Source organism: Mauremys reevesii, linkage group 12 (genome assembly GCF_016161935.1).
Source record: "Mauremys reevesii isolate NIE-2019 linkage group 12, ASM1616193v1, whole genome shotgun sequence".
In the NCBI taxonomy this organism is placed as follows: domain Eukaryota; kingdom Metazoa; phylum Chordata; order Testudines; family Geoemydidae; genus Mauremys; species Mauremys reevesii.
In genome coordinates, this window is record NC_052634.1 from 20394678 (window position 1) to 20538856 (window position 144179).

General features: G+C 48.8%; 1 long non-coding RNA gene, 3 other non-coding genes and 1 pseudogene across 4 annotated transcripts; 2 read left to right on the forward strand and 3 right to left on the reverse strand.

The window, feature by feature from the left end:
- The first annotated feature begins 30055 nt into the window (after positions 1-30055).
- Positions 30056-71879, forward strand: LOC120375919 (annotated as a pseudogene).
- A 21843-nt stretch (positions 71880-93722) lies between these two features.
- On the reverse strand, positions 93723-94753 carry LOC120375420. The gene is made up of 3 exons (XR_005586544.1): positions 94663-94753; positions 94100-94170; positions 93723-93886 (listed from the first exon to the last, which is right to left on the reverse strand). It is a non-coding gene; the product is annotated as an uncharacterized LOC120375420 (long non-coding RNA).
- Positions 94754-109322: 14569 nt separating this feature from the next.
- Positions 109323-109394, reverse strand: TRNAC-GCA. Its single transcript has one exon. It is a non-coding gene; the product is annotated as a tRNA-Cys (tRNA).
- Positions 109395-116776: 7382 nt separating this feature from the next.
- Positions 116777-116848, reverse strand: TRNAG-UCC. Its single transcript has one exon. It is a non-coding gene; the product is annotated as a tRNA-Gly (tRNA).
- Positions 116849-136746: 19898 nt separating this feature from the next.
- On the forward strand, positions 136747-136818 carry TRNAQ-CUG. Its single transcript has one exon. It is a non-coding gene; the product is annotated as a tRNA-Gln (tRNA).
- Positions 136819-144179: the final 7361 nt, after the last annotated feature.

Sequence of the window (144179 nt, forward strand, 5' to 3'; positions counted from 1 at the left end):
GCTCCCAGACAGGAGCTACATCACGAGGGGGTTACGGTACTGAGAGTGAAATACATCACAGGGAGGGTGTAATTATCCTGAAATGAAGCATTACAGTCCAGGAAGTGAAGGAATTCAAGTACTTCATTACTTAAAATGACGCTTGCAAGGATTGTTATGAATAAGTTGAAGTAAATGTTGATTTCACTGTACGCACACAGATGAAAAACTATTTCTATAGGTATGTCATAAATAAACAGATCAGGGTTAAGGTCTCTTTTACCTGGAAAGGGTTAACAAGCTCAGTAACCTAATGAGCACCTGACCAGAGGACCAATCAAGGGACAGGATAATTTCAAATCTCTGTGGAGGGAAGCCTTTGTCTGTGTTCTTTGTTTAAGTTGTGTTCTCTCTTTGGATCTAAGAGAGGCCGGACATGTCTCCAAGTTCTCCTGGAGTAGTTCCTACTATCCAATAGTGAGTATTAATTAGAAAGGCGGATTAGTCTTATAATTTGATTTCTACATTTGCAATTGTGTGTTTGCTGGAAGAATTCTTTTTCTATTGCTGTTACTTTGCTTTTACTGAGAGAAAGGGGGGAGGGGGAATTCTCTCCAGGTTTATAGGTTAGACTCTGTGTATTGTTCCATCCTGGTATTACAGAGATAGTGTACTTTCTTTTTGTTCTTTTAATAAATTCTTTTCTTTTCTTTGGACTTGGTTAATTCCTTCTCTTGTGGAAATTCAGGGGAAGAGTAAATTCCTCCTGGGTTTGATTCAAGGAGTTTGAATCAAGGTATCTCTCTCTCCGGAGCAGGCTGGAGAGAGGGAAGGGGCGGGGGAGGGGAACTGGCTGTTTCTCTCTCTCTGGTAAGATTCAAGGGGTTTGAATCTGGGTTCCCCAGGGGAAGTTTGGGGGAACAGGCAGTGTGTTACTCACTTAAAATGTAACTGGTGGCAGCGAGAACCAGATCTAAACTAGGATTTTCGTTTAGAGGAGTCCATGCAGGTCCCCATCTTGGAACCCAACAGCTCCAAGTGGGGAATAAACCTATGACAAGGTAAAATACAGAAATGCTTCTGGAGAAAGTCCAGTTTGATTTAAGGATATTTACACTATATTTTGCGTGTGACATTGACAATTTCTCTTTGAACAGTTCTATGATTTGGCTTTTGGAATCGCAACAGTTACTGTTATTAAATAATTGTTGTCTGACAACCCCCATAACTTCCCACAGCTCTGAACATTGAAATTGTAAACATTGAAAAAAGGGCTTAAAAATAAATATCGCTATCAATTGAAATTAACAGAAAGAAATAGACAAAATTTATTTTGTCAAACCCACTTAACAGCAATTGCAATATGCTAGGGGATGGAAATTCACAGCTAAGGCACCAACCTTAATTCTGCCCTGTAGTGACACCAGGCAATTGCCGTAGGGCTACGAATTAGGCATTTCAGTGTATAAAGTTCCAGATTAGATTATACTGATTTGTAAAGACACGTGAAATCTTTCCCTCAGAATATCACCTTCACTAGTTTTTTTTTTTTTATTGGTGATTCCCAGAAGTCAATAGATAAATAACATTCTCTCAGTTATGAAGTGGCCGTTTCAGATTTCTGGGGAGTGTCTGTAATTTTGCACTAGGGGCCAGGTCCTTGGAGAGACGGAACCTTGGTTTCATTTTAACTTCTCCATGCTCAGCAGCTTCTGGAATTTGGTTCAAAGTATTTACATGTTTCCCTGGCCTGTTCTTAAAAGTGCTGCTATAGAAAGTGGGGAGGGGCAGGAACTCACTGCAGGATCAGTAGCTGAGTCCCTTAGATATTTATAGCTCATGGGAAGGAGGACGGGGCTTGGTGGGTGTCTGGGGATTTAATAATAAACACACAAATATCATTGTTCTTAGTGAATTTTCATCTTCTACTTCCCATAACCCACTAATGATCCCTGGCTGCCCCCAGCAGTCTGGGGAGGGAGAACTAGTAAACTCCTGGGGCCAGTGTGGAACCTAAAGCACAAGGATCTTTCCGTGGCCGGCTCAAAGTCACTCAGAGTGAAATTCACTTCCCTGGATAAATCCCTAGTTGCTGGGCTCTGCAGAGAGGTGGGGAGGTGAATTCCATCCCCCATTCTTGAGCATGGACCCCCCTCCAATGCCCCCCCCCCAATCACAGACAGTACCCCTGCCTTCCCCTGCAGTGACGGACCCACTTGATGCTGCCAGAGCCATCTGCCATGGGGCCTATGGGGACAAAGGCCCAGCTCCAAAACTGCTACCCCTGCCCACAACCCCCAAGCTGTGCTGGAGTTGTCCTGACTTTCCAGTCTGCACATCAGTCTAGCTGTACCCAGCCCGTGCACCCACCACACACAAACTTCCTCACAACACACATCCCAGGCTGGGGAAAGACCATCTGGGGTTGGCTGCAGTCTCCTCTTACAGCAGCAAGGGGAATGGGGTCGTCCCTCATATAGGACACAAACATACCCAGGGGCAGAAGGGAAATGTAGTTTCTTCCAGGGGCTTGAAAATGTTTGATTCAGAGTCCTGAGTTCTGTCTTCCTGTTTGTCTCCTTCTGCCACTTTCAGATCTCTTGGAGAGACAAGGTAGGTGAGGTCATTTCTTTTAGAACCAATTAAAATCCCTCTCTTTGATATCTTGGGACCAACATGGCTACAACGACTCTTTTCCATTTGTACCCCCTCCCACTCTCACCCTCCCTCAGCTGAGACTGTCCCATGTGATGGGAGAATAAGGGTTCAGTCCTGTCACTGGATTAGGTCGTGCCAGCACTGACGGGAGTGAAAGCCTGTGTGCATTAATGACAGCAGCAGCTCTGGGACTCGACGCATAGGGAGAAGAGATGGGGATGAGCAGATTATGTTTGTGCCGGGTGTGAGTTACTCATGTGGGAATTCTGGGCCACTGCGTATGCACAGAATTCACATCCAGTGCAGAATTTCCTTTTTTTTTTTGCATGAAGAAAATAAATTCTGCCTGAGAAATGCTGCAGTTCTGCCTTTCACCCACCCTGTCACACCAGAACAGGCAGCAGCCAGCTGGGTTCATCTTGGTGGTAATTTGTTGCCCCGAGCTAGACCCCAAATAGGAATAGAGTTAGTGGGTGCAGCTTGGGAGAGTCCTGAGACACGGCTGCCGCTGGGGGTGGGGACAGGGGGGTCATTCTCTACTGGCAAGAGGGCGTGGAAAGGGCACAGGAGGAGCAAGTGTCCCCTGTGGAGACTGCCCAGCTCCAGGTTATCCAGTCCCAGACGCTTCTTCCCCCACCATACCCCAAACCTCTTCACCCCTCCAGCCATCAGTTGCCAGGCTTCCCTCGCTGCTCCCCCTTCCTGACTGGCAGAGACCCTCTGAGCCAGTCGTGTGTCAGGGCTCAACCCTCTGGCTGAGGCCTTGGGGCACTTTCTTCCTCTCTCGGGGTACCATGCCACAGGGGCCCCATAAATCTACATTGCTCAGGCTTTGGCTTCAGCCCTGGTGGTGGGGCTCAGGGCCCTGGACTTCAGCCCCATGCGCTGGGACTTCAGCTTTCTGCCCTGGGCCTCAGCGAGTCCAATGGTGGCCTTGCTTGGCAGCCCCCCCCCCAAAAACCTGCTAGTGTCCCCCCAGCGGGCCCAGGACCCCTGGTTGAGAACCACTGCCTTACCCCAGGAATCACAGCAATGTTCAGGTTACTGCCAGTCATAGAATCATAGAATATCAGGGTTGGAAGGGACCTCAGGAGGTATCTAGTCCAATCCCCTGTAACTAGTCAGATACTAACCCAGACACCAACTCACAAGCATTCAATAAAGTCTAAACACATTCTTACAATTCTAATACCTCTTTTAACAATACTAACATAGGTGAGTCAGACTGATTCCAGCTATGTGTTTGTCCATGTTCAATTAAGACATGGGGGCTTTTGCAAGAGCTAACGCCTCATCTGCCAGTGTCACAGGCAGGATGGGCAGGGATGGTGTGTCTAGCCTCTTTGCCAGCAGCTGGGAATGGGTGGCAGGGGATGGATCACTTGATGATCCCCTGTTCTGTTCTTTCCCTCTGAAGCACCTGGCATTGGCCACTGAGCTAGATGGGCCAGTGCTCTGATGCAGTCGGCCATTCTTATGTTCACAGTCTGTCTGAGGAATATCTACTCATTTGGACTCGCTGGGAGGCACAGAAAGAAACAAGATGTGCTGTGGCAAGAAGGCCCAGTCTCAGAGCCCCCAGGGTCACACTTGCCAAAAGCTAAAACTAGGCCCAGCCCATGAAAGGGGCACTCCCAGGAGAGACTGTATAAAGGCTGGAGCATCCAACAACTTTGTAAACCCGAAACAGCTGCCTTGGGGACAATGACAGGGAGAATCCCACAAAGTGACTCCTTTGATTCTGCTCTTCTCTGGCCTTTGGTTCATAGAATCACAGAACTGGAAGGGACCTCGAGAAGTCACCAGTCCAGTCCCCTGCACTCAAGGCAGGACTAAGTATTATCTAGACCATGCCTGAGAGGTGTTTGTCCAGCCTGCTCTTAAAAATCCCCAATGATGGAGATTCCACAACCTCCCTACGCAATTTATTCCAGTGTTTAACCACTCTGACAGGGAGTTTTTTCCCTACTCTCCATCCTAAACCGCCCTTGCTGCAATTTAAAGCCATTGCTTCTAATCCTACCCTCAGAGGTTAAGAAGAACAATTTTTCTCCTGCATCTTTGTAACAACCTTTTATGTACTTGAAAACTATTACCATGTCCCCTCTCAGGCTTCTCTTCTCCAGACTAAACAAACCCAATGTTTTCAATCTTCCCTCATAGGTCATGTTTTCTAGACTTTTAATCGTTTTTCTTGCTCTTCTCTGGACTTTCTCCAATTTGTCCACATCTTTCCTGAAATGTGGCACCCACAACTGGACACAGTACTCCAGTTGTGGCCTAATCAGGGTGAAATAGAGCAGAACAATTATTTCTCGTGTCTTGCTTACAGTACTCCTGCTAATACATCCCAGAATGAGGTTTTCTTTTTTTTGCAACAGTGTTACACTGTTGACTCATATTTACTTTGTGATCCACTATGACCCCCAGATCCCTTTCTGCAGCACTCCTTCCTATGCAGTCACTTCCCATTTTGTATGTGTGCAACTGATTGTTCCTTCGTAAGTGCTGTACTTTGCAGGTGTCCCTATTGATATTTACTTCAGACCATATCTCCAGTTTGTCCAGATCATTTTGAATTTTAATCCTATCCTCCCAACCACTTGCTACCCCTCCCAGCTTGGTATTGCCCACAAACTTGATAAGTGTAAAAGAGACTGTTACTGGGAGGGTTTCATGATTTCTCAGAGGGTTACACCCTGGTGGGAGGGGGCTAGGCCTGTACTGGAATAAGGTCACTCTGTTCTTCACAGTGTGGCAGAACCTAGAATGTCCATTAGCAGGGAAAAATCCTGGGGGGAATCGGCTTGTGGAATGGATGAAAACCCCGTCTGAATTCTCTCACATTGCCCTTCTTGTCCTGACAGGCTACAGACTAACGTCCACGTTTGCTCCAGATCATCCCATCCTCCCAGGGGGCAGGAAATGGCTGCAATGGAGCTGGCTCAGGTAAGAGATTATCATGGAGCTGATGGTGGGCTCTGCTTGGAGGGAGAGGAGCAGTAAATGCATAGGAGGGTGGGAGCTGCTGGAGGTGGTGGGAGGCAGGAAATATTGAGGATGGAGAAAGGGAGGGGACAGGATGTGACAAACCCGCTGAGACTTGTGTAACGTAGGGTATGATGGGTTGTCACCCCTAAGGTGCGGTCTAGGGGGCTTCTGGGAACCGCTGTGCCCTCTAACCCTCAAGCTGGGCTGGCCCTTCTCACACTGCTTTGCTGGAGATTGTCAGCCTCTCCAGGCCCTGTTATCACCCAGCATGACAGCAGGTGGCGCCATACACCCAACTAAGCTACCTGAATGCTTTACCTAAACCACTCTAGGACAGATAGAAGATGACAGCCAATTTCCCAGCTCCCCAACCTTGCACACTTGCTGTAGTATAAATTCAGCATTATACCATCTTATAGTGCACAGGGATCTCTATAATGTAATTTCATTAATATAATTCGCCTTCCCCTCAATATGGGAAAGATGTGCACAACAAGCTTGTGCTAACCAAGCTCAGATTTTCCCCAGACACTTCATTCAAAATACTTAACACTGGTTAAGATAAAGCATAAAACGAGTTTATTAACTGCAGAAAGATCGATTTGAAGTGATTATTGGTAGAAGAATAAAGGAGCAGGTTGACCCGGAGGCGGATACGAGTACAGGCTTCTTTATTGCAATACTTGTTCCCCTCGACCCAATTGTTGAGTAAGCACTGGATTAGTTACATCACTTTCCTTTTATCTCAGTTAGTATGTACACGCCTACATCCATTACAATACCCTCCAAACCCTTCTTAAGTAATAGAAATACCCATACTGTTAGTATACCCACCCCTATCTATTATTCACAGGATTACACGTCATACAGGATTCAGAGTAGCAGCCGTGTTAGTCTGTATCTGCAAAAAGAACAGGAGTACTTGTGGCACCTTAGAGACTAACAAATTTATTTTAGCATAAGCTTTCGTGAGCTACAGCTCATTTCTTCGGATGCATAGAATGGAACACACAGACAGGAGATATTTATACATACAGAGAACATGAAAAGGTGGAAGTATGCATACCAACTGGAAGAGTCTAATCAATTGAGATGAGCTATCAGCAGGAGAAAAAAAACTTTTGACGTGATAATTGAGATGACCCATAGAAGGTGTGAGGAGAACTTAACATAGGGAATGTCAGAGAAAAACTCAGTTCTCGCTTTTTTGTTTGGGTGCAGCAAAATCAAATACTTTATTATTTCTCCAGTAATTACAATGGAGGGAGAGAGTGCCATAGGACACAGGGTCGCCCCAGTCCCGGACAGGTCTCTCAACTGGTAAACAATTACAGCAAGCCTTTATACTTTTGTTACAGACAATAACTAGCAATAATACAGACAATAAAGAGCAACAACTTCATTTTGTTTATACATAAGCCATTCTGCTATCTTGTTTTCTCACTCCTAAAAGACACCAGGCTGCATATTTGGTTATCAGTTACAAGGTCGTAATAACTTTTTACACAGTTCTTTCCCTCTGCCTCACACTATCCTTGCTTCTAGAAGTCTCACGTCATTAGGGTTACAGCTGGGCTAACTCTTGCTAACTGACTGACATGCATTAAGATCCCCTTCAAATCCTTATTAATTCTTTCCCTGCTTCCACACTCCCCCCTTTTGAACTTCTAGTACAACAAATATTTTCAAATCTCTATTTGCATTAATTCGTGGATTTCAGATTCTACATCAGATGTTTCAACCTTAGGGGTTTTGATTGGATGTAATGACAATGTATGATTAGCATGAACATGAAAGGTATTGCTATTATTACGGTTTTTTTACAACAACAACAACAACAACATAATCCTAAACTAACTAACAACACTACAAACAATAACATTTCCATAGGAATAATATAATGGGGCTGTTGTACAATTTTGGTTACAAAGCACAAGACATCATACTTAGTACATAAAGTAAACACTCTATAAGCTGTATGAAAGGCATTCTTTTCAGCTTGATATATATTCTGAAGCATGTGAATTTGCCCTTGCAATTCAGAGATTCTTTAAACCCCTGGTAACAATGAAAGCAAATTTTGAAACCGATCAGGCACTACTCTAGTCCAATTAAAATATACCTGAAATCTAAGAGCTACTTGCAATATTCTATCTGCAGGCCAGTAAATGATATGATTGCCTGCAGCAGTGGTAAGATTAATATGTATATCTTGCAATGTGGTGGCTTTAACGTACACACAGCTATCATTAGCTTGAAAAAGTGGGTGTCCCGTCAGGGTAGTTCCTTGACCTCCACCCTCTCAGCAAATATTGTCATAAACAGTGACAACTTCCCCTGGCTTCAGTTTATAGATACACTGAGCTGTGGTGGTTCTAACGGCCAAAATGTCCATTGACTCTCTATTCTTATCCAAAATGTCAGGTGTTATTCTAGGGGTACTATCTATAAATCTGTTAGGTATACCAGGTGGTCTAATTTCCCAGATGCCTCGGTAAATAATTCAGTCCCACATGCATCCTCCTCATGGACCCGGCAGGATTCGGTATGTGGGAGCCCACCCCCCCCTCACCGGTCCATATGCTTGGAAGGAGCACTGTAAATGTCCACACTTCCATCCAGAAAGTGTCCAAGTATGTTTCCATGACCACAGATCAGATGGTACTCCTGATGTGTCTGTAAGGGCAGTGGGCCAAGTGTGGTGCTCAAGATCACTCGGAATGGCCATCAGCTGGTCATTCAGGAAATCCTGGATTTCTAAACATACTAGATCCCACTGCAATGCCTTCCCAGCCTCAGTGATATTCAATACCATCTCTGTTAGTAACTTCTGGGTCATAGAACTAAGGGGTGGAAATGACATGTAACTCACCAACTCCAGCCTGTACTTAAGATAGCTGAGCTTCAAAAATAAGGCTAGTGGCCTTTTCTAGTCGGCCCAATTTCTTATCATGTTCGTGGCGTTTAAAAATATTCCAAATGGCTACTACGCTATTGGCCCCAGCCCACAGGGATCTGGTCAATTCCCTTTTTTCCAGAGGAAATAACCCAGGCTTTTTGTTGTGCTAATCTAATGGCAGCCCCTTGTGAGCAATCTGGGTATGTAGAAGTGATCTGAAAACTGGATAAGGGCAATGTCATTTAAAATCCAATTAGGGAGGGCAATACATACTGAAGGATTTATCCAAAACACAGGGCGCAGCCTGTAGAATAAACCCCAAAATCCAATCAATACCACATTCCCAAGCATGAGTCCCACAAATTTTTTTCCTGCCAGTGTGTAATTCTTTGTTTCTTCACCAGGGTCAGTCAGGAATTCCTGGACTTTGGCAATTTCAGTGGAGTGAGTGTTTCTCCTTCTTCTTCTTTCCCGAAGCAGTCGTGGTTCAGCATCCTACAGGGGAGATTACCAGGACATCACCCTGTAATGGTTTTGCTTTTTCTAGAAAAGTTCAAAGGCACAGTAGGTCTGTCAGTGGACAAGGGAGAGGTTGCTAGCACGTCACCTTGTCCTTTCTCCCTGCTGTCCAGAAGCACAGTAGAACTAGAAGGAGAAATAGGCTAATCATCAGTAGGAGAATTCTCCTGAGGTGGAGGGGTCTTTTTGCAGTGAGAATCATGGGTCCAGGCAGTCAGTCTTTGGCACTTCACAGCGGTGTTGGTAGTCAGTAGGACTTAAGGGCCTTTCCAGCATGGAGCCAAAGCAGTCTTTCGATTGGGAATGGCTCTCATACTCATCAGTGCCAAAGGAAGGGCATCTGGCCACTTTAAGTTTGTCTCAGCACAAATCTTGGCCAGTTTATTCTTTAAAATCCGGTTCTGGCATTCCACTGTCCCAGCAGACTGTGGGTGGTGAGGGCAGTGAGCTGCACATAACTCCTTTACAATCTGTCCAGTAAAATGAGTTCCACGATCACTGTTGATACTCACAGGGATGCCAAAACGTGTATAAAAATCTTTAAGCAGAAGTTTCACAACAGTCCTGGCATCTGCTTTCCTGCAAGGAAAAGCTTCAACCCAATTGGTAAATACATCAACTAAAACTAATACATATTCATAACCACAACATTTAGACATTTGAATAAAATCAATCTGAATATTTACAAAAGGTCCCCAAGGAGGAGGGTGGGCTGCCCGCTGCTTTAACAGCTTTACCAATGTTGTGCTGTTGACAAATCACACAGTGTTGACAGTAGGAATGTGCTACAGAAGGGAAACTCGGTGCACACCAATCTATGTTAACTGCAGCAACCATCCCCCCTTTGCTCACGTGTGCCATTCCATGGTGTATGCGAGCAAGATAGGGCAGTAACCTCTTCGGTGCCACCAGGCGACCATCCGGGGCACACCAAAGATGATCAATATGTAAAATGCATCCAGCAGCACTCCAAGAGTGTTTCTTGGTTCTTGATGCAGCCTCCTGGATCTTAGCCAGATCCTCAAGGGAGGCTAGTGAAGGCTGCTCAATTAGGACACAAGTATGTTCAGCCTGAGGTACGGAAAGGGCCGCTGCTTTGGCTGCAGAGTCTGCCAAAGCATTTCCACGGGTAACTTCATCATGAGGGGTCTTGTGAGCGGTACATTTAACAACAGCAATAGCTTCCTACCATCCCCAGCCCTCTGGCTAGAAATCTGAGGTAGCCAGAAGATCCCATGTACAATATAGGGAGTGGGTTAACTTTTCATGTCTTTGCTTCCAAAGACGGTCGGTATGCAAATTTTAACAACAATTTGTAATTAAAAGATTTGGCCAATGTAGTTTTTCTCTTACTTAAGAAAATGTATTAGACTTTAGTATATCACATTTTTCTGATGTATCCAAATACTTTGTATTCTAAGTTGAACAAAACAAGTATCGGCATTTCAATCCAACACTTCCGCTAGATTTCAAATCAGACCATCCCATGAAAATATTAAACATAACAATTCTGGCCACAAGACAAACACCATAAGACAGAACATAGAACACAAAACATAATTTTTACTCTGTCAGTAAATGCATGGTACGTTGAATGCTGTTCAGCTGGCATTAGTTTTCTTTGATTATCTGAAAGACAAAAACAGAGGTCTACCCCTTCTGGGCAGTCAATTACTTAAAATATATAAATACCCTCGTTGATTTCAGGCAGAACAGGGGAATTACCCCATATTTTCTCGTATGTGTTTCATAGGCAGCCCAGGTTTCAGTAGCCTCTACTTTATCAGTTAGATAATTTGCATTAACACAGATGATTTCTGGCTTGCTTTTTACTTTTAACTTTTGCTTTTAAACACTGAAAGAAAACATCACCACTTACAGTGCACTTAGAGCCTAATACAATTTTCATTACATAGCACTGTATACATTCTTCAACTAATTTAACAAAATTGTTCATAGCAAATGATTGCAATCTAATAATTTCTTTGCCTGAATTTATTTACAAACATTTTAAAGACACCAAAAACTTTTCTCTTTAGCATGTTTACAAAGTTCAACTGCTGTTCCCTCCAGCAACTACAGAGTCAACTTTTCACTTTCCTTTAAATCACTTGCTTTGTCTTCCAACAGCCACTTACCAATTCAAATCACCGTTCCAAATATCCTCCTGAGTATTTGAAATCCTCATGCTTATACTCACTTACTCCTTCCTTCCACTACACCCTCAAAAGTTTCCAACCTGTTTTCCAATCTCTTTGTCTGTTGCCTGCCCGCCTGGGCCCAATCCTGTTTTTCTCGCTGAACCATCCCTTCCATGGGTACTAGCTTGTTCCACTACCAGTTTAGCTAGGAGGGTGGGCTTCTCAACTAGCCCCCACCCTTCTGGTCTTTGCCCTAGAACATTCTTACTTACAAGACTATTCAAATCCTCCCTCATGAGGCTTGCCACCTGGGTAAAAATACATGGCCATTGGGTAAAGGCCATTTACTTAACACATAATCCAAACCCCTTTAGGGGGTCTACCCAGAGACCCACCCATTTGTCTGCTGACACTTAAACAGAAAAGAAAATTACACAGAAAGCAGAGAGAATTACAGTCTAAGCCAGATTTTTCTACTTCTATTACATTGTCCGTTACAGGGGGCGGGACAGAAGGATCTCAATACAACCTCAGAGCTTCATCGCACACATGGCTTCCACCCTGAGGAATTACGAACAAGAAGTTCAGTTCTGCCCACACACCTAACGCCCAAATGAACAGAGCAGAAAAACAACAGTAACCGGTTAAACAGAACAGAACCAGAACCAGATAGTGTTTCCTTATTCTATTAGGGCTCACCATTAATCATGCAATTCTTAACATATAACACCAATAGTACCAAACAAAGCAAACATAAAATAACAAGGGTAAAACAGATAGATGGTGTAAATTCTGCAGGGCTCCCCCATTCTTAATTGCTCACCAAACTGTGACAAATATCTGTTACCAATTTATCCCTCATGTCAGGTGATCAGGCTGACACTGCAGGAGGTTGGGGGGAGAAAACACACCATATAACCAAATTTGAAAGCTTCATTAAAATAATAAAACAACAATGGAGAGTGTTGGGAACGCTCCCACATCACTCAGGAAAAATATGAATGCTCCAAGCCTTAAGCCACTTTAATACTCACACATGTCCAGACTGGCTGTGTATAATGGTCAGAGAAGGGGGAAGAGGTGGACGGGAGAATATCCTGTATACAGCTTGTTCAGAATTTCCAACATACTTCTGCTCTTGGGATGGCTGTTCTTTTACACCCTGGAATCTCCTGTGGTGTTTCTTTCAGAGATTCCAGTCCAGGTCAGCTGCCTGTCCGGCTTCGGGGTTGCAAAGACTGTTGGATCTCACTGAACAGTTAAGCTTTGCAAATGTAATTTCAGTTCTGTAACTTGTATTGCTTTTGGTTTGCCTCTGTCTCTATTTTTCCACAACCAGCTGGGGCTGAAAGCAGTTTTTCTTTGCACTTAGCATAGTCTGTGCTGATTCTTGACCTTGAACACAAAGCAACTTCTCTTTATCTCTGGGCTAAGCTGAATTTCAAATTAACCCGTTCCTAGACAAATTGCTCACACTGTGTCAGAGGCTTTTCTTTGGTGATTAAAAGCTCCTCTGAGATGTATGATCTTATCTAGATTGAAGGTACCTTCTAATGGGCATTGTTTAGATGGATCTTCACGCGTGTGAAGATTCCAATTCTCTAAATACCTACAGGTTTTAGGACCATAATGTACGTACATGTAATATGCTGGGGTACCCTTAGGGGGTAAAGTGGAAAGTTTAGACTGTCCCTTACCCATTTTCCACTTACACACACAGAAAGGGTGCCCTGTCCGCGCTAGCGGCTCAGAAACTAAGGATCTCTCCCTAGAGGGTACTCACACGGGAGAGACTAACGAGGATGACCACGACTCTCCTACACCTCCCTTCAGCAAAGAGCGTCGGCTAGTCTCTGGGAGACGGCGCCGCTTACTCTGATTGCATCCAGTGAGATGATCAGACTATCAGTAGCCCACATGGAAAGGAAAGGGGAGGGAAGATGGGTTCACACACTCCTAGACCCAGGCAGCTTCCTCGCCGGACTATGCCAGGCCGAGTCAGCCCACCGTGGGTCGGATCTCCTAAAGATCCACTAGTTACCGGGCTTGCGTTAGAGTAGTCCTGGTCATGAGCTTTCGCTTCACAGGGTACTCTGGGCGTCTTCCGGTAACAGTCACTCACGCTGGTATACACACACACACACACACACCAAGGCCTCTTTTTTTTTTCCTTTTTTTTTTTTTTTTTAAACCACGATGCATCTTTACCTGGTCCGGACCCAATACCATGAGGCGGTATGACAACCCTTCTTGAGGCGGTAAAAAACCCTCAGCACCGGTGCATTTACCTATGCATTTACCTTATGCATTTTTTTGTTGGCCAACTCAGCAGTTCCCAATACTGCTATAAACTAACCTTGTTGGGGCCTTTCCCCAATACTACTCTGCATCTGATCTTGCTGCACAGTCAATAAGTTCAGATGGCGTGAGCCCAACAGAGACAGACGTCCCCACGGACAGTCCTCCTCCGATACCCCAATAGAGATTTCAAAAGGTCTCATACCTCTCATGTGGCGCCATGGGGTTCGAAGGGGAATGATCCGTAGTAGCCGTCTGTGGGTCCTTGGGCGTTGCCATCCCGGACGAGCCCCCAAATTGTCGGAGAAAAACTGAGTTCTCGCTTTAGCATTTTGGGTGCAGCAAAATCAAATACTTTATTATTTCTCCAGTAATTACAATGGAGGGAGAGAGTGCCCTAGGACACAGGGTCGCCCCAGTCCCGGACAGGTCTCTCAACTGGTAAACAATTACAGCAAGCATTTATACTTTTGTTACAAACAATAACTAGCAATAATACAGACGATAATGAGCAACAACTTCATTTTGTTTATACATAAGCCATCCTGCTATCTTATTTTTCTCACTCCTAAAAGAGACCAGTCTGCATATTTGGTTTATCAGTTACAAGGTCGTAATAACTTTTTACACAGTTCTTTCCCTCTGCCTCACACTATCCTTGCTTCTAGAAGTCTCACGTCATTAGGGTTACAGCTGGGCTAACTCTTGCTAACTGACTGACATGCATTAAGATCCCCTTCAAATCCTTTGTTAATTCTTTCCCTGCTTCCACACCCCTCAACTGCAGATGTGTCCTGAGGACTGGCATGACCTGGCAACAGCTGATCTACATGTCTCCGCCAGGTAAGATTCTCTGCAGTTCGGACTGTGTAGGAAACAGGTCCTGTTTGAGTGATGATTGTGGCAGGGACCCATTTAGCTCTGGAAGTATAATTCCGAGCCAAAACTGGCTGTCCCGGGCTAAAGGTTCACTCTTTTGCTCTGGGTGCTCGTCTGATAACTTGATTTTGCTGCTGATGTTGCACAATTTGTCAGGGTTCAGAAGGTTTCAGCAGATCAGAGCAAGTGTGCAGCTGTCGTCCCATCATTAGAAAGGCCGGAGATGCTTGGGTCGTAGCATGAGGTGTGTTTCTGTAGGAAAGTAAGAAGGTATCCAGACACTTTTGAATGGAGTGTTGTCCCCTTGCTGATTTCAAAGCGTGTTTCATTGTCTGCACAAATCTTTCAGCTAATCCGTTGGTGGATGGATGATATGGTGCTGACGTGATGTGGTATATCCCGTTTGCCTTCATAAAATTTTGAAACTCCTGAGAGACTAACTGCGGTCCGTTGTCGCTCACAAGTTGTTCTGGCAGACCAAAACGACTAAAGAGTCCTCGTAGTTTTTGGATAGTACTCTCTGCAGTACTGGACTGCATTATAGAGACTTCTGGCCATTTAGAATGGGCATCTACTGCCACCAAGAACATGCTTCCTTCAAGGGGGCCAGCGAAGTCAACGTGAATACGTTGCCACGGGTTTTCAGGCCAGTCCCCTGGGTGTAGGGGTGCCCACTGGGGTGCATTCCTCACACCCTGACATGACATACAAGCTTTTGCCTTCTCTTCAATAGCACTGTCCAATCCAGGCCACCAAAAATAGCTTCGTGCAATTTCCTTCATGCGCACTATTCCACAGTGGCCGGAATGTAGCTGTTCTAACATCTGTGATCTCAGTGGTGGTGGAATAATGACACGTCTCCCCCACAACAAACAACCAGATTGGACCGATAACTCCGTCCTCCTGGACATGTATGTAACAAGGTCGGGTGAGACAGGAGAGGTTTGTCGAGATTTTCCATGCATCACCAGGTCCATAACTTGGGACAATACTGGGTCAACACGAGTTGCCTTCTTTATCTAGTAGCAGTGATGGGTGTATTCTCTACCTGTTCAAAGTAGAAGATTTCCTTTTGGGCACTATCTTGATGTTTGACCGGCAAAGGCAACTTGAGAGGCCATCTGCATTGCCGTGTAGAGTGGATTTCCAATATTTGATGTCATATGTGTGTGCTGAAAGTAACAATGCCCAACGTTGCATACGATTAGCAGCTAATGGGGGAATGCCTGTGTAGGGTCCAAAAATTAACGTCAGAGGTTGATGGTCTGTGAGAAGAGTAAACTTTCGCCCAAACAGGTACTGATGAAACTTCCGAATTCCAAAAACAATTCCTAATGCCTCACGTTCGATTTGGGCATAGTTAGTTTCTGCTTTGCTTAGCGTGCGTGAAGCAAAAGCAATAGGTCTCTCTTCTCCCGAAGGCATAATGTGTGACACGACTGCTCCCACTCCATAAGGGGAGGCATCGCAGGCCAATTGTAGGGGTAAGGATGGATCAAAGTGCGTTAGAACTTCAGTATTTAGCAATGCATCCTTAGCTTTGTTAAATGCTTAAATGTCACAGGCTTCAGTCCACTTCCAGGCCTTGTTCTGCCCAAGGAGCTCATGAAGTGGTTTTAACAGTGTGGCTAACTGTGAGATGAACTTTCCATAATAGTTCAGTAGTCCTAGAAATGAGCGCAGCTGGCTTACATTTCGAGGTGGGGGAGCCTCCACAATAGCTTTAACTTTTGCAGGGGCCTTATGAAGACCTGCAGAATCAATGATGTGTCCCAAATATTCAACAGAGGGCTTGAAGAATTCACACTTGTCTTTGTGAACTCGTAGGCCATACTCTTCCAGTCTTTGTAGGGTAGCCTCTAAATTCTTTAAGTGCAGATGTTATTCCGAAGGGTAGGCGACAGTATCGATAAAGCCCCTTATGAGTCACAATAGTCAACAGCTCTTGGGACTTTTCATCGACGTGCATCTGTAAATATGCTTCACTCAGATCAATCTTACTGAACTTTTGTCCCCCAGCCAGGCCTGCGAAGAGGTCATCGATGCGGGGAAGCGGGTATTGCTCTGCACACAACACTGGGTTGACAGTGACTTTAAAATCACCGCAAATCTGGAGAGAGCCATCTTTCTTCACTATTGGAACGATAGGAGTGGCCCATGAGCTATGGGTAACTGGTATTAGGACTCCACTCATGACCAGGCGCTCCAGGTCCGCTTCGACTTTCGGCCTGATGGCATATGGCACAGTTCGGGCTTTCAGATATTTTGGTGGACTGTCAGGTTTAATGTTCAATGTCACAGTGATTCCCAAATCATACTTCCCAAATCATCTCCAAAAACAGCAGCATATTTCCTTAGTATAGGGGTTAGACTGGTTTCTTCTTTAGTCATCCGGTGCACTTCTGCCCAGTTCAGTTGAATCTTCCCAAGCCAAGACCTACCCATTAAGGCTGGGTAGTTACCTCTCACCACAAACAGTGGCAATTTAGCAGCCTGTCCATTGAGCTCCACCTTAACATCAATAGTGCCCAACATGGGCACAGCTTCTCCCGTATACGTCTTCAGAACAGTTTTTGTTGCCTTAAGCGGAAGATGCTGTAGCTTTTCTTTATACACAGTCTTGGAGACCAGCGAGACGGCTGCACCGGTGTCCAGTTCCCTGCGTATACGTTTGCCATCGAACAACGGGGTTACCCAGTATTCATGTGAGCCCATTGCCAAAGACAAAACATGCAGTGGCACTTCCTCTTGCGATGAGGTGTCACTTTGATCATCCTGGGTCTGCTCTAGGGTATGCAGGGTTCCTCTTTTTGTCAGCCAGACCACAGGCCTCTTTTTCTTTTGTTTACAGGCACACTCAATGTGTCCCTTTTTGCCACAGTGTCGACACACCAGGTCCTTACACCAGCATTCTGATGCCTGGTGACCTGGCTTACCACAGCGGTAACATTCTTGACTCTGCACAGTTTTGTGGGTCGGTTCTTGTGACACTTTTTGCACCCTAGGGGATGCACCGATGTATTGCGCCTCCCTTGTAGCCAGTTCCATGGAGAGAGCAATATCAACAGCCTTCTGTAAGGTAAGCTGAGCCTCTGTCAGTAGGCGCTTCCATATAGCTTCACTGTAGAGGCCACACACTAACCTGTCACACAGGGCATCATTTAATATTTCTTTAAATTCACAGTGTTCTGCTAGCTTTTTTAAAATGGCTACAAATTGTACAACTGTTTCATCTTCCTTTTGGTCTCTTTTGTGGAACCTATATCTTTCAGCAATTACCAGTGGTTTTGCGGAAAAATGGGACCCCAGGATTTCCACAATGTCACTGTAAGATTTAGTTGCTGGCTTAACAGGGTGTAGTAAGCTGCGTAGCAGGGAGTAGGTTTTAGCCCTTACAACACTTAAGAATATTGGCACCTTCTTCGCTTCTGTAATGTCATTTGCAATAAAAAAAAGCTCAAAACGCTCAGTATACACATGCCACTGCTCTATATTCTCATCAAAAGGTTCCAGTGGCCTGGCCAGAGTAGCCATGATTTTAGTTTCACTTTCACAGTCAGTGCAAACAAGCAGCTTTTTTGTTTGTTTGTTCTTTACCTTGACTTCTACTTCCTTCTGTTACTGGAGCAGCACCGGAATCCCATCCTCGTCACCACTTGTTATATCCTTGGGGGGCAGCCGGTTTAGGAAGAAATCATTTGAGGCCAGACAGCAGACAGCTAACAAAACTACCATTTTATTTACAGACACAGAGCTCGCCCAACTGGCCGAAACCGGCTGGGCTATCCCCTAATAATCTAACTCAGTTGCCATAGGAACAGAAACCATGACAACCAAATACACAACACATAGGGCAGGGACCCCCCGGCAGCTCAGGCGTTAGCGGCTGGAGCACGTGGTCGGGCTCCTCATGCTGCACGGGGGGCAGCGGCAGCTGGGACGCAGGGCAGGAGTCTCCTGGCGGCTCGGGCAGCGGCAGCCGAGGCACGGGTCTGGGATCCCTTGGCTGCTCGGGCAGGGGCCACTGGGGCACGGGTCTGGGATCCCCTGGCGGCTCAGGCAATGACAGCCGGGGCTGGGATCCCCCGGCGGCTCGGGCAGGGGCCGCCGGGGCACGGGGCCAGGATCCCCCGGCGGCTCGGCCAGCGGCAGCCGAGGCACGGGCCGGGATCCTCTGGCAGCTCGGGCAGCGGCTGCCGGGGCACGGGACCGGGATCCCCCGGCGGTTCGCCCAGCGGCTGCCGGGGCACGGAGCAGGAGTCCCCGGGCAGCCCGAGCAGCGGCGGCAGGAGAGCGCCACGGGGCTCTCCGGTCGGCCTGGGCGGCGGCAGCCGGGGCGCGGGGCCGGGATCTCCTGGCAGCCCAGGTGGCGGCCGCCAGGGCGCGGGGCAGGAGTCCCCGGCAGCTCGAGCGGCAGCGGCAGGGGCGTGCCGCGGGGCCCCGGGGAGCGGCGATCGGGCCGCGGGCCAGGAGTCCCGCGGCGGCCCCAGCAGCCGCGGCGGGAGCATGCCGCAGGGGTCCCCGGGCTGCTCAGGCGGCGGCAGCTGGGGCGCGAGGCCGGGATCTCCTGGTGGCTCGAGCGGCGGCCACCGGGGAGCGGGGCAGGAGTCCCCCGGTGGCTCGAGCGGCCCTGGACGGCGTTGTGGTGCAGCTGCCAGGCTCTGGCATGGGGCCTGCAGCTGCACAGGACGTGGGGCAAGGTCTCCATGGCGTACCCACACTTCCGGCAGCGTTTGTCCGAGTTCCCGTGGCGGACGGCTCCGTTGAGAGGGACACAGTTCAGCCGGGTGCGGTGTATGAACCGCCAGTCGGCGAATCGGGTGAAGCTGCCTGCGGGGAGGAAGTGGTTGCTGGAGTCCCACTTGCCGGTCACCTCGAAGGCCTTGCCCTGGTTAGGTTTTTTCCTCAGGATGTCCACGTAGAGCGCATGGACGGCGGGCTTCAGGGACTTCTCCAGCACACCTCTGGCTCCGGGGTTGACGAAGGTTTTGCCCTCTGTCTCGATCCGCGGTACCAGGACTCCCAGCTCCCGCCGATCTTCGCTCCATACCCAGCGGCAGCCCAGTTGCTTTCCCAGCCGGCGCGTGGCGTTGCGGGCGTGGGACCACAGCGAGGCGATGTCAGCCACGTCCCGGGCGAATTCGCCATCCAGGGAGCCGCTCAGGAAAGTGGCCACATCTTGGTCGGAGGGAGGTCTGCCGATTCGCTTCTTGACGACGGCGTGCAGGGCGGCCGTCGCGATGTTCTTAACCACGGCATCCGGGCCCGTCAGGAGGCGAAAGGCGTGCGTGACGACCACTTTTTCACCAGCTGTCGGATGGTGTTGTCCGCCTTGTTGAGGGGCACCTTTGCCACGGCGGATCCTCTCAGGACAAAAGCGATGCGGGGGATCAGGAAAGTGTTGAGGGCATTGATTTTCTGCCACGGCGCCAGCAGGGATGCATCAATCTTGGCGGCATCCTGCAGCATCTCCCGGATGGTATCCTCGGGGGTCTGCCGGCCGCGGAAGCCCGTCGGCGTGCCAAGGTGTTGGTATGCCTGCCCCTCCGCCAGGGGAACGACGGACTCGCCCTGGATAAGGAACTCCGTCGTCAGCACTGAGTCCCTCTTGTTCCCATCGACGTGGAGGGACGCGCACTTCTTGGCGTTGAAGCGGAGTCCCGTCCAGTCCGCGGCTCTCCCGATGGTGTCGAGCATGCCCTGGAGCCTCTCGGGGTCGTTCGCGGTCAGGACCAGGTCGTCCGCGTAGGCCAGGATGCTCACCCTCTCGCGGTGCAGGTCGACGGTGTCGGCACCGTCGGAGATCGCCCGCAGGAGCAGCTCCATGGCGAGGTTGAAGACGATGGGGCTGAGGGGGCAGCCTTGCTTCACGTCACTGAGGATAGGAATCTCGGCGGTCTCTCCTTCCACTGAGCGGATGGTGGTGCTGCAGCCCTTGTAGAGTTCCCGGATCAGGTGGAGGAAGGTCTCCGGCATCCCAAACTCTCGGAGTGTGTTGAAGATGTGGTGTTGGGGGATGGACCCGAAGGCGTTGGCCAGGTCGAGCCACGCTACCGCGCACTGCTTCCGCTCCCTCCTGGTCATCTGGAGGACGGTCTGGAGCAGGAAGTTGTGCTCGTAGCACCCCTTCGATGGCATGAAGCCCTTCTGGGCCGGGCTGATGGCTCCCCCGGTCGTCGCCCACTCCGTGATCCTGGCTGCCAAGCAGCTGGCGTACAGTTTGTACATCGTGGAGCAGAGGGAGATGGGTCTCCAGTTGCTGGGGTCGTCTCGCTTGCCCTTCTTGTGGATGAGGACGGTCATGGCCTTCTTCCAGGAGGTGGGAGACCGGCCGAAGCGCCTGCACAAGTTGAAGATGTTGGAGAGCACGAGGCAGCCGGGGTCCCGTTTCTTGAGGAGGCTGTAGGGGATGCCATCTTTTCCGGGGGCGGTGTTCTTGGTTCTCAAGAGTCTGGCCGTCACCTCTTTAGGCGTGAAGTCGGCCTCTAGGTTGCCTGCATCGGTAACGCGGGGCAGGGGGCGGAGGCATTCCGGATGCTGCGCGTCATTCCTGGGCACGTCGCCGAACACTCCGAGGAAGTAGGTGTAGAGGCGCTCGGGCGGGATCGTGCAGTAGGACGGGGGACCGTCGAGGACCTCTCTTACGGCCTTGGGGCGGTTCGTTCTGTACAGCTTCTGGATCCTTGAAGCTGCTGCTGGGTCGTAGCGGTGGTTGGCATTCCTTCTTCCGGTTCCTCTGGTGGAGGTGTCGCGATTCGGGGCGGGTCGTCTGAAGGCAGACCAGGTGGTCTCCTGGTTAGGCATCCTCTTGGAGGCATTCTCTGCTGACAGCTCTTGGGTGAGCCTGTCGATGAGCAGGTCAAATTCCTCAAAGGAGACTGCTGCTTGGAGCTTCTCGATCCAGGCGGCCTGCCAGGGCAAGGTTGGCCTGGTCGTCGACCGCCGGTCCTCGTGGTCCTCGGTCTGCGTGGGTGGTGCGTTTGCAGTTTGGTTGACGGGTAGCCTCGTTTGCGGCTCAGGGGACCTCTCGGTTGGCCCCCGAGGCATAGACGCCGGTGGGGTAGCAGCATTGCTGGTTGATGATGTGACTTGGTTCGGATCGGTGGGTGTAGGGGCGGTGCCCGGACTTCCGTGTGCGGCCGTCGTCCGAGGGGTTGCTGTGGGAGCGTGTGACCATCTGGTGGTCGGGATTGGCCTGGTGTCTTTTGGGTCCGTGCCGGTCTGTCTGACGATGGGGGTCTGGTGCTGTGGTCTGGTCGTAGCGGTGGGGCCTCCAGCGGTAGCAGTGTGCGGGGCGGTCTGAGGAGTGGTCCCCGCTCCTCCGGTGGGTGAGGTTCGCAGGGCAGGCTGGCTGAGGAGTTGCATTGGTGATCCTTGTGGCTGGAGCTTGCAGGGTGGGCCAAGTGCCAGCGTTGGTGCCTCCCGAGGCAGGGTCTTGGGCAGCCACGTGTGGCGGAGCACTGACCCTTCTTGGGGTGAGGTCACATTGGTTGGAGGGGGCACTGAGATGCCTTAGTGCAGAGAGCTTCTGGGTGACTTGGGTGGATGTGAAGGGACTCCAGTTGGTAGGGGCTCGGTAGGTGTTTCTCGCTGTGGTAGTCGTCGTTTTGGTGGCAGTGCCCTTGTCCACCAGCTCAGGGGCTGGAGTGGGTTTCCGGGCGGCAGTCGGCAGGGTCGCTCTGCCTCTTTGCGGCGCAGGAGTAGCGGGCTGGGGCACAGGATGGCAGGGGACTGGGGCCGGAGTTGTTGTTGTGCGGGCCTTCTTGCAGCTGGCCTGTTGCGCCTTGCATTTCTTCTGGGACTCGAAGGGCAGGCTGCAGAGGGCGCAGCTGAAGGCGGTGGACAGGCCATGGCGTCTCTTCAGATGTCTGCTGACCCCTCCGAGGAGAGGAAAGCGTCGAGGCGGCAGGCAGTTGGGGCAGATGAGCGCGTCTGTGGTGAGGGGGTATTGGAGGTAGATGGTGTCTGGGGCGGGGCAGCCATTTTGTGGAGCGTTAGGGCCCTCCTGGTCGTCTTCCGTCGCACGGCTGGTGGGGGCGGGGGCGTCCTTCAGCAGTACCTGTGTCCCGGGAGTACTTGGGGTTCCTCTCGGTGGCTGGAGTTCCTGAAAGGTGTGGGTGTCCTGCAGGGGGTTGCCCCTCTGCGGTGGGGGTTGCTGGGGTGCAGGAGGCGTGTCCGGCGACCGTAGGAGGACGGGGGAGTCATCTCGCAGCGGCTGGAGCTCCTCGGGTGCGGGGTGTGTGTTCGGTGAGCGCAGGAGGACAGGGGAGGCGTCTCTTGGCGGCTGGAGCGATCAGCGGTCGGCGGTCAGGTCTCGCGGGGTCTGGAGCGGCGCGTTCGTGGGAGGGCAGACTCCTGGTTGCTGAAAAACATCGAGGGGCTCCCCAGGCGTCGCGAGTGGCGGCGGCTGGGGCTCCCGACAAGAGTCTCCCGACGGGCACGCCGCGAGGCTCTCCGGGCCGCTTGGGCAGCGGCAGCCAGGGCACGGGGCAGGGATTACCCAGCCAGAGCAGGGGTGGCAGGAACACGCGGCCGAGCCCCTCGGGCAGCAGCAGTCGGGGCGTGGGGCAGGGATCCTCTGGCTGCTTCGGCCAGAGCGTGTAGTAGGGCTCCCCAGGCTGCACAGGCGGCTCGGACATGGGGCAGGGATCCCCCGGTGTCAGCGGCTGAAGCACGTGGCCGGGCTCCTCGGGCTACACGAGCGGCAGCCCAGACGCAGGACAGGAGTCCCCCGGCTGCCCGAGCAGCGGCGCGTGGTGCGGCCCCCGGGGCAGTGGCAGCCGGGGCGCGGAGCTGGGATCCCTTGGCGGCTCGGGCGGCGCCGGGCGCGGGCAGGAGTCCCCCGGCTCGGCGGCGGTGGCAGCGCGCCACAGGGCCCCTGGGCAGCGGCCGCTGGGGCACAGGGCCGGGATCCCCCGGCGGCTCGGGCAGCGGCGGTGGGAGCACGCCGCAGGGCTCCCTGGGCTGCTCAGGCAGCGGCAGCCGGGGCACGGGGTTGGGATCCCCCGGCGGCTCGGCGGCGGCCGCCGGGCACGGGCTGGGATCCCCGCGGCTCAGGTGGGCATGGGGCCGGGTCCCCAGCGGCAGGCGGCGGCCGCCGGGCACGGGATGGGATCTCCCGGTGGCTCGAGCAGCGGCCGCTGGGGCATGGGGCTGGGATCCCCTGGTGGCTCGGGCAGCGGCGGCGGGAGCGCGCCGCAGGGACCCCGGGAGTGGCGAGCGGGCTGCGGGCCAGGAGTCCCCCGGCTCGGGCAGCGGCGGCGGGAGCACGCCGCAGGGCTCCCCGGGCTGCTCAGGCAGCGGCAGCCAGGGCACGGGACTGGGATCCCCCGGCGGCTCGGGCAGCGGCCGCTGGGGCGCGGGGCCGGGATCTCCCGGCGGCTCAGGCGGCGGCGGCCGGGGCGCGGGGCAGGGGTCCCCTGGCGGCCCGAGTAGGAGCGGCACGCCAGGGGGCTCCCCCGACCGCCAGGGCAGCAGCAGCTGGGGCACGTGGCGGGGCTTCCCCAGCGACTGCGTTGGCCAGGGTATGGGGCAGGGACTCTTCCGTGTCTCAGGCAGTGGCCTGAGCACGCGGTGGGGCTCCCCAGGAAGCCCCTGCAGCAGCGGCGGCGCAGGGCAGGGAACTCCCGGTAGCGGGACTGTGGCGGGGTAGGGGGGGTCCGGGGCTGGGGTGTAGTGGGGCCCTTACCCATGGGGAGTAGCAGTTGGTCAGTGGGCGTCTCCTCCGGCAGTTGAGGCGGGCGGGAACGGGCTCCAGCTGGTATTAGCGATCGCGAGGCTGTAGGTTCCTCCAGCAGTGGGGGGTGATCTTTCTGTAGCAGCTGGCACTCGGCAGTCGGGTCGGCTCTTTGCAGCTGCTGGTCATCAGGGAGAGGTTTCTCGGGCTGTGGTTGTTAATGAGTAGCTGGGGGTTTGTCTGGCGGCAGGCGGATAGTGGGTCAGTCCACTGGCAGCGGGGGAGCGTGACGCCTGCTGCCCCGCGCGGTGGGATCTCGCTCCATTGGTTTAGGGATGCAGGAGCTGCTCGCGGCAGCACCTCGGTCCCCGGACTTCCTGGTTCGGCATGTCCCTGGGACCCTAGGGGCTACTATAGCCGGGAGCCTGTGCAGGGCAGCAGGGTGCTTCTGGACAGGGGTTGGCTCCCTGGGCTGTGGTGCAGGGAGCGGATGTTGTACTCAAAGTACTATACAGGATCTTTTCAGGGGGATTAAGGTGGTTCCTGAGGCATAGCCACCAGTGGGGTAGCATCGTTACTGGTTGTTGGTGGGATCAGGTTTGGGCCGGTGGGTGCGGAGGTGACGCCCGGTCTTCCGTGTGCAGCTGTCGTCTGGGGGGTTGCTGTAGGAGCGCATGACCTTCTGGTGGTCGGGATTGGCCTGGCGTCTTTTTGGGCCATGCCGGTCTGTCTGACGATGGGGGTCTGGTGCTGTGGTCTGGTCATAGCGGTGGGGCCTCCAGCGGTAGCAGTATGCGGGGCGGTCTGAGGAGTGGTCCCCGCTCCTCCGGTGGGTGAGGTTTGCAGGGCAGGCTGAAGAGTTGCGTTGGTGACCCTTGTGGCTGGAGCTCGCAGGGTGGGCCAAGTGCCAGCGTTGGTGCCTCCCGAGGCAGGGTCTCAGGCAGCCACGCGTGGCGGATGTTGTACTCAAAGTACTATACAGGATCTTTTCAGGAGGATTAAGGCAAAACGCCACATTTATTAGTAATACAGGTATCAATTAATACTCTATGATATGCATATGAGATATATCTCACAGTCATGCATTCACACACACACAGAGACACAAACACACTCCGTCTTGCTGTTGTTACCAACTAGTTGCTCCCCTTAACTGCACTGGCCAGGTGAGTTAGATGGAGGAGGGGTGGAGCCGGGCTTCTGCCGATCCGGATCGATGCTCCGATGGTGACAAGACGAGACCCGGGGTCCTTCTGCAAGACACCTTACATTTATAGCAGCTTCCCTCTTATGCAAATCTAGACCAGATTCAAAATCTGGGTCTGTGTCCATTGGTCTGTGTCCGTTGGTCTTTGTGCTGCTTTTCTCTGGGTGTTGTCCCAATGCTGCTCAAAAGAGGGTGTTTTCTAAAGAAGGTGCTTGCTTCTAATCCCTGAGGCCGTCAATATGTCTGCTCTTCTTTGTTGGGCCCACTTGACAAGTTGTATTGTCCTTTGCTCTGGCTCCCATTCCCTCTGCAACTGTTGTAGCTGTCTGGAGGTGGGTGTCTTCCAAGCCTCACTCATTCACACCTCATTCAGTCAATAGGGCAATTGATTACAGAGTGGGGGGAAGATCATATTCTACTTCTAGCAAAAAGGCACATGTTTCTTTTACTTTAACTATACTATCCTTAGGGGCTATAACATTTGATACAAAGTTTTCTACAAATTTTCTATATAGGGATCTAATACAAAGTTGTATGAAAATAGAGAGGCACAATGCCAAGTCATATGAAATACAAAATAACATCATGCAAGATGCAATGTCATAAAGATACTTAATACAAAATAACACAATGCAATGTCATAAAGATTTACAGAGATAGTTAATACAGAGATTTCTCTACATTGTCCCCCTTTTGACCTCTCAAGAACAATTCTTGAGTGATCACCATTTAAAATCTTTGTTTTAAAGCTATGTATTGGGTCATGATTTCAGAATGTGGTTTTAATTTGGAATACATCTGTTTTATCCAGCGGCACATGCAGAGCATTAGAACTAACATAACAGTTAGGATTACTAATAGAACAATGATGGGATGGAAAATTATATTTAGGACTGCTGACCAGGTGGGTGACCAACCTTTAAACCAGGGGCGGGCAAACTTTTTGGCCTGAGGGCCGCATCGGGTTTCGTAAATTGTATGGAGGGCCGGTTAGGGGAGGGGGTCATGGCCCAGCCCCCACCTCCTATCTACCCCCCCCCCCGGCCAGGACTCCTGCCCCATCCAACTGCCCCATTCCCTGATGGTCCCTCTGGGACCCCTGCCCCATCCACACACACCTGCTCCCTGTCCCCTGACTGCCCCTGGGTCCCTGCCGCCCCATCCAACCCCTCCTCTCATTCCTGACGGCCCTCCCGGGACCCCTGCCCCATCCACACCCCTTCTCCCTGTCCCCGACTGCCCCCAGAACCCCTGCCCCTCACTGCCCCCTGCCACCCCATCCAACCCCCCTCCTTCCTGACTATCCCCCGGGACCCCTGCCCCCATTCAACCCCCTGTTCCCCCCAACCCCGATCCACACCCCCCCCCCCAGACCACCACCCCGGACTCTCCTGCCCTCTATCCAACCCACCCTGCTCCCTGCCTCCTTACCGTGCTGCCTGGAGCACCAGTGGCTGGCAGTGTTACAGCCGCGCCACCCGGCTGGAGCCGGGACATGCCACCACCGCCACTGCGCAGCTCAGAGCACTGGGTCAGGCCGGGCTCTGCAGCTGCACTGCCCAAGGAGCTCACAGCAGAGCCTTGTGCCGGCTCCGGCAGTGGAGCGAGCGAGCGAGCTGAGGCTGTGGGCGAGGGGGAACAGTGTGGGAGGGGCCGGGGGCGAGCGTCTCGGGCTAGAAGCTCGGGGGCTCAGCAGGACGGTCCCGCGGGTCGGATGTGGCCTGCAGGCCATAGTTTGCCCACCCCTGTTCTACACTCACTTGCTATCTTGCGTTTCTTCGGTGCTGCCATTTCTGGTGACTCGTGGTAACTATTTTTCTTTGCTTAATTTTGTTTAGTGGAGAAGCACCTTTTCTGTGACTGGCTCCATCTAGTGTTGAAACTGAGAAGTGCAACAGAGTTGAGCTCAAGCGCCATGTGCGGGCCATATTCAATTATATTTTCAGAATTTGCTGCGGGCCAATAAAAACTGACCCGCGGGCCGCAGTTGGCCCGCGGGCCGTAGTTTGGACACCCCTGCTTTAAACACATTGTACCAGTGGTGGATACTTAATTGTTTTGCCAGTTCAGCCACCCTGAGTATTTCTCCTCCCTCATGGAGGATAGCCAAACTTCTGGTTTGGATTTTCTCTCGAGTGGATTTTGTTAGTTCACTAATTTGTTTGTTATGGTAGGGCACAGGTGATCTGTTGTAAACAAACCAAACAATTATAACCAGGTGAATATAACTAAAACCATTACAATTGACTAAACACCAGATATAACCTAAACACAAATCCAAACAATTATAGTTATAATAATTGGGAATAGAATAAAACTATAACCATTACAATAATTGGGTACATTGACACATAAGATGGGCCCAAGTTTGATGCTGCAATAGCCATCAAACAATAAAAGTTACTGAGGTCAGGACCTCCTTAAGACTTAAGAGGTTTTTGGGGACCTGAAAGATGGGGCCCTGCAATTATGGGCCAAGGTTTTACAGGTTATGGGGGCCCAAGAACTACCATTCAGGGCTTGGGGAAGTAGAACCAGAGTGTATAGAGGAAAGTGTGGAATTAACAATACAAATGTATTAATAACAAAAATTAACAACAAAATGACTATTAGAGAACCTAACAAAAAATAAACCTGATGCACTGGGGACCAAAGTGTTTTGGACACAACTGGTGATTGATAAGTTGGATGGACATGGGGGAAGTAGAGAGAGGAAAAGACATTTGCAGTGTCTAGTATAATTTTTTTTTCTGGACCCAATGCTAGCACAGGACACCACTAGAGACAGACACAGAACATGCAACAGAGAACATGCAACACAGAACACTGAACACAGACTTTGTCGTGACACTATAACCATGGTATTTTATAACTTTTCAGCTGGTACCAGCTCTTCTGATGTTCTGGTTGTAGAGCCTGAAAGATAGAAGCTTAGAAATAAATTAGCACAGTGCTTCCACATGGCAGACCATGCAAGATGCAATGTCATAAAGATACTTAATACAAAATAACACAATGCAACGTCATAAAGATTTATAGAGATAGTTAATACAGAGATTTCTCTACACTTGGAGGACCCAGGCTGGGGGGCAGGCCGAGACTGCCTCTGTGGGCACCTCTTATAGTCCCGTGACTTCTTATAAGCGGTTTTGTATTTTGGGTGGGTGGCCTGAGCGGGAGTCTGCTGTGGCTTGAACTTCTTAGGTTTAGCCGGAGCCGGAACATAGAGACCCAGAGTCTGGAGAGTCATGCGTGAGTCCTTCAGACCATGTAGCTTTGTATCCGTTTGTTCCTCAAAGAGAACATTGCCGTCAAATGGGAGATCCTGCATGGCAGCATACGCCTCGCTGGACACTGCATCCAAAACTGCCTGCAGGGTTGCCCTGGCAGCCGCTGTATCCTCTTCCACCAGCGCTTTGAATTCCTTCCTGTCGCACTCCTGGAGGAAGTCCTCGAACTTGGGCAGGGAACCCAACAGATAGAATCCATACCAGCCCAGGAGAGCCACCCGTACATGGAAGCTCGAGAGCAAATTCATTTTTTCTTCCAAAAGAGTCTAGCCTCCAGGAATCTTTATTTTTGGGGGTAGGGGCTGGCTGGCCCTGCCACTCCCTGTGGTTGACCGACTCGACCACGAGGGAGTTAGGAGCAGGGTGGGTGTATAAGTATCCATGCCCCTAGAGATGGGGGCCAGTGAGGTTGGTGTTTGCCACAGGGCATTTGAAATTTTTGCCACCCCTTCATGGAGAGGCAAGGCCACCCTGTCCAGTGCCGAGGAGGACAGCACATTAAACAGGGAGTCCGAGGGCTCCTCCATCTCCTCTGCTTGGAGGTGGAGGCTTGATGCCACCCTTTTTAAGAGTTCTTGGTGGGCCCTAAAGTCCTCCTGCAGGGAGGGAGGCAGAACCGTAATCGCCTCATCCAGGGAGGGTGAGGAGGCCAGCATGGTACTTTCTGTGTCCACCGGCACTGAAGGGTCCACCATGTGGTCGGTCTCCAGGCATGGCACTGAGGATGTACATCCCACCGACCCCTTCCTCTGAGGTCTGGAGAGGGTGGCCGATGGTCCTTCTGAGGCTCCAGCCACCGAGCGAGCCCCCACCAGGGACTGTCTTGGGGGCCACAGTGCCCACTGGTACCATTGGGCTGGCCACAGGGCCTGGTGCACCTGACCCAACCTATTGTTGGATGACTACAAAGGGAGGCTGGGCTGACATACGACCTGCCACTGTCCCCGGACTGGGAGGAGCGGCAGCGGCAGCGCCAGGAGCGATGCTGACCACGGGACCGCAATCCTGACATGGAGGACTGGTACTGCCTAACAGGTGCTCCGTGATCGGCTCTGGCAGGTGGACCCGCGATGGCAAGACGCTGGTGATCGACACCCAGGCCTGCGGAGGTGGTGCCATGGCAGGGTCCTGGAGCAGGACACCGAATGGGAATGACATTGACATCCGTGCCATGACTAGCTGTGATAACCCCTCTGAGATGAGGACCTTTGGCGATGTCTGCCTTGGTCACGACGGTGTTCGCTCCTCAAGGCGGAGCGGTGCCCAGAGTCTCGGTCAGATGGAACCCAACCAGACAGCCTGGTAGGCGTCGAGGGCAATTCACAAGGACTTTGCCCTGAACGGTCACTGGGAGGCGAACGGTGTTGGGAACATTCCCTCGACCAAGACTGGTACCGAGCCGGGAGTAACTGCGGAGATCCCAGCGGCGACTTGCCTCTAGAGCACAGGGCCGACATCAGCGGTGCTCCTGGTACCAGCATGGACATAACATCCTGGGCTGCCTGAGGGGCCTCCTGCATGGAGGACATCTGGGGAGACCTGCTCCGAATGGGCTGGGCCACTCTGCTCGACTTGAGTCGGAGGCCTAGAGGATCGAGGACTGCCCGAGGACTAGCCTCTGTCCCGGGTTTACTCCGGTGCGGGGGCGAAGGCGGCCTCTTCCTAGCCTTCTTGGCGTGCCCTGTGGATGGGGAGCGGTGCCAACTAGTCAGTGGCGTCGAAGGGTCACCATGCACCGACATCACGGTGCCCGGCGCTGACTCGGAACAGCCCGCCGGAGCCAGGGTCAGCGCCGACCCCATCAGGATAGCCCGGAGCCTAATGTCCCTTTCGCTCTTGGTCCGAGGCTTAAATGACTTGCAAATCTTGCAGCGATTGCTGAGATGGGTTTCCTCCAAACAGTGCAGACAGTCCGTGTGCGGATCACTCAGTGGCACAGATCACCTACAAGTGTCACATGACTTGAAACCCAGGGCACGGGGCATGCCCCGGCCTGGGCGCTCTAGCCTAACTAAACTAACTAACTACAGGTACATACACTGAACGAACAAGCAGTTCTGGGGACGAGCTACAGCAAAGCTGGAGTCAAGTATCACAGGGGTAGCCGTGTTAGTCTGGATCTGTAAAAGCAGCAAAGAATCCTGTGGCACTTTATAGACTAACAGACGTCTTGCATCTGACGAAGTGGGTATTCACCCACAAAAGCTCATGCTGCAAAACGTCTGTTAGTCTATATGGTGCCACAGGATTCTTTGCTGCTTTTACAAAACGGATTAAGGTTTCTTCATCTTCCTGTCCTAGACAATGAGCCGTCGCTCACCAGGTGTTATGGACTTAAATTCCTCAGTCACATCATTGTAATTAACTGACACAGCCAATTCTTGTTCATTGTACAAAATCATGAGTCGCGGCGCTGTTGGAACAGTGTACTTCTTAGTTTGTTTTTTACATGTGCTAGTTTCAAAAAGGCGCTTTCACATGAACAGCTTGTCTGCTACTTTTCTTCTCTCAACAACGAACTGATCCATATTTTAAAATTAAAAGGGGGTATCATACGATTGAATTAAAACGTAAAGCCACAGGCTTATTATGCTATTTCAGTAGAGTACACACGACAAAGATTACAAACACTGTAGACACTGTGCTGGGCTCGCCTGACGCGGCCGCTGATCTAGGTCAAAGAATTTTCTAGAATCATAGTCGGAGGGGAGGGGAAGACCAATGGTAATGCGGTGCCACAGTAGTGGGGATGCATGCTGTGAGCGAATGTGAGCTTTCTATAGAGTATCATGCGATTTAAATTAAAACACAAAGCCATTTTTTTGAGACATTAGGGCAGGCGTGGACAAACTTTATGGCCCGAGGATTCCAAAATTGTATGGAGGGCCAGGTAGGGAAGGCTGTGTCCCCCCAAACAGCCTGGCCCTGCCCCCTATCCGACCCCCACCCACTTCCTGCCCCCAACTGCCCCCCTCAGAATCCCCGACCTGTCCTGCTCCTTGTCTGCTGACTGCACCCCCAAGACCCCACCTCCCCCTGCTCCCTGTCCCCTAACTGCCCTGAGCCCTATCCACCCCCCGGCTGAGTCCTGACAGACCCCCGGGACTCCCACATCCCACCCCCTGTTCCCCATCCCCTGAACGCACCCCTCCCCTGGCCGAACCTCTGCCCCATCCAACCCCCCCCACTCCCTGTCCCTGGGACTCCCTGCCCCTTATCCAACCCCCCGGCCCTGGCCCCTTACCATGCCACATACCCCCGCCTCCCCCCTCTCCTGGAGCCTCAGCGAGCCATGTCCAGGAGCTCCTGCCGCTCGGCCCACCAGAGCTCGCAGCCCCACCCCCTGACCACATGGCTCCGTGCAGCAGGAGCTCACGTCCTGCCGGAGCCACGCTGCTGCCATGCTGTCCAGGGCTGCTCCTGGACATGGAGCGCTGAGGTGCCGGGGGATGGAGGGGGAGCCTCCCTGGCCAGGAGCTCAGGTGGGCCGGGCAGGATGAGCTTGCCCACCCCTGCATTAAGGTGTGCTTGGACACACCTTGTACGCATGCCTATGCTCCTTTGTAGAGCTTGGTTTGTGTCTTTTAGAGCTTTAAAGATAGGGGCTAAGAATTTTACACAGTAGTTAGAGCTGGTCAGAAAATGCTTTTAAAAAAAATCATGAAAAATGTTGACTAGCTGAATTAATGGTATATAGAGAACCAGTATAGCGTTCCAGGGACAGCAGGGCAGGCTCGGTGGTCAGCTCCACTCCATGTTTGATGAAGAACAGTTATTTTCGTACCTTCTAACATGATCTCAAAATATTTGTATACACATAGGGAAGGGCTGGCCAACTGGAAATAAGCGCTATATCACTGATGTATAAGTAAGTCTCTTCCTTTTTTATTTTAAATTAAATTAATTTTGTAATGGGCTTTGGATGTTTAAGGGTACTAGCTGTGGGGCCCAGAATCTCTTGATTAATAGATTTTTTAGGGTAGGAGGGACCATTATGATCATCTAGCTTTGAGGCCAGCTTGGCTTAGGAGTGACTGCCGGTCAATATTTACTACATGAATGGGTGGCTGCAGACCAATGCCAGGTAAAGAGGATCCCACGTCCTGAAATATACTGAATTGGCATCCTAGGTAAGTCTCCCAAGAGGACAAAGACCTGGTGGCCATGGAGACTGAGCTAAGCCCGACTACTGGAGGTTTCATTGCTGCTGCCCAGGCAATACTGGCTCTGTGAATTATCAGAGGGCTTCGGTCTCTAATGATGTCTATTTGGCGTTTTTCATAACTATTAAACTCTTTTAAAAAAAAAAAGTCTACGGTGAGAGACTTACTGATGGGAAATGTGTGAAATGATGTGGAGATGTGTGCACTGGAAACATCTAATGCTGGCTGTAAAAGTTAACTGCCAACACAAAAGTAAAACTCTGTGCTCGCTATATGAGGTGGCCTTGAAAATTCAGGAAGTGAGATGTGCTGCTCAGTGTACATGCCTGGAAATGCATTTAAAATAAATTATCATTTCAACTGACGTGTGTCTGCTGCAGGCACTGTCTGTCTTGCTAAAAAAAAATACTGCTGCTTCTAAACAAACAGTTTAGGAGCCTACTGTTTATGACACCTTCAATTCATTCTCATTAGTGTTTATGATACTGTGATTAAGGTTGAATCAGCCCTTCCTATTCTAAATGCTGCTGTTGAGAAAATAAAACAGGTGTAAATCCCCAGGTTTACATGTGTATGTTTCGTTTTTAGCCCTGGTATTCGTTATCTCGTCCTCGAAATTAATTGTTGAGCCTCTCAGAAATAAGCTTTTTATGAGATAAGACTCTCTTGTTCTCTAGCTAGCTTAAAAACAAAATTTGGCAAACAATCCCTCATCTGGACTCTTACTTAGAAACCATCTAATTTATCTTATTTAATCTAATTTTATTTTAGGCACATGGACAGTGCTGCTGTTCCATTTTACCAGGCCTGGCTCAAAACACTGCTCTAGCTAACATTCAAGGAGCCTGTGTGTGTGTGTGTGTGGGGGGTATATATTACACACACTCATTGACTTTGATTTGAAGTTGTGTGGTCAGCCGCTTCTGAACGTCAGCCCCTACTTAGTTTCCTTACCTATTTTTACCTTGTCACTAAAAACTTTCTATCCTGAAATCAAAGAGCTCAGTATAGAGTCCGTGGTTAAATAGAGATCATGTTGAACTTATTTGCTTTGTCCACGAGCCTCAGAAGCCATAATACCTAAAGACTTGTTCATATTCTTCTTTGCTTCTCTACTTGAAGCAAACTAATTGCCTGTCCTAGTGGAACTGAAAGAGGCAGGGAAGACAAAGTATATATGCTTGTTTAAAATAATTAGACCCTCTGCAAGGAAAGGAAAGGGTTGTGAATATATGGCACACTTTTAATTGTAGTCCATTTTAACTCTGTTTTAGCGTCCACAAAATCCACCAAAGATGCCTTTTGCCTATAGCATGCTAAAAGCCCTGGACCCTGGGGTCTATCGAAATGTAGAGTTTGAAGTTTGGTTGGACAGCAGAAAAGGTACCCAAAAAACCACATTGTATATATGCTATAAATTCCTGGCTAAAAGTAAAAGTTATTGAGGCTCAATGAGGTTGTTTTATTGACTGATTTACAAGTATTTTGGACCTGCACAGAGGCTTGAGCAGATAGCCACATACCTGAAACGTAATAGGCATTGTCTAACCCAGCAAACATATCTGTGGAGCATACATCCTGTTACCAGCCAGAGACTACTTATTTTCATCTCTAAGCAACCATTAGAGTACTTCCAGTCTTCTATTATGTCCATCATGCTTCTGAAATCTGATCTGTTGAGAAAAACATACTGGTTCTGGACTAGAATATAGGGGGATTCAGGAAACCTAAGTGCAATAGCAGAGTATCATCTTGTAACACTGTTTTCAGATAGTGTTCAGATGTAAAATGGGGCGGGGGTATTTTTTTACTTTATGGTAGCAGTGTCTGCACAAAGGCTCGTGTTCCATAAACGTGTTTGGGTTCAGAGTAACAGTAAAGGAGTGGGGTCGGTTAGTGTGTACTCTGAACTGTCAAATGAGACAAGTGGTCCCTTCCTCTCCAGCTCTCCAGGGGCTTGAGCGCCAGGGAAATGTTACCCTCTCTCCCCACATCTCATCTTACATGCCAAAGAATCCCAAATCGTGAATGCAACACTAGGTTCACTTCGCTCATCACGGAAATTCAGTCCATTCCTTTCTGGGACTAAACAGAGCAGCCAGTTCCCAGTGTGCAACAGCACTATACAGACACTTTGGGAGTGATAAAGGAAGAATAACTTTTCAGAATTTCCCTGTCAGGGAGATTTAAGTAGATTACAATTATCCAGCTACATCCCATGCCGCCTTACAAAATGATCACAACTGGTCAGCATTTGGTGTTTTCATCTCTTCCATCAGCCAGGCTGGGCTTTCGACTCCCAGTACAGCCACACTGCCTGCTCCTTTTGGTGAGGTGCGGAGTAGATACACTGCACACACCTCTAGCATGGGTATTTCTAGCAGTGTAGACAGTGAGGCACTGCTTAGGCAAGTAGAGTGAAGACCTGCCTGAACCTGGTGTGTGTGTACTTGCACAAGCAGTGCTTCTCCTGTCTCTCTGCTCGCTGAAGGGAAAGGCTCAGGCAGGAGGGCGGTAGTTCCCTCCTGCCAGAGCTTTTCACTGACGCATGTGGAGGCAGCCTGCTTTTCACTGATGTGTAGCTACACATACCCTACATACCACTGCAGGTGGTATGCAGTGAAGCCATAGCCTCACTGCTGACTCAGACCTTGGCTACACTGGAGAGTTGCAGCGCTGGTGGTGGCTTTACAGCGCTGTAACTCATTCCCCATCCACACTGGCAAGGCACATACAGCGCTGTATCCCTGGCTACAGCGCTGCATGTACTCCACCTCGACAAGAGGAATAAAGAGAACAGCGCTGGTGCTGCAGCTCTGGGGTGCCAGTGTAAACAAGGAATAATCTTATTACGCTGTAACTGACCTCTGGAAGCTTCCCATAATGCTTTTAAGTAAAGATTATGCTCTTTGTTTTGTTGTGATGCCTCTGTTTGTTTTGTTGTGAACTCTGGACTCCCAGAGCTGCTTATCAAAAACAAACAAACACAGCTCCTGTTTGCTGTGAATGAGCTCCCTTTGGAATGCCCACAGCTAGTGTTTGCTTGAAGAGAGGGGGCTTGAGGAGAGAAGCAGTGCGGCATGCAGGAGGGAGGGAGGGGATCCATTTCAGGGAGGCTGCTTATCTGGTGCTTTCAGTGAGCGAGAGAGGGGTGGGGGAGGGGGTTGTAATTTGCAAGGCAGCTGCTGACAGGGCTCCAAAAATCCACTCTCTTTCCCCCATGCTCCCTGTCACACTCCACCCCACCCCCTTTTGAAAAGCATGTTGCAGCCACTTGAACGCTGGGATAGCTGCCCTTGATGCACCGCTCCCAATGCCGCTGCATATGTGGCCACGACAGTGCGCAGGTAGCTGTCAGTGTGGCCAGACTGCAGCGCTTTCCCTACACAGCTGTATGAAGACAGGTTTAACTCCCAGCGCTGTACAGCTGCAAGTGTAGCCATACCCTCAGAAGAAAGGGACATTCTTTGTTTCTGGCCCAACATTTCTATATAACATTGCTGCACACTGGTCCCAGAAAAGACTGAATTTCAGTGATGAGCAAAGTGATCCTGTTGTTGCATATGTATTTTGTAAAGTGCTTTTGGATCCTTTGTGCCTCCCAGATTGTCTTGCATGCCAATCTTCCTCCAGAGCCCGACTGCCGGCAGTCACATGGGAGTTGTCACTATGCTTTGTGGCATCCCAAGTTGTGGGGAGAGTGCAACGTTTCCCTAGTGCTCAAGCCTTGGAAGGGACTACTTGGTAGTTCAGAGTGCTCACATAACCATGTCCAGGAAAATACAGGAGATAATTCACTCGTTTCAGCCTATAATACTTGAGTGCAATTCTGGGTAATGGGTAAAAAATGAACCTAGCTTAAACTTTCACTTTGATCTCTTGTAGAACTTAAAAAAACTGATTACTTCATGTTTGCTGGGAGACGGTACTATGTAGGAGACAAGCAGATTCAGTAATGATGAATGATTAAAGTTGCTTTAAATAAAGTATATTAAGTCATAAAACTGTCTGAACTCATAGGGTCTTCAGAGATTTCTTCTCTCATTATAGCTATTAAATATGATGAGGTCATCTGAATGATTTTTTTTTAAATTAACTTTCTGTAAATTCAAAACTAGCACAAGATAGTATCAGAGGGGTAGCCGTGTTAGTCTGGATCTGTAAAAAGCAACAAAGAATCCTGTGGCACCTTATAGACTAACAGACGTTTTGCAGCATGATCTTTCGTGGGTGAATACCCACTTCTTCGGATGCAAGTCATCCTTCGGACTTGCATCCGAAGAAGTGGGTATTCACCCACGAAAGATCATGCTGCAAAACGTCTGTTAGTCTATAAGGTGCCACAGGATTCTTTGTTGCTAGCACAAGATAGTACAGGGAAATGGCTGCTTGGAAGCTGACCAGGAACCAGTGCTATAAATCCTGAAAGTAGAGGAGTTTAAGACTGAACTCTTGAAATGCAACTGGCACTGTATACGAACCTCAGCAGAATGGAGATGAAAGATGGACAATAAGGGTTTTGTGTGTGTGTGTGTGTGTGTGCGCGCGCAGTGGGTCCTGTTTAGTTTGGTAGTTGAATCGTACAAGGCAGTTTTGGTTCTGACCTGTCCCCCTCCCTGCCTTTGTTCCATCCATGAGGTCATCTCTTCTTCTTTTTCTTGTTGTTGTTTGTATCTGTTCCTGCAGTCTCTCTCCCTCTGCTGCCCACTCTTCTACTGTCTCTGTCAGGTAGGGTGGGGAGTGCTGGACTGAGGTATTCCAAGACTCTGAAGCTAACTCAGTGGTATGTGAGCAGCATGAAAACAGCTCCTATGTTACCAACCATTGGGGGGAACCAGAGCACCATTAATGTGTCACCATTTGGGTTTACCTACCCCCCGCTTTATTTTCTCCTCAGGTATGCCTGGAGCCTGGGGGTAAGTACTACAATGCTCATATCCAGGAAGTTGGACCTGGTGACACCATGGTGGCCGTGTTCATTGAAGAGCTGGCAGAAAAGTAAGTGAGTCTGCACATACACACCTCTCTCCCAACAGGCGTTTAAATTGTGGCTGTCAGAATGTTTTGAAACTCTGGGTTCAGTTTCTCTTCAAAATATAAGATAAAAACCAGACCCCGTTCCTTACCAGTTTAACAGCATGGCAGTAGCTACCATTCCACTGGTAGCAGATGGCAGGGGTAATACCCCTTGGATTTTCACTGAAAACATTCCAAGTATAATCTAACTACCATGCAGAAGAGTCTCCTGCTTGTTGGGCTGAGTTCATGGTGAACAATGAGTCTATACAACTGGGTTCTAGAACTTCTTAGGAGTGGGACTTACATCACAGCTAAATAGCGGGTTGCCTTTAGTCCTTGAAGTTCATTCTGACAACTCTCATTCAAGTTCTCTCCTTGCCCCTCCCCCTTAATTTGGGGAGTTTTGTAAATGCCATACAATCAATGGCATACCTCTAGCAAAAATGCCACTTGTTGGGACATCCCAAAATTACCTCTGATGATCTTTCTGGATTGTTATCTGTAAGATTAAAAAGCCCAACTCTGGTGCTATGTGCACGTTATAAGTGACGGTTATTGCAGCGTCCCCTTGAGTGAAAGAATGTGCAGGAGTTAAAGACTGGATTAAAGATAAATTTAAAAACAATCCTGAGAGTAGCTAGCTAGTCTCTGAAAGCCAAGACAATGCTGGGATCCAAAATTTAAAAAGTAGGTGGTGGGGACATTGACTAGTGTACACATTTTACATTACTATGCATGTTACTAGTGCTGTTCCGGGGATGATTCTGCCTCTGACACTGGATCTGTCTCTAAAGGATGGCGTTGCCATCGATGCAAGTTCCATGTCTATAGCAGGGGAGTCTTTTTTGTTTTGCCCTCATCTAGCTCTGAGAAATCTCAAGTAGGGTTACTATACACATGGGTTGGAAGGCTAAAAAAGCTATATTTAAACTGTCCCCTGGCTTTGGCTAACACAGATGTACATAGTTTAGAAATGTATGTCTTTGTTTTTATGAGCTTCTTAAATAAAGAAAAGTCTGTTTAGTAAGAGTGTTGGCAGTGTTTTTTGTCTAACGTGGCACTGACTTGTATTAGCATGCATTCCTTGGGCACTACTTACACTAGTATTTGTCATGTAGGTATATTGTTCCATTGGCAAACTTTAAACTAGTGACACAAGTGACTCCTGACCCTGTCTGCAAAGGGGTTCCCAGTCAAGAGGAGGAAACGATGAGAAAATGACTCGTTCCCCATGGGAATCACAAAGTAAGGTCTTAAGGGAGTGGTTTGAATGATGAGAGTACTGGCCTGGCCTAGCCAAAATTGGGAGGCCACTCTGTGCGTACAAAGCTTATTAAACATTCTGCTCATCTGCCTCTAAAGGCTTAAATTAGTATTTTAATAAGATCACACATTTGGTTGCATTTTTCTGGGTGGGTGACTCCCCCACCCCCAATACTCCATATGCAAATATTAACTTACAGAATTTCTCAAAAGAAATTGTCTAGCACTACTTTATAATCTGAATGTACCTCTGGAGTTTGTTGTTTCTCCATTTAAGGCAGTCACGTAGATCCATACAGATGTTTAATTGGTCTAACTTCTCTTTTCCACTTGCACCCCCATTATTTTTTTTCCTGTGCTTCTTTGAAATTGCAGGAATGGATATGAAATCATGGAAGAGACCATTTAAGAGAGTCCGTGGGAAAGAAGCTTACATGACAATGGCTTATAATAGGAGTCAGATAGTTCTTCCACCCCAGCTACAGCACAATGTTCCTTGAGGTCACCCTTCTCCATTTAATTACTCTCAAAGTTCTGGGAATTCAGCATCCTATGGTCACTACTGTCCTCCGAGGCATGGCAGGGGATATACAATGCCCAGGTATGAAGGCTTGAAATCCTAACAAAGACCAGTATTCATTCCCTGTTCGGTCTCCCACAGCTTTAGCCCTAGCTAATCTTCAGATATTTAATAGATGTTTCTACAGGTGAGTTTCATCTGAGAGAATCTGTAGGAGCTTCTTGGTAGCTGGATTTTTTTTTTTTACCCTTTAAACTTAGGGGTTCTGCCTGATTTACAAACAGGAACAACATGGTTGGCCCTCAGATAACATCTCTTCCCTGGATCATGGTACAATGGTATCAGAGCTATGGCAATTTTTCCTATGTGTCCCAGTAAGTGAGTATACATTTCTTTATAAAACATTGTACTACAAATAAGGGGAAAATAAGCTTTTAAAATGGCATGATACTAAATAATGGGTAAATAGCACTTCTGCAAACATATAAGAAGTATAATTTAAGAATATTTCCATTAAGTTTTAACTCCCATGTGTGTGTCTTGATTTTTCTCTACAGTTCATGTAGCCGTAGTCACCAGCAGTTGCAGTATCTCCATCAGGCATGTCCACATGTACCACGGACTGGGGAGGAGCCTCAGGCTTTGGAAGAAACCGTAACTTCCAATGAAACTGAAGGAGGAGATGAGGCCGCTTTTCCTGCTGTCCCAGTAAGTCATGAGCTAGAAGTTCATGTAAAAATGTTTGTGAAATGGAAAAGCCGGTACAAGTGTGCAATGTTGGGGTGGGTTGTTAACACACTGCTCATATTTCCTACAATAGGCATTTCAGACTTAATAATAATTGGAGATATACCAATCTCCTAGAACTGGAAGGGACCTTGAAAGGTCATTGAGTCCAGCCCCCTACCTTCACTAGCAGGACCAATTTTTGCCCCAAATCCCTAAGTGGCCCCCTGAAGGATTGAACTCTCAACCCTAGGTTTAGTAGGCCAATGCTCAAACCACTGAGCTATCCCTCCCCCAACAAGCTATCCTTCCCCCATGTGCAGCTTTGAAAGATGCGGAAGGGAGCTCTGTTTGCCATGCTCTAGTTAGAGTCTCTTAGTTAAATAACTATGAAAGCTTTGTAGAGATTCAACTCTTAGGAATTTACTCCAACTTTCTACAGAAAGTCTTGCCACTCCCCTGTTGCATTTATGTGTAGTATGAAGTGACACATTGTTTTTGTGATGTTAGAGAACAGCACACTAATACTCAGAAGCTACTTTCTTCTGCACAAGAAAATAGCAACAACCTCCAAATGGACTTTTTCCTGAAATCGCCTTTGCACAGCAAGTTTCTATAAAAGGAAACGTACTACAGAACTGCTCCCCACCAAGCCAGTCAGGCCTTTGGGGAGCCTCCTTTCCCTTGGAGCAGACTTGTTCAGGGCATGAAGCTCACATGGCTTCACCTCCTGGGTCTCTCCTTGGAACATTCAGCATCCTCTGCCCCTCTGTGCGCTTTCTACAGCGAGTCCGCCCCAGCGGCGTCCTGGGGAAGCCAGAGGGTCCTGAACCCCCACTCTGCAGTCAGACGTGACTCTCAGCCAGCCAGTAACACAGAGGTTTATTAGATGACAGGAACACGGTCTAAAACAGAGCTTGTAGGTACCGCAAACCGGACCCCTCGGCTGGGTCCATTCTGGGTGGGGCAGTGAGCCAGAACCCCACATCTGCACTTCACTCCCCGTCCCCAGCCAGCTCCAGACTAACAAAACCCCTCCAGTCCCACCTTCTTTCCTGGGCCAGGAGGTCACCTGACCTCTTTGTTCTCCCACACCTTTAGCATCCCCTTGCAGGGGGGGAAGGGCCTGGCCATTAGTTGCTAGGAGACAGAGTGCCAGGCATTTAGGTGCACTGGCCCCTTCCTCTGCAGCAATCACACACCCTTATTCCCCAACCTAGATACTAAGAACTGCATAGGAGACACTGAGGCCCCAACACAGTATTCAGAGCAAACATTAAGAACATTCCCAGTTCGTCACATCTCCAAACGGACATTTTCCTGAAATCGCCTTTGCACAGCAAGTTTCTATAAAAGGAAACGTACTACAGTATGTGAATCCCTTCGTAAGCACAGTTATTCCCCAAACTAAGACCAATCCAAAATGAAAACTTTTCAATTCTGCAAGTAAAATGACAGACTTGAGCCTCCAGTCTAAGTTGTGAAGCCCCTTTGGTGTCTGCTCTTGAAGAATCATCCTTTTATCAGTCTACTTGCTTTTCCAATTCCTGTTGTAGATTTAGACTAAACCAAACGGAATGTGCTAAAAACAGTCAGTCAGTATTTAGCTGTCTGGACTGGAGTTCAGGCATAAGCCTGCTTCAGTTCTGACAGTTGTGAATTCAACTGTCCTGTCTTCCAGAATTTTTTTGCCACTTCCATTTGATATAATGAATTTTGCAAACATAGATCTGGGGTATAAATTGGTATCTTCAGTGTTTAAATGCCAGAAGAGAAGGAAAAAACTCAGGATCATGTTTCAGCAGCCATACGTTAGTCCCTTCTTCTGTTCTGGGCTTAACCTTTGCTGAGCGTTCTTGGAAGAAGACATTCCTTAGCAACTTAGATACATTATTCTACTTCCTTTTCAGACTCAGAATCATGAGTGTTTAGCAGGAATGTGTGCACCCCATTTTCCCCCTAAAGGTAATAATTGGAGATATACCAATCTCCTAGAATGGACCTTGAAAGGTCATGGAGTCCAGCCCCCTGCCTTCACTAGCAGGACCAATTTTTGCGCCAGATCCCTGAGTGGCCTCCTCAAGGATTGAACTCACAACCCTGGGTTTAGTAGGCCAATGCTCAAACCACTGAGCTATCTCTCCCCCACCCCCTGATATGTTTGCCTGTAGTTATTATTGGGTTATTTCTCATGTTCAGCCAACTACTTTGTATTACCTTTTCTTTCATATTTCTTCTTTCTTCACTTGCAGTACTTAACAGCAGTGCTGCAGCACTTTAGTGTAGACACTACCTACACCAACTGTTCATCTCCCCGAGAGGTGGTAGCTAAGTCGATGGAGGAATTCTTCCATTGACCTAGTGCTGTTTACGGCGGGGGAGGTAATCTTAACTATCCCACTCAGAGGGTGTGGATTTTTCACACCCCAGCGTGAAACAGTTAAGCAGACTTAATTTTCTAGTGTAGACCAGGCCTCATTCTCCAGCCCAAAGTTACACAGCTGTGTGCTAAGGCAGGGAGCTTAGAGATCAGAGGGGCATGCAGACACTCCCACCAAACCCATTTCTGTGTCTCTCACTGGAAACACCACACTCGCAATCCCCCCACCCTGAGTCCTTTTTAGTCACGTAATGTCCCTTGGATCTCTAGGCTCCAAGCCTTGGCAAAATAGGGGTGGTAATTAAAGATATACCAGTCTCCTAGAGCTGGAAGGTACTTTGACAGGTCATGGAGTCCAGCCCCCTGCCTTCACTAGCAGGACCAGTTTTTGCCCCAGATCCCTAAGTGGCCCCCTCAAGGATTGAACTCACAACCCTGAGTTTAGCAGGCTAATGCTCAAACCACTGAGCTATCCCTTCCTCCTAACTTGGGCTGGAACCTGATGTATGCCATTGTCTTGGGCCTGGTCTACACTAGGACTTTAAATCGAATTTAGCAGCGTTAATTCGAACTAACCGCTCAACCGTTCACACCAGGAAGCCATTTAATTCGAACTAGAGGGCTCTTTAGTTCGAATTTGGTACTCCACCCCGACAGGTGGAGTAACGCTAAATTCGACATGGCTAGTTCGAATTAGGCTAGGTGTGGATGGAAATCGAACTTAGTAGCTCCGGGAGCTATCCCACAGTGCACCACTCTGTTGATGCTCTGGACAGCAGTCCGAGCTTCGATGCTCTGACCAGCCACACAGGAAACGACCCGGGAAAATTTGAATTCCTTTTCCTTTCTGGACAGTTAGAATCTCATTTTGTGGTTGGACATCGGGGCGAGCTCAGCAGCACCGGCAGCAATGCAGAGCTCTCCAGCAGAGGAGTTCATGTAATCTCTGAAAGAGGGACCCGGCATAGACTGACCGGGAACTCTTCGATCTGATCGGTGTGGGGGGCGAGTAGTCTGTGCTTTCGGAGCTGCGCTCCAACAAACGGAATGCAAAGACCTACGAGAAGGTCTCCAAAGCCATGATACAGACAGAGGATACAGCCGTCATGCAACGCAGTGCCGCGTGAAAATCAAGGACCCCAGACAAGCCTACCAAAAAATCAAAGCGGCCAACGGATGCTACGGAGCCTGCCACCACTGCCCCACCAGTGACCATGGACTCTGATGATGGGACAGTGTCGACGGACAGTTCCTCGACGATGTTCACGGACGGGGAAGATGAGGAAGGGTTTGTGGAGGACGAGGCAGGCGACAGCGCTTACAATACTGCTTTCCCCGACAGCCAGGATCTCTTCATCACCGTCACGGAGATCCCCTACCAACCCTCCCCGGCCATGAACCCGGATCCTGAATCAGGGGTAGGAGCAGTCGGTAAGTGCTTTAACCATGTTAACTTTTATTCTTAATATAACAGGAATCTGAAGTGTGTGAAAAGGAGGTCTCTGTATATATGGTGATAGAACAGAAATCCTCCTGGGAGATCTCCACGAAGCTCTCCTGCCGTTAATCGATAAGCATCAGCAGGAGGTTCCTGGGGAGAGCTGCCTTATTGGGTGCTCTGTGATAGCACACTTTTCCACGCGAGGCTTTCATGCGGTATTCAGGGAGCACTGCCTCCCAGAGCACGGCTGCATAGGTCCGTGGTTCGTGCTAGATTTCACGCAGCATGCGCTCTCTATCTCCTTCAGTGCCCATCCTCACGGTTATCTCGCTCGGAGACTCCTGCATCTAAGTAGGGGAAGAACTGTTACGTTACGCCTGGTCCAAAGTATTTTTAATAAATAAACGGACAGACGGCATAGCACAGACTCAGCACGCAGCTGCGTGACGAGCGTAACGGAAAGCCAAAGAATCAAATGGACGCTCATGGAGGGAGGGGGGAACGAGGACGCAAGGTATCCCACAGTTCCTGCTGTCTCCGAAAAGCATTTGCATTCTTGGCTGATCTCCAAATGCTTCTAGGGTCAAACACAGTGTCCGTGGTGGGTCGGGGCATAGCTCGGCAATTTATGCACCCCCCCCGACCCCCAGAAGTTAAAGGGAAAACAATCCTCTGTTGACTCTTTTACATGTCACCGTATCTGTACTGAATGCTGCAGATAGACGCGCTGCTGCAGCACTCAACAACAACATCCTTCCTCCCACCCCGCCAAGGGTGGCTGATGGTACAATAGGACTGCTACCCGTTCTCATCATCAGCCTATTGGCACATGGGGCAGTGCAAAAGGACTGGTAACCATACCAACTTGCTTGGGACCGGTCGATCAAGGTCGCCTGGTCCTAATTTTTCATGGTAGATGGTGCAGTATGGCTGGTAACCGTCCTCATCATTGCAACAGGGGGCTAAGCTCCATCAGCCCCCACCCTTCATTGTAAAGAAAAGATTCAATTGCCCCTGGACTAGCAGAGGGATGATTGGCTCCCTCCTCCACACCCCTTAATGTCATCTCTGGACTATCATTGCAGCTGGAGGCTTCCTTCCACTCATTTCTCACAAACGACTACCTGTGTCTTATTCATGCATTCTATATTACTTCATCACACAAGTGGGGGGACAATGGTGTTGGAACCCAGGAAGGCTGGGGGAAGAACGGAATGAACAGCTGGGGTTGTTTCAGGAGCACAGCCTGTGAATAGCATTCAGCTCAAAATTTATGCATGATTGGACAGAGAGCAGCTGTGCTCTCTGGTTCTATGATACAGTGGTTCTCTAGTACAGTTGCCCATATTCTAGGCAGGACTGATTCTATTTTTAGATACCCAAAAAGGAGGGATTGACTCGGGGAGTCATTCCCAAATTTTGCTTTTGCGCCCCTGGCTGATCGGCCAGGGGCACTTATGACAGCACCAAATGGCGCAGTGCAAAAGGACAGGTAACCATGACCATCTTATTACCGTCTTCTTACCAGTTCATGGTATGGTAGACGGTACAGTATCCCTGGTAACCATCGCTGCTGTCATGCAAAAGCAAAAGCATGCTGCTGTGTAGCGCTGCTGGTCCGCCTCTGTCAGCGGCATCTAGTACACATACGGTGACATACACAAAAGGCAAAATAGGGTCCATTGTTGCCACGCTATGGCGTGTGCCAGGGCATTTCATGGAAAACGTGCTCAAAATGATTGTCTGCCATTGCTTTCCCGGAGGAAGGAATGACTGGCGACATTTACCCAGAATCCACCGCGCAAATGATTTGTGCAACAGCAGGCACAGGGGTCTCAACAAAAAATTCACAGAGACAGCCTAGACTCAGTTAATTGTTTGCAAAAAAGTATCTTTGCAAGGAATTCACTAACTGTTTCCCATCTCACAGCTTCCACTGTCTCCAGACCTTCCACAGCATCCCCCTCGCAGAGGCTGGCGAAGATTAGGCGGCGAAAGAAAAAGACAAGGGACACGATTTTCGATGAATGTGTGGGCTGCTACCTAGCCGAGGCGGACCAGCAGAGGCAGTGGAGGGAGAAAGTCTCTCTGTACCAGCGCTCACACAGCGAATGGGAGGAGAGGTGGCGTGAGGAACACAAGCAGGCGACTCAAGCAATGCTTGTACTAGTGAGGGAGCAAACGGACACGCTCCGGCGACTTGTGTATGTTCTGCAGGACCGCTGCAGGACAGAGCCCCCGGCAGTATCTCTGCAACCGCCCTCCCCCGCCACAAAGTCACATACCCCCCTCACCCTAAATAACCAGGAGGATGCCCGCCCTGGGCCGTGAATACTGTCACTGCACCCCAGCAGAGTGCTCAAGTAACCAAAAGCTCTCATACCCTACGTTTGCATAAGTCCTTCCCTTCCGGACTCAAACAAGTCCCAATCCCAGTCCCATCCCATAACTGTGTACTTAAGTAATAAAAATACTTTGCTGTTAAGTACTGTTTCCGTGTTTTTTCACTGAAGACTGTGTTTGAATGGGGTGCGTGGGGAAGTGCGTTGCTAATTGCCTAGGACAGGCACCTTTCCCAGGGTACAGACACGGGGGCCGGATCAGCAGCGGGTCACACACACAGTGCAGTCAGTAGGCACCGTGGTCGGTATGGGAGGTGGTTTCCAGGTTCTGTGTGGGCGGTGGGGATGTGACTTTTTAGCGGGGGAGGGCGGTTACAGATCTTATACAGCGGTCCTTGTCCTGGACCGCTGAGTCACGCAGCAGAGGAATCTGTATCCGTCCTCCTCCGCCACAAGGCCACATAGCCCCCCGCACACAGAATCCCAAAAAGGAGGGATGGCAGGCTCCGTTGAAACAAGCAGTCCGGCAATGCGGACCGCTGTAGGAGCAGGAGCCTGTCATTCCTTGAGTTTAGAGGCGGTCTTTACATCAGCGCACACCCTACCCACCACAGTCTGCGTTCCAGTTTCAACCCTTTAACGAAAAGTCATGAATAAAGAAACCTCTCCTCAGTAACAGTGTGACATGTATTTTATTTTTACACGTGTCTTGGAAGTGGGGGAAATGGAGAGAACGGGGTATTTAACCGAAGAGGAGAGTCAACAGTAACTGGGTAAAGAAACAGGGGCAGGTTCAGCTTCTCTGTAAAGAAACTGAACAGTCACAGGTCACGCTGCTCGCTGCTCGCTGGTATTTAAAGAGTTCCTTGTCGCTGTCCCAGGCGCCTGTATAGGGCTTCATGAGCAAGTGCATTAGCGGGCAGGCTGGGTCACCGAGGATCACTATAGGCAAATGCACATCCACAACAGTTATTTCGTGGTACGGGAAGAAACTACCTTCCAGCAGGCGTCTGAGCAGCCCACAGTTCCTGAGAACACACGCATCAGGAACCTTGCCCGGCCATCCGACGTTCATGTTGGTAAAACGTCCCCTATGGTCCCCCAGTGCTTGCAGAACCATTGAAAAGTAGCCCAATTTCTCAGCAGCTGAATGTGGAAGAGGTGGACGATAAAGTGCGAGGAGGAGAAAACGGCGAGGATCGCAGCGGGCTCCATGCTTGCAGTGCTGTGGCGTCCACGCTGTCACTGACCAGAAAAGTGCACGAACAGATTGCCCGCAGGCGCTTTCAGGGAGGGAGGGAGTGAGGGCGTGATTGACGGTTCAATGACGACAGTTACCCAAAACCACCCTCGACACATTTTTTCCCCCAGCAGGCATTGGGGGCTCTACCCAGCATTCCAATGGGCAGTGGGGACTGCGGGAACTGTGGGATAGCTTCCCACAGTGCACCGCTTCCAAAGTCGACGCTGGCCCCGTTAATGTGGACTCAGAAATTCGAATTAGTGTATTTAGTATGGATACACAAATTCGACTTCATAAGGTCGAATCCACAAATTCGAACTAAGTTGATTCGAAATAGTCTTGTAGTGTAGACAAGGCCTTGGAATTGCCCCCCATGTGTGGGTTTGGAAGGTTGTTTTATCTAGGGCCATGGTGCTGCTTTTCTGAAAGTCTAATGACCCTGTATGTGGTAACTTTACCTCACTAAGCATGTCACATACAGTAATCTGTAAAATGATTACATTGCAGCTCCATGTCTGCCACAGGAAGCTAAAGCCCAGCTGCCATCCGAAAGCTTCTGACTCTACTGCTTACTATGCAGTAGTAGTGTTTGCAGATTCAGTGTAATGAACCCTGCTTCTGCCCAAGCCAGGGTTAATATAGTTTGTAAATCTGGAATTCAGCAAAACCTTTTCTGTGAGCAGTGTGGCCCAGTTCCAGGCCTCTTGTTCTGAGTCCCCGTCAGGGGCCCTAACCACTGACCATCATTCCTCTCCTCAGTAACCAGGCAGTATTGAACAGGATGTGTCATGACATTTGTGAGCTCCGCGTCACAAAGCGAATGGCTCACCATGAAGGCAGCACAGGCTCTGGGTCCTACTACAGTTCAGTTGGGAGAAAGGGGAGCAGGTTCCGTAACCACCAGGAGGATTTTAGGGCGGGATATCTCGGATCTTGTCACTGGCGAAAGCAGTTGCCTTTAATTCTGCTCCTGAGCCTCGTTGCCTTACAGTGATGTTCACTGGGTACACAGAGATGTCTTCCATTTTTCTTTTGGGATGCCCAGCTTTAGGGCAGACGTCTGTTTCAAGCACTTTGAGGTGTTGCACATGTGCATGCTTCTGGTTGTATGGCATGGCAAAAGTGTTAATCCATTTCATTTCGTAGTTTGCCAGACTAGTGCTGATGTGGCTCTGCAGGTTTGTAGCATGACAACTCATTGCTTGAAACATGCAACCAAATTCCATTTGATGACTGTTACTATGGCCTCTGGTGGCATGGAATAAACTAGTGTTTTTATTTTCTTCTGACATTCCTCACAAAGTAATAAATTTAGTTACTAATGAGATACAAACTAAAGCAAAGTGTATGCTTTTAGCAGTAGCCTTGGGTATTAGCATTTGCCTTATTGACAAAAAGGAGCATTGTCAAAGACACCTTAGTAATCTTTCTAAAAGTGGCAATGGCTTCTTTTTTCATCTATCACGGAAGCCAGGAAGGGCACTCAGTTTAATATCTCTTGATTAAAAATGAGCGTATCGGAGAGTGTACCAGTATAGTTTGTTTCTCATTTCCCTATCCCTTAATCCTCTCTCAAATGCATTGCCTATTAATTACAGGGTATAAGGCGTAAAAGATGCATTTTTCAGATACTTCACTGTAGCTCTCCTATTTATACATAAAACACTTCATACGTAGTGACTAGAGGATGCTAGGAATAGAGTGTTATAGATAACTATTGTTTCAATGATTTTGCATTTGAAATTATTATGGGAATGTAACTCCTTTGGGGGGGGGGGGGGGAACAGTCCTGTACAGACTTGAAACACTCGTGGCTTTTTTTCTCCATGTGTTCTTTACTTAGGAACTATCTTAATCTGTAACTCCTATTACACAGAGGTGTATTAAGTCAAGCTATAAATTTAGCACTACTATTCAAATTAATGTAAACTAGGGTTTCCAGTCTTGGATATATCTAGCTACACTTTGTTCTGCACATCTAGACTCAAATTTCGGTTTTCAGGGACTATAGACTCATAGACTCATAGACTTTAAGGTCAGAAGGGACCATTATGATCATCTAGTCTGACCTCCTGCACAATGCAGGCCACAGAATCCCACCCATCCACTTCTATAACAAACCCCTAGCCTATGTCTGAGTTATCTAAGTCCCCAAATTGCGGTTTGAAGACCTCAAGCTGCAGAGAATCCTCCAGCAAGTGACCTGTGCCCCATGCTGCAGAGGAAGGCGAAAACCCTCCAGGTCCTCTGCCAATCTGCCCTGGAGGAAAATTCCTTCCCGACCCCAAATATGGCGATCAGTTAAACCCTGAGCATGTGGGCAAGACTCACCAGCCAGACACCCAGGAAAGAATTCTCTGTAGTAACTCAGATCCCAACCCATCTAACATCCCATCACAGACCACTGGGCATACTTACCTGCTGATAATCAAAGATCAATTGCCAAATTAATTGCCAAAATTAGGCTATCCCATCATACCATCCCCTCCATAAATTTATCAAGCTTAGTCTTAACGCCAGATATGTCTTTTGCCCCCACTACTCCCCTTGGAAGGCTGTTCCAGAACTTCACTCCTCTGATGGTTAGAAACCTTCGTCTAATTTCAAGTCTAAACTTCCTAGTGTCCAGTTTATATCCATTTGTTCTTGTGTCCACATTGTTACTAAGCTTAAATAATTCCTCTCCCTCCCTAATATTAATCCCTCTGATATATTTATAAAGAGCAATCCCCCCTCAACCTTCTTTTGGTTAGGCTAAACAAGCCAAGCTCTTTCAGTCTCCTTTCATATGACAGGTTTTCCATTCCTCGGATCATCCTAGTAGCCCGTCTCTGAACCTGTTCCAGTTTGAATTCATCCTTCTTAAACATGGGAGACCAGAACTGCACACACTATTCCAGATGAGATCTCACCAGTGCCTTATATAACGGTACTAACACCTCCTTATCTTTGCTGGAAATACCTCGCCTGATGCATCCTAAAACCGCATTAGCTTTTTTAACGGCCATATCACATTGGCGGCTCATAGTCATCCTGTGATCAACCAATACTCCGAGGTCCTTCGCCTCCTCTGTTACTTCCAACTGATGTGTCCCAAATTTATAACTAAAATTCTTGTTATTTATCTCTAAATGCATGACCTTGCACTTTTCACTATTAAATTTCATTCTATTACTATTACTCCAGTTTACAAGGTCATCCAGATCTTCCTGTATGATATCCCGGTCCTTCTCTGTGTTAGCTTTGTGTCATCCGCAAACTTGATTAGCACATTCCCGCTTTTTGTGCCAAGGTCAGTAATAAAAAGGTTAAATAAAATTTGTCCCAAAACTGATCCCTGAGGAACTCCACTAGTAACCTCCTTCCAGCCTGGCAGTTCACCTTTCAGTATGATCCGTTGTAGTCTCCCCTTTAACCAGTTCCTTATCCACCTTTCAATTTTCATATTTATCCCCATCTTTTCCAATTTAACTAATAGTTCCCCATGTGGAACCGTGTCAAATGCCTTACTGAAATTGAGGTAAAATAGATCCACTGCATTTCCTTTATCTAAAAAATCTGTTACTTTCTCAAAGAAGGAGATCAGGTTGGTTTGGCACGATCTACCTTTTGTGAAACCATGTTGTATTTTGTTCCAATTACCATTGACCTCAATGTCCTTAACTACCCTCTCCTTCAAATAGATGATGTGTTTGACTTTGGGCTATTTCATTAATGCCACTTGAGCTGTGAAAGAGCTGACCTTGTGTCATGGAGTCCCCGGGCGATGCTCTGGAACTGCTCCCCACAAAGCCAGGCAGGACTTTGGGGAGCCTCCTCTCCCATGGAGTAGACTGTCTTCAGGGCAAGAAGCTCACACGGCTTCACCTCCTGGGTCTCTCCTTGGAGCATTCAGCATACACCCCTCCGTGCGCTTCCCACAGCGAGTCCGCCCAGGCAGGGTCCTGGGGAAGCCAGAGGGTCCTGCACCCCCACTTCACAGTCAGACATGATTCTCAGACAGCCCATAAAGCAGAGGTTTATTAGATAACAGGAACATGGTACATGGAACATGGTACAGCAAACGGGACCCCTCAGCCAGGTCCATTCTGGGGCCCAGCGAGCCAGACAACCCCATCTGCACTCACTTCCCATCCCCAGCCAGCTCCAAACTGAAACGCCCTCCAGCCCCTCCTTTCTGGCCTTTGTCTCTTTCCTGGGCCAGGAGGTCACCTGATCTCTTTGTTCACCTTTAGCATCCCTTTGCAAGGGGAGAAGGGCCCTGATCATTTATTGCTAAGAGACAGACTGTTGGTGATTTATGGACACTGGAGACTTAAGAAATGCATAGGGGAAACTGAGGCACCCACACAGTATTCAGAGGAAATGTTAAGAACAGTCCCACTTCGTCACTCCATGCAATGGTAGATGTTTGTAGGAAAAGCAGAAATGAAGCAAGATTGGGCTTTCGTGGGTGAATACCCACTTCTTCGGATGCAAGCAGTGGAAATTTCCAGGGACAGGTGTGTATATATAAGCAAGCAAGAAGCAAGCTAGAGATAACGAGGTTAGATCAATCAGGGAGGATGGGGCCCTGTTCCAGCAGCTGAGGTGTGAAAGCCAAGGGAGGAGAAACTGGTTCTGTAATTGGCAAGCCATTCACAGTCTTTGTTTAGTCCTAAGCTGATGGTGTTAAATTTGCAGATGAACTGGAGCTCAGCAGTTTCTCTTTGAAGTCTGGTCCTAAAGTTTTTTTGTTGTAGGATGGCCACCTTAACATCTGCTATTGTGTGGCCAGGGAGGTTGAAGTGTTCTCCTACAGGTTTTTGTATATTGCCATTCCTAATGTCTGATTTGTGTCCATTTATCCTTTTCCTTAGAGACTGTCCAGTTTGGCCGATGTACATAGCAGAGGGGCATTGCTGGCATATGATGGCATATATTACATTGGTGGACGTGCAGGTGAATGAACCGGTGATGGTGTGGCTGATCTGGTTAGGTCCTGTGATGGTGTTGCTGGTGTAGATATGTGGGCAGAGTTGGCATCGAGGTTTGTTGCATGGGTTGGTTCCTGAGCTAGAGTTACTATGGTGCGGTGTGCAGTTGTTGGTGAGAATATGCTTCAGGTTGGCAGGTTGTCTGTGGGCGAGGACTGGCCTGCCACCCAAGGCCTGTGAAAGTGTGGGATCATTGTCCAGGATGGGTTGTAGATCCCTGATGATGCGTTGGAGGGGTTTGAGCTGGGGACTGTATGTGATGGCCAGTGGAGTCCTGTTGGTTTCTTTCTTGGGTTTGTCTTGCAGAAGGAGGTTTCTGGGTACACATCTGGCTCTGTTGATCTGTTTCCTTATTTCCTCGTGTGGGTACTGTAGTCTTGAGAATGCTTGGTGGAGATTTTCTAGGTGTTGGTCTCTGTCTGCGGGTTAGAGCAGATACGGTTGTACCTCAGTGCTTGGCTGTAGACAATGGATCTTGTGGTGTGCCCGGGATGGAAGCTGGAGACATGAAGGTAGGCATAGCGGTCGGTAGGTTTTCGGTATAGGGTGGTGTTAATGTGACCACCACTTATTTGCACCGTGGTGTCTAGGAAGTGGACCTCCCGTGTAGATAGGTCCAGGCTGAGGTTGATGGAGGGGTGGAAGCTGTTGAAATCATGGTGGAATTTTTCCAGAGTCTCCTTCCCATGGGTCCAGATGATGAAGATGTCATCAATGTAGCGTAGGTAGAGAAGGGGCGTGAGTGGACGGGAGCTGAGGAAGCGTTGTTCCAGGTCGGCCATAAAAATATTGGCATATTGTGGGGCCATGCGGGTGCCCATAGCAGTGCCACTGATCTGGAGATATATATTGTCATTAAATTTGAAATAGTTGTGTGTGAGGATAAAGGCACAGAGCTCAGCAACCAGTTGTGCTGTGGCATCATCAGGGATACTGTTCCTGATAGCTTGTATTCCATCAGTGTGTGGGATGTTTGTGTAGAGAGCCTCTACATCCATGGTGGCTAGGATGGTGTTTTCTGGAAGGTCACCAATGCATTGTAGTTTCCTCAGGAAATCAGTGGTGTCACGGAGATAGCTGGGAGTGCTGGTAACATAGGGTCTGAGTAGAGAGTCCACATATCCAGACAGTCCTTCAGTGAGAGTTCCAATGCCAGAGATGATGGGGCGTCCAGGATTTCCGGGTTTGTGGATCCTGGACGCCCCATCATCTCTGGCATTGGAACTCTCACTGAAGGACTGTCTGGATTCATTCACCTGCACGTCCACCAATGTAATATATGCCATCATATGCCAGCAATGCCCCTCTGCTATGTACATCGGCCAAACTGGACAGTCTCTAAGGAAAAGGATAAATGGACACAAATCAAACATTAGGAATGGCAATATACAAAAACCTGTAGGAGAACACTTCAACCTCCCAGGCCACACAATAGCAGATGTTAAGGTGGCCATCCTACAACAAAAAAACTTTAGGACCAGACTTCAAAGAGAAACTGCTGAGCTCCAGTTCATCTGCAAATTTAACACCATCAGTTTAGGACTAAACAAAGACTGTGAATGGCTTGCCAATTACAGAACCAGTTTCTCCTCCCTTGGCTTTCACACCTCAGCTGCTGGAACAGGGCCCCATCCTCCCTGATTGATCTAACCTCGTTATCTCTAGCTTGCTTCTTGCTTGCTTATATATACACACCTGTCCCTGGAAATTTCCACTGCTTGCATCCGAAGAAGTGGGTATTCACCCACGAAAGCTCATGCTGCAAAACTTCTGTTAGTCTATAAGGTGCCACAGGATTCTTTGCTGCTTCTACAGAACCAGACTAACACGGCTACCCCTCTGATACTTGAAGCAAGATTGGTGTATCCCATTCTAGTAATCCTTTTTCTTATGATGGCTCAATTCACCTTTTGCTGGTGACCGAAATGTAATTATGATCTTTTCAGTGTTTAACTTCTTTCTGAAATGAAGCTATCCATTTCCTCTTTCCTAAGGGAATTTCACAAAGAATATATGTACACCCCTTCCGGTTGGTAAGAGTTGGACTCTCCCATATTACACACAGTGAATGTAAAACAATCATTTATGATCTCTCAAGTTTTTGAAGGATTAGATTTAATGCTCTTGTTTCAATTAATTTTGCCCTTGCCCTCCAGATCCAGACTGTGAAACTCCAACAGTATTTAGTTCAGCAGAGACTACAGCAAACTTGGTAAACTTTAGTCACTGTTTGGATTAGGCTTCCTAGAGACACATAACATCCTTCAAAGAACTTGGTCCTGGAGGCAAGCTTAGGCCTGGTTTACACTACTCTGTTATTTCGAAAAAATGATTCTGTCCACATGACCAAATGTTTTTTTCAATTTAAAGGGCTCTTTAATTCAATTTCTGTACTCCACCTCAGCAAGTGGAGCAGCACTTAAATTGAGATCGCAATCCCAGGTTAAAGGTATTGTGGACACAATTCGACGTTATTGGCCTCAGCTATCCCAGGATGCTCCCTCGTAACCACTCTGGATGATGCTCTCAACTCCAATGCACTAGCCAGGTGGGCAGGAAAAGTCCTGGGAATGTTTTGAATTTAATTTCCTGTTTGATCACCATCAGCACAGGTGACCATCAGCACAGTCCACCATCACAAGAGATCACACAGTCCCAGATTCGCAGACAAGCACCAGTGTGGTCCGAACGGGAGGTACTGGATCTCATCGCATGCTGGGGAGCTGAGTCTGTTATGGCAGAACTACTTTCCAAAAAAAAAGGAATGCAAATACCTGCGCTAAAGTCTCCAGGGCCGTGATGGAAAGAGGCTACTCCAGGGAGACAGAGCAGTGTCGTACAAAAATCAAGGAGCTCAGGCAAGCATACCAAAAAGCCAGGGAGGCAAACGGGCGCTCTGGGTCACAGCCCCATACATTCCACTTTTACCGTGAGCTCCATGCAATTATGGGGGGTGATGCTACCACTACCCCCCACCACTGTCCGTGGACACCTGCAAGACGGGAGTTGCGCAGAGTGAGGACGAAGAGACATTGCGTGATGAAGAGAACGGTGCACAGGCGGCAAGTGGGGAATCCGTTTTCCCCCCAGCTAGGAACTAACCTTAATGCTGGAGCCAATAGCCTCCCCTCACTCCCAAGGCAGGCTCCTGTTCCATGACCCTGGAGAAGATACTTCTGGTGTGTGAGAGCCTGATCAGAGCCACATGGTGAGGGGCTGGGGGAGGGACCCAGCTGCACTGTGTTCATTTTTAGTGTAAAAGGCTCACCCCTGCTCTGAGCCTGATCGGAGCCACGCGGTGGGGGGGCGGGGGTGGTGGTTGTGTGAAGTGATCATCCCAGAGAGCCCGCAGCCCCTCCTTTTATATGGCGAACCCACCAGGCATTGCTTGGTATGGGAAAGGGGGCCCAGCAGTGTGAAAGCATTGAAATGAACGTAGAAGAAGCAGAACCCCGTGTGTCCCTAGGCTGCCTGCAAGCTGAATTCTGTTGCCCGGCCGTGTGTGATGGCTTCCTCATACCAAAGTGCCCCCCTTTGTTCTCTGCAATGTATTTTTGAAAGTACTACCCTCCCTTTTTCTCCTCTCGCAGGGGCTGCGTTGAAACATTTGCACCTATCTACTCCATCCCAGAGGTTGGTCCAGATTAGAAGATGGGGAAAAAACAAACTCGGGGTGACATGTTTGCCAAGCTCATGCAGTCCTCCCGCAATGATAGGGCCCAGCTGAATGCGTGGAGGCAAACAATTGCAGAGTCCGATAAAGCATTACAGGCACACAAAGAGAGGATGGACGCATGCGATGAGAGCAGGCAGGATGCTATGCTCAAGCTCATGGGGGAGCAAACTGACATGCCCCGCTGTATGATGGATCTAATGCAGGAAAGGCAGCAACACTGCAGACTGCCACTGCAGCCCCTGTATAACCATCCTCCCTCCTCCCCAAGTTCCATAGCCTCCTCACCCAGACACCCAAGAACATGAGGGGGGAGGCTACGGGGACCCACACACTCACCCCCAGAGGATCACCCACGCACCAGAAAGCTGGGATATGCGAACTTTTGATTTGGTTTCTGGACTTCAATACATTGTGTATCAAATAAAGAACAGTTTTTAAACAATTTTGACTTTAGTTCCTTTCTCTCATGTAATATATATATGGTGTAGGTAACTTCAAGAAAAACAAACACAACTGTCACACCGTACCCTGGCCAGTCAGGAAACTGGCTTTCAAAGCTTCTCTGAGGTGCAGCGCTTCCTGGTGTGCTCTTCTAATCACCCTGTTGTCTGGCCGTGTGAAATTGGCAGCCAGACGAGTTGCCTCAACCTCCCACCCTGCTATAGAAGTCTCCCTCTTACTCTCATAGATATTGTGGAGCACACAACAAGCAGCAATTACAATTGGAATATTGGTTGTGCTGAGATCTAACCAAGTCAGTAAAAGCAGCAAAGAGTCCTGTGGCAACTTATAGACTAACAGACGTATTGGAGCAGGAGCTTTCGTGGGTGAATACCCACTTCATTGGATGCATCCACGTGAATACCCACGAAAGCTCATGCTCCAATATGTCTGTTAGTCTATAAGGTGCCACAGGACTCTTTGCTGCTTTTACAGATCCAGACTAACACGGCTACCCCTCTGATACGAGTCAGTAAACTGCGCCAGCACCCTTTCAAACGTCCAAAAGCACACTCTACCACCATTCTGCACTTGCTCAGCCTATAGTTGAACTGCTCCTTACTGCTGTCCAGGGTTCCTGTGTACGGCTTCATGAGCCATGGCATTAAGGGGTAGGCTGGGTCCCCGAGGATAACTATAGGCACTTCAACATCCCTAACAGTAATTTTCTGGTCTGGAAAGTAAGTCCCTTCCTGCAGCTGTTCAAACAGACCAGAGTTCCTGAAGATGCGAGCGTCATGCACCTCTCCCGGCCATCCCACGTTGATGTTGGTGAAACGTCCCTTGTGATCCACAAGTGCTTGCAGCACCATGGAAAAGTATCCCTTGAAGTTTATGTACTGGTCACCCCAGTGTCCCAGGGCCAAGATGGGGATATGCATTCCATCTATCGCCCCGCTGCAGTTAGGGAACCCCAGCACATTAAAGCCATCCACAGTGGCCTGCACGTTTTCCAAAGTCACTACCCTTGATAGCAGCTGCTGAATGACTGCGCTGGCTATTCACAGCACAACAGCCCCTACAGTAGATTTGCCTACTCCAAACTGATTCCTGACTGACTGGTAGCTGTCGGGCATTGCAAGCTTCCACAGTGCTATGGCCACTCACTTCTCAACGGTCAGGGCTGCTCTCATTTTGATGTCTTTGCACTTCAGGGCAGGGGACAGCAAGTCACAAAGTTCCATGAAAGTGGCCCTACGCATACAAAAGTTTCGCAGCCACTGGGAATCTTCCCAGACCCACAACACTATGCGGTCCCACCAGTCTGTGCTTGTTTCCCGGGCCCAGAATCGGCGTTCCATGGCATGAACCTGGCCCAATGCCACCATGATCTCCCAATCGCCACATGCCGTGCATCTAGGAATGTCTGGGTCCATGTCCTCATCAGTATAGTAATCGCATTGTCGTCGCTTCCTCACCCAGTTTTGCAGGTACTGCTGGATAATGCACGAGGTATTTACAATGGTCAAAACTGCAGCAGAGATCTGAGTGGGCTCTATGTTTGCTGCACAATGGCACCTGCATGGGTAATCCTTGAAAAAGGGTGTGAAATGAGCTGTTTGATTCAAGATGGCCGATAAAAGGCGGTAAATGGTTGTCTTGTGTAGCTTCCATGGGAGGCGAGGACAGCTTCCGCCTCTTTCTCCAGATTGTGAGGCTCCGTTCACGATGGGCGAGTAACAGCAGGGAATGGTTGCCTTCAGTAGCTTCCACAGGAGCCCAGGACCGACAACATGGAAAAAGCGGCAAGAGCAGAGTTTGCGGCGGAAGCTGTGTGGCTCTGTTCACGATGGCCAAGAAATGGCGGGAAATGGTTAGATGAAAGAGGAGAGGACATTCAAAGTGGATTCGACATACCAGGAGACAGGCGGTGTACTGTGCTGCACTGTCTGCTGGCAGCATGGCATCTGCCGTAGCTTTCACGGAGGAAGGAGCGAGTGATGGCACACACCCAGAAAAACCCGCAAGAATGTTTTTGCCCCATCATGCACTGGGAGATTAACCCACAATTCCAATGGGCAGCAGAGACTGCAGGAACTGTGAGATAGCTACCCCAGTGCAACGCTCCTCCATTCGATGCTAGCCTCGGTACTGTGGACGAACTCTGCCGAATTCACGTGCTTTAGTGGGGCACATAACATCCAATGTGTGAACTTGATTCAGGAAATTCAAAGAAAATAACTTTGAATTTCGCACTGTAGACATACCCTTAGTGTAGATGCTCAGGGGTGGTTTTTAGGAGGAAAGAATAATAGTTCCATTTATATTTCATATTTCTCCCACTCCTCACCCCTTCCAGCTACATAGTGAATGCTTGTCTCTGAAGGGGATCCTGTTGAAATGTGACCTCATTACAGTATCATTGTAAAGTTGGTCTTTAAATCAGTGCACAGTGCTTATCAAATATAAACACATCCTGGTGGTGGCTTTTACAGTCTGAATTTTATTTGTAAGAGTTCTGCTCCATGTCTGTCTTCACACTTTTGTGGGGAGAAGGGAGGTGGAAAACCATCTATGTTCTTTGTAAAGCCCTGAATCTCCCCACTCCTAATTCTGTTTTATGTACTACTCTTCAAGTCTCACACCAGTGTATGCTAGCCTTCAGAGACAGGACTGGACCAGACCTTGCCTTTGAAATCAGTCAGTTTGTTAATGGGCTTGGAGAGGCTACTGTTTAGTGAAACAAGGTGTTTTTTCTTCTCTACCCCACACCCCTGCAGCTTGCTGGTCCAGAGATCAGGTACAGGGACTCGTCACTTAAAGTCATCCCGGTTAACGTCATTTCGTTGTTACGTTGCTGATGAATTAGGGAACATACTTGTTTAAAGTTGTGCAGTGCTCCCGTCTAACATCCTTTGGCAGCTGCCTGCTTTGTCCACTGCTTGCAGGAAGAGCAGCCCGTTGCCAGTAGCTGGTGGGTAGTTTGAACCAGGGTGGACCAGCAGCCCCCCTATCAGCTCCCTGCTGCCCTAAGTTCCCTGTGCAGCAGCCACCCAGCAGGCTATCAGTTACCGGCAGTTCAGCTGTCCCTCCCCCGCTGCCATGTGCTGCTCCTGCCCTCTGCCTTGGAGCTGATGTCGGAGAAAAAACAAGTTCTCACTCTCTGGGTGCAGCAACTCAGATACTTTATTCTCTCTAAAAGCAGCAAAGAGTCCTGTGGCACCTTATAGACTAACAGACGTATTGGAGCATGAGCTTTCATGGGTGAATACCCACTTTGTTGGATGCATGCATCTGACAAAGTGGATATTCACCCATGAAAGCTCATGCTCCAATACGTCTGTTAGTCTATAAGGTGCCACAGGGCTCTTTGCTGCTTTTACAGATCCAGACTAACGCAGCGACCCCTCTGATCCTTTATTTTCTCTAGCAATTGCATGGAGGGAGAGAGCTAAACAGGTCTCTCTCTAGGTAAACAATTCAGCAAGCATGTATACTTTTGTTACAGACAACAATGAGCAACAGCTGCAGTTTGTTTAGACATAGGTCATCCTGATATCTTATTTTTCTCACTTCTATTTAGCCTCTAGTCTACATTCCATACTTACCTAACATAAGGCTGCAACAACTTCTCCCACAGTTCTTTTCCCCCTCGCCTCACACAATCCTCGCTTCTACAAGTCTCGCATTAGTAGGGTTACAGCTTAGCCTGACTCTCTCTCAGAGAGGGGACTGTTTGCATTGAAATCCCCTTCAAATCCCTGTCAGTTCTTTCTCCACTTCCACACACACCCCTTTTGTGCTTCTAGCACAACAAACATTCTTAAATCTCTATTTGCATCAAGTCTTGCATTTTAGATTCTACATCAAATGCTTCAACCTTCAGGGTTTTGATTGGATGCAATAACAATGCATAATTAGCATGGACATGAAAGGTATTACTATTATCACGTCCTTTACAACAACAGTAACATAATCCTACACTAAACAACAATAATAAAAACATTCCCATTCCCATTGTAATAATATAGTGGGGTTGCTATACAACCTTAATTACAAAACACAATCCATTATACTTAATATAGAAAATAAACACTATAGACTGTATAAAGAACATATTTCTCAACTTGAGATATATTTTGAAGCATATGACTTTGCCCTTGTAATTCAGAGATTCTCTGAACCTCTGGTAGCAGCGAAAGCAAATTTTGAAACTGGCCAGCTACTAGGGTAGTCCAGTTAAAGGGTATCTGAAACCTAAGGGCTAATTATAGAATTCTATCTGCATGCCAATAAATAATATGATTGCCTGCAGCAGTGATGAGATTAAAATGTATATGTCGCAACATAGTGGCCTCAACAAGCACACAACTGTCATTAGCTTGGAAAAGTAGGTGTCCTTTCAGGGTAATTCCTTGTCCCCCACCTTCCCAACAAACACTGGCATGAACAGTGACAACTTCCCCTGGCTTCAGTTTATGTACACACTGAAGTTGGGGGGGGGAGGGTGTTTCTAGGGGCCAAAATATCCATTGAGTCCCTATTCCTTTCTAAATGGTGGGTATTGTTCTAGGGGCATTGACTATAAATCAATTAGGCATATCAGGAGCTCTGATTTCCCAGATGTCATGTTGAATAATCCAGTCCCACATGCATCCTCCCCACAGACCTGGCAGGATTTGGTATGTGAGAGCCCACACTCCTCCTACCAGCCCATATGCACTTTCACCCAGAAGATCTCCAAGTGTGTCTCCATGGCCACAGATCAGATGGTACTCCTGAGGTATCTGTAAGGGCAGTGGGCCACGCCTCATGCTTGAGATCACTCCGAATGGCAGTTAGCTGGTCATTCAGGAAATCTTAGATTCTGAGCAAGCCAGCTCCCACTGCAATGCCTTCCCAGCCTCAGTGATATTCAATACCATCTCTGTTAAAGCATCTGGGTCATTGAACTAAGAACAGAATAACATGTAGCTCACCCACTCCAGCCTGTACTTGGGTTAACTGTGCCACGGTCTTCCCAGGAGGTCTCCCATCCAAGTACTAACCAGGCCCAGCCCTACTTAGCTTCTAAGATCAGACAAGATGGGGCATGTTCAGGGTGGTATGGCTATTGGGTTGTAGCAGCTGTATGGCATTGTCTGTATTTGGATGTGTTACAGGGGTAGTAGTGTAATGGAGGAAATGGGGGGGGGGAGTGGCAACAAGGTGCCTTTGGTATTTGTCATTTAGAATCCAATTAGGGAGGGTACTACATGCTGAAGGTACTATAAACCCCAAATCCAATCAATGCCACATTCCCAAGCAGGGGTCCCACAAGTTTCTTCCTGCCAGTGTATAATTCTTTGTCTCTTCACCAGGGTCAGTTCTTAATGTCTTTTGTAGGCAGGAATTCCTGGACTTTGGCAATTTCAGCGGAGCGAGTGTTCCTTCTTCTTTCCTGAAGCAATTGTGGCTCAGCATCATACAGGGGAGAGGTTACCAATACAGCACCCTGCAGTGGTTTGGTTTCCGTAGTAAATACTGAATGCAGGTTAGCTCTGTCAGTGGATAAAGGAGAGGTTACCAGCACATCACCTTGTCCTTTTCTCCTGTGGTTCAGAAAGAGGAAAAGAAACACGAGAAGGAGAGACAGGCTGATCAATAGTAGGAGTGGAATTATCTCGAGGCGGAGGGGCCTTTTGGCCGTGAGACACATGGGTCCAGGCAGTCAGACCTTGGCACTTCACAGTGGTGTTGGTAGTCAGCCCAAATTGGTAAGGGCCTTTCCAGCTTGGAGCCTGAGCAGTCTTTTTTTGGTGGACCTTTACATAGATCCAGTCTCCTGGTTCCAAGGAGTGGCAGGGCTGCTAGGGTCTTTGGGTAGAGCTTCTTTACGTGTGAGAAAAGAAACCTAACATATTTCATTAATGCCTGGCAGTGTTTGCAGATTTTACAGCTGCTTGGGCACATTCAAGCCCCCCCACTTTCTTGGTTGTCAGCCAAGCCTTAGCTGTGAGCAGTGTCCTTGAGTGGGGCCAGCATCTTATCTTTGGACTGAGCATACTAGCTATTTTTTTTTTCAGTTAATTCATTCTGTTCTTTTTTCCTTCTCCCCTTTCTTGGCTTCTTTTAACCTACAAAGAAAACTTCCGCTCTTCACTCATACACCTTTTCCCAACCATGAACACATAAACATTGCCATTATACAATACATTAGTCTTATTATTCAATGTATGCCACATATACTCTTCCACTAAAGTAACTTTATTACAGAGCTTTGGAGCAACAAGCCAGGACAAGCACACCCACTTTGAGGAGTCCACTCGGTACAACCTCTGGTGTCCAATAGCTTCCCACCATATCCAGCCCTCTGGCTAGAAATCTGAGGTAGCCAGAAGGATCCCATGTGCAATGTGGGGAGTGAGTTAACCTTTCATATCCTTGCTTCCAAAGACTGTTGGTATGCAAATTTTAACAACAATTTTTTTCAATTAAAAGATCTGGCCAATGAAGTTTCTTTTTCTTACTTAAGCAAATGTATTAGACTTTAGTATATCACATTTTCCTGATATTATCCATACACTTTGTATTCCAAATTGAATAAAACAAGTATCTGCTTTTTGATTTAACCCTTCTGTTTGATTTCAAACTAGACTGTCCTATGAAAATATTAAACACAACAATTCTGGCCACGAGAGAAACACCACAAGACAGGACATAGAACACAGAACATAATTCCTATTGTGCTAGTAAATGCATGGTACGTTGAATGCTGTTCAGCTGGCATCAGTTTTCTCTGATTATTTGAAAGACAGAAAAACAGAGGTCTGCCCCTTCTGGGCAGTCAGCCATTGCTTAAAATATATAAATACCTTTGTTGATTTCAGGCAAAACAGAGGAATTACCCCATATTTTCTTGTATTGGTTTCATAGGCAGCCCAGGTTTCAATGGCTCCTACCTTATCAGTTAGATAATTTGCATTAATACAGATGTTTTCTGGCTTGCTTCTGGATCCAAAGCTATCCACAGCTTAAAGACTCTTACTTAAAAGAGACACAATTGATGCTGCCAGAATTTTGATTGCCTTTTACTTTTAACTCCTGCTTTCAAAACACACAACGATCTGAAAGAAAACACCACTTATTGTAGCCCCATAGAGCCTAATAGGATTTGAATTAAGTAAAACTGTATATTACATTTCTTTAGTTAATTCAGCTAAATCATTCATAGCCAAATGATTGCAGCCAAATAATTTCTGTGCCTGGATTTATTTACAAACATTTCAAAGACACCAAGAATTTTCCTCTTTAGCATTTTACAGAGTTCAACTGCTTGATTCCCTCTAGCAACTACAGAGTTAACTTCTCACTCTTTCCTTAAATCACTTGCTTATTTCCCAAAAGGACACCCAATCAGCTCAGATTTTACCATTCCAATGATTGTTCCAGGGATTTAAGTTTCCCATTCCTGTACTTCCTTCCTCCTTTTCTTTCACTATGCCCTCCAAGTTTCCAACCTGTTTTCCAATCTCTCTATCTGTTGCCTGCCCGCTTGGGCCCAATCCTGCTTTTCTCGCTGAACCGTCCCTTCCATGGGCACCGGCTTTGTTCCACTACCAGTTTAGCTAGGAGGGGGTGGGCTTCTCAACTAGCCCGCACCCCCCGGTCTCTTCCCTTAAACATTCTTACTCACAAGGCTACCCAAGTCTTCCCTCGTGAGATTTGCCACCTGGGCAAAATGCATGGCCCATCTGCGTTTAACTATTCAATTCCCTCTTTGTGGCAAACACCCTGCTGTTACGGCATATGCTGAGCACAAATGGTTAAATTTTAACAAGTTCCTTCAGGACCGGTATTGCTTAGCCAGTGCTTCCTTTTCTACCTGGAAGTCCTGTCACAAGGCCTGCAATTTGCCCTGGGCGTAGGTTTGATTTGCTGCCTGGTTCATGTTCGCTACGACTGGGGATAGATCCACCTGACACCCTTCCCAGTCAACCGGGGTGGAGAGAGGAATGCTAAACCCCTCTCCAGTTCTCAGACTTACTGTGGCTGAGTGGGCACACCTTTAATCATGCAATCCTCAACATAGAACACCAACAGTACCAAGCAAAGCAAACATAAAAATAACAAGGGCAAAACAAATAGATGGTGTAAATTCTGCAGGGCTCCCCCCTACTCATTTTTTCACCAAACTGACAGATTCTGTTACCAATCTATCCCTCGTGTCAGGTGATCAGACTGACACCACAGGATCATTGTGGGAAGATAAAGAAAACACACCATATGATTGAATTTTAAAGCTTCATTAATAAAATGAATTTATTTAAGCATGAGCTCACGAAAGCTCATGCTTAAATAAATTTGTTAGTCTTTAAGGTGCCACAAGTACTCCTGTTTTTTTTTTAATAAAATGGTAAAACAACAGCAGAGAGTGTTGGGAATGCTCCCACATTACTCAGGGGAAGAAAAACATTAATGCCCCAAGCCCTAAGCCTCTTTCATACTCGCACACATACGTCCGGACTGGCCACGTCTGTGTATAATGTCCAGCAAAGGAAGGGGGGGAGGTGGACGGGAGATTATCCTGTATACGGCTTGTCCAGAATCTCCAACTTGCTTCCGCTCTTGGGAGGGCTGTTCTTTTACATCCTGGGGGTCTCCTGCGGCCTTTCTTTCAGAGATTCCTGTCCAGGCCGGCTGCCTGTGGCTTCTTCTGTGTCACCAAGCCACACCGGCTCCAGGGTCGCAAAGGCACACTGCTGGGTCTCACTGGACAGCTAAGCTTTGCAAATGTAATCTCAGTCCTGCAATTTGTATTGCCTTTGGTTTGCCTCTGTCTATATTTTTTCACAGCCAGCTGGGGCTGAAAGCAGTTTTTTCTTTGTACTTGGCATGGTCTGCATTGATTCTTGACCTTGAATGCAGAGCAGCTGTCTCTTTATCTCTGGGCCAAGCTGAATTTCAAATTAACCCGTTCCTTTCCTCAATAGACAAATTGCTCCCACTGTGTGTCAGAGGCTTTTCGGTGATTAAAAGCTCCTCTGAGATGTATGATCTTATCTAGATTGAAGGTACCTTCTAGTGGGCATTGTTTAGATGGATTTTCACGCGTGTAAAGATTCCAATTGTCTAAATACCTGCAGGTTCTAGAACCATAATGTACGTACATGTAATATGCTGGGGTACCTTTAGGGGGTGAGAGGGAATGCTTAGACTGCCCCCCCTCATTTTCCAATCACACACACACACAGGGAGGGCACCCTATCTGCTAGCAGCTCATAAACTAAGGGTCTCACACCGCAGGTCACTCACACAGGAGAGGCTAACGAGGATGGCCACGACCCTCCTACACTTCCCTTCAGCAAAGAGCGTCGGCTAGTCTCAGAGAGACGGTGCCGCTTACTCTTGTTGCCTCACACGGAGAGGAAAGGGGAGGGAAGATGGGTTCACACAATCCTAGACCCAGGCAGGCCCCTTGCTGGATGATGCAATCCTAGACCCAGGCAGGCCCCTTGCTGGATGATGCCAGGCAGAGGCAGCCCACTGTGGGTCGGATCCTTCACTGATCCACTAGGTGGAGTCACTGGGTTTGTGTTACAATATTTCTGGTCATGAGTCCCCCAGCTTCACAGAATACTCTGGGCATCTTCCAGCAACTCTCATTCTCTCACTCACACATACACACACACACTCTCAGTCTCTCTCCCCCCCTCCTCCCTCCCAAGGCCTACCTTACATCCGGACTCAATACATTTTTCCCTTATCTGAGGCAGTCAAAACCCCTCAGCACCGATGCATTAACCTAGCGCATTTCCCTTATGCATTAACGTTATTGGGGGCAGCAAAACAGTTCCCCAGCACCGCTCTGCATCTGATCCTGCTGCACAGTCAATAAGTTCAGATGGCGTAAGCCCAACAGGGACAGACAGCCCCATGGTCAGTCCTCCTCCAATACCCCAATAGAGATTTCAAAAGGTCTCTACCTCTATTGTGGCGCCATGGAGTTCGAAGGGGAACGATCTGCAGCAGCTGCCGTTGTCTCTGCAGGCGTTGCCGTCCTGGACAAGCCCCCAGATTGTCGGAGAAAAACAGAGTTCTCACTCTCATGTTGGGTGCAGCAAGTCAGATAATTTATTTTCTCTAGCAATTGTGTGGAGGGAGAGAGCTAAACAGGTCTCTCTCCAGGTAAACAATTCAGCAAGCATTTATACCTTTGTTACATACAATAATGAGCAACAGCTGCAGTTTGTTTAGACATAGGTCATCCTGATATCTTATTTTTCTCACCTCTATTTAGCCTCTAGTCTACATTCCATACTTATCTAACACAAGGCTGCAACAACTTCTCCCACAGTTCTTGCCTCCTCGCCTCACACAGTCCTCGCTTCTACAAGTCTCGCGTTAGTAGGGTTACAGCTAGCCTGACTCTTGCTCAGAGAGGGGACTGTTTGCATTGAAATCCCCTTCAAATCCCTGTCAGTTCTTGCTCTACTTCCACACTGCTCCCCGAGACTCCTGCTTGCTGTGCGGAGGGGGTGGGAGGAAGAGGGGGGCTAATGTCAAGGTGTCCCTCCCCTGCTCCTGCACCCCGCTTACCCCATCTTCCATAGAGCAGGGCGGGGACAGGACAGGGCTTTGCTGGCAGCAGCTGTGGTTTCAACAAGCTGATCTAATTAACAAGGCAGTGTACTTAAAAGGGAAATGTGCATATCTCTCTCCCCTCCCTCCATCCCTGCTGCCTTGTAGAGTGTCAGAGTTAATCCTTGAGGGCTCAGCCAATTTCTCAGTAAGGCATTCCCTGGGAAATATCCCACCCTCTGCCTCCTCCACCTCAACCAAGCTTCACAGTCATCATCACTGTGTACCAGTATTAAATTGTTGGTTTAAAACTTTGTGTGTGTGTGTGTATTGTGGCAGAGCTCTGACCTTGCTCCCGTGGGTCCTGCGCTTCTAGGCGGTTTATGCTTAGCCTCAGTGGCTCACTGCGACCCTCCATGTAGCCCTTCTCTCTCTAGGGCCAGAGTTACAGTCTACTGAGCCCTTTTCATCATAGGCTGCAAGGAGGTTGGTGAGAGAACTCCCACAGTCTCTGTTCAGCCTCCTGTCCTGACAGGGACCTGACTTCCCCTCCCAGGAGCTGTTCCTGTAGTGGTGGGTTGGGGGGAACCCGGGCCCGCCCTCTACTCCAGGTTCCAGACCCTAATGGTAGCAGTTGTTGGCAGCCAACCTTTCACTGCCAGAGTTGCTACATTTCCCTGGGCCATTTCCCCACAGCTCTCCTGCTTCTCCCTTCTTCACCCTTACCCTAGGGCTCCTTTAACAATGGTTTGAGGGTGTCTTCAGTAACTAGCCCTTCAGCCGCACTTCCTCTCCTCTGGCTCCCTGGCTCTCCTCTGCCTGACTGGAGTGAGCCCTTTGTATAGTATCAGCAGGGCCTTAATTAGAGTCAGGTGGTCACATTAGCTTAATGGCCTCACCTGACTCGTTACAGGTTAGAGTCAGGTGTTCTCATTAGCCTGGAGCAGCCCCTGCTCTGGTCAGTCAGGGAACAGAAAACTGTTAATCCAGTGGCAAGTATATCTGCCTTCTGCTGTTCTGCTGTACCCAACTGGCCTGGGTCTATCACAATATATATATATATAATATAGTCTTTTGTCTGGTGAAAAAAAGTTCCCTGGAACCTAACCACCTCATTTACATTAATTCTTATGGGGATTCACTTAACATCATTTCACTTAAAGTCACATTTTTCAGGAACACAACTACAACATTAAGTGAGGAGTTACTGTATAGAAGACTACTCTGCACCTGGCAATGCAGAGAGCAATTGTGAACTGGCCTGACTCCAGTTAATTGCGGGGAGGGGGGGTTAAGCAAACTGAAGGATCTTTGAGTATATTTTAGAAAATTAAAGAATAAGTAGAAGACTTTTGGGTTTCTGGCTCACACACCCTCCCCCGCTCCTTTCCCCCAGAAATCTTGTAGCTTCTCTACATTTTAAATACACTGTTTTGCTTTGAAATCTCTTCAGGGTGGAGGGACAGGTTCTGTCTCACCTCAAGATTCCCAGAAGGTAATCTCAATCATAGACCATTAAGTCACATGTGACAATGAAAAGTTGAAAAATGAATGAAGGAAAACAAAAATAACCCTTTCTGCTCTATAGAGGTGGTCTGCCTACCTATGTTCACAGGGTTGGGGCTAAATCCTACTTGCTTTATGATGAGAGTAGTCCTGTTGACGTTGATAGTCTTACTTGAGTCAGCGAGGAAGCAGGATTTGGCCTGAACTGCATTAAATTTACATACATAATTTCCCTTCTGCCCCCCATCACACACACACACACTCGCTGTTGCTGGAATAACTTTTTTAAAAAGAAATCACACAGTGCTGTAGCTTTGCACTCGATTTAAACACTAGAAGTGAAGTGATATTGGTGATTACTCAATTGCTGCATGAATTCCTTCAGAATATATATGTGAACTCTCAGGATAGTATCCCTGTGTAGTGGATGTATTGCGTTTGTTCGCTTAATATTATAAGCCCTCATGGAGATGGTGGAGTTTTTTGCATAGTGTGTTATGATGTAAAATGCCATGTAGAATCCCAGCACAATACAAATGTTGATATAATTGAAATCAAAATGGGGGGGGGGTCACTGGTCCATATTCTCTGCAGGATTTTAGGCTGGAATTGGACTCCTAATTCCTTTATGCTCCTCTGAGTATCTCAGCATAAATAGATAGGAAAACTATCAGACCCAGGTAGTATTTCAGAGATGTGGGTTTCTTGTTGTTGTTTTTTGTTTGTTTGTTTTTTTAAATCAAAGTTGGCAGTGTATTGAAAACTCTCCTGGCTCTTTTGCAGGTGATGGAGAATCTGCAGAGGTCTCAACCGCCTCTTGTGTTAATAATGCTCCAGCAACAGTCTTTTCCTCCAGCGTGGCAAAATCCACTCAAGACAATGTTACCACACCCATTCCCCCATAGACTGCAATTCAGCCCATCCTGGAATCCCCTTCTTCTGCTAGGAGGCCAGGTAGAGTGTTAGATACAAAACTGTAAATTTCAGGTTCTACTCCTGTTCTTCTCACTTCTCCCCTCACACGCTGATGAGTGCTTCGAGGTATTTCCATAGAATGTGGTTCACTTCACTATGAACAGGGGCGGCTCTAGGAATTGCGCCGCCCCAAGCAGGGTGTCACGCCGCGGGGGGCGCTCTGGCGGTCGCCAGTCCCACGGTTCCGGTGGACCTCCTGCAGACGTGCCTGTGGAGTGTCCGCTGGTCCCGGCGCGCTGGGGTCTGGAACCGGCCCTGGCAATGAATCTTTCTTACCCTCACTGCTGACTTTCCTCATATGGATCACATTTTGGAGGGAGCACTGACAAGCAAGGTTTACATCTCCTTGGGAGTCCCTCTTCAGCACAAACAAACATTGATGGCTCCCTAACTTGCATAGGAACTGCACCCATCTAGTCTGGTATCCTGTCTTGGACAGTAGCTGGTTCCAGATGCTTCATGGGAAGGTGTAGGTGCAGTGGGCAGATGTGGGTTAATCTGCCCCAGCACCAGGTCCCGTCCTTGTCTCTAACAGAGATTGACTTAAGCCCTGAAGTACAAAGTTTAATATCATTGCCTCAGCACAAGTGCCTAGCCGATACACAAGGCTTGGCTGTAAGGAGTTGAAATTGGTGACATGGATCAGGTATTTCTTTGTGTACATTCTTTGTAAATAGAGATTGCACCAATGTCCTGTTTTCCTGAACACAACAGGAACAAAGCTGACACTTCGCTTGCTCACAATTTCCACACCTACATTTCCAGCCAAGCACCTCTGTCTCTACTCCCCACAACTGCAGGATTCCTGCTCACTTCCTCATTTTTCTGCCTCTAGTACACACAGCTGCAACCGGTTAATGCCTGGGTCACTGTACTTGCAATCAATCCCTAGGGAAATCCTTCAGCCCACATGGGTTAGCTGCTCATTGGCCTAGTACCTTGTGTGGTGGCTTCCATTGGCTCCAGCTGCCTAACTCCATAAAAGATCTTAATTGCTTTTTCCACTTGCTGCACTCTCAGCAAGTTTGCAGATGACACTAAACTGGGAGGAGTGGTAGATATGCTGGAGGGCGGGGATAGGATACAGAGGGACCTAGACAAATTAGAGAATTGGGCCAAAAGAAACCTGATGAGGTTCAGCAAAGACAAGTGCAGAGTCCCGCACTTAGGATGGAAGAATCCCATGAACTGCTACAGACTAGGGACCGAATGGCTGGGCAGCAGTTCTGCAGAAAAGGACCTAGGGGTTACAGTGGACAAGAAGCTGGATATAAATCAACAGTGTGGCCTTGTTGCCAAGAAGGCTAACGGCATTTTGGGCTGTATAAGTAGGGGCATAGCCTGCAGATCGAGGGATGTGATCATTCCCCTCTATTCGACATTGGTGAGGCCTCATCTGGAGTACTGCGTCCAGTTTTGGACCCCACATTACAAGAAGGATGTGGAGAAATTGGAAAGAGTCCAGCAGAGGGCAACAAAAATGATTAGGGGGCTGGCACACATGACTTATGAGGAGAGGCTGAGGGAACTGGGATTATTTAGTCTGCAGAAGAGAAGAATGAGGGGATTTGATAGCTGCTTTTCGCTACCTGAAAGGGGGTTCCAAAGAGGATGGATCTAGACTGTTCTCAGTGGTACCTGATGACAGAACAAGGAGCAATGGTCTCAAGTTGCAGTGGGAGAGGTTTAGGTTGGATATTAGGAAAAACTTTTTCACTAGGAGGGTGGTGAAGCACTGGAATGGGTTATCTAGGGAAGTGGTGGACTCTCCTTCCTTAGAGGTTTTTAAGGTCAGGCTTGACAAAGCCCTGGCTGGGATGACTTACTTGGGAAGTGGTCCTGCTTTGAGCAGGGGGTTGGACTAGATGACCTCCTGAGGTCCCTTCCAACCCTGATACGCTATGATTCTATGATTCATTTAGCCTGAATGAAGGCTGGCTGGCATACCCATCATCATTAACACGGTCTCTGATTGCCTTGTAGATCAAACACATGCTTGATGGCAGCCATTAGCAATTTACAGTGTCACAATATCCCATTATCACGGAGTCCCTGAACGATGCTCTGGAACTGCTTCCCACAAAGCCAGTCAGAACTTTGGGGAGCCTCCTCTCCCTTGGAGCAGACTGTCTCCAGGGCAAGAAGCTCACATGGCTTCCACCTGACCTTGGAGCATTCAGCATCATCTGCCCCTCCGTGCGCTTCCCACAGCAAGTCCACGCAGGCGGGGTCCTGGGGAAGCCACAGGGTCCTCCGGGGGTTCACTTCGCAGTCAGACGTGACTCTTAGCCAGCCAGTAAAACAGAGGTTTATTAGATGACAGGAACAGGGTCCAAAACAGAGTGTGTAGGTACAGAGAACCAGACCCCTCAGCTGGGTCCATTCTGGGGCCCAGTGAGGTAGATGCCCATGTCTGCCCTCAGTCCTCGTCCCCAGCCAGCTCCCAAAACTGAAAACCCCTCCAGCCCCATCTCCTCTGCTGAGTTCCTTTCCCAGGCCAGGAGGTCACCTGATCTTTTTGTTCTCCCACACCTTTAGCATCCCATTTTTTTTTTTAATTGGAGATATACCAATCTCCTAGAACTGGAAGGGACCTTGAAAGGTCATTGAGTCCAGCCCCCTGCCTTCACTAGCAGGACCAATTTTTGCCCCCGATCCCTAAGTGGCCCCCTCAGGGATTAAACTCACAACCGTGGGTTTAGCAGGCCAATGCTCAAACCACTGAGCTATCCCTTCCCCCCTGCAAGGGGGGAAGGGCCTGGCCATTAGTTACCATGGAGACAGAGTGTCAGTGATTTATGCACACTGACTTTTATCCCACCACCTAGAGACTTAAGAAACGCATAGGGGAAACTGAGGCACCCAGACAGTATTCAGAGGAAACATTAAGAATAGTCCAACTTTGTTACACCCATCCAAGGCTTTTATCCTAATTCTGGATATTTTGATATCCACGTAAATGTCTGATCCCTCTTTGAACCTTGCTACTTCTTTGCCTCAGTGTCTTTCTGTGGCAATGAGTTCCACAGCCTAACTGTACATTGTGTTACAAAATATTTTGTTTTTATGTTTTAAATTTGTCACCTTTACCTTTTGTCCCTCCCCCCCTTAAGTTATGAGACAAGGAGAAGAGAAGTTCCTTAGCTACCTTCTCTAGAGCATTATTTTATATAGAGAACATTAATCGTATCCACTCTGTCATCTGCTTTCTAAAATAAACAATCTGAATCTCTCCATATGAGAGTTTTTCCATGCTCTCAAATTTCCGTACTCTCTAATTTCATTCACCTTCCATGGATTCTTACTTTTGCTCTAGTCTCGTTCCTTTTCCCCTCTCCCATACCAACCATCTCAATTCATAGGTCGTTGTTTTGTTTCCATGATGGTGTGGAAGCAGGGAAAGAATTAATAAGGGTTTGAAGGGGATCTTAATGCATGTCAGTCAGTTAGCAAGAGTTAGCCCAGCTGTAACCCTAATGACGTGAGACTTCTAGAAGCAAGGATAGTGTGAGGCAGAGGGAAAGAACTGTGTAAAAAGTTATTACAACCTTGTAACTGATAACCAAATATGCAGCCTGGTGTCTTCTAGGAGTGAGAAAACAAGATAGCAGAATGGCTTATGTATAAACAAAATGAAGTTGTTGCTCTTTATTGTCTGTATTATTGCTAGTTATTGTCTGTAACAAAAGTATAAAGGCTTGCTGTAATTGTTTACCAGTTGAGAGACCTGTCCGGGACTGGGGCGACCCTGTGTCCTATGGCACTCTCTCCCTCCATTGTAATTACTGGAGAAATAATAAAGTATTTGATTTTGCTGCACCCAAAAGAAAAAACGAGACCTGAGTTTTTCTCCGACAATGGTTAAGTTACTTTATGTGATCACTGCATGCTTGCAGTTCTGATTACCATTGCGCTATGTGGGTTAGCCACTTGGTGGTGTTACAAATAAACTTATACAAACAAATAAACTGTTTGTTTCAAGGGGCCTGGGCCACTTGGAATCTAGTCAATTTAAAAACACTTATACAGTCATTTCAACTACTATCCCTACCCTGAACCTTGCAGTCATTTTTTGTGAGTTTCATAATCACACTTCCCTAACTCTTTAAAAAACTGCTGCTTATTTCCCACAGCCCTTGTGGCTGTGGGAAAACTAACTACAGTAGGGATAGCTCAGTGGTTTGAGCATTGGCCTGCTAACACCAGGGTTGTGAGTTCAATCTTGGGGGTCTGGGGCAAAAATCAGTACTTGGTCCTGCTAGTGAAGGCAGGGGGCTGGACTCAAGGTCCTTTCTAGTTCTAGGAGATAGTTATATCTCCAATTATTAAAACTGACTATGCAAGGGAAGCTGACTATACACAAAGGCTCACTTCCTTAGAGGTATTTAGGCACCTAACTTCCATTAGGAAGCCTTCAAATGCACAAAGGATACTGCAGAGATTTATCTTATGAAGTTGTTTGAGTTAGTCATGTCTCTCATCTTGACTGTAATGAGAGTAGGTAATACAGTTCAAACCAAAGGGAATTTAACAATGCAAACCATAAGACAAAAAGTGGGATTTTAAAAAATCCCAAAGACTTTTTAATTTGTCCAGAAGGAATGCTAAGTTCTTAGAACAGAAGCTGATAACTATACATTTAGAGAGTATGATGGCAGTTCATACTAACTGCACTGGCTAGTAGCTCACTTGTTTTAAAACCATTGAAAATCTGACTTGAGACTTTGATTATTTTTTTTACATAGTAGTGATTCCGCCAGTGCCGTACCCATATCATCCAGTGCCCCCTCCCACTGTTAGCGAGGTGGGAGATAGTGGCAGCATTGCTCCGCCTTACTCCTACGATCCCAACGGCAGTGATCTACCTCAAGGTAAGAGGGATGCATTCTCTAACAGTGCACGCTCCGGATTGTATATCCTACAGCAGTGATCTCCAACTTTTTTACAACCAAGATCACTTTCTGAATTTAAGTGCAACCCAGGATCTGCCCTGACCCGCTCACTCCATTTCCCCCTCTCTCCCGCCCGTCGCTCACTCTCCACCATCCTAACTCACTTTCCCCAGACTGGGGCAGGAGATTGGGGGCCAGGAGAATGAAATGACAGGCTAATAGTGAAGATAGTGATGTCTGAGGAACACTGGAACAGCAGCAAATGCAGGGGGGAGGCAGTTTTTGTTTACAATGCTCTTTTAAGTGTATAGAACCCAGAATAATCTTCAGTAAAATATAGCCACAGTGTGACACCTGCCAGACAAGCAGCAGTGAGGCTAGTGAGATTCATCTATAAGTACAAGACAGTAATAGTCACCAAGAATTTAGCGTCACCTTACAAGACCTCAAGAGATAGTTTTCTGGATAAGAATTTTACTAGTGCAGTCTCAGAGGCTCTGTCTGGAATGCTAATGCAGGGAGTCCCGTCAACTTACTTTACACTTCTCATTCCGGTGGAGTACCGGAGTCGATGGAAAGTGATCTCTGGTCCATTTAGCGGGTCTTCACTAGATCCACTAAATCGACCCCCTCCCTCCCTGGGTCAATCAATCGCCGCAGCATCAATCCACGGAAAGTGTAGATATACCTTGAGAGTCAGGCAGAGGAGGGTCAGATAAATGGGATTCTACTGTACGTGTACACCAGCCCTTCTTACAGTTATCCCCCTGGCCCAAAGAAACAAGCTAGTTAATATGTAAAACCTTGAATTGTTCATTTGAAATTACAGATCTTTAGGAAGTTTTAGGTCCATGTTTTCTAAAAAGACTGTTTTAGGTGCCTTAAATGTTGGTTGCCCAATTTGACAAACTTCAACAGGCTTTGATTTTCAGAAAGTGTTTGTTTGAATCCTGAACCTCTGAAAATCAGGCCCTATTGAGTGCCCAGAATATCTAGTCACTTTGGGAAATCTAGGCCATGGTAATTTCTACTTTAATATATTATCATTTGTTTTAAGGTTTGTAATAGCCGCTGATGGATTATAGTCGTTCTGTGAAGAGCATCATTGAGCAAACAATTTATAGCAATACATTCATTTTTGTTTTTCTTATTAATGTTACTTGTTAATGTATTACTTGTCAAAATGGTTAATCCATTTTTATTGTGCTAAACTGCATGGATTGTTTACAATATGTGCTAACTTCGAGACTATTACTTTTGAAAATAATTTGAGTCAGATTCTGAAATCTGTATTCTAAAAATACATTCAGAAAAAGTAATGTTGTCCGATGAACAATTTTGTTTTTATTCATTTACATAGTTTTAACAAGACCACAAACAGATGACTGTTTCTGGGTGGTTTTTTGTCCACAATCCTTAATAATTATAGTATGTTTTCTAATTTCAGATACAAAGGTAGTGCAGTATTATTTTAATTTGGGATTGCAGGTAAGTGCTTGTCAGATATGGTATGGTAAACCGCTTGTACAATATCACCTATCTTGACAGATGCATTGATGTGCCTGAATAGGGCTTTTAAGTGTTCTGAATATGCTTCCTGTGCACTTGGCTATTAGTACATGCATGTGTGCATGGAGGAGACTAAGCTTACAGTGCAGGAAGTTTGAGTTGTAAATTGTGAAACTCATAAAGAGCATTTACATGTAGTGAGTTTCATTTCGGTGGCTTTATGAAGATGGGTGGGTAAAGCATTGTTCTTCCCATTTATATGGAAAGGGTGGGTAAAACAGAGAGAAGTTTAAGGTTAAGAGTGTGGTCAAGTGCCTGTTGAAATCAGTGGGAAAATTCTCCTGGGTCCCATGTGTCTTGCCCAAGGCAATTGAGCAAGTCAGCAGGAACAGAAACCAGGCACCTGATTTTGATCTCGACTACAATTAAGTCCATGGTAACTCCTAACTCCCAGCTGATGCTCAAATGGCCATGTGATCTAGTTGACTTTAGCGTTATTAATAATCCAGGGTTGAAACTTGAGCATTATTCTCCAGGTATGGGGCCCCAGTGCTCAGGGTTCCTACTGACTCTATGCCCTTACCACTCACGCTATGGTGGTAGAGGGTTCTTGGCACCTGTCAGGATAAGGACCGTACAGGATGCAATAAGACATTCTACATTATAGAAATTACTAATAAATAGAGGCTAAATTACTGGCAAGACCTTCTCTATATTTATTGGTATGTGGCACACCAAAAAAGGCGTATGAGATTGTGGTGCTCAGCAGGTGGTAACGCCAGTACTAGAATTGCATCTGCCCTCTGATTCTGATGGAGTAGATAATGCTGATATGCTGTGGACTAAGGCCCGTGCCAGCCTCTCCTGCAACAGAAAAGCCTCAAAATGCCTTCTTTTCCTATATGATAAAATGTGGCGGGGACATTTTTAATTCTTCAGGAGGGTATAATACAGTTGAGAAAAGTGCTTGGGGAGAGGCATTTTGGTGACTTTCTGGCAGTCTGCAAGATGTAATGTGTACAACATTGTTAACCATTTTCTGGAAATGTTAATGGCTAAGTGCTACTGAGGTGGGGGGAGGAAAGTACACACACACAGACTCTAAAACGTCTCTCCTTACTTTGAATTTCCTAAGTATTACCATCAGAGCTATTGGCATTCCATGGCGTACAGGCAACAGGCACCACTGCCACCACCTGCAGAAGCTGACTCAGCATACACCGAGCCTGCCCCCATGGTGGAGCAGTCAGTACCTCGGCTGCACACTGACGTTGGGAGGAATGTCCTGCAAGTTTCCCCGGAAACAGCAAATGGTTAGTATTTTCAGCTGACCATTTGTGTATGTGAGTGTGAGCCATTAAGTAGAAATGGGCGTCCTATTGTTGATTTACCAATTGACACAGCATAGTTGATTGATATGGTCCTTTTTCCTTGCTTTGTCAATTGAAATTGCAGACCAATGTGACTAACTGTTGTAGCTCACTGGAGTAGTGTAACGGGCCTCTTTACATTTCCCATTAGAAGAGACAAATGATGAATTGCATATAATGGCCTCTGGAATTGGTGAAAACACGTGTGTGTGTGTGGGGGGGGGCGTTAAAATTGAGTTCTAATGTAAAATGAGGATAATGTATGGTCTGTATAGGTGGGTAACAGGAGATAGTGTCTTCTATCATTTTTTAAATTATTGTTCATTACCTACAGCCAGGGATAGATGCTGGCAAAAAATCAGAATTGACTGTGTGAGCCCCACTCCTTTATAGGTTATTTTAGGGTTGGGTGTCTGCTGTTTTTGATATATTATTAAGTTTATGATTTAGAATTGCTGATATTCAGGGCTAGGTAACCCCAGCAAGAAACAAAAAATATATTTGTGGCTTGACCTTGGTAGACCGTAGCTGCTTTTCTAGACGGGCCTTCTTTTTCCAAAGCTGGGTGGGATGTCGAGTGTTTAAAATTGTGTGGGCCTCGTGATGACTTTTTTTCTTTTCTGACCCACACACAACAAACCACAATGATGTTTGTATTTAAAAAAAATCCTATATTTTGAATAGTATTAGCCGTTCCCTTACGGTTTTTTTTTAAAAAAAAACAGAAGACAGGAGCCATGGTTATTGGTCTCTATTCGATGTCTTGGCTGTCTGAACAGCCATTATTGCTGGCTCTCTTCCACGGTGTATAAAGTTACAGCAACAGTTAGCTCAACCCAACAGTTTTGTAAGAGGCATATAGTTAAGGGTTGGGGTGAGGGGCTGTGTTAAATGAGTAGAAGATGTCAAAGTTCAGATGTCTGGCCTCATTAAAAAGTCTCTGATATTGGGCTAATGGAGTAAACATGGTAGAAACTGGCATATCTTTGTCACAAGTATTAATTGATCAATGACAATTACACAGGCTTGCAGTTCTGCTGCAATTATAACCTATTCTATTAAGTTTCTTTACCCCCTATCCATCACCATAGTATCTAGTCAGAGGTTATAAAGAGAGGTATTCTTTTGCTTTGTTTTTTAAATCCCCTACTGTCCTGCAGCTCCCCAGAGAAGTTCAAAAGGGGATCTGTCCTTCCTCTGAGCCTCAACAAAAAGAAATACAATCAATAGGCAATGAATACTTAACCAGACCTGGAACACCTCTATGAGTGAGCAGGTTGCCTTCCAGACTTACTCAAGAGCTGAGATGGTCTTCTTGTCAGTGTACACATCATATGGGCATAAATTATTATTTATCTAGATATGTTCTATTTTGTCAGTGTCATACAATCGTTTCAATTGTAATGAAAATGAAGGACTGCATAAAAATGGCCAGAATGTTAAAATATGTCACTTGTGTATTTTTCAGGTACTTTCCAAAATGTAGAGCCTCCACCTCAATCCCACGGAACAGTATGTTATCCAGTAGTGACAGATCCCTATGGCCAGCCACCTCCACCTGGGTTTGACTATCGCATCTCTTGAGTACCTGCCTACCATTATGTTAGCACTTGGCATCCTGCAAATCCCTCCTATGGTAATCCTTCACAATTCCATAATACTGTAAATCCTAGATAGATGCATCAAGTCAGCTACATTATGGACATCCAAGTATGTAAGGCAAAATGACGTCAACTCACTTCCTGCACTAAAGTTTTCTTGTTTTCTCTGTTAATGGATGTTGTAGTGGCTGCTAAGCTGTTTTGTGTGTTTCATTTACATGTTTCTCTGTGGCTTTATATTAATGGTAAAAATCTGTTTAAAACTTGAGTATTGTTTTAGTAGAGTATATTGGAAAGTAAATCTATTGTATAGCAAAGAACATGAAGCAACTGTACATAATCTATAACAATGCAATTTCTTTCATGCTGGTATATATACACTATCACTTACCTTCATCAATAAGTACAATGTATGGAGGAGTTAGTCTTGCACAAGAGAACGATGCATCTTACATATTATACCAGTTTGCTTGTAATGGTAACCTACTTCATCACTTAAGCAGGAGAATGGTTGGGTTCTAGTCCATTTGAGGAAAGTAATTACTGTTGAAATAGGCCACTTTTCTCAGTCCTGAATAAAACATATCAGCCAGGTGTGTTCTCCAGTAGTCACTACTGATTTGTAATAGTTGCTCTTTCTCTGTTTAATTTTGTTCAGTATAGTCTTGAAGAGTTAGACAGTGGGACAGTGCTCAGTGTTGGCCTGTTCTGCTGTATACGATTGTATTTGTGAGTCTTGGTTCATGGAAGTTCCCCGGTAGAAGTTGTGTTTGATTTGTACTAAATAAACAAAAACACATCTAATCTATGGAAATGAGTCTTCTTTTCTGACCAAAAACCCTCCTTAATGTCCCTGCAAAGTAGATTATGAGGCTTGTGTTAAGAAATCCACATAGGTTTTTTTATGGGACATAGGAGACAGTTGGACTGAACATATTCCCCAAAATCCCTGCTTTGAGTCAGTAGTGAAATGAGGATAACATCAAGCAGAAACTTGTTCTACTGCCAAAAAGCCAGTGCAGTGCAACCCTACCTCTGTTGCTTTTCAGATCATAGTCCAATGAGGTGTTGCTGCACAAACTGATACTTTTCCTTGTCATACTCATTGAAGACTGTTGTTTGCGTGTGACACAGGTGCTCTCTCTTACACTTAGGTCCCTGTGCTGGGGGGTTGCAGAAAGGCTTAATGTGGGCTTGAGAGACCAGTTAACCCACCTGCTTGAACCTGGAGGGTAAGCAAGGCCTAATGAGAAATGAAGCCCAGCTGGGGAGTGCTATAAAGAGAGGCAGCCTGAAGCAGAAAGAGGTTGCAGGGAGAAAGGGAAGAACTCTGCAGTCTCTCTTGGTAATGAGAGGGGAAAGACTGGCAGGAATAAGAAAGCTCCTGCAGGGTAAGGCAGAAGACCAGGGGGTGCTACCTGACAGAGACAGGATTGGAGCAAGCTCCTGTAGCTGATCCTGACACAAGGACAGGAACTGGACCTCTGGGGAGAAACCCTGGGTGATGCTGCTCATTAGAAGGAGCCCAGAAAGGGGTAGCGGAAAAGGCTTGAGGGAAGGCTATCGTAAGTAGTAGTCCGGGGAGGCAGTGGCAAGGTGTCTGACAGAGCAGACCTTGGAAGCCAGTGCAAGGTGAGGGCTTTTGTTCCCCCACTAGCCCTTTGGAAGATGGTGTTGAGCTCCCTGATTTAAAGGGATACGGGCAACTTAATGTCTACGAGAAGGGTGTAAGCATCATGGGGTGAAGAGTTGGGGTCAAGGATCAGAATTAATGACATTCTGTCCACGCAGGAGAGGTGGGAAAAAATGTGACCTGGTGAGAGAGCCAAGTAGTGGGAAGAGGCAGGCCACTAAGGGATCCGGAGCAACTGTTAGGGGGGCCGAGGAGCAGCTAGAGAGGAGTCCATTCTTTTACTGCCCCAAATGTGTGTCATTGGGAAGGTGACTTTCCATAATTGTGTTGGGGTTTGGATTTGACATGGCCTTGATGTTATGAGGTATGTATTGTTTCCATAAAGGCAAGAAAAATACAGGTTGTTTTAATTAATTAAATTTCTCCTTTTTAATTAAGTTCATTTTTAACCTTATTTACACTGTGTATACCTGTTCCCTGCCTGGGTGGTGCCACCAATTTTGAAATAATTTTATACCTTCTCTGTTGGTCCATTTTTCTAAAGCTTTGAGCGTGCATTGATTATTGATGGGCTGACGCAGCCCGACATCACAACTGCAGTGAATACTAGCTAGGGTCTGTCCCCTTGGGAGAATTGTCAGGAAGGTGCCCTGTGTAAAATTCTCTGGAAAATAGTTTCCTCTTCACCATCTTCAGGGAAATGTGCTCCCCACCATTAGGGGGGTTTTAAATACCTTAATTTCTTTTGTTCTGAATTTAGCTGCTGCTAATTGAAGGATAGTAATTGCTGAAAGTAGACTTCCCACCAATAGGACATGCCATGCTACTGATCCCTATTTGCACAAAAGAGCTTAACTTCTTTTTTTTTTAATTGGCTGAATTTTTGCAATGTTATCCTTCTTCCTCTCTTTCCCCTCAGCGCCGTATAGTACAAAGAATGGAAAGTGCACTTTGAAAAGTTTGTCAATTTCTATAAGGATAGGCATGGTGTAAGAAGGTATTAGAGAACATGTCCATAGAGAACATTAATTCAGTATGAAGTTCAGAGTTGTTTATAGTTAAACTAGATACATTTTGATTCTCTAGAATTATTTCAAAACTTCTAGGTCCTTTGGTGGGTAGGAGGTTGTAACTAAGCCTTACCAGTTTATAATAGTAAAGACTTGATTTTTGAGGTTTTTAAAGCTGAGATTTTAAAATAATGGGGCAGTGGTTGTCTTTAAATCCCCTACTCAGATTAGAAAAGCTTAACTTTAAATTCTAAACCACAGAAGTGGTTATTTTTTTTTAATTTGTATCTGTTTTGTTGATTTATGGAAAACTCTTGAAGAATATAATTACTCAGACTCCTAGCAGGATAAGATAGTACATCACTTCAGTACCTCTGCAACATCTTGCTTAGATTATAGGATTATTCTGCTTGAAAAAGGAAGATTAATGTTGTGGCACCTTTTCTGGCTCTTTTAATGAAGATGAGTAGAGATTTAGATTTTTATCAACTCTAGCTCTAAAGAGAGTTGCTACTGTCAGTTCCTTCTCTGCTCAACTTGTCCGGTCTTTGGACTGACGCTGTGGAAGTAGCTGCTCTGGTGCAAGAAATCATGTTAATATTTAAATCTCAAATCTTTAGTAGCTCAGAACAGTAAGGTGGCATCACAAAGAGGCATGGCTGTGGTTTGCCAGCTCTTAATCATTTTGGGTGTCCAAGTCCCCTACCAGCTTTGAAAATCAACAGTTCAATCTTATTACTTCAAGCTTAGACACCCCAACTTGAAGTCTAGTCACTCTCTTTTTATACATAATTTTGTGTAGATGTTCCTGGTTCTTCTTCGAGTGATTGCTCAGGTGTATTCGTCAATAGGTGTGCGTGCTCGCCACGTGCACCGGTGCCAGAAGTTTTTCCCCTAGCAGTACCCGTAAGGGAGCGCCCCAGCGACCCCTGGAGTGGCGCCTCCATGGTGCAGTATAAGGGGTGCTGCAAGCTCCCCCCACCCTCAGTTCCTTCTTGCAGCTTCGAAAGTGCTTCGAAACTGCCCTACTCCAGCTTTGCTAAAAGCAGCAAAGAATCCTGTGGCACCTTATAGACTAAGACGTTTTGGTCTGTTTTGGTCACTTTGGGTTAGCTCATGATCTGGTTAAAGATCATGAAAATTGACTGCATCTTTGTATATGCCTGGTTATCACTACAGCAAAAATGTGGTATTTTGTGTCATTTTAAGTAAAGTTTAGTTGTTCATTTTTTTTAAATTAAGTTTAGTTAAGTTTTAGTTTCTTTAGTTTGTTTGATGAATAAAAATAACATCCTTATGATTGAGTATTCAATAAATGTTTGCCTTTAAAATAAAATTCCCTGGGTGCACACCCTAATGAAATGTGCTGCGCACGCCCACGCAAAGGAGTACATCTGAATATACTTCCCTCTGCAATAACAGTGTTTCATAGTGAAAAGGAGAAAGGTCTACTCCTCAATCCTTACAAGTTAGTGGTAAGTGTAAAACCTCTCAGAGGCTGCCTTAAATATTTGTGGGCATTGAAGAAAACCCAACAAGGGGTGGGAGGAGAGAATCAATGTGAAGTGGTGATGTACCCCTAAAATACTTAAGTTCCATCTTTTTTTAAAAATTCTGATTCTTTCTGCATCTGGAAATCTATAAAATGTGAGGATTCCCGAAGAGAAGATCACAGACATGGGACAACTAAGTATTCAAGTTTTGGCCCCAAGTTGCAGCTAAACTCTACTAGCTAGACCTGAGGCAGTCTCAAATATATTTTTAAATATTTATTTGATAAACATGCTAAATTTGCTTTAGATACTGTTGTATCCTGCTCATGTTCACTAGTTAAAAATCTTCAAAGAAACAGTAAGTATAAAGGGTGTGGTGACTCACCCCTGCGATGCCTCCTGCTGGTCATTGGGAATTAGCTCTTCTCCAGACCAGAGCACCCTCTACAGGCCGGTGACCTGCTGCCGCTGGCCTCCATGTCCCTCCCAGACCCCGGTGCCCCTCTACCCTGGGGTGCTGCCCCCTAGCAGTAACCCCCACACACTCTGCCTCTGGGTCTCCCCTTCCTGGGGAAACCCCAACCCGCTATCCCCATCTTGCCTTAGTCTGGGCTACTGCCAGTCACCACCAAGCCCCCAAGGCAGACTGCAGTGTACAAGCCACTCATCCTAGGCAAGGGGGTTCGGGCCTGCTGTCTTCCCCTGCCACCCAGTACCTTTTTAGGCCTTGATATCAGGCCTGCAGCCTGGGAGGTCACCAGGCCTCAGCTCCCCAGCTCCACCTGCTCCTTCCCCAGCTCCACCCTCCATACCATCAGCCAGGCCCTGCTCTCTCCCAGCCTGCAAGGAACCTGCCTGAGCGCCTGGCTCAAAGCCTTTTACAAGGCCAGCTACGGTCTGATTGGGGCATGGCCCAGCTGTGGCTGCTTCCCCATCAGCCCAGCCTTAGGCTCCCCCGGGGCTGTTCCAAACCTTTTAAGGCAGGAGCGGGTGACCACCCTGCTACAGTAAGAAAGCAGGGTTCCCCCCCAAAAAACTGGGAAAAATGCAAAATTTGACAAACATTTGCTATGAATTATGCACCCAATTTTGTAACAGCCTTTTAAAGGTCCAGGCTGTCAGGACCAAAGTTTGGTTCCCTCAGCTGAAATTACGTTGTTGTGGTTTGACAATTCCTCTCTTTTGCCCACAAGCAAGAACCAAGGCCCTAATACTGCCATCAGATCTAGAGTCCTACTGCACCCACGCAACGTCCTACTGAAATCAAGAGAGCTCTGTTCAGGTGCATGTGGATCTGACAGCAGGACTGAGGTACAACAGAAACAACATTCAAACCCACATTCCAGCAAACATATGAGCTTTTTGGGCTCAGCCTCAGGAATACGAATCTGGCCTTACCTCTGGATCTCCCAGCCATTCCAGATATTCTTCAAATGATCCTTCCACATACTTAAAAAGAAAAGATAGAATTGATTTAATTAGATGCATATCATTATTCAATCTGCTGGAAACATTAAGAGTCAGAATTTGCACTTTGTATTTAAAGAGTTTAGAAGAAATCTGAAAATATTTTTCTTATTGTATTACATAGTGCCTAGGAACCAAGTCATGGCTCAGGACTCCATTGTGCTTGGCAACGTACAAACAACAGATGGGCCCTGCTCCAAGGAGCTTACAATCCAAGTCCATATCCATCTGTTGTCTTAGACAATTGGGGGAGGAAGGAGTACAAAGAAACAATGAGACCATATTGGTCAACATATAGGCAGTGGTCTTAACCCAACAGCCTTCAGATTCATAAGGCAAGTAAGTAGCCTTCCTGATCATGAATGATTTCTCCCTTGCCCCCCACATTTAGGAACAATTGCATAGGTATGTGCTTAGTAAAGGAGGTAACTTCTTGCTGAAAAGCTGTTTTATCTATATGCACTAGATTGGGGTAGGCAGCCTGCAGTATGCGAGCTGATTTTCAGTGGCACTCACACTGCCCGGGTCCTGGCCACCAGTCTGGGGGGGCTCTGCATTTTAATTTAATTTTAAATGAAGCATCTTAAACATTTTAAAAACCTTCTTTACTTTACATACAAGAGTTTCATTATAAATTATAGACTTATAGAAAGAGACCTTCTAAAAACATTAAAATGTATGACTGCCACGCGAAACCTTAAATGAGTGACTAAATGAAGACTCGGCACAGCACTTCTGAAAGGTTGCCAAACCCTGCACTAGATCGAACAGAAAAAAAAAGTCAAAGTCAGAATTATAGCAGTGTTTCCTCAAACATATTAAGGAAGCACATGGGAATGTCTTGTGTCAAACATGAGGTCTGGAAGGTCCAGATATCTCATGTATCAGAGGGGTAGCCATGTTAGTCTTCTTCTGTAGAAGCAGCAAAGAATCCTGTGGCACCTTATAGACTAATGCTGCAAAACGTCTGTTAGCCTATAAGGTGCCACAGGATTCTTTGCTGCTTCTACAGATATCTCATGCACAACTAAATGTACAATTTGGTTATCTGGGACTAATACTTTGGTCTGAATATAGTTTAATTTTAACAATTTGCCCCACCTGCTCCCATGCAGTGCATTGCAAAAGTGACTTTTCAAGCATGTTTGTTTTTAAATTGCAGGGTAACAATTTTAGCTATTATCGAATTTTATATCTGTTCCTCAAGTTGAAAACGGATAGCTTAAGGTTGGGAAGGTAGATATCCTAAAATACACAAGTGCAAATACATAGCATTGCTCACCCCAGCCCTTCTCCCTGAAGCCAATCTATTAAATGCCACATAGTTTTACTGTCTTTTTCTTTTATTGGATAAGACAAAGATCTTGTCTGCTCTGTATGGAAGTTAAAATAGCACAGCAATAATTGTGAGTAGGCACTTGTGCAAGTGCCTGTCACCAAAAAAATCTCTTATCTCACTATTATGCAGCATGTTCTGAGACCAGCTGGATGTCTCCCTCCACCCCAAGGGTAGCTGCATTTAAGTGGGGTCATCTCAACTGATTGGCCTCTTACAGTTGGTCTGGCTACTTCCACCTTTTCATGTTCTCTGTATGTATAAATATTTTCTTGCTGTATGTTCCAGTCTATGCATCCAATGAAGTGGGCTGTAGCCCACGAAAGCTTACGCTCAAATAAATGTGTTAGTTTCTAAGGTGCCACAAGTTCTCCTGTTCTTTTTGCAGATAGAGACTAACATGGCTGCTACTCTGACACCTGTCATTATGTGGGGCATGTCCACAGTGTACAAAGCACTTTAAAATCACTTGATGTGAAAGACTGGACAGTATTATAATACTAAAGAAGCGAGTTTATTGCTTTCAACATCTGTTCTGTGGATAAAACATTTAGAATTGTTCCCTTAAGATGCAGGGATGAATTAGAGTTCTGATAGCCAGTAGAGTGTTCAGAATGCTCTTCTAGAACCAAGTTGTTTCAAAGGATTCACAGGACCTGTCTATACTGGTAAGTTTACCTGTTGCTGACAACCACTGATCCACCAGTAGCAACAAGTACATTTCTGAATATTCAGTAGTATTGTAACAAACTAAGGCTAGGTATATAAAGGCACCGCAGTTGTTGGCAGGGGTTGAATTTGTGATCTTCTGAATGAAAACCACAGACCTCTACCACTTCCGTTCTAGTAGAGTCTTCGCTGGGTGAAAATAGTGGTCATCCACTGAAAGTGTGCAGTGACATTTAACCATGGTGTTTTATGTGCTTTAAGAGCCGTGCAGTATTCCACTGTTCTTACAGATGCATGTTTTACTTCAAAACAGAATGTCTGTCTCACACTCACACACACACACACACGAAGATTCAGTTTCACAAGACAGCTTATTAATGTCTATATGGTACTGTAATCACAGTTCCTTAAAGTGAGAGATCAGAGGTTTAGAATAAATGTATATTATCTTTTACAAATAAATGTTGTGCCATATATTTCCAAGGTTTAAAAACAAATGTAAGTTGAGTAGAAACTAATGGACAGTATACAGAGCAAGGCAAATGAGCAAGCATTTTCCCCTCAATTTCTCTAGCTTAAACCTGTGCTTGGTCAAAACACAGTACAGCGCCATGTAGGTTTTCAGTGCACAGATCTATGTAAATAATGTTGATGTGTAAACACCCCCATTATTTCTTAAGTTTACACACAAAACGTTGCATCTCATAAACACAAGTCTACTTACAACCTCAACGTTCTGTCGGTTTTCCCTCATAAATGAAACAAGCCTTCCTGACTTCCCTGTGATGAATCTGACAAGAAAAGACCTAGAAAATAGAGAAGGTGTTAAAAGGCACTGAAACGAAAGGGTTGCAGCTCATTTTAAATTGTACTTTTACACTAAGGCTCCTTTTCTATATAGTTCATATCAGTGGCTCTCAACTGGGGGTCCAGGGCCTGCTGGGGGGCGGTGAGCAAGTTACAGGGGGACCGCCAAGCAGGGCCAGCGTTAGATTCACTGGGGCCCAGGGCAGGAAGCTGAAGCCCCACTGAATGGGGCTGAAGGCCTGAGCCCTGCCACCTGAGGTGGAAGCCAATGCCTGAGCAACTTGCATCCAGCATTTATAATGGTGTTAAATATATAAACAAGTGTTTTTTAATGTGTAAGGGGGGCCCTTGCTATGTGAAAGAGGTCACCAGTACAAAAGTTTGCAAATGGCTGTGATAGACAGTCCAACAGGTCTATAGGTCGATTACAACTAACAGTCTATAGAAAGTGATTAATCATTTAATAAAACCCTTTATAAGCTACTCATAAATAGAACCTTTATATATATTTATATATATATATAATTGGAGATATACCTATCTCCTAGAAGTGGAAGAAACCTTGTTGAGTCTAGCCCCCTGCCTTCACTAGCAAGACCAAGTACTGATTTTTCTCCCAATCCCTAAGTGGCCCCCTCAAGGATTGAGCTCACAACCCTGGGTTTAGCAGGCCAGTGCTCAAATCACTGAGCTATCCCTCCCCCCTTTTTGGATACACATCTGTGCCTTCTGTTATTTGTCCATGCATTTGTAAGGGGAAGAATTTGAATTTGCTAAAGGAAAATCAATGATTGTTAATTAGGTAATCACTGGTAGAGCATTAGCCCAAATGCAACCCTTTACCCCAACCTTTGGCAGCTGGGAGAAAAGGTAAACTAGACCCTAGCTACAGCTCACTTTGCAAAACTAGAACCAACCCCCATTTTGTAAGAGGGAGACCAAAACTGGAAACTTTGATGCAACTCCTGCTGCTCCAGCTTTGGGAATGGAGAGAAAGATGAAGATGTCTCTAAGGTGGATACTTCAAAGCCAAAAATACCAGGTGACACAGAGTCCTGTGGCATCTTCTGGACTAACAGAAGTCCTGGAGCAGGAGCTTTTGTGGGTGAACACCCATTTGGTCAGACGCACGCTTATGCTCCAAGACTTCTGTTAGCCTACAAGGTGCCACAGGCACCCCTGTCACTTTATACTGCTGCAGCCTAACCCAGCTCCAGCTCTGCTTCAAAATCCAAATGGGGCCTTACCTCAGCCAACCCCAACCCAAGAAAGTAAGTGGGGTTGGACTTGCAAGCTGAGCGGGCCCTGTTTAGGAGAGAGGGGCCCAGAAACGTGGGGGCAGGGAGAGGCGAAGTTATGAACTGGCTGCTAGGAAGGGCCTGGGCGGGGAGGGGGGGGGGCAGGCACAAGCCCAGCCCGCAAGGGGGGTGGGGTGTGAAACTCCTGCTACCTGCTCGGAAACGGCCCGAAAGAGGCAGGAGGCGTCTCGGGCCGTGAGCTTGCGGTACAGCCCCAGGCTGGCCAGATACGCGTCCATGGCGACCTCGTGCACGGACTTCTGGCCGAAGTATTTCTTCCAGACCGGCTGCATCTTCCCAGCGGGGAACTCCTGCGTGTGCCGGGCAAGCGCGCAGGGCCCGACGAGCCCTCGGGCGAGGCGGCTGCGCTGGCCCCGGGGACTGGCGTGGAGGGGAGGCGCCGCTGCGCGCACGCGGCTCCCCGGGAGCTCCGCTGCAGCTAGCGAGCCCCGGAGTCAGTCGGTGCGCGAAGCCCCAGCCATGGCGCTGCTTGGGGGAGTTTATCAAGTCCCCAGAGCTCGCTCTCGGTGCTGGGGGGCTGGTTCTCCGAGTCCTGGCAGCGCTGGCTGCTCCAAGCAGCGGGCGTCGCTCAATGCACGCTGCAAGGAGTGTTTCCTGCGCCTGCAGTAGAAGCTAGCTGGGGGCTGCTTTGCACATGTGCGCTAACTTGCCTGCTGGAATGCATCAAAATGTAATCAAGTTTGAACCGCAGAGCCCGTCCCAGGCTGTAGTTCCTTGGAATGCCACTCCGAGGTGCTCTGCTTTGGCCTTGGGGGGTGGTTATAGTCCCCTTTCACATCTGCTTCGTAGCAGGTGCAAAGGCGCTTCTGCTCCTTTTCTGCCTAACCCACAGAGCTGCTGCCAATTCAGTTCCACTTAGCCAAGGAGGCAGCAGCGAGGAGAACATGCATGCACATTTAGCTGCTTTACTAGATTCCTGTAGATGTAGTGCAAGATAGAAAAAAGCATTTGGCTTTCTTGTTTATGTTTGGAGGCCCCAATCCTGCAAATCATTGAACTCAGTGGCACTGTTCCCATGGAAAATTCCTCATGTGCAGCTTCAGGGGCCATATGTGTATCTGTGCTTTTTTTTCTTGAAATGGATTGTTCTTTGACTAAAAGATAAATAAAATACTGGAAACAGATGCTCTCTAGTTCTTCAGCCAACCCCAGGGAGAGAAGGGATTTCTTGCTAGGCTGAGTCCATATTGATTATTTAGAGCTTTTTTTTCCCGATGTGCCTATATATGACTATAAATAAAATGTGGCATTTTGGGGGTTCAATCCTTCAGTCCCTACTCAGCCAAAAACGCTAAGTAGTTTCATAGGGACTCTGTGTCTTGCAGGAGTTGGGTCTAAAGTGGTAAATATTAACAAAGCCGTGTTTTGTTTGCCAATTTAGGAAGTGAAAATCTCCTGGATGAAAATTTTTGAGGATTAGAAAAATTCACTCTTGTGCCATTGGACAGCAGATAAACTGGTTACAGTGCAGTATTTGAATACAAATTCTTTGATTCTGAAGACAGCTGTCACTTGTAGTTTCTCAGGTGTTAATAAGGGGTGTAACTACACATCAAACACCTACATGCAGAGCAAAACAGTATTTAATGGAGTGACATTTAAGACCAATTGCACAATTACCGTACTTGATTATTTAGTAGTAGAAACAAAATATTCTGTGTCAATAATGTCAAGTCTAACAACTCTTACTTAAAAACTGGAGCAGGTTTAATTGTATCTGCTTGACGTTTACAGGACAAAATAATGGTAAATAATTGATGGGTGGTATTGCCAATCGCTCTGGAAAAAAACCCTCTAAAAGCCCGTTTGCTGGCATTTTTGTCTTTCTTACTCTTTTTCCATGCTCCTGTAAGTGCCTATGGTGAGAGTGCTGATGACTTCTATTTATTTGCAGAACAAAACTGCAGGCAGGGGCGGCTCTACAAATTTGGCCGCCCCAAGCAGTCATGCCCGGGAGGTGCCCCCGAGCCGCGAACCTCCCACGGGCATGACTGCGGAGGGTCCGCTGGTCGTGCGGCTCAGCTGGACCTCCCGCGGCTGCGGGCGGTTCGCTGGTCCGGCGGCTCCGGTTGAGCTGCCGCAGTCATGCCTGCGGGAGGTCCAGCCGAGCCGCGGGACCAGCGAACCGTCCGCAGTCTTGCCTGCGGCAGGTCCGGTTGTCCCGGGGCTCCGGTGGACCTCCCGCAGGCATGACTGCGGCAGGTCCACCGGCCCAGCCTGCCGCCCCCCTGGGAAAGGGCCGCCCCAGGCGGGTGCTTGCCCCGCTGGGCTCTAGAGCCGCCCCTGACTGCAGGGCAGCGGATGTGGAAGCCTTACACCACACTAACAATGTATGTCACCAGGTGGAAGAAAGTTAGTGTGCATGCCTAGTCTATCCTGCGGTTCCTTTTTGATACTACCAGTTGGAGTGGGGATTTTTAATATGTTCTGTGAGGGCCGGTGCGACGACACATTTCAAAACCCTCCCATTTTGCAACCAGTTGCAGTTTCTGCCGCACAACGTAACCATCTGGGCTCCTGCTCAGGACTTGCTGCCGCCTGATCCATGGGGTTGCGAATCAGGAGGGACAGGGTTTGTGGTAAAAAGCACTCATATTCTGCTTCCTCCTGGCTAATGTGCCAAATTGACCTATTGCAGGGCCCTGGGGGGTTCTGCATTTTAATTTAATTTTAAATGAAGCTTCTTAAACATTTTAAAAACCTTATATACTTTATATACAACAATAGTTTAGTTATATATTATAGCCATAAAAAGAGACCTTCTAAAAATATTAAAATGTATTACTGGTATGCGAAACCTTAAATGAGAGAGACAAATGAAGACTCGGCACAGCTCTTCTGAAAGGTTGCCGAACCCTGATCTTTTGGATGCTTGAGGCATGCTCTTTCACTTTTTTGTGTGTGAATACGTGAATAGGGAGGTAAGGTTTGTGGGTACAGAGCACTCCCCTGACCCCAAGGTGATAACCAGAGTGGTCCCATTCATTTTTTCCACTGGCTTCCTCCTTGATTATTTCCAATGACTTGGCAGCCTATGCACCTGTCACTGGTCCAGGGATGGTTGTGCACCTGTCACCGGTCCAGGGATGGTTGCAAATCTGGAGGGATGGGGTTTGTGGTCGAAAATGCTCACGATTTGCTTCCTCCTGGCTAATGTGCCAAATTGACCTATTGGATGATTGAGGCGCGCTCTTTCACTGTTTTGTGTGTGTGTGCCGTTATTGATATAAACTGGGACCATATAGAACATGGTTTGCAACCAAGGTCCTGTAGTGGCACCAAATCTTAGGTAAAGGGGGTCATATAAGGTGTCTAAGACCAGGTTATGGGTTGCTGGTTATGATTATGCTGTCTGTATGTATGTATCATTTTGTAGTTGAAGTTATACGTATTGGCTCTGTACTGTCTGTATTTTGTATTTGTGCTCTGCTTCTGGGTGACACCGCAGACAAGTTGGTGTTAGCTCTGCCTAGCCTGCTTGATGGCTCATTAAGGACCATCAGCTACACAATTGACCCATGGAGAAAAGGCAGATACGCTTTGAAACTCAGCAAAGTATGCAGGGACTTGCCCATGTGACTCTAGACTCCATTTTGCTGTAATTTTCCACAGTAAAGACAAAGAGGTTCTTACACCTGGAAAAGCCTATATAAGGCTAATGCCTCATCTCCATCTTGTCTTCAGTCCTGCTTCTTACCTTTGGAGGGATTTTGCTAGGAAATGAAGCTCTACACAAGGGACTGATGACCCATCCCAGCAGGGGATGTTCTCCAGAGGCTTGATTTGAACCTGCAGTTTACTCCATCACTGCTACAAGCCTGAACTAAGAACTTTGCCATTACTGTATGTAATTGATTCCATTTAACCAATTCTAGCTCTCATCTCTACCTTTTTCCCTTTATGAATAAATCTTTAGATTTTATATTCTAAAGGATTGGTAACAGCGTGATTTGTGGGTAAGATCTGATGTGTATATTGACCTGGGTCTGCGGCTTGGTCCTTTGGGATCGAGAGAACCGTTTTCTTTTATTGGGGTGTTGGTTTTCATAACCATTCATCCCCAGGATGAGTGGGTCTGGTGGTGATACTGGGAGACTGGAGTGTCTAAGGAAATTGCTTATGTGACTTGTGTTAGCCAGTGGGGTGAAACCAAAGTCCTTTTTGTCTGGCTGGTTTAGTTTGCCATAGAGGTGGAAAAGCCCCAGCCGAGGGCTGTAACTGCCCTGTTTGAGCAATTTGTCCTGAATTGGCACTCTCAGTTTGGTCCCGCCAGAACCGCCTCGTCACAGTGTGAATAAGTGAAAAGGGAGATAAGGTTTGGGGGTACAGAGGACGCCCCGACCCCAAGGTGATAACCAGAGTGGCCCCATTCATTTTTTCCACTGGCTTCCTCCTTGATTATTTCCAATGACTTGGCTGCCTATGCACCCGTCACTGGTCCGGGGATGGTTGTGCACCTGTCACTGGTCTGGGGATGGTTGTGCCCTTGTCACTGGTCCGGGGATGGTTGCAAATCTGGAGGGATGGGGTTTGCGGTCGTAAACGCTCACGATCTGCTTCCTCCTGGCTAATGTGCCAAATTGACCTATTGGATGATTGAGGCGCGCGCTTTCCCTTGTTTGCGTGTGAATATGTGAAAAGGGAGGTAAGGTTTGGGGGTATGGAGAATGCCCATGATGAGACCACTTTCTTTTTTTAAATTTATTTTTATAATTTTATAATTTGCATTATATATATGGACACAAATACGGAGAATAATTTTTTCAAGTAAAAACACGTTTTATTAAATTCTGATTATACATAATGCAACCCAAAGAAATATAGTTTTATGTTTTGAACAAGAGGCATTTAAACTATGGGTTTTTCTATTGGGTTTTTTTGGGGGGTAATGAAGTGAACTATGCACATTTCTTGCAGTTGTACTCTTTCTTCTCATCTGTCAGGTTTTTTTGATTGGTTCCTTCTGTAATGCAGGGTATATGTGCCCACCTCTTGCAAGAATCACACTGGACCTTTGATAAGTAACAATTAAGAAATGAAATCACAGAAGTTATAATGTTACACATACTTAGCATTCACTCATGCTATTCCTTCCACATGGGAGCGTTACCTAATATATGACTATCAGCATGAAGAAAATGATTACTGTTGTGGAATTTTTACAGGAATCATGATCCTTAACCAGTTTATGGCATATATTTCTCATTCAATACTATGTTTCTTACCATTGTGCAATCCTCATTTTCTCTTTCACAGTTGATACAGTTGCAGTATATGCAGTAGTCCTCCACGCTTTCTTAAAAATAAATATAGCGTTATGAAATGATGAATATGGTACATTAGCAGACTGCATAAATGAGCTTTGCTTTCCTTTTTCCCCCCCTCTGGTTTCTGGACATAGATAAAAATCCATTCTCTCTCTCTTTTTAATTAGTAATTTAAATGACTTATTGCTCACATATATACACACTTGTTTTCATATTATTGTCTCACACTTACACAATGTATCACCTGATTTGCTGTGCCCCATGTTGATAATAACACATTCTCAAACATGCGACATGCTACTGTTTCGTGTCCACATTCTGTGAAGTCTTTCCCCAGAGTCAAATCACACAAGTTCACTCAAAGTCCATTATTAAGCATATTCAGTAGAAGTACATGCTGTTTCAATGTTTACTTGTAGCTAACAGGAAGATATTAGTCTCACTATTGTTACATTCCCTTTAAAAAAAATTTAAATGGAACAGTTAATGTCCAATGTAAAGGTAAGTATCTAATAAATCACCTCCAATTCCTCAGGCATGTCCTTTCATATCTGATCTCATCACACAAGGAGTCAATTATTAACAATTCCTTTTTTTTCCATCAAGGCTATCTGTAAGTTTCAATATATTCACAAATTTTATTGGTAATGAGATTTTTTCAAAAACTTTATACTGATTTATCAACAAGCATTATGCTACTAACATATTGTCGTTTGTAATGTCTCAGTAACACACAAGATATAAGCATGTTGTGAAATCAATCAATTATTTACAGAATGTATTCTTCCAGTATACATGAACAATGTAAAGTGACAGTAGCAATTTTTTATAACATTCACATTCCTCTTTCCTTTGCATGCACTGAACTCACTGAAAACCCACAACAAGGGAAATTATAGTACAATACAAAACATCTTACCGCAATAACCCAATGACCTGGTGTGTGGTAAGGAAGCAATAATATATCATTTTGAAGTAATTCACTCTGTGTTTATTTAAAAAAACAAAAAATTAGAATTTCAATTATAGTTTCCAGTGAAGCAAACCATGAAATATACATTATACTGTATTTCCCAAAATCATTACATGTATTACTATTAGACTACTCCTCCACATCAAACATACCACTGTATTTGCTGTTTCAACCTGTGTTTACCTCACTGAATGAAACTGTGCTTTTCTCATGCTATGTATGAAAGTGTGTTAGCATTTACCTTCACTTTCATTTGAGTAGCTCTGCCTGAGAGAATGACAGTGGAAACTACTGCTGAGATGGCTTGTACCTGTTGACAGTCAACAAAGTTATTAATGCATTAATAATTGGGGCACGTCAAGCACATAATTAATATAGACAGACATGCAAGGGATCCTTCGTTTTACAAATCAGATACGTATATGTAAGAGTGTCCTATAAAAACAAAATGATTTGTAATCAATGTGCTCTGTCTTACTTAATTTAAAAATGTGACTAAGCTGTTCGCATACTTGTGTACAATTAATGGACCCTATGAACTGTACAGCAAAACTAGTGGGGCCCTCTATTGTATGTCCGATATGCACCTCCAAATACATTTTACTAAATTTTTGGCAGCAGTAAATACACAGAAATGTTGCGATAACAGGTGTCTGTTGATATTTCAAGGGTATTTGGACTTAAATATGTTGTGCCACATTCACGTGATTGTTTACTTATTGAATCAATGCGGGGGCAGGGAGTGTAGTAGATGCCAATTCGAGGTGAATATTGTCTTGTCCATACTGTCCTGGGTTTATGGTGCTTTATGCCATGGCCTGAAGCAAAGTGGCTGGTGAATAATCAGGAACCTGGTTAATAATTATCTAAATTCAGCTTTCTTTTTTCTCTCTCTGTGAATTATCACTCATTCAAAATAGTAGTGTGCAAGTTGACTGGATAATGGTAATAGCATAATCTCTTGTTATAACATTGTAAACCATAGTACCTGGTTTTTATATTAAACACCTACTATACATAATACAATAAATCTGACAGAAACAAAACCTAGGAAAATTTTATTCTTTCTGCGTCTTATTTAAAGTTTTACAGTAATCTCTTGCTTCAGAATGCCTCATGGGTCACCCATACTGTTTGCAATAGGATTCAACATGTGGCTTGGCAGCTGACTCTTTACTGATTCCTGAACAGCTGGTAGCTCAATATTAATCTGAGATAGATACTATATGCAGAAGCACAACTCTGTATATATGGGGAGGGGGTGATTATTGACCTTTGTGCATATGTAATAGTTTTTGGTGTTTGTAAGACAAGGTATAATAATGAACTTTGGAAAAGTTCCTGTTTGGTGTGAGAAATGTTACTTATACCTAAATGCATTCCCCTTCCTCACTCCCAGCCCTATGCATGCTGGCTTGGGAATATCACTACTGTAGTGTCAGCTTTTAAGAGAGCTTCACATGCAGAGCCGTAACTAGGGATTTTTGCACACAAGGCAAGGAACAGAGGAAGCATGTCCGGCTCTTCCCTATTGGAGGGAAGGATCCACCAACGAATTTCTGCAAAAGAGCCATATGTGCTGCCCCTCTCCATTGCTGACAACCAGCGGCAATTCGGCAACGGGTCCCCCAGTCCCTCTCAGAGGGAAGGACTTGCTGCCTAATTGCCGCTGAAGGAGAGACTTTCTGAGCCCCTCACTTTCCGTGCCTAAGGCAAGTGCCTCACTCGCCTTGCCCTCGTTACGGCAATGTTCACATGCACCACTTCTAGTATTACGGTAAGTTAAAACAAGCTACAGTACATTGGGACATTAATGCTCTATTACAATGTTTGCAGTAGCATATTAAAAGCTATAACACTGAACAGACTAGTTAGGGCTGGCTTTAGGAAGTTTGGGGCCCACCCAATTCAAACATTTTCGGCAGGGCCCCAGCAGGGATGACTTTAAAAAAAAGGAAAAAAAGGTGGAAAAAAAAAAGCCTTTCCTTTCTTAGCAACCGGTTCCCTATAAAAAGTTCTGGTTTAAGGGATGTGCCAGGATATGTATTTCTGGTACCAATAGGGTTACTATATTTCCAGATTTAAAAATTCCTCCCGGACAGCAATTTAAGAACCAAAAAGTCTGACATGTCCGGGAAAATATGGCTGTATGTTAACACTACCTACAGTTCTTTTTTAAAAAGATGGGACTGAACTAGAAATGAACTCCGCTTCACATGTGTGGGTCCCCGCCACTCCCTGGGAGTGTGCTAGAGTGACCAGATGTCCCGATTTTATAGAGACAGTCCCAATCTTGGGGTCTTTTTCTTATATAGGATCCTATTAACCTCCACCCCATCCTGATTTTTCACACTTGATGTCTGGTCACTCTAGGGTGTGCACATGTCTGGGTACCAGCTGCTCTCTTCTCCCATCATTGAAGCAGGTGTGCAGGGTTACTGCCCAGGGAATTGCAGGGCACCAGTGGACATGGGGCTGGGCAAGGGGTGCAGCAATGGCTGGAGACAGGGGTGTGTGGGGTGGGGTGGCTGGCTTCAAGCAGGGCCATAGGGGGGTGCGGCATAGATTGACAGTGCTGAAGACAGAGAAGTGCAGGAATGGCTGGCTTCAGGCGGGGGGGGGGGTGGTGCAGCAGGGGTTGGCTGGAGACAGGGCAGGGAGTGGTTGGCTGGAGACAGGGCAGGGGGTGCAGGTACAGGGGGTACAGACCACCCGATATGGTAAGTACTCCCTCCTCCTCCTCCCTCCCCCACCAGAGTAGCAGCAGCCACCTGGGGCTCCCCTGCTTCCACAGCCCTGGCCATGTACACAGCTGCCGGAGCCCTGGGGAAGCGGCGGGGCTCCAGTGGCTATTTAAAGGGCTGGGGCGTTAGAAGCAACGGGAGCCACGGACTTTTTAAGTAGCCCACAGATCCCCACAGCCCTACCCCAGGGCTCCAGCAGTGTGGCTGTGGTGGCAATTTAAAGGGCCCCCAGGCCCTTTAAATTGTCCCCTGGAGAAGCCGGGCCACCCCGGTACAGTGCACTGACTCTTGCCAATACACCGAACCGGGGCTTGGGCGCGGGACCCTCTTAGGGGCAGGGCCCGATTCAGGGGAATTGGTTGAATTGGCCTAAAGCCGGCCCTGCCAGTATATCCAGGACATTACTAGCACACTTTTCCCCCACCAATACCTAGTAGTTGCACTGTGATCTCCCATAGCTACTTAGGTTGCAGCTTTATTGTTAAAACTAAATTGGGAAGAAAGACGACTGATTCAGAACTTCTTTAATGGGTACTTTATTGCTAAAGGGTGTAGTGGGGTGTAGACTTGGAGGGAGGAAGGTTTCTATGATGTAGGCAAGATCAAGTATTTTATCCAAAACCAGAATATGAATGGCGCTGGTCTTCTTGGTGTCTGACCTTGAGCCCATGCCTCATGTCCCCATTTCCCCCATGGGGACCCACAAATATGTTTAGCACCGGGCCCACAACAGGTTAATCCATCCCTGTTTGGGGTGCAGGCTCTGGGGTGGAGTTGGGGGTGCAGGAGGGTTGCAGGCTATGGCGAGTTTGAGTGACGGGTGCAGGCTCTGACCTGGGGCAGGGGATTCGGGTACAGGAGGGGATGTGGACACGCGGGCTCTGGGAGGGAGTTAGCAACTCAGCACGTTGTATAAGAGAAAGGCGCTGCAGTGATTCCATATAGACATGGAAAATGATAGAAGACACTTTTCCATAGTCAAAATGTGAGAGGCAGAGTGTGAGGGAGGGAGGGGGCGTCTGTACAATATTTCCCGCATTCAGGCTCCCGGCTGGAGCAGTAACAGCCCCGCAGCACTTGTACAGGCTAGAGAGGAGCTGCGGTGTCTGAGCTGTGACAGTCTGGGAGCTGGGCTGCCGGTGGCTCTAAGCCCCAGCCCCGGGAACCCGCCCCCTGCTCCGGGGCTGACACGCAGCAGAACTGAAAACAGCCTCTGCCCCCCCACAACCCCGACACCCCCAGATCTGCGAGCCCAGCAGGGGGCTCATCCCGAGGGCCCCTGTTCCTCCCACTCCCCCTCCCTAAACGGGGGTTTTGTCCCCGCACAGGGTCTGGCAGCGTCTCCCCCCCCGGGGCTTAACCCCGGCTCCCCCCCCCCCACCCCGGCTCCTCCCCCACCCCCGATTTTCCCCCTTCAGCCTCTCTCCTGCCGCTGCCTACAGCAGCTTGACACCCCCGGCCAGTAAATTTCTGCCCCGCTCAGACCCTGGCAGCCCCGCTGCGATTTGCCCCCTTGAGCATTTTAAACGCCCCCCAAGAGCAGGCAGCAAATGGTGAGTAGAGGTGAGGGCAGAGAGAGGGCAGCGGCGACAGCGAGGGTTACTGGACATGCTCAGTTCAATCCGCGCATGCTCAGTGCAGCCAAAGTAGCGAATCGGGAGCGGTTCATGTTTCTGCCGTTACACCTGCTGCCCCCGAGCCGCGGCCCCCCACCGCCTGCCCGCTCCGGTGCCGCCCGCAGGGTCTGAGCCACGCAGCCCTCCCCCGCCAGCGGGATTCGAATCCCAACGGCCGCACGCGCCGAGCCTCCGTCCCGCTCTCTCCGCCAATCAGGGAGCGGGAAGGGGCGCGGCGAAGTGACGAGCTACGGCCCCTCCTCCCATAGAGGCCGCGTGTGAGAGAGAAAGAGAGAGAGAACTACGCTTCCCAGTGTGCACCGGGAGGGGGCGCGTTGTCTGAGCAACCGACCGTCACTTCCGCTCTGAGACGAGCCAGGAACTACAACTCCCAGCCTGCCCCGGGGCGCCTCCGTCCTCTCCAGCCCAGGTGAGGGCGGGTCTCTGGGTCAACCTGACACCTCCCCCCCAACGCAACTCCTCATCCCCGCCCCGCCCCCCCAGAGAGCCCCTGCCCCGCCCCCCTCCGGCTCTTGACGCGAACTCACGTGTCCCGGTGTCTCGGCCCGCCCCCCCCCCGCCTGCTTCTCGCTTGGCCTCGTCTCTCCCCACTGGGGGGGGGTGTTGGATGGAGCCATATGGAAATAGGGGGGAGGGGCAGGGCTGGGAGCCAGGACTCCTGGGTTCTCCCCCAGCTCTGGGAGGGGAGTGGGGCTAGGGGGGTAGAGTGGGGGAGGGGTTGGGGTGCCTGCTGCCCTCGCGGTGACCAGCAGAGCCCCCCCTGCAGCTTGTCACCCCAACCACACGCTGGGTGTGCTGGTGCCTGGAGCCGCCCCTGGTTCCAGCCCCTCTGCCCATGCAGCTCCCCCAGCCTGACACACACACACAGCCCCTGCACCCGCCCCACTCCAGGGCTCCTCAGCCCAGAGGTGAGCCCCCCAGCTAAGTGGGGAATCAGACGCCCCCGAAATTACCCTGGGACCAGCATGATCTGCCCTGCCCTGCTCCGCATGTATTCTGACTCGGAGTGAGTCAGTTTCCCTGTCCCAACATGTGTCCTGCCCTGTCTCTCTTCTCGTCCCCAGCTCCCTCCAAACCAGCCCATTTCCCCTGCTCCCCGGGCTGGGTCTCTGCCAACCCCCCTTCTCCCCTCCTGCCCCCAATATCTCCCTGCCCCTACAGGTCTATAGGGCTGGATCCCTCCCTCCCCCCTTCTCCCCTCATTTCCTGCCTCTGGGGGTCTATGGAGATGGGTGTCTTCTCTGCCATCACCTCTCCTACCCCCCCATATCCTGCTGCCTCTAGGGGTCTATGGGGCTGGGTCTCTCCCCCCTCCATCCCCTCCCCTGCCCCCAATATCCCTCTGGGGCTCTGTGGGGCTGGGGCTGGGGCTCTCTCCCTGCCCCTGTGCTCTCCCCTGCACACGATGTCCTGGGAGTGACTCAGTTTCCCTGGACCAACATTTCACACACCCCACCCCCACCCGACATGTCTTCCTCCACCCCACCCCATTTCCCCTGCACCCCAGGCTGGGTCTCTGCCAATCCCCCTTCTCCCCCCCTGCCCCCAAGAGCCCCTGCCCCTGCAGGTCTAGGGGGCTGGGTCTCTCCCTCCCCCCTTCTCCCCCCATCCCCTCATCCCTTCCCCCAATGTCTCCTTGCCCCAGGCTGTCTATGGGGCTGGGTCTCTCCCTGAAGCCCCGCCCCCAGCGCGGGGCTCACAGACAATCCCCGCCCGGCGGCTGTGACGTATGCTGGGTGTGATATCCTTGGGGCAGTCGGTGTAGGACGCAATCACTAGAGGCCAGAGAGCAGGCAGCTAACCAAAACCTCCATTTTATTTACAGATATACAGAGAGCTCCCTCAGCCGGTTGAAACCGGCTGAGCTATCCCTTAATAGTCTAACTCAGTTGCCATAGTAACAAAACCCATGACAACCAAATACACAACACTGGGGTTGTGACGTGCGCTGACGTGTTCACTCTCTGCAGGCGACTCATTCACTGGAGACCAGAACGACAGAAGGTGTCACGTGTCCATGGGCGGGGTTATGCAGATGATCAGTGTCTGGCGGCAGGACGGAGAGCAGCGAGAGGAACCGAAGGAGCCCGGCGGAGAGAATTCTCTGCGTGTGGACAGAATCCGGTGTGGGGAGTTCGTGCTGTGGGTGCCTGCACTGGAGTCACTTCGGGGCAGTGATTGCCACTGAGCTAGGTAGTGACCAAAGGCGTGTGAATGGGGTGTGGTGCCTGGCGGGGAGCAGCTCCTGGTGAAAAGAAAGCAGCAGATCCTGTCCTAGCAGTGGGTTGTGGGGATGTGGGGTTTTTTTTTTTTGCAACCATGAGTGGGATTGTTGTGGGTGCAACTAAACCCCCCCTTCTCTGGTGGGGCGGGGCTTCTACTATCTGCCTGGGGGAGGGGGAGGTCGAGGTCGAGGTCCATGATGTCACAGCCCATGGTAGAGGGGAGGTTGAATCATGTTTCTGAAGTGGGAGAGCAACTTCCCCGGCTCCCACTCACTCTCCACTAGGGGGCTGGGCTGGGATCTCTAGGGAGGGAAGCACAAGAAAAAACAGTCTCCCCTATGGAACCCAGGAGTCCTGGCTCCCACTCCCCCTGCTCTAGACCCCCTCCACTCCCTGGGCCAGGGATAGAACCCAGGGGTCCTGGTGCCCAGCCCCCTCCTGCTCTGACCACTCGACCCCACTCCCCTCCCAGGGTGGTGCAGGGGTCACTGGGTCGGTGTCCCAGCTCTGCTAAGGGCCGTGACTGATTTTCCCAAAGTGCTTCCTTCTGAATCCAGCACATCTGCCCCCCTCCTGCCCGGTCACTGCCCACCCCCGTGCGGGGGCACCAGCACTGTGCCGGGTCGTGATGGGAAATTGTCCAAGCTGGCCCAGGAGAGATGTGTGTGTCCCTGCTGCCCCCTGCTGGTGGGGCTGAGCCCCACTCTGTGTGTGTGTGTGTGGTGGCGGCGGCTTTGCAGGATTTTGTATCCTGCAGCAAGTGATACACACACACACACACACACACATTGACGCAGAAATGGACTCTCAGTCCCAAGAACACTCACACACAACACACCCAGAGGGGCATGCTAGCCCAACCCCCAAAGAGAGAAACAATCACACCCCCAGCCACACTCACAATCACACACACAGCAGAATATTCACAATTGTGCTCAGAGACACAACGGCACACAGTTCACTCCCACTGCTCCCAACACAAGGACCTCCTGCCCCACACAGCCTGTGCCGAGGCCTGTGGAACTCACTGCCACTGGACAGCTACCCATGAGAATGGACCTTTCCAGGAGCCCAATAGACATGGCCATGGCGACAGAGGGGGCTGGGCTCCCAGGGTCTGACCCGGGCTGAGACTGGTTCTGACCTAGAGGGGTCTATCCAGCAGGGGGCAGCGTGACCCACACACAGACCCACCAGAAGCACCTTTCTTAGCGGGTCTCCGAGGCCATCCCCCACGCTGCCCCGGTTGGGTAACAAAGGGGCAGTATGGGACTCTGGGCCGTGTCACAACCCGGCCCCAGCCCCTCGCTCCCACAGTGCCAGGGAGAGAACCCAGGAGTCCTGGCTCTTCCCCTGACACACACCCTAACCACTGGACCCCACTCCGCTCCCAGGGCTGGAGATAGAACCCAGGAATTCTGACCACCAAACCTGCCCCCCCCCGCTCTGACCACTAGACCCCACACTCCCCTTTTAGATTTTAGTCCCGCTGCCTCTTCTATCCACCCACCCCACCTGTCCATCCCTTTGCTGCAGGTTTCTGGGGTGTCACCCCTGCTCTGCACTCCCCCAGTGCAGCCCAAGGCTTTTCCTCCCCCCAACCACACATCCTCCCCCTCCTCGTGCTGGATCGTCTGCTTGGCCCCCTGCCCCCTCTCGGGGTGCACTGTGCGGCGTGGCTGGGGATTGTGCAATGGCCCAGCACCAGGCAACACAGAACGGACACCACATGCTCTGCCCCACCTCATCGGAGCTGCTTTCCAGGTGCATCGCAGCCCAGTGCCCTGCACCTTGGCACTCCTGCCCCACAGGGGGTGAGCTGCAGCCCCCGCCACACTCCACAGAGGGGAGAAGTGTCAGGCCAGCCAGCCCTTGTAACGGGGAAATCACCACCTGGGTCGACGGTATGGGGGCTGTGACATACAGAGAAACAGTTGTTGCGCAGAAAGAGGGCAGCAGAGCATGCACACACACACACACACACACAATTGCAAACATACACAAACACATGCATGAATCCAGCCACACACACACACACTTGCTAATATACACAAACACCCGCACAAATCCAGCCAACATCAACACAACTGCTAACAGATGCAAACACATGCACAAATCCAGCCACATGAACACACACACTTGCACAGCCACAAACACAACCCCCACAGCTGTAATAACACCCCCCCACACACAAAACCCTTACAGAAAACCACACAAACACATGCAGAAATCCATCCATCCACCCACACCCATACAGTCCATCCCCACTCTGTGCACACACCTTGGGTCACTGCGACACTGAATACTTCAATTGGATGGGGGGCCCAGCACCATGGATATTCCCTGCCCCCCAGGGCTCACAGGGGGTGGATTGGGGGGGTACAGGGGGCATGATCCAGTGCCAGCCAAGGGGGGGTTAGAGATGGGATGGGGGCCGTGGTTTCTGCACCACCCAATTCCTGACACAGGCTCCTTCTAGGATTTGCATTTCTTGGTAGTTTTCACCCCATCATCGCTTCCTGCCCAGCCCCCCTCCTGCTGTGCAAGATGGTTCAGGGGGGGATGGGAAGAACCCAGGAGTCCTGGCTTCCAGCCCCACCTGTGCTAAGGTACGAGACTCCACTCTAACCCCAGCACTGGGACTGGAAGCTAGGAGTCCTGACACCCATCTTCCTTTCCTCTAACCACTAGACCCCATTCCCACCCTTTTGGGGAGCCAGGACTCCTGGGTTCTGTCCCCAACTCTGGGAGAAGAGTGGGGTCTAGTGGTTAGAGCAGGAGGAGCCAGGACTCCTGGGTTCTACTCTCAGTGCTGCTATGTGACACTGGGCCTGTTTCTCCTCCCACTTTTTGGGTATGGAGCCTGTAAACTCTCTGGGGCATGGCCTGTCTCTCAGTGTGTCTGGGCAGTGCCTGGCCCAACGGGGCCTGATCTCAGCTGGGGCAGGGACTGTCTCTGTGTCTGTGCAGCCCCAGGCACAACGGGGGCCTTGATTCTGCCCCGGTCTCTGTAGGTGCTGCTGTTGTACAGATAAATAATCATGGTACTAGAAGCTGTGGCAGTGCGTGAGTGCACCACCATTGCCGTGCAAGGGCTAAATGTGATTCTTATCCTTGTGACACACACATTCCCCGTGCACCCTTTCTCCCCCCGTCCCCGGCTCCCTGATTCTCTGCCCTGAGCCCCTTGTGCTGCTGCCCTTGTCAATGGCAGCGCAGAAAGCCCTAGTGCCAAAAGAAGATGGGCACTAATTTTGCAAAAATCGGTCACACCAATAGGAAACCAGCCCCAGCAGTTTGTGACTTCACTTCCCAAAATTAGATACACACACACACACACACAAACACAGAACCCTGCTCAAACCACCCCCTTTGCCAATGCATCACCTCACCTCGTCCAGGGATGTCTAGGTGGGAAACTCCATGTGGGAGCGGTGATGGACGGCACCATCAAGGTAGGTTCTGGAGATGGTCCTCCAGGTACGGGCGTCTCGGCTCCAACTGGCACTGGGCTCACACTGGGCTGCGTTCAGTTTCTCTCTCTGGTGTGCGCCCCGGCTCCACAAACGCCCCCGCCCCCTGCTCTTTCCTTCTGGTACAAAAATATCCTCTTCCTTCGCCCCAGAGAGAGACACCCACGGTGCTGCTCAGCACATGCCTTCTCCCCACCTTCCCCCCATTCCCAGGAGCGTGCGGGAAGAGGGTCAGGATTGGGGAGAGCCCGTGTCCCGAGGGGAGGGTATGAGGGGGCTTGTCCCCTCCTTGGAGCATGGAGGTGCCAGTAGGCACCTATGGATGGTCCCCTCAAGCAGGGCCAGGATGGAAATGGGAGGCATGTGCCCCCAACATGGAGAATCTGGGGTGCAACCTTACTTAACGGTCAGTCTGTCCTTTCTCTGACTCTCCCATTCCAGCTTCAACTAGCGCTTGTGGTTCATTCGTTCTTTTTCGTTCCTTTCCTTCTCTAGCTTGTATGTTCTTGCTTTCTTCTTTCCCCTCTACCTTTCACGCTCTTCCTTTCTTTCCTTCTTTTTCTAATGTTTTTTTCTCTCCCTTTATTTCTTTCTCTGCCTTTCACGTTCTTTTCGCTCTCTCTCTCGCTGGTTATTTTTTTCACTCGCTCTTTTTCCTCGCTCCTTCCAAGCCAAGTGTGTTCTCCTCGCACACAGATTTTGACAGGTTTTCCTTCTGATCAGCAAGTGGATTAAGCACGTCTTCAGTGGGGGGTTGGCATGGCAGGGAGCAGGCTGGCCGGGTGTCTTTGTGGCCGTCTGCTGGTTCTCCCCTCCTCTGGCCCTGACCTCGGTTGCTCTGTAGCTTTTAAGCCTTCCCTTGGAGCTGTCAGCACCAGCCGCCTCTGCTCTAGGTGCCCAGAGGAGGAGAGGTGCTGGGCTCCAGCCTGGCACTCTGCCTCCCTCCTGCCTAGCTCTGACACGCCTTCCTTCACGTGCCATGTGGACCAGAGGTAACATGTGGCTGCAAGTAAAATGGCCAAACTTGTGGGCATCAGGTGAAGCTGTGAGAATCCCAAGCATCTGGTGAAACCACAGGAATCAGCAACCAGGGAAGCAAGTTTTAGTGCCTCAACCCTAGTGGGCAAGTCACCCAGCAGGAGGGGAAAGATTTGCTCTTGCACCACTGGAGACAGGGAAGTTGAGCACTGGAAGCTCCAGGGCTTTACCACAAGCCAACACAAGGTCCCACTGAGATTTGAACTCAGATTGCAGGATTCAGAGTCCTGAGTGGTGCCCGTTACACCATGAAACCAGCTCACCCTGCTGTTTCTGGACATTGGTGACTCTCACGGGGCTGGCTCGTGTAAGGGGCTGTTGGCCCCTTACTAAAACTTAGTGGGGTTTTTGGTTGGCTAGTTCCCAGTCCCAATAGAAGGGGGAAGGGCCAATGGGAAATCAGGACCCTGAGACTGACAATCCCCAGGGGCAATGGGGAGAGGCCAAAGCTCCAAGTTAGCCGCACTGACAGGCCAGGCAGTGTAATGAGGGAGTCCCCAGGCCACGGGGTCCCATCCTCCGTGGGAGCTGGAGCTGCCTGGGCCAGAGTGGGGCGGAGCTAAGGAGAGAGCAGGAGCCTGAGAAGAGCTGGGGAGTAGAGCTGCACCAGCTGGGGAGAACCAGAGCAGATCTGTGCTGGGAGCTGAGCCACAGCAGCACGAGCTGTAGAAGCTGCCCAGGGAGCAGATCTGTGTGGAGAGAACAGCTGCAGCATGCGGAGCCAGACTATTGGTCAAAGGTGGTGGGGAGGTGGTGACCTCACAGAGAGATGCTGACATCAGCCAGGCAGGACAGGGGCAAGGGGCCAGGGAAACCTCAGAAACCCCTGTGGCTTTGCTTCAGCAAGTCTCCTTCTCCAGGTCTCTCTTTGAGGACTAAGAGAGTATTCGGGTTCACGGACGTGAGCGCCAGGAGGAACCTCTTTCGAGTTTTCTCCTTCCCTTATAGTGATTTTACTAGAAAACAGCCGTCCCTGTTTAGAAGGTAAGAGCCTCCTTGAGGTTTGAAACCTGTTCGGTCTGATCCATCTGGTGACAGTTGAATTCTAGGCATGGAAAACATGACCTTAAGGAGGCAGAATTTTATTTCACACTTGGGATTTTGTCCCATAGAATCAGTGGGGACATTAGGGTTTGTCCTTTTTGTTTCACCTTTTCCTCCATCCATCCCTCCCTCCTTTCTCTTCATCTCTTGCTTCTTTTGTCCTTTCTCCTGTTCCCCTCCCAACAGCAGGAGCGGTGTGTGTGTGTGTGTGCGTGTGTGTGTTGCGGGGGAGTGCTCGGCAGCTCCCACTCTGGGAGGTCCACCCAAAAATGTGGGGCTGAAATAGTGCTCGGGCAGTGATCCCCACCGGTGACCTGGGCCATCCTTTGGGCTCTCTGGTGAGAACCCTCAGCCTCCCGTCCTGTCTCTACCCTGATTGGCTGAGCAGGGGGTTATTGACAGGGAGGAGACTCAGGTCCTTGTTGTTCTCTTTTAAGACCAAGGAAATAAGTCATAACCAGTTCTATGTTTGATGAATTTTGCTGCTTCGCTGTATTAATGATCTCTGAGCAGTTCATGATTCTCTCTAACATTGCAGTTCTCCTCAAATACTTGATGAATAATTACTGTGCACTGTTGTTGGTCTGGAGCTCATCTGAGAGCACTTTATTCAGGTCATTCAACGTCTGAAATTCAAGATCTGATGGTTAGTTTGAAAATCAGGGCTCTTGTGTCCTACTCCCAACTCTTCCACTGACTGGCTGTGTGACCTAAGACAAGTCAATTCTCCTTTCTCAGCCTTAGCTTCTCCCTCTTTCAAGTAGGGATACTAATGATCCGCTCCTACCAGGGCTGGCTCCAGGCCCCAACATGCCAAGCACATGCTTTGGGCGGGATGCCGCAGGGGGCGCTCCACTGGTTGGTGGGAGGGCGGCAGGTGGCTCCAGTGGACCTCCCGCAGGCGTGCCTGTGGATGCTTCACCGGAGCCGCGGGACCAGCGGACCCTCCGCAGGCACGTCTGCAGGAGGTCCACCAGAGTCATGGGACCGGCGACCGCCAGAGTGCCCCCCGTGGAGTGCTGCCATACTTGGGGCGGTGAAATTCCTAGAGCCACCCCTGGCTCCTACCTACCTCACGGTAGGTGGAGGCAGCGCCGGCTCTAGGTTTTTTGCCTCCCCAAGCAAAAAAAATGTTGTCTGCCACCCCCATCCCCTTGCTGCCCGAGCCCTGGGCTCTCCCCTCCCCACACCTGCACCCCCTGCCTCCCCAGCTCTGGGCCTCCCACCACTCGCACCCCCCTGCTGCCCCAGCCCTGGGCTCTACCCCCTGACCCTCACCCCCCTGCCACCCCTGCCCTGGGCTCTCCCCCACACACACCCTGTGCTGCCCCAGCTCTCGACTCTCCCCTTCCCCCTACCAGTGCTCCCCACTCACCCCCCTGCTGCCCCAGCCCTGGGCTCTACGCCCTGACACTCACCCCCCTCCCACCCCTGCCCTGGGCTCTCCCCCACACACACCCTGTGCTGCCCCAGCTCTCAACTCTCCCCTTCCCCCCACCAGTGCTCCCCCACTCACACCCCCCTGCTGCCCCAGCCCTGGGCTTCTCCCCCCACCTGCACCCTCCTTCCGCCCCAGCCCTGGGTCACTGGTAACTTGCTCCCAGTTTAATAGAATAGAAAAAAGAGAGGATTGAATGTGTAACAGGGAGTTTGGTAAATCTTGGTTATTTTATTTTTGCAACAGGCTCCTGTCCACCTCCAGTAGAGTTTTCAGTCCCAATGGCAACTTACTTACCAAATGTAATACAGACTAGTCCATGCCTCCCAAGTGGATGTGGTTCTTGTTCTTCTGCACATTGTAGCCCATGGAGGCCAAGGACCTGCAAATGTGTCTTCATGTGCCTTTGTTTCATTGATGAAAACATAAACTAGACACTTAGAGGATTGGAACTGATTTCGTCGGAGGGACATGTTTGCTAGGTTTTTATGCATTTGCACAGGGAAGTGTTGAGTGTTTCCATTCATTTCAGGCATCCCTAGTCAGTGGAGCTCCTGAACATAATGAAAATGGATACGTAATTCTTTTTGTTGAAGGACCAGGCTTTTAAGGGGGTACTTGGATTTGAACCAAGGACCACTTGATCTGCAGTCAAACACTCTACCACTGAGCTATACCCCCCAACAATTGCATTGGCAAGTCAGTGATCTTAAGGATCTTGAAACCTGAGAGTGGAGTTTGTTTCTTCCACACCAGTGTTGCTGTCTGTGCATTCCGGAGCTATGGGGTGAGTGGGGAAGGCCCACAACTAGCTTGTCAGTATCAACAAAGGAGCAGCCGACATCAGGACCAGTGAGACGTGCTGGTGGCCCATCAGGAAGAATCCACTCTCCCAGAGACTTCTCGGCGAGGGCACGGTACACAATGGGGGCTACCTACCCGCCACGTCCCAGCAAGGATCTTTCTAGTCCCACTTCAGTGTTACCCAATTTCTAATCAGTCTTTGGCCCAGATTCCCTCCCTGAGCGGCACCAGCACATGCCTGGGCCCCCTGATAGTGTTAAATCTGCCTTGAGCTGGGACCCAGCTTGGCAAAGAGCCTGCAGCCCCCTCTGTGCTGGGGAGTGAGAGCAGCCCTGGCACAGGGCAGGGCAGCCCTGAGGGAATGAACCCAATGTGCCCGTGAGGCCCTGATCCAGAACCTCTGCCAGGCAGCTTGTGCTGCTCGGGCGTCTCTAGTCTCCAGCGAGGATTCAAAGCTTCTCTGCTCCAGGGGAACCCCTGGGGGAGGGAGGCAGGGCTCCTGCAGGATAAATCTTCCCGCCAGCAGAGCTCCGGTCCCCTCCTCATGGGCACAGGGCGTTGCACACGGCACCCACCACATGCACACACCCCTTTGTGGGGAGAATCAGCTCTGGGATATTGGGGTCAAACCTTTCCCACCTCCTCCCTGCAAACCTTCTCCTGGCTTCACTGAGGGAATGGGGGCGTGAGGGGCTAGTGTGGTAACAGCAGCAGCGTGGCCGTGGGGCTCGGCTGGTGGCTGGGGCCAGTCACCTGAGCATGATCCCAGCCAACCCCAGGAGATGGACCCGGGTCACCAGCCCAACCCACCACGCGGCTGCTGCCGCTGCCCCATTAGTGCGCGAGCTCCCACAGACCACGCTGGGGAGAGCCCCCAGCTGCAGGGGAGACGCCCCTGAGTGCCTGGCAGGGCCCAGCTCCTGGCTGACCTGCACTGCTGGGGGTCAGGGGGGCTGGGTGACAGGGGGGCGTTGGCTCTGGGGTGAGACTGTCACTTCCCCCTCGCCAAGCCAACAGGATCACAGCAAACGAAACCAGCTTGGCCCACAGGGGAAGAGTTCAGTCCAGGGCCTGGTGCATTCTGGGAGCAGGGGCGGTGCAGAGAAAGGGCAGATACGGGGCAGCTCTGAACACTCCGCGCAGATCTGCCTGTCCTGTCCTGCAGCCCCTGTTACAGGGGGCTTTTAGCCATAGTTTTAATCAGGCCAATAAATTGAAACAAACCCCTTTTAAATCATTGCTCAGACCGAGTCCTTCACCCACATTCCTTAGGGCATTGGGTGTTTCATTTCCTGCCTCAATTTCACACAGAGACACAATTTCCTTTGCACAGATCCATGAACAGCAAAACCTCCCTGTGTCTCTGGTCTGAGCCAGGGCGTTCGATTCCAGTGAACCCTCCTCTCCTGCAATGCGATGGTCAGACAGAGGGGACGTGGCACCTACATCCCTGGCAGGGAGATATTGGCTCGGCTCTTTCTTTCTGCTGCTGTTGTTAGTCCATGAAACATCAAGGGTGGAATGCAAGGCTGAGTTCATGCACCAGCCCCCTGCAAAAATTTCAGTGCCCCAGAGAAATCCAGCCACCTGCTATTGGAACGATGTGCTGGAGAGTTGAATGGGAAAGGGACTGTCTGAATTGTCAGAGTGGGGAATGAACAACAATCTACAGCAATGTCATTAACACAAACACACTCTCATCCTGCTCCAGCTGGAAGGGAAATGGGCAGGAATTGTCGCTGTTCAGCCAAGGACACACTTACACTAATGCAGCCATGAGTGTGCTGGGGAAGCTGGTCTGAGCAATTTGAAGTGACAATTCAGTGAGAACAGAATCATTGTGTAGTGTAGCAGCTGTATACCAAATAGTTGTGACTGAGTGGTTAAGGCGGTGGATTAGACATCTGTTGGGAGGTCTCCCTGCGCAGGTTCAAATCCTGCCAACTACGCCTGCACTGTAGTTATTATTACTGTAGTCTTAGTGCCTGAGCATCCAGAATGCAAACTGGAGCCAGATCTACTTGCACTCTGTTGACACTTAAAATGCTGCTGTGGCACTGCTATAGCACTTTGGAGTAGACAGTGACTGGAGAGGTTTTCCCCATCCATCTAATAGCTACATGGACAGAACAATTCTTCCTTTTCTTTAGCACTATCTAACCCAGGCTTAGGTCACCTTAACTCTATGGGTTGGGGGGTGGGGGTGGTTCACACCCTGAGAGACATCGCTCTGCCAATGAAGTGCCCAGCTTACACCAGCCCTTAGATCCCTCTTGGTATTTCAATGCAGGCACTGACCTGTGAGAGGAAAACATCAGCTCACAAACACAGAGATTGAATTCCTCACATTTAATCTTGCTGCACTTTCCAGAAAGTCACAAAATTCAATTAATTCTTGCTAGGACAGAGAAAAAATATGTGACACTAAGTTTTTGGCTTGGGTAAATAAAATTAAGTGTTTAATCAATATAGTAAAAATCTGTCCTGATTCCTCTAACTAACACCACAACGTGAAATAGGAACAGAGACAAATCTTGCCAGTGACAACTAATTTCGCAAATGATCTTCCCATTATTAATTTCCATGCTGCCCCCATTGGAGGTCTGGGCATCTCCAGTGTCATAGCTCTGCATTCACCTTCCTCTTAGAATTGTTCTCGGACATTTGCCTTCCTCTGCAGCATGGGGCTCGAGTCACTTGCTGGAGGATTCCCTGCACCTTGAGATCTTTAAGCCACGATTTGAGGACTTCAGTAACTCAGACATAGGTTAGAGGTTTGTTACAGGAGTGGGTGGGTGAGATTCTGTGACCTGCATTGTGCAGGAGGTCAGACTAGATGATCATAATGGTCCCTTCTGACCTTAAGTCTATGAATCTATGAATCTAGTCCCAAATTTGGAAAATTGTGCAGTTCAGAATGAGAATAGTGACCCCGTCTCCTTCCTGCACCTGCTCTACATTGCTCCACAGCAGCTTCTCCACCTGCAGAGTCACCCCAGCACGGCAGTGCAGCCGCCCAGGGTTCAGCAGAGGCCCCTGGCAAGTACAGTGGGTGCAGCCAACAGCCTGGTGTGCCTGGCCGTGAGGCAGCTGTAAAAAAGCAACCCTCCCCCCACAGAAGTACAGAGACTGAATTCCCCAACTTTAACATCATGACCCCTTGTAGAAAGCCACACGTGTCAGTTGTATTTTCACAGGGAGATGCAAGTGACACCAATTTTTAAGTTGAGGAGATAGTTATTAACCTCACAAAAATATACTAAAGATCCCTCAACATAACACCTGAAAGTGAAATATGAACAGAGACAAACCTTGTGAGCAAAGGCTCATTTCCCAAACGATCCTCAAAATGTTACTAATTCCCACCTCTCCTCCACAGGAGCTCTGTGCAGTGTAACTGTTCTGCAGGCAGCTTCCCATTCAATGCTGTGTTTCCAGACCTGGAAATGTACCAACGACAGAATTTGAAGAGCAAACCTGGCTCCCCACACCAGGCGGGATTTGAGTGTTTTGTCCCTGTCACTTAGTCTTTGTCAATAGTACAGACGCCAGGGGCAGGACTCCAGGCTTTGCTTAAGGGATCCTGGCACAGGGGCTGTGGGGGAGAGAGGATTGTAGATTCTCACCTGCGCTCTGGAGAGGAGGTAATAATTGAAGGGGACATTTTTGACTCCTCCCCTCCTCAGTGTCCCAGGGCTGGAATTCTACATTCCACAGGGCCAAATGAGGGGGTCATGCCACTTGGTTAATCATCATCAAGGGTCTACAACCTATCCTGAAGGACGATCCCTCACTCTCACAGATCTTGGGAGACAGACAGCCCCACAACCTGAAGCAAATACTTACCAGCAACCACACAACAAAAACACTAACCCAGGAACCTATCCATGTAACAAAGCCCGTTGCCAACTCTGTCCACATATCTATTCAGGGGACACCATCATAGGACCTAATCACATCAGCCACACTATCAGAGGCTCATTCACCTGCACATCTACCAATGTGATATATGCTATTACCAGCAATGTCCCTCTGCCATGTACATTGGCCAAACCAGAGAGTCTCTACGTAAAATAATAAATGGACACAAATCACATGTCAAGAATTATAACAGTCAAAAACCAGTTGGAGAACACATCAATCTCCCTGGTCACTCGATGATAGACCTAAAAGTCGCAATATTACAGCAAATAACCTTCAAAACCAGACTCCAATGAGAGACTACTGAATTGGAATTAATTTGCAAACTGGAGACCATTAAATTAGGCTTGAATAAAGACTGGGAGTGGATGGGTCATTACACAAAGTCAAACCATTTCCCCAATTTATCCCCCTACTGTTACTGACACCTTCTTGTCAACTGTTGGAAATGGGCCATCCTGATTATCACTACAAAAGGTTTTTTCTCCTGCTGATAATAGCTCACCTTAACTGCTCACTCTTGTTATAGTGTGTATGGCAACACCCATTTTTTCATGTACTCTGTGTATATCTATATCTTCCTGCTGTATTTTCCACTGCATGCATCTGATGAAGTGGGTTTTAGCCCACAAAAGCTTATGCTCAAATAAATTTGTTAGTCTCTAAGGTGCCACAAGAACTCATCTTTCTTTTTGCAGATAAATTAATGGAGGTTAAGTCCATGAATGGCTATTAGCCAGGATGGGTAAGGAATGGTGTCCCTAGCCTCTGTTTGTCAGAGGGTGGAGATGGATGGCAGGAGAGGGATCCCTTGATCATTACCTGTTAGGTTCAGTCCCTCTGGGGCACCTGGCATTGGCCACTGTTGGCAGATATGATGCGGGGTTGGATGGACCTTTGGTCTGACCCAGTATGGCCATTCTTATGTTCTTATGAAGGGAGGGGCAAAGGCTTGTGACACAGTTGCTGTAGTGTAGTGGTTATCACGTTTGCCTAACATGCAAAAGGTCCCTGGTTCAAAGACAGACAGAAACATGAGGGCTTAATTTTCCCAGCTCCTCCTGGCCTGTCCCTGCTGTCAGGGCCAGCTTTAGCAAGTGCAGGGCCCAATTTGAACTGTTTCAATGGGGCCCCGGCAGGGATGACTATATATATAAAAAAAATGTAAAAAACACATGGGGCTTGTACTCACCGGTCAGTGCTCTGAGTCTTCACTCGCTCCAGGTCTTCGATGGTACTGAAGGACCTGCCGCCAAAGTGCAGCTGAAGACCCAGAGCAAGCGAAGGACCCACTGCAGAAGTGTGGCCGAAGACCCGGAGTGCTGCCAGGTGAGTAAAAATTTAAAAGGTGCCTCTAGCCAAGGAAGAGATTCTCACTGGGTGCGGGGCCCTCTTAGGCACAGGGCCCGATTTGGGGGAATTGGTGGAATTGGCCTAAAGCCGGCCCTGCCTGCTGTTGTAGGAGTAGCAGTGATTTCAATGCTCAAAAGGTCTGTTATACTTCCCCTGCTCCCACTTTTGTCTCCTGTCCCTCTCTGAATGCCTGTGAAGTGGTTTTCCCCCTCCCGCTCACTCCTGGAATGCTCCTGGGATGAATGTTCTGGTTGAAGAGCAGAAGAGCTTCCAGGTAGACAAGGTGTCTGGGACTCTAATTAGGCAGCAATCACACACCCAGAGCATGGACACTGCCCAAGGTGGCGTGTGACCAACCAGATGCAGACAAGTCATCTCTAGTCGCAGGCCATGAGGTGCAGGCCCTTAAAAGGGGAAGGGGCCCTGTGCTCAGGAGAGCACTCACAAGCTTGTACCTCCAGTGAATGCCCTTTGCCCGGACCGCCTGGCCAGTGGTTCACAGCGTTGTATTTCATTGTGCCTCAGGGAGACTTACCTTCATCGCACCATCCATAGCTGCGCTGTGGGACACTTACCTTGCAGAATCCAGACATCTCCACTGCTGTGCCTGTCTTGGGAGCATGAGTATGCAAGTGTGAGTGTGACACCACCCCCCCTTCTTCTTTTGAGCTTAGCTGTCAGTATAACAAACGTGCTGCTTTTTGCCAAACTCTGGTGGGTCATTAGTGCTCCCTACGCTGACTAGCTGGCCCAATTTTGGGTAACACCTGCGATAACTCCAACCCCTGCATGGCAGACGGTGGTGAAATGAGCTGAGGAAAAAGCCTTGGCATCAACAGGGGAAAGCTAGAGGACCTTGGCCAGTCACCTTTTGAAGCCTTGTGGCTTGGTCTCCTCTGCCCTGGGAGGTTGGCCTATGGTGGCCAGCTCTTCCTGCTGGCTCCTCTGTGTGACTTGCCAAAGGAGGGAGTGAGGCAGGAATGGGGCAAAAGAGGAAAGTCGAGCTGAGGAAGGCAGGGCAGAAGCTAAGGCCTCAGTGCAGCTAAGTGGGGTTAGTAGAGCGTCACCAGTCGTTCTGCAAAGCCTGGGGAGGTGCGGTTGGCTACTGGGAGGCAGAATCCTGTGCCTGCCTCCTGGCTTCCCAGGGATGGCTACTTGCAGCCCAGGAGAAGGATGGTTCTGGGTGAAAGGAAGACAAGCAAAGCTCTGGGAGGAAATTTGGGTGCGGGGTGCGGGCTCTGCACTGGGGGAGGGGGTTGGGGTGCAGGAGGGGTGGCGCTTACCCCGGGCACTGCAGCTCCCAAAGTGACCGGTATACACAACCCTCTGGCAGCAGCTCCTAGGTGGGCCGTGCCAGGGGGTCTCCGTGCGCCGCTGCCTGCAGGCGCCACCCCCAGAGCTCCCATTGGCTGCAGTTCCTGGCCAATGGGCACTGCAGAGTTGGTACTTGGGGCAGGGGCAATGAATGGAGACACTCCCCCCGCCCCAGGGGATGCTGGGACATGCCGGCCATTTCTGGGAGTGGCACAGAGGGATGGAGGCAGAGTGGGGAGGGAGCTACCTTAGTGCTGCTGGCACATCTCTGCACACCCATTGGGGAGGGGAGCAGAGGGCCTCCATGTGCTGCCTGGGGTAGGGGCAGAGGACAGAGCTGCCTCCCCTCCTGGGTCTATTACAGGAGTGGGTGGGTGGGGTCTTTTGGCCTGCAAGGTGCAGCAGGTCAGACTAGATGATCACACTGGTCCCTTCTGACCTTAAAGGCTCTGAGTCTAAAAGGGAGAGGGAAGTAAACAAAGTTTTTTAAAAAAATAACCAAACATTGTAATACCAGGATAACTCCACCAGCTCATTGTACAGTCCCACCCCATTCTTCCTCTATTGTGTGTTGAATGAGCTGCAGGACATTGATTCTCTCATTTCATTGCTAAACTGATACAATGTGACTGAAATAAAAGCATTTCCCAGCAGAGAAAACATAAAAACCTTGCATTGGCTGGGAATCGAACCCAGGTCAACTGCTTGGAAGGCAGCTATGCTCACCACTATACCACCAATGCATCTGACAAAAGTGCCATTTATGCTTGCCCAATGAGGCTAGAGCAGCATTGAGGAGATTTTCTGCCTGTTAAAATGTACTGGATTCTTATCACTAAAAAAAACCACCTCCATCTTCACTTGGGTTTGAACCATCAGCCTTTCAATTAGCCACCAAAGTTGTTAACCACAGGGTATGTCTACACTACGGGGTTATTCCAATTGTACAGAAACCGGTTTTTGGAAACAGATTGTATAAAGTCAAGTGCACGCGGCCCCACTAAGCACATTAATTCGGCGGTGTGCGTCCATGTACCGAGGCTAGCGTCGATTTCTGGAGCGTTGCACTGTGGGTAGCTATCTCATAAATATCCCATAGTTCCCGCAGTCTCTCCCGCCCATTGGAATTCTGGGTTGAGATCCCAATGCATGATGGGGCAAAAACAGTGTCGTGGGTGATACTGGGTAAATGTCGTCAGTCAATCCTCCCTCCGTGAAAGCAATGGCAGACAATCGTTTCGCACCCTTTTCCCTGGATTGCTCGGGCAGACGCCATAGCACCCCCATTCAACCTTTTTTCGCTGTCACTGTATCTCTACTGGATGGTGCTGACAGATGCGGTACTGCAGGGCTAACAGCAGCATCCCCTTGCCTTTTGCAAGTTAGTAGAGATGGTTACCAGCCATACTGTGCCGTCTGCTGCTTTGCAAGTTGACAATGACAGTTGCCAGTTATACTGTACCATCTGCTGCTGTCATGGGTGCTCCTGGCCGGCCTCGGTGAGGTCAGTCGGGTGCGCATGGACAAAAATGGGAATGCCTCCCCACGTCATTCCCTTCCTTAAGTTTTGTCTAAAGGGAGAGTCAGTCCTGTCTGGATTATCAGGCAAGCCTACTAAAGAACCAGAGAGGCAAACGGCCGCTCCGGGTCAGAGCCCCAGACATCCCGCAGAAATGATGGGCTGTATGCCATTCTAGGGGGTGCCTCTGCAACAACCCCACCCATTGCTTCCCTCCTCCCCCACCCCTCCTGCGCTACTGTGGCACTTATCCCCACATTTGTGTGATGAAGTAATAAAGAATGCATGAATTTGAAACAACACTGACTTTATTGCCTCTGCAAGTAGAGCTCAAAGGCGGGAGGGGAGGGCAGCCTCCAGCTGCTATGATATTGCAGGCAGGACTGAATCTCCATTAGACAAAGCTTAAAGAAGAGAATGACCTGGGAGTCATTCCCATTTTTGCCCAGGCGCCCCTGGGCGACCTCACCGAGGTCAGCCAGGAGCACTCACGGGACGACGATGACAGATACCAGTCCTACTGTACCATCTGCTGTCGGGAAGGGAAGGGAAGGGGATGCTGCTGTGTAGCGCTGCAGCACCGCGTCTGACAGCAGCATCCAGTAGACATACGGTGACATTGAAAAAAGGCTAAAATGATTTTTTTCCCTTTGCTTTCACGGGAGGGGGAAGGGGGGAACGACATATACCCTGAACCACCCGCAACAATGTTTTTGACCCTTCAGGCTTTGGGAACTCAGCCAAGAATTCAAATGGTTTTCAGAGAGTGCGGGAACTGTGGGATAGCTACAGTCGTCAGTCGCCCCTCCCTCTGTGAGCATCCATTTCATTCTTTGGCTTTCTGGTACGCTTGTCTCAGCTCCTTAAGTTTCAGCACTGTGTTGAGCCCCTGCTGTGGCCTCTGTCCATCATAGCCTTGGAGATTTTTTCAAGTGTTTTGGCATTTTGTCTTTTGGAACGGAGTTCTGATAGAACAGATTCATCTCCCCATACAGAGATCAGCTTCAGTATCTCCCCTATGGTCCATGCAGGAGCTCTTTTTGGATTCTGGGACTGCATGGTCACCTGTGCTGATCAGAGCTCCACGCTGGGCAAACAGGAAATTAAATTCAAAAGTTCATGGGGCTTTTCCTGTCAACCTGGCCAGTGCATCCGAGTTCAGATTGCTGTCCAGAGCGGTCACAATGGTGCACTGTGGGATAGCGCCCGGAGGCCAATAACGTTGAATTGCGGCCACACTAACCCTAATCCGGCATGGCAATGCTGATTTCAGCACTACTCCCCTCGTCGGGGAGGAGTACAGATACCGGTATTAAGAGCCCTTTATATCGATATAAAGGGCTTCGTTGTGTGGACGGGTGCAGGGTTAATGCGATTTAATGCTGCTCAATTCGATGTAAACTCGTAGTGTTGAGCACAGGGCCGGCTTTAGGCCGATTTGCCTGATTCCCCCGAATTGGGCCCCGCGCCTGAGGGGGCCCCGCGCCGGCAGCGTCTCTCCCGGAAGCAGCAGCTGTTGTTACTAGGCAACGAGAGACGCTGGCTGGCAGAGGGCTGAGGCAGAGGCAGCCGCGGGTGGGTGTTGCAGGTCAGGAGGGGGAAGGCACATGTGCTTTGCAGCCTTCCTTCCCCTCCCCTCCCCCCAGCACTCACCTGGAGGAGATGCCAAGGGAGCTTCCAGTCCGGTGGGAGACAGGAATCTCTGCAGTGCACCTCACTCACCTGAGCAGCTGCTGGGGCTTCCAGCCGTGAGTGTTTGACCCTGTGATTCCCCGGAGGGTTGTAATATTGGGCTGGTGTTGTGGTTTTCGTGGTGTTGCTGTTTGAGCACCCTCAAACAGCAACACCAGCCCCAGCAGCTGCTCAGTTTGTGGCTGCCTGTGTCTGGTTCAAAACTAAAGTCGGGATCATGTAACCCAGGAAAAAGCCCCGAGCCGGTACTTAGTGCTGTGAACTCCAGGTGAGAGAGAGAGGGAGGTTTGAGGAGGAAACCAAATACATCAAGAGGGGAGAATGCGAAAGGTCTGCAATATGGCAGGCTGAGACTTATCCCCCCCCCCCTTCCTGGCAAGAGGGGAAATTGAGGCACGGAGTGATCTGATTCCCCTCTCCAAATTATTTTGCAAAGGAAGGGGACTGGGGCTCCTATCCAGACCAGTTCCCTTCCCATCAACTTTGCTTTCCCTGCTGCAAGATCGCTGTAGGGGCTGAATATTTCCATTAAACTATGGCTCCTTCATTTGCCCTACAACAATAAATTAGACCGGCTTGGTGGAGGGGCTATTCCCCCCTCAAAGCTGTGTGGATATTAAGGGTTTTTTGAGCGGGGGCATGATAATATTCCAGATCAATCAAATGCCCAGCTCAGGTTTAGCAGCTCTAGGGCAGGGAAGGGAGGTGCTATTAGTGCAGAGTGGTTGCAAAAGAGGGGTGAATTTAGTGCGGGGGGGCGGTCCAGTTGAAATCCCGCCTCATGCAGCCATACAGAATTGCTGGCAGTGCTGGGAGAGGCCAGGAGTGGAAGCAGGTGGCCTGGGGGTGGGGGGACATTTGCCCTCAGTCCTGGGCTCTGGGATGGACTAGGCTGGGTGGTGGGTTCAGTCTAGTCTTCCAGCCTGTTGCTCTCGCTGGGGTTTGTGGTTTTCATCTGGCTCCACCGAAAAGATCAAGCAAGCCCAGTAGAGAAGCGGGGTGAGAGAGGCGGGAAAGGGTGTGTAATGGGTTAAAGTGACCCATCAACGAAAGAGTAAAACCAGAGTTTGACTGGGTTTCCCCCCAGCCACCACTCCTGCAAACATGCGCAAGGGGCAGCCCCATTCCCCACCGAGGCTATGGTGAGGGGCAGCAGAAGAGGAAGGAAGCCACATGTGATGGCAGTCCCCTCCCCTCTCCCCCCCCAAGCACCCAGCACCCCATCTCCGGCCCCCAAACTCTGTCCCAGAGCCTGCACCCAGCCCTCCGCACTCCCTCCCAGAGCCTGCACCCCTCCACCCTTCCTGCACCCCACCTGTGCCCCAGCCCAGAGCCTGCACCCAGCACCCAAACTCCATCCCACTCAGCCTGGGCAAAGCTCTCCTCCATCTGGCTCCCAGCCCCTCTCCAAGGGTTGCAGCTGTCTGGAGGTGCTGCCTTCCACACCTTCCTCAGTCCCACCTCATCCATTCAACAGGGCAACTGATTACAACGTGGGGGGAAGATCTTATTCTACTTCTAGCAAAAAGACATTTTTCTTTTACCTTAATTACACTACCTTAGGGGCCCGCTATAACATATTACCAAGGTTCACTACAAAGTCATATAAAAGTTACACAAAAATGCATAATGCAGAGATTTATCTATAACTGCATTGATTGACTGCAGTGTGCAGTAATATAGTGACCTCTGGGGCTTTGAATGAGGCATTATACTTGGGGGGAGGGGGCAAGTGGCGGGTGGGCACAGAGGCGAGCCGTGAGCCAGCAGGGGCTCTAGGGGTGGACATGGGGGTTTCTGGCAGGGGAGGGAGAAGGTGAAAGGAGGCGAGTGGTGGGTGGGGGACTGACTAGGAGGGATGCAGCAAGCCAGCGGGGGGCTAGGGGGTGTGATGGTGGGGCTGAGCAGGGAGGGGACAGGTCCTATTTTACTGCTGTGATCTGGTCACCCCATGTGCTGTTTCTTCCTCCCCCCACCCCGAACCTTGTTTTGATGGGCAGAGCTGAGGAAGGAGGGTTTTTTTCCACGGGGCCGGGCAGCGCTGGGGGGGGCAGGAGGGGGCAATTTTATATTAATAAAGAAATATTTTATAAATTTTAATAAAATAAACATTAGTGAAGTAAATCAGTTGTACAACTATCAAAACAAATTATTTTCCTCATATGAAAGTGCAAATCAGCTAATTAATATATGATGCAATGTATGTAATATATAATTTTGTTATTTATATAGTCATGGAAAGTAAATAATACATGGAAGAAATGAAAGGTTTTTATTAAGGTTTTTTTTGTTTTAGTCATCCCTGCTGGGGCCCCATCGAAACTGTTCGAATTGGGCCCCGCACTTCCTGAAGCCGGCCCTGACAATGAGGCTAATCATCTAGTGGAACAAGCTCTGCAAGGGACGTGGTTAATTCCCCATCACTGCCCTGTGTAAATGAAGACCACAGCTCTTGCTGCAAGACACCTGGTGTGTGGGTGTCCCTGTTCCCCCTTCAGAACCTCTGGTACATGGTGCTTCCTTCCTCCCAGTTCAAGATCCCCATCATGTGGGTGCTCCCATCCAGGATCTCTGGGGGGTGTCTCTGTCCCCCACCCCATGAACTAGCTCCAGTGTGTAGTTTCCCCTGCCTGCCCCCATCCGGGATCTGTGAGTGTCTCTGTTCCCCTTTTCAAGATCTGTGTTGCAGGGGGGCGTCCCTCCCCCCAAGTCAGACTCCCCATCGTGTGGGTGCTCCCATCCCCCCCTCCAGGCTCTGCGGGGGGGGGGGGAGTGTCTGTATAAAAAGAGACCATGTCTCACTGTCTTGCCCAGGCTATGCTGCAGGGGCTTTTCACAGGCATGATCCCACTACCGATCAGCATGGGAGTTTTGACCTGCTCCGTTTCTGACCTGGGCCGGTTCATCCCTCCTTAGGCAACCTGGGGACCCCAAGCTCCCCCGGGATCACCATATTGATGCCAAACTTAGTGTGGACACCTGTTTGGCACAGTCCCCTGCAGTCTAGAACTCCTGAGGTCGAGTGATCTGCCAGCCTCAGCCTCCCCAGGTGCTGGGATCACAGGCACCAGCCACAGGGCCTGGCTTGTTTTGCAGCCTGGCAGCTGGAGCTTTAAACTCTGCTTGTGAGCTCTGTGCCTTGGCCAGACGGGGACAGCCTGGAACTGGGAAATGCTCCTGCTTCCCCCGCCCCTGTCTCATGTCGGGGTGCAGGCACCGCTGTCCTCCCAGGTAAGATCCCGGATGTTTCGGTGCCCCCTTCCCCCGCCAAGGTGTCCGGGTACCTCTGCCCCCCATACAGAATCCTGGATGTGTGGGTGTCCCTCCCTCTGCAGAGGATCCCGGAGTGTGGATGCCCTTGTCCCCCCCTACAAGATCCTGGGTGTGTGGGTGCCACTCTCCCCTGCAGCAGATCTCTGGTGGGTGGGTCCCCAGGGTGTGAGTGCTCCCATCCCCCAATACAGGCTGGGGGGGTATAACTGGCTCTCCCTGTCCTGCCCAGGCGGTGCTACAGCAGCTGTTCACAGGGGCAGCAACCCCACTGTCACCCTGCAGCTTTAACCTGCTCCAGGGGTGACCTGCTTCACCCTCCTTTGGGAGCCCGGGGACCCCGAACTTCCCAGAATCACCTGATTGATGCCGAGCTTAGCACAGACACCAGCTCAGCCTGGCAGGGAGCTGCCCTGAGCCCTGACAATCAGCTTCCCTCCGCCTCCTGCTGCACAGCGAGGGTCCCACGCGAGAGGCTTTGTGCCCAGTTTGTTCAGGAGCGTCCCAGGCTCCAGCTGTAAACTCTGCTGGTCAGTTCTAACCTTTGGCCACACGGGGGCGGCACTAACGGTCCCATCTAAATGCTGTTTGCGTTCGACCCTTCAGCTCGCAGATTGTAACCCGTGGGCAGATCTCTGAGTGCAGCCAAATCCCTCCCCAAACTAAACATTGAAGCAGAAGCTCCCATTGGAAAGATCAGGATTTTTGCCTTTAAAAACAAGGAAAATGTCTACAGCGAGAGACTGAAGAAGCTCAATTGATTTCATTGACTGGTTTAAATACGTTTTACAAATTCCCAGAGGGGGGAATATGTGATTTGAAGGGTTCTTTAATTCACCAGACAAAGACTGAACAAGACCCCCTTGGCTTGCAGTCGATGCCAGAAAATCCCAACTGGAAATGACCATTTTTTAACCGTGAGGCTAATTATCTAGTGGAACAAGCTCCGAAAGGGAGGTGGTAAATTCCCCATCACTTGCAGTTTGTAAATCAAGACTGCAGCTCTTGCTGCAAGACACCTGGTGTGTGGGTGTCCCTGTTCTGCATTTCGGGATCCCTGGTACATGGTGCCTCCCTCCCACCAGTTCAGGATCCCCACAGTGGGTGCTCCCATCCCCCCACCCAGGCTCTGCGGGGGGGGGGGGGTGTGTCTAAAAAGAGACCGTGTCTCACTGTCTTGCCCAGGCTATGTTGCAGGGGCTATTCACAGGCGCGATCCCACTACTGATCAGCACGGGAGTTTTGACCTGCTCTGTTTCTGACCTGGGCTGGTTCACCCCTCCTTAGGCAACCTGGGGACCCCAAGCTTCCCTGGGATCACCATAGTAATGCCGAGCTTAGTGCGGACACCCGATCGGCACAGCCCCCTGACTGGGCCAGAGAGAGCAGCAGGTTTCCTGTATTGTTTCCTGCTCTTGTTTTCTTGACTAGTTTCTCCTCTGCACCAACTTGCTCTTTTGCTTTGGGAACCTGGCTAGGTCAGTTGGCAGAGCATCAGACTTTTAATCTGAGGGTCCAGGGTTCAAGTCCCTCATCAGGTAATAAACTATTCACCAAGATCTTCAGCTGTCTTGCTGGAGTCCTCTTTGATGTTACTTTTTCTCTTCAGGATTTTCCCTTTCCTCAGAAGGGCCTTTTTGTGTGTGGGTTTGAAGGGGCAACTTCCTGACAGCCCCTCTGTCCTTGCAGCCTGGAGGAATAAAGGTCTCTGGGCATAGAGCATGTTCCTTCCCTGCACACACACACACACAGAATACCCCTAAGGAATTAGAATCACCTGCTGCCTTCCCCTGTCCTGCTGGATCCCCAAATGAAGATGCTCTTCAGCCTAAACTCATGTCCCCTCTTTTCCCAGTGCCCCTCAATCCCAACCCTCAGTCCCTCCTATGCTCACTGCTCCTCACTCCCAACCAGAGCCTGCTCCTCTTCACCCTTCTCCTCTGTCCCAACCCACAGCCAACTCCTATTCCCAGTGCCCCTCAATCCCAACCCACAGGCCAATTCTCCTCACGCTGCTCCTCAATCCCAACCCACGGCTCCCTCCTTCCCTCCAGCAGCAGGTGCTTCAGACCCCCTCAGGAAGATTTTCTTGCAAGGTTTCATGTATGAGTCTGCATGTGGATTTTACAGTATGTTGGAAATAGGTTGGGTTGCTTGCCGAAATGATTACTTGTGGCTGGTGTTGGATTCCCAGTCTCCATGTTACAGGGGCAGGAGTAAAATAAAGGGTTGTTATCCTTGTTGTGTGACTCGAGGGCAGCAGAACTGGGCTTGGCAGACCCTGATGGAGGGACTCACCCTCAATTCAATAGCACTTGCTAGGCAGGGGACAGGGGTTCCAAAGCCAAGGGGGTTGTGTCCTGGGTCCTAATACTAAAATTTAGGTGTTAGACCAACCCTAACACAGAGTGGCAGTGGAGGGATGAGTGAGTCCCTAGACAACATAGTGAGTAGGGTGCCTTCTTATTTTCCCCCTTTTCCACCCAGGATGGGGGGGTGAACTGTACAGAGGCACCTCTGGGCTTGCACTGACCCCGTGGGCTGCAGAGAGGGGATGGCTCATGTTAAAGGACGTTTGGTTGCTGGACTTATGAACCGTAGGGAGAAGGACCCTGCCCAGCTTATTTGGATGGGGTGAGTCTTTCCCTCGTGGTTTATGTTTATGTGTTGGGGCTGCTGACATGACTTCTGCTAACCCTGGGCTTACATTGCAGTGTAGACATACCCTGAGAGGGCATCTATACTGTGATAAAATCCCGCTGGCCCGGCTGGCCTGGATGATCTGATTTGGGCTCCTGGGGCTCAGACTGGAGCCCAGGCTCAGAGACCCTCACCCCTCATGGGGTCTTGGAGGCTGGGCTCAAGCCCAAGTGTCTACACTGTAATTTTATAACCCTGCAGCACAAGCCCCACAAGCCTGAATCAACTGACCCAGGGTTTGAGAATAGTGACTTGGGTGTGTTAATGGCAGTGTAGACATAATGCTAGGCTATGTCCACACTACAATGAAACACCCACGGCTGTCCCGTGCCAGTGCAGGCTCCCAGGCTAGGGCCGTGGGGTGGTAAATTTGCAGTGTAGACATCTCAGCTCAAGCTCAAGCTCTGGGAGCCCTCAAGGTTGGGAGGGAGTTTAGCAAGCAAACAAGGTAGAACAACAGTGGAGTATTACCCTGGACTCAATGGCATTTCTCCATTGGTCTGTCTGCTTTGGGGCAGGGACAATAACACATCCTGCTGCATTAGTTATTTCAAAGGGCAGTCTAGGATTTTCATTCTCACACACAGTGCACAAAGCAGGACTCAACCCTCAGTGCAAACTAGATGAGCTGCCCACAGGTTCTGGCAGCCACAATGAGCCATTTGGTGTGAGAGCCCAGACCTGCCCCTGTCCCAGAGGGAGGGGGGGTCATCTGTGACAGGCTGGGCTACTGACCTATCAGCTCTTAACTCTCAAAGTTTCAGTAATTTTGTTATCAGTGCCTTGTGAGTATAATTTAAACAGCCATACTGGGCTGAACCAAAGGCCCATCTAGCTCTGTGTTTTGTCCTCCCACATTAGCCATTACCAGGTACCCCAACAGTTACTCAACAAGGCACCACGAGGAGTTGAACCCAGGATCTCCTGTTTACAAAGCAGGTGCTTTAGCTAGCTAAGCCATGGTGCCTGTGGGTGGCTAAAATACAGTGTCTGCCCACACCTGACTCCCTGCCATCCCCACTGGGGCCTGAAAAGCTTTGCTTGTGTTTGGATTCTGCAAAGCAGAGGAGCAGGTGACATTTTCCTTGCAAGCTGTGTTTGTGTGTGTGTGACTGAATCTTTGGCCAGGTCTGCACTACAAAGTTATTTCAGCATCATTATATTGCTCAGGTGTGTGAAAAACACACAACGCTCCCTCGGTCGGCAGCTTGTAGCTGGTGCACACACTGCAGTGCCACGTCTGGTGACAAAACTGCCCTGTTTTGGTGACAAAATAAAACCACCTTGATGAGAGGCCTAGAGCTTTGTTCAGCAAACTTAAAGTGACAAATTGTCAGTGTAAATGCTGCTGGTCATTATATCACCATAACGGGCCTCCACCAGTATCCCACCATGCCTGCCATGAACTCACCTGCCTTGCATTCCTGTTACAGAGGTTGGGTCCCTCCCCTTTCATAGCTCCAGAAAGTTCTGACAGCTGAGTTGCTATGTACAACCGGGATTAGGTTCATATAACTGCATTGTCAGCCTAAGTAATGTAATTACTCCTGTCATAAACAGATAGTTAAGGGTTAAGGTCTCTTTTACCTGTAAGGGGTTAACATGCAGTACCCGATGACCACCTGACCAGAGGACCAATCAGAGACAAGATTTTTTCAAATCTCTGTGGAGGGAAGCCTTTGTCTGTGTTCTTTGTTAGAGAGCTCTTTTTGGATCTAAGAGAGGACAGTCATGTCTCCAAGTTCTCCTGGAGTAGTTTCTACTATTTAACAGTGAGTATTAATTAGAAAGGTGAATTAGTCTTTTGAGTTGCTTTCTATATTTGCAATTGTGTGTTTGCTAAAGGAAATTCTTTATTCCTGTTTGCTGATATTGCTTTTACTGAGAAAGAAGGGAGGGGGGATTCTCTCCAGAGATTGATAAATTTAGACCCTGTATGGTTCTATCTTGGATTACAGAGACAAGTTACTTTCTTTTTATTCTTCAATAAATTCTTTTCTTTTCTATTAAGGACTTGTTTGGTCTTTCCTTGGGTGGATTCTCAGGGAAAGAGAAGGGGGAGGTATCCCTCTGTAGTTAGATCCCGGTATCTCTCCTAGGAAAAGGGAGGGGGGAGGAAACAGGGGGAATGGTTTATTTCTCCTGGGTGTAAGAACTCCATGGATTTGGGGCTCTTGGAATCCCCTAGGATTTTGGGGAAGGACTGTGTCTCAATCCACATTTCCTGATTGAGTGGTGGCAGCTTACTAGATCTAAACTAGGATTTTAGTTTAGAGGGAAACCAAGTCAGGTCCCCACATTGGAGCCCAACAGTTCCAAGTGGGGGTGAGACCTATGACAACTCCAATCTAATTTCATAGTGCAGACCTGTCCAAAGAATCACACACACACCTGGGGAGCAAAACGTCACCTGCTCCTCTGCTTTACAGAATCCAAACACGAACAACACTTGTCAGGGCCCAGTGGGGATTGGCAGAGAGTCAGGTGTGGGCAGACACAATGTTTTAAGTAACAACAAGCATTGTGGCTTAGCTAATTAAAACACCTGTCCTGTAAACAGGAGATTCTGGGTTCAACTCCCAGTGGTGCTGTGGGTAGTGGCTTTTGGGGCACCTGGTATTGGCTACTGTCAGAAGAGAAGATTCAGAGCTAGATGAACCTATGGTTTAAATTACACTCACAGGCACTGATAATAGAGTTACTGAAAGTTTGGGTGTTAAGAGCTGATAGGTCAGTGGTCCAGTACCCTCAATGTGGTTTTACCATTTCCACTTGCTAAACTCCCTCCCAACCTCTATAAAATTACAGTGCAGACATATGGGCTTGAGCCCAACCTCTGAGGCCCCATGAGGGTTTCTGAACCCAGGCTTCAGCGTGAACACAAATATCTGCACCACAGTTTTTAGCCCCTCAGCTTTAGCTCCATGAGCCCAAGTCAGATGACCCAGGCCAGCCCTGCTGCCATCTTTATCTCAGGAGAGATAGACTCTAAGGGTACGTCTCCACTGCAATGGAAGCCCAGGTGTGGCACGCTGTGCTCAAAGCAGCACCTGGAAGCCCCATATTCACCACTCTCATATAATGATGACATGGTTTGTACAAAGTCTGCCTGGTGAGGTATCATTTCAAAAGTCTTGATCTGTTGAACATTAATATCATGTTGGATTGTGTGTGCTCACATTGGTTGGGAAGTTATGAAGTTTTGCTCTGTGTGTGTTACTGAGATATGTTATGAGGTTGGCAAATGCCCCCCACCAGCCTTTCAGGTGTGACAAGGGAGGAGCCAGACTCGCTGCTGGCCCATTGAAGGGATCCACACTCCCAAGGACTATCCCAGGAACCGTGTACAATGCAGGCTTCTCTGAGATAGCACAGCGACAATGGACACTGCTTGACTCACATTGTAGCAAAGGAGCTTCCTAGCAAGTTGGAAGAAACTATGAAAGGGGGGTAGAGACATTATGAATTGGCCTCTCTCCCCCACAACTCAATACCTGTAAATACATCTGGATGGCAAACACTGAACTGAGATAAATCAGAAGAGAATAATAATAATAATACATTCAAATCAAAGTCCCCAAACAGACTAGTATTGGTGTTTCAGCAGAAAATTTTCAGTCTGGGGAATTTTGTTTTCTCAGTCAGACCTTGCCAAGGGAAGCAGGGTGAAAATGTTTGAGTTGCCTCCTTCAGAACAGCTTGGTCTAGACACTAGCTCTGGTTCACTGCTCTGGCCTTGCTTGGGTTCAGGATATTTTAATAATTTGGGTAGGTCCCAGGGTGTTTGGGGGACAAGATGAGGATGTTCCCTTTTGAGATAAAAACTAAGAAATACAGCACTAGAGAATTATTTTTTTTTAGAAATCTGGGATTTAGACATTTTATTTAAAGCAAGGGGGGGTCTGAGTTTCTGAGAAGGTTTTTGTTTGCAAGAAGCACCATTGTTTGATCTGTCATTGTACCAAAGGGGGAGAAGGTTTTCTATAAAGGATGGGTGAAGACTAAATGCATCCAATGAGGATGGGATTCAAACCCATGTGTGCAGAGCACAATAGAGTAGCAGTCCATCACCTTAGCCACTCGGCCACCTCATCATAACTGTTAAAAAAAGGACAGGAGGAGAAATCTAAGGTCAGCAGAGACAGGGCCAATAAGGCATTTTTAAATACTAAGCGGAAGCAGGGGCTGAATGAGCTCCCCCCTCACATCTAGTGAGGAGCTGGGGGAAAGACTTCAGGAACAGACCGTGTTTGCACAGACACACCTACTCTGCCTAGGTATGCAGTGTGATGGGGCCACTTTCCCAAAATGACCAGTTTTGGCTGGTGGTGGGTTACAAATCACTTTAGGATTGAGTGGAATGAAATGTTGTTATCCTTCCTGCATGAGTGAAGGACAGCAGAACATACCTAGTCGGTCCTGATGGAGGGGTAGGTGGGTGAGGAATAGCTTTCATTGGACTTCATAGAAGTGATTGAGAACATCACCCTAAAACAGTGGTCCCCAAACATTTTACACTGTGCCCTCTTATCCAGTTGGGGGAGGGCAAAACCAGAGCTTTAGGGATTCAGCCCTGGGTGGTGGGGCTCAGACTTTTGGCTTCAGCCCCAGGCCCCAACAAGTCTAATGCCAGCCTTGGCGACCCCATTAAAACAGGGTTATGACCCACTTTGGGGTCCTGACTCACAGTTTGAGAACCACTGCTCTATGCTAAAGGGAGAGAGTTTTCCTGTGGGTGCAGTTAATCCACTTCCCAAAGAGGTGGCAGCTATGTCAGTGGGAGAAGCTATATCGGTGGGTGCGCAAGCTGTGGTGTTTACCACATTTAAGAAGTTTAATCAAACCCCATTTTTAAAACCACCTGTGGTCTGGGAATGGCAAAGGACCTCAATGAAGCAGGGTTTGTCCTTCAAAGTCCTGGAGATCATGAGTCCATACTCCTTTGGTCATGGTGGTATAGCTCAGTGGTAGACTGCTTAATAGCAGATCAAGTGGTCCTTGATTCAAGCTCCAGTGTTCTCTTATAACCTTCTTTCTTTTTTTTTAAAAAAAGGAAAACATTTTCATTTCCATTCTCCATTATGTTCAGGAGCTCCGCTATACGGGGGTCCTTGATATGTATGTAAACACTCAACATTTCACTGTCCAAATGCATAAAAACCTAGCAAAGCTGTCCATCAGCTGAAATCAGTTCCAATCCTCTAAGTGTCAATTTATGTTTTCATCAATTAAACAAAGGTATCATATGAATGTACATTTGCAGATCCCTCTTCTCCAGGAGCTGTGCTGTGCAGAAGAACAAGAACCACATCCAGCTGCAGTTCAGGAATCTGATAACCAATGAGCCAATAAATGTTCTGAGGGCTGGAGAAAAATGCCTTCTAGTGAGCTATTGAACGAGCTCAACCTGTTTAGTTTATCAAAATAAGATTGAAAGGTAACTTAATTGAAGTGTTGAAGGGCCTTAATGGAGAGAAAAGATTGGGTATGAAAGGACTCTTGAATCTAGCAGAGAAAGGCATAACAAGACCCAGTGGCTGGAAGGTGAAAAAAGACAAATTCATATTACAAATAGGACGCAAATATTCAACAGCGAGGATGATTCACCACAGGAAGAAACTACCAAGGAAAGTGGTGGATTCATCATCTCCTGATGTCATTTAATGAAGACTAGATGCCTTTCTGGAATGTGTTTGCCCCAAAAGTAGCTATTGTGTCATACAGGAGGCCTGTGATATGCAGGGGGTCAGATTAGATGCGCTAATGGTCTCTTCTGGCCATAAAGTTGACTAATTTCTGAAAAACTGAGTGTAGCATTGGCAGCAGTGTCTGATGTTTTCCTGTCTAGCCGGCTTGCTGCCTAGAACGAACGCTCCTTGAATGGGGTGATCCACAGGGAGTAGCTCAAACCTCCCAAGTGCCTGGCCAGGGGCAGGACATTGGCACAGCAAGGGAGGGGTGTGGCAGTGACATCACAAAGGCCTTTTGCAGGACCTCAGACTATTGGTCAAAGGTGGTGGGGAGGTGGTGACCTCACAGAGAGATGCTGACATCAGCCAGGCAGGACAGGGGCGAGGGGCCAGGGAAACCTCAGAGACCCCTGTGGCTTTGCTTCAGCAAGTCTCCTTCTCCAGGTCTCTCTTTGAGGACTGAGAGAGTATTCGGGTTCACGGACGTGAGCGCCAGGAAGAACCTCTTTTGAGTTTTCTCCTTCCCTTTTCCTGATTTTACTAGAAAACAACCATCCCTATTTAGAAGGTAAGAGCCTCCTCAAGGTTTGAAACCTGTTCAGTCTGGTCCATCTGGTGACAGTTGAATTTTAGGCATGGAAAACACTAGCTTAAGAGGCAGAATTTTATTCCGCACCTGGGATTTTGTCCCTTAGAACCACTGGGGTCATTAGGGTTTGTCCTTTTTGTTTCACCTTTTCCTCCATCCATCCCTTCCTCCTTTCTCTTTGTCTCTTGCTTCTTTTGTCCTTTCACCTGTTCTCCTCCCAACACCAGGAGCTGTGTGTGTGTGTGTGTGTGTGTGTGTGTGTGTGTTGCGGGGGAGTGCTCTGCAGCTCCCACTGTGGGAGGTCCACCCAAAATGTGGGGCTGAAATAGTGCTCGGGCAGTGATCCCCATCAGTGACTTGGGCCATCCTTTGGGCTCTCTGGTGAGAACCCTTAGCCTCCCATCCTCAGTCTCTACCCTGATTGGCTGAGCAGGGCGTTATTGACAGGGAGGAGACTCAGGTCCTTGTTGTTCTCTTTTAAGCCCAAGGAAATAAGTCATAACCTGTTATATGTTTGACAAATTTTGCTGCTTCGCTGCATTAATGGTCTCTGAGCAGTTCATGATTCTCTCTAACATTGCAGTTTTCCTCAAATACTTGCTGAATAATTACTGTGCACTGTTGTTGGTCTGGAGCTCATCTGAGAGCACTTTATTCAGGTCATTCAATGTGTGAAATTCAAGTTCTGATGGTTAGTTTGAAAATCAGGGCTCTTAGGTCCTATTCCCAACTCTGCCACTGGTTGGCTGTGTGACCTAAGACAAGTCAATTCTCCTTTCTCAGCCTTAACTTCTCCCTCTTTCAAGTAGGGATAATAATGATCCGCTCCTACCTACCTCACGGTGAGTGGAGGATGGGGATCCATCGGAGAGTGTCACTAAGAGTATCAGAGGGGTAGCCGTGTTAGTCTGGATCTGTAAAAGCAGCAAAGAGTCCTGTGGCACCTTATAGACTAACAGACGTATTGGAGCATGAGCTACTGCACATGGCTAAGCAAACAGAACAAACCCCAAATCCCCCCTGTGCTTTGGGAGCCAGGTTTGTGGTGGGAATTCTGTAGTTCAGATGACTTCAAGCCTGGACATTGTGATTCTTTACCAGTTTCTCTGGCATGGGGACAGTTTTGTGCTCACAGCTGTGATGGCCGAGTAGTTAAGGTGTTGGAGTTGAAATCTAATAAGGTTCCCCTGTGCAGGTTTGAATCTTGCTCACAGCAAGGCCTGTGTTTTAGCCAGTCGCTCACCCAGGCAATACCTCTGTACAACCCCCTGAGACACTCTCAATTCTCTCCCCAACCCAAGTAAATCCTGTTCTGCTCCTTTCACAGAGATCCCTGGGACACCACCTCACACTGTGTCCCTGAGGGGTCAGGCACACTCTCAGCACCTGAAGCCTCTGCCACTCACCTGGTGCCCCATAGATCAGCCATAGCCCTGGTTCTGCTCCTCTCTCTAGGGTGCGAAAGGAGCTGAGTCAGCAAATCCATAGGAACTACGGGGCTGCTGAACCAACAGAGAAAAAATAGGTGCTCAGCGCCCACTGGCAGCCAGCTCCTCCTGCCCCACTACAGGCCTTGCCGACAAGCTCCTCCTCTTCCCCTTCAGCGCCTCCCACTTGCCAGTGATCAGCTGTTCAGTGGGGTGCAGGAGTCACTGGGCGGGGAGAGGGAGGAGCAAGAGACAGGAAGAGGTGGGAGAGGGAGAGGAATGGGGCAGGAGGGGACAGGGTGGGAGCTTGGGGGAAGGGGTGGAGTGGGGGCAGGGCCTTGGAAGGAAGGGGAGGAGTTGTTGCGGGTGGCCCTGAAGGGAAGCACTGACTATCACAGTGACAATACAACTGACCAGCATTGTGTGGGAGGCTGAGGGAGATCCGCACTCACCAGGTCTCTTCTCTCCCCCACGGTGAGCCAGACACTGCTCTCTCCTGGCTCTCACTCTAGCAGCTGGACGCCAAGGAGCCATTTCCCCACAGGAAGTGCATTGAGTGCCCCTGTGGTGCTGGGGGGCTGGCGCTGCTGCTGCCTGTGGGGCTGGCAGGGGGGCTGATGTCTGCACAGACTCTCAGCTGCCAGGCCGGAGGGGGCACTTGGGCCCTTACCAGATTGGCTCAGTGAAGACGGGGGGTTGACAGAGCAATACAGACGCTCTCCAGAGCACGGAGCAGCAGCCGCCCATGCAGCCAGGCAATGAACATTTCCCACAGCCTGGAGCCGAGGGGGAGGCGGCAGCTGCTGTTCCAGCTCCTCGGGGACAGGCCCTGTCAGCCAACAGCCACTTCTTACTCCCCACAGCTAAGGGCGCCTGGTTCCTCCGGTGGGGGTGTGGAGCAGCCGTTCATTTTCCTGTCCTTTTTCTGTGCAACTGCTGACAAAAACATCCCAGACAGAGAAGCAACAGGCCAAAATGCTACCATATATCTGCCAAAGTAGCTCAGTTGGGAGAGTGTTAGACTGAAGATCTAGAAGTCCTTGGCTCCATCCCGGGCTTTGGCAGACCCTGTCATCTCTCTTTGTGCAGTGGTGGCTTGTTTTCTGGGAGCACAGCAGTGCCTGCACCCAAGCTGAGTCCCTGAGCTTGGGCTCTGCAGTAGGAAAACATAGAAGGGGCTTCTGCCCCTAGTTGGCCCACCTGACCTTTAACAAGGAGAGATGAGAGCTGCCTTTCCCAACGTGGCAGGAAGAGAGTGAGGAAGGGCAGCCCTCAGGAATGGTGCCAGAGGGCTGCTGGGCAGTGACAGGCAGGGATTGGGGATGGAAGCTCCTCTGCGCAGCTGAGCAAGGGCAGTACCAGGGAAGGGGCATCTGTAAAAGTGACCCAGCAACACCTCTCCTCCTCTGGGCACCTAGAGCAGAGGCGGCTGGGAAGGGAAGGCTTAAAAGCCACAGAGCAACTGAGGTCACGGCTAGAGGAGGGCAGGACCATGCCTATGTGTGGCCTTCAGACAGGCACAAAAACTCCCAGCCAGGCTGCTCCCTGCCATGCCAAACGCCCACTTTCTTTGGCAAGTCAGGAAGGGCAAAGCCTAGACTGGAAGCACCTGGGGCTCATGTCCCAGCCTTTGTGACGCCCACCCCCCAACTCCTTCCCGGGGCTCTAGCTGAAGCCAGAGCATTGGCCGGAGCAGCCAAGAAGAGGTTCCAGTCTTGCAAGGAGCAGGACGTTCAGCACAACGGTAAAATTGCAGAAACACAACCACCAAAGGACTTAAACCCTCAATCTTCTGATCCATACTCAGATGCCTTATCCATTAGGCCACATGGTAACATGAGAAAAACCCCTCCAAGCACTTCTTTGGAAAAGGAGACATTGTGTTTCTCAGGTCATCTGCTGAGGGGGGCCGAGACTCTCTGGGCACAAGAAATCGAGTTCCCAGTGACACGTGAGACTTAATTCTATGGGTCTAGGTGAAGGGTTTTGACAGGGAGGCTCAGGCCTGGGGGATTGGGGTGCAGCGGATGGACCGGCTGTCTAGGTGTGGAGATGTAGTCGCACTGAGGCACAGGAGGGAGGAGGAGGAGGAATCCTGCTGACAGGCAGTGGCTGTGCAGAAAAAGAGGAGGGGTTCTTGGGACTTTTTTTGCCTCTCTTTTGCCTGCCTGCTTGCTGTTGTGCTGAACGGTGAAGATGGTCTCAACAAGCCCAGGTAGCTCAGCTAGTAGCACATCTTAATCTGAGGGTCCAGGGTTCAAGCCCCTTTCTAGACACTCAGCTTTTAAGTTGCCTTGTGTGCCAGGAGCCAAATGATTCCTGGTGCTGTTCACAGTCACATGCGGATTCCCAGAAGCTGTGGCCATTTCCTGGAAAGGTTCCTTTCCTCAGGAATCAGGAGAGAGGCCACATCCACAGGAGCAGGCCTAGAACAGGCAGTCTCTGGCCGGCAGGAAGTGCTGTGGGGCCAGGTGCTGAGAAAGCCCAGAGGGGGAGCAGCAGAGATGAGGGGAAGAGAGACAGAGAAGCAATGAGGACAAAGAACAAGTTTACAGGGGGTTCAGGTCTGGCTATTGTGGGGAACTTCTCTGGTTTATACATGACCCTGGTGCAATTGGCCAGAGAAAGGATCTGAGTCCCCACCCCCTTACCCAGAGGCTGCCTGACCCCAAGGACGCTCTTTCTACTCTCCTGTGTGGCAGAGACCTCGTAACCCCAACAAGCTGGGCCCAGGAATCCTGGGGGGTTTGATGACTCCCAATCTTGTCATGATCACTTGAACAGGGCTACAGTGTCTCCACTCTGGGCACTTCCCTGACCCACTCCTCATTGCATGTGCTTCAAGCAAACACCATTTACTATCCAGCAATCAATGTAAAACATAAGGAAAGATGGGAAAGGAAAACACGTCACCCTGTTCTGTGGTGCAGGGAGATCACAACCAGCGTCTCTGGAGGGTCAGGGCAGGTCACAGTCTCTCCCTCACATGTCCCAGGCCTCCTCCCCAGGCCCTGGCTGTGCTGCAGGGACACCAGGGGCTGGACACTTGCTCTGGCAGTGGCCACGTGCTCTAGGTGACAGGCCCCTTGTTCCCAGTGTCAGCCCCCAAGTAGGGGATATGATCCCCCCACCCCCAAAAGTCTGGCCTGCAAGATCTCTTGACGGGTGGCATCTCCTTGCACTGGGCCTTCTGCCCAGGGTCCCCCTTGCTCTTCCACGCTGCTCACTGCACCCACCCCCAGCCCCAGTGCTGCTGCGGCTCTGCCTCCAGCTCCCTGGGCTGCTCCTCTGGCTCCGCTTGCTGCAGCTCTTCTCCCAGCACAGATCTGCTCCCTGGGCAGCTTCTACGGCTCGTGCTGCTGCGGCTCAGCTCCCAGCACAGATCAGCTCTGGTTCTCCCTGCCTGGTGCAGTTCTGCTCCCCAGCTCTTCTCGGGCTCCTGCTCTCTCCTTAGCTCTGCCCCACTCTGGCCCAGGCAGTTCCAGCTCCCATGGAGGATGGGACCCCCTGGCCTGGTGACATCCTCATTACACTGCCTGGCCTGTCAGTCCGGCTAACTTGGAGCTTTGGCCTCTCCCCATTGCCCCTGGGGACTGTCAGTCTCAGGGTCCTGATTTCCCATTGTCCCTTCCCCCTTCTACTGGGACTGGGAAGTAGCCAACCAAAAACCCCACTAAGTTTTAAGGGGCCAACAGTCCCTTACACGAGCCAGCCCCGTGAGGGTCACTGATGTGCAGAGAAGGCAGCATGAGCTGGTCCCATGGTGTAACGGGCAGCACTCAGGACTCTGAATCCTGCATTCTGAGTTCAAATCTCAGTGGGACCTTGTGTTGGCTTGTGGTAAAGCCCTGGAGCTCCCAGTGCTCAACTTCCCTGTCTCCAGCTGTGCAAGAGCAAATCTTTCCCCTCTTGCTGGGTGACTCACAGCTCCTAGAGCCATGTCTCTGGCTGGGATGGCCACAATGGGTTGGAGCTCTAGAACTTGCTACCCTGATGGTTGGGATTCTTGCTGCTTCACCTGATGCCCATGAGTTTGGCCCTTGTGCTTCCTGCCACACTTTTCCTGGGGCCCACATGGCGCTTGAAGAAAGGAGGGCCAGGGCTGGGATTGATAGTCAGGGCTTGGTAGGAGGGAAGAAGATTCCCAGGCTGGAGCCCCACACACCTTCCCTCCTCCTCTGGCCACCTAGAGCAGAGGCAGCACAGCTCTGTCTGCTGGACACCTTGGCAGAGTAGGTGAGTTCATGTAAATACAGTCTGGTCCCAAAGCCTCCCCCAACCCTGGCTCGTCACTAGCTGCCAGGGGAGAGTCATTCACACCTCGCTTCCAAATCATCATTTGAAATTCTGAGGTTGGCCAACATTGCCGAAGCCAATGCACCAACATTGTCAGCAAACACAACAGCTGGGTGAGGAAACCCGGCTTTGTCCAGACTTTTCAAATCTATTTTACTTTCTCAGGTACAAGTATTTTTCATACGTTGGACCTGCTTTTAAAGTGTTTGTTAACGTTGCAATTTCCATTCAGATTTGCAGCCAGTGACAACATTGGCAGCGCTGCATGTAACTACCTGACCACTGGGGGGGGGGGGGGTTGGGGAAATTCGGGGGAGGGGGTGCACAGCCCCCTGGCTGGGGGGCATATCGGGAATGCCCAGTTTCACTGAATTGAGTCTCCTACTGCAGCACCTCAGTAGGTTACATCAGAGAGGAGCTGCAGTGTCTAGGCAGTGGGATGCCTGTGCCTTTAAGAGCCCAGCCCTGGGAAGCCCATGCTGAGAGGTGCTGCCTGTGGGAGGGGAAATAGAAAAGCTCCTCTGCTCCTCCGACCCTGTTTTTGCAAACACTGGAGTCTCAGCCCCCCGGGGTAACTGTTACCCCTCTGCCCCTGCCTGTGCCGGGGTTTAACCCTCTGACAGCGCCTTCCCCTGGGCTCAACTCCGGCTCCTTCCCCCCTCCCTGACTTTGCCCTTCAGCCCCTGTCAGGGAATGGGAAGATCTCCCCTCACAGCAGGTGCATCTGTCTCCCCCCTACAATTCCTCCCCAGCCCTATCCCGGCCCAGCTACCAGGGTTAAATTTGGCCTGGATTCCCCAGCTGCTGGGGGAGGGGTGTGGGGCTGGGGAGCATGAGCCTCTACTCCCCCTTCCCCCGACACAGCTGCATGGGAACTGACCAAAGGAGCCTGCAGCACTGCTGCCTAGAGGAAACTGAGGCACCAGCCAGTGACAGACACATCATGGCTCTTCTCATCCTCATCCTCTTTTCCATATACAACCTGGGGGGGGGGGGTAAACTCAGGGCAGTTGTATAGTCAACCTGTGGAACTCCTTGCCAGAGGATGTTGTGAAGGCCAAGACTATAACAGGGTTCAAAAAAAGAACTAGATAAATTAACAGAGTACAGGTCCATCAAGAGCTATTAGCCAGGGTGGGCAGGGATGGTGCCTGTAGCCTCTGTTTGCCAGAAGCTGGGAATGGGCGGCAGAGGATGACTGGATCACTTGATGATTCCCTGCTCTGTTCATTCCCTCTGGGGCACCTGGCACTGGCTGCTCTCAGAAGACAGGAGGATACTGCGCTAGATGGACTTTGCATCTGAACCAGTCTGCAAAAAGAACAGGAGTACTTGTGGCACCTTAAAGACTAACAAATTTATTTTAGCATGAGCTTTCGTGAGCTACAGCTCACTTCTTCGGATGCATAGAATGGAACATACAGACAGGAGATATTTATACATACAGAGAACATGAAAAGGTGGAAGTATGCATACCAACAGGAAAAGTCTAATCAATTGAGATGAGCTATCATCAGCAGGAGGAAAAAAACTTTTTGAAGTGATAATTAAGATGGCCCATAGAAGATGTGAGGAGAACTTAACATAGGTACTCCTGTTCTTTTTGCGGTTACAGACTAACACGGCTGCTACTCTGAACCAGTCTGGCCGTTCTTATGTCTCCCTGGGCACAGCAGTGATACCCAGTGGGCAGTCAGAATAATGCACAGAAGGTGTTTCCCTTGATACAGCAGTGACACCCAGTGGCCAGGTGGCATAATGCACAGCGTGTGTCTGCCTTCTAGGAGCAGTGACACCCACGGACCAGTCACGGTAATGCACAGAGTGTGTTTCCCACCAATCTGGGTAATGCACAGAGCATGTTTCCCATGGAGCAGCAGTGACACCCAGTGACCAGCAGGTGGCATCAGACTCTTCTCGTTTGGTGGGGGACTGAGGTGGGCTAGACAAAAAAAATTGGAGGGGCTGTGCCCCCCATCACCTGGCCCCACCCTTCACGGGGCCATGCCTCCCATGCCTCTGCTCCTTCTCACTTAAAGGCCAGGCTCATCTCCTCTCCCTCCGGCCAGGGGTTAGAGCAATACAACCTTTATTAAAATAAAATAGTAAACAGGGTTTACTTTAAGTAATCTAAAGCTGTCCAAATTTTAGTATTAAATCCAAAGTTCTTAAAGATCCCATCAATAACCAAAGCCAAAATAAAAAATTGAAACCAAAAACGATGCTTAATTTAAAACCCAAACACTAAGAAAAACTTTGTTTTTAAAAATAAAAACTAACAAATACCATAAATTAATAATTTCATCAAAAAGGTGTGCTACAGCAGGATGATAAAATAACATAAATAAGCCTGACCACTAAAACCTCCTATAAAGGAATCGAATCCTTGAATACTGGCCAAATCTGTATAAAATATGCAGAACAATGTCAAAACTGGTGTTGCAGGTCAGCCATTCGAATCCAGCAAATGTCAATTAAAAGATCCATTCCAACTTAAAAAAAACAAACCAACCCAATAAAGTCACAGCCTGAAACAAACCTACACAGAAGCAAAATTAAACTTGTGCCAACATTGGAACAAATGATGTAAATTTCTAATTCTAACTTCTTGTTTCTCCCAGGAGGAAAGTGTTTTGCACCCCAGTAACCAGGCTGTCACTGCAGCTTTCCTTTCACTAAATAAGATTTTTACCAAATATAAATTGCCCTCAGATTTCTCTATGAAAAAGTGAAATTGTATCTTTGCACTAATATCCCAAGTGTGCAAGTCCATCTCCTCAGAGCAGCCCCACACCCTGAGCCCAGGGGAGACTCCCAACTGGTTTGTGCATTTGTAACCCTGGGGCGTGAAGCTGATGAGAGAAAGGGAAGTGAGCCATCTTGGAGCTTTCCGATACCACCTGCTGGGAGCACAGGGAATTGACTGAGCGACGTCCTGGCTAATTTTCACCTTGTTCTCCGCCAGCAGGCTCAAGAGTGACTTGACCATGGCAGCACCCTATGTACATTTTGGAGCCATTGGGGTGAAATGTGAGTACTTTTGGGGTTGGGACCCACATGAGAAGGGATGTGACAAACTGGAGAGAGTCCAGCGGTGGGCAATAAAAATGATTAGGGGGTTGGGGCACATGACTTACGAGGACCTACAGGCCATATCCTGTATCTTAAGCTAAGGCAAAGTGAGCATCTCTATAGTGTGACCTTTTACTCAGAAAGGAAAATTGACCTTTATCTTGTTACTTAAATAGAGAAGTACCCACGCCTGTCTAAGACCTTTACCTAGACCAATCGACAATGGAGAATGGCATAAGGGGTTTTTCAGTGTTGTACCCACAGAATTAACAGATACACCACAAGGGAACTTATGTGCATATGTACATGTCATCAACATGCACAAACATACTATGAAGTAAGCATACCCTAATGTTTTGTGGGTAAGGAATGAAATTTGGGCATAGGAGGAAGGATTTCCGGCGCTTGTGCCCTATAAAAGAGGTAACCCACCTCGCTAGAGCACGTTGCTCTATCATTCTGACTTACTTCCTCCACTCTCTCTCTATCTACTATCAGTAGGCTATACTTGTTCTTAAACTTTAAGTTTCAAAGTAACTCTGCTAAGCTCGGTTTCCCTAAGTTTTTATTCTTTGTTTATTAGGATTTGATTTTAAGTTTAACTTATTCAAGTAAACCCAAAGTAACATTAGCTTTTTCTAAGCACTGCATCTTTCACTCAAGAATTGAGAAACCTGAACTGCAAGGCTGGTCCTGTGTCTCTTACCACCAGGTTATCAAGGAAGGGTGTGAGTACATTAACCAAAACTTTGTTGCATATAATGCCATATGTATCTTTTGAATAGCAGTAATGCAACTGTAACTTTATAACTCAATTAAATTAAATAAAATGTAAGCTAATAAATTAAATTTTCATCATATTTGCCAAATTAATATTATTAGTACACCCTAAATCAGGCTGCATGGGACAGAGAGTTGGAGTGCAGGGGGGTGAGAACACTGGCTGGGGGTGTAGGCTTTGGAGTGGGGTTGGAATGAGAGGTTCAGGGTGCAGTAGAGGGCTCAACGTTAGGGCAGAGAATTGGGCTGTGAGGGCTCTGGAACAAGGCCAGGAAAAAGAGAATTGAGGCATGCAGGGCCGTCCTTAGGATTTATGGTGCCCTAGTCGAGATTATTAAACTGGTGCCCCGTGCCTGATCTACTCTTAGCAACACAAATATAAGCATACAGTATTGGAAAACTTGCCACATTCACGTTATTAAAACCAGTTTAACTTAATGAAGCACACTGTAATGCTGATGCACTAGCACTAAAGAAGTAGCATTATAGAAAAAATTCTGATTTGACAGAATGATGCAAATAATATAATGTTTTTAATTTGTCAAAATTTTATTGGAAATTTATATGAAGAGGTATTGAAACAAAGATTTGTTTTTAATTAAAAGCAATCTTTCTGGCTTTTTTGGCTGCAAAATCAGTTTAATAAGCTGGGTTTCCAAACAGTGGGAAAATATAACCCTAGTTTTACTGCTAGGTAAAGCACAAAGTGACCAAAATGAAGTCAGCACAGAATCATCTCATCTAGATTAAGGTAGTACAGAAATGTTACAGAAGTCCTATTGTGCCTTATTTTGTTTGGAAAGACATTAGCAATAGCAGCACATTCACATGATAAAATACATGATAAATCACTGCCTCTAAAGTTCCATCAAAAACTGACATTTTCACAGCTCTAGCATGATCTGCTGTACAGATTCTTCACAAGGAAGTGTCCCTGGACTTTTTAACTCATATTAACTATGAATTTACTTTATGACAGTTGGAGAAAACATTGTGAAAATGTAAAACATTGGCTGCCCAACTTCTGGGCTGGCAAAAGCTATACTGACTCACAGGAAAAAAAAAAAAGCAGGAGAATCTTAGTACAACATATGGTCAGTCTATACCAGGGGTTGGCAACCTTTCAGAAGTGGTGTGCCAAGTTCACTGTAATTTAAGGTTTCTCGTGCCAGTAATACATTTTAACGTTTGTAGAAGGTCTCTCTCTATCTCTATATTATATAAATAAACTATTGTTATTATCTGAGGTCCTGGCCACCAGTCCTGCTCAGGCCACTGCCAGCTGAGTAAATGAAACCCCAGACCCGCTCAGCCCGCTGCTGGTCTGGGGTTCTGACCACCAACTCCTGCCAGCCAGGATCCCGGCCGCCAACCCCCCTCAGCCCGCTACCAGCCTGGGATTCTGCTCACCCAGGCTCGCAGGAGGCAGACAGGGGTCGGCGGCTGGGCTCCTGACTGGCAAGGGGCCGGCAGCCGGAACCCCGGAGTAGCAGTAGGCTGAGTGCTGCTGGCACCCCAGACTGGCAGCAGACTGAGCCACTCAACCCCCCACCGGCCCTGCTCAGCCCACCACCAGCCCACTCAGCCCGCTGCCGGCTGAATGAATGGAACCCCAGGCTGACAGCAGGTTGAGTGGTTCAGCCGGCCTGCTCAGCCCGCTGCCAGCCTGGGGTTCCTTGGGGGTCCCCAGGCCAGTAGCAGGTGCTGAGTGGGGCCGGCGGCCGGTATCCCAGCTGACAATAGGGCAGCAGCCGGGACCCCAGAGCAGTGATGCGCTGAGCCACTCAGCCTGCCGCTGCGTACCATCAAAAATCAGCTCACCTGCCACCTTTGGCGCGTGTGCCGTAGGTTGCCGACCCCTGCTTTATACTCTAGTAAGGAGATGAGCATATTACAGCTGCTGGAGGGCTCTTATCAGGAGTAACAGGCTATGGGAAAGTCAGTCGACATTTTTTGTTTCTCTGATGAAAACTGGCCCACTCCCTGCCTCAAACCATTGGAAAAATTAGGATGTTTGTTCACCAATGCGAGAAGCTTAGGTAACAAAATGGAGGAACTGGAGCTCCTGGTCCGGGAATTGAAACCGGATATCGTAGGAATAACAGAAACATGGTGGAACGGTAGCCATGACTGGAGTACAGGTATGGAAGGGTATGTGCTGTTTAGGAAAGACCGATGCAAAGGTAAAGGTGGGGGAGTAGCACTGTATATCAATAATGAGGTAAAATGTAATGAGATAACTAGCACTGCAATGGACAATACAGAGTCTGTTTGGGCAATGGTCACATTGGGGAAGAAAACTACCAGAGCCTCACCCGGGATAGTGATTGGGGTGTGCTATAGACCGCCAGGATCTAGCTTAGAGATGGATAGAGAGCTCTTTAATGTTTTTAAGGAGGTAAACACTAATAGGAACTGCTTGATCATGGGGGACTTTAACTTCCCGGATATAGATTGGGAAACAAATGCTAGTAATAATAATAGGGCTCAGCTTTTCCTAGACGTGATAGCTAATGAATTCCTTCATCAAGTGGTTGCTGAACCGACGAGGGGGGATGCCATTTTAGATTTGATTTTGGTGAGTAACGAGGACCTTGTTGAGGACATTGTTGTAGGGGACAACCTTGGCTCGAGTGATCATGAGCTAATTCGTTTCCAAATAAATGGAAGGATAATCAATAGTGCATCTGAGACTAGGGTGTATGATTTCAAAAGGGCTAATTTTACTAAATTAAGGCGACTAGTTAGGGAAATGGACTGGGCTAACATATTTAGGGATCTAAGGGCAGATGACGCCTGGGGTTACTTCAGGTTGAAGTTGCAGGAGTTGTCAGAGGCATGTATCCCGAGAAGGGGGAAACGGCTCATAGGTAGCAGTTTTAGACCGAGCTGGATGAGCAAGCGTCTTAGAGGGGTCATTAAGAAAAAACAGAAAGCGTACCAGGAGTGGAAAATGGGAGGGATCAGCAAGGAAACCTACCTTATTGAGGTCAGAGGGTGCAGGGAAGCTGTGAGAAAGGCAAAGCGACGAGTGGAGAT